Source organism: Xenopus laevis, chromosome 4S, assembly GCF_017654675.1.
Source record: "Xenopus laevis strain J_2021 chromosome 4S, Xenopus_laevis_v10.1, whole genome shotgun sequence".
Taxonomy (NCBI): domain Eukaryota; kingdom Metazoa; phylum Chordata; class Amphibia; order Anura; family Pipidae; genus Xenopus; species Xenopus laevis.
The window spans coordinates 61,810,654-61,954,832 of record NC_054378.1 but is presented as its reverse complement, the minus strand read 5'-3'; the positions used below and the strand labels follow the sequence as shown (position 1 = coordinate 61,954,832).

Here is a 144,179-nt window from a genome sequence, read left to right as displayed (position 1 = left end):
GATTTATCAAGGGTCACGTTTCGGGTTCATGGGAGTTATTTTAAACTCCCATGAACTCAAAATTCAACCAACTCTAATTTATTTTAAAAAAATCAAATTTTTGGTACTCAGGTGAATATAATCGACCTACAAACTTGAATCAAATTTGAATTGAATTAAATTTGAGTTTTTTTCCAGAAAAAAACTCGGAAGTCAAGAAGGCTGTAAACAACTCCAAATTGATCCCAAGACGTCCTCCATGGGTTAAAACAGCAATTTGGCAGGTTTAAGGTGGTGAATAGTCAAATTCGACTTCTTAAAGAGCCAATGTATGATACATTTCGAAAATCGAATTCAAATTTTAAAAAAAAACTCAAATAGAATTTTAACAATTACTTAGTCGAATTTGACAGTTTTGGCCATAAAAACCTTTTGAAATTCAAAATTTGAATTAGAAAATTCAAATTTGAACTTCGAATCTGCCCCTAAGTATCAGGCAACAAACATTTCCCCTATTTATCAGTAAATTTAGCAAAATCCAAATCCTCCAATTTTTTTCTGATTTTTCAATCGAAACCTACGATTTTTTTCATAAAATTGCCCAAAGCTTTCAGAAATCCAAGGCAACTCAAAAAATTGTTAACAGGACATCTTTGTTGGCCAACGGTACATAATATCATCACTCTAATGAGCCGATTTATTGAAATTCTAATATATTCCAAAATATATTCCAGAATAATCTTTGGAACCTTGAATAATCTGTATTTATTAAGGGAAAAACCTGCAAAAAGTCAGCAAGTAAAACCTGGCAAGGTTCAATAGAAATAAATGGGAATGGTATCTAATAACTTTAGTTATGTATTTATTTTTTCCAGTTCATTAAAGCATTCAGTTTTTTTAGCCTCATTGAAAATAATTGAAAAATTGTGATTCTTTCTGGCAAGCAACTTTTTTTCTGCAAAAAATGCACACAGGAATATTCTGTCATATTTTTTTTCTAGCATTCAAGGTAATGTTGCACAACTTTTGTTATGTTATGGTCCATGACCAACAATGTTTTTTTTCTTACGTTTATGGGGGGGACCCTGGCCACCAACTTGGAGTTGGCCACCAATTTTTTTTTTTAATTTTATGGGGGGTTCTGGCCACCATTGGTGTTTATTGAACTTGAAGGGGTGACCCTGGCCACCAATTTTTTTTTAACTTGGGGGGGCTGGGCTGCCCACCATTTTTTTCATACTTTTATGGGAGGGCCCTAACCACTAATGTTGCTTTTTTTTAACTTGCAGTGGTAACTCTGGCCACCAATGTTTTTTCAACTTGTGGGGACAGCCCTGGCAACCAATATTTTCTTTTAAACAGGGGGGGGGGCTGACCTCTAGTGTAGCACGTTTATATGTGGGATCCTTTTATTTTTTTGCTACCTAACTGCACTGATTTTTACTCACAGCCCTGCCCTAATGGCACAAGACATGGGTGAATTTTAATGAATGCTTGGGAAGGCTAAACCTATTGTATGTACATGTGCTGAGGGCATAATATATGGAATTGACGCTGTATGGAACTGGTACTGTATTTATTTATTGTCATTATGTGGTATTGAATGTAAAACTGGCATTAAATTTATTCTGATTGGTATTTTATATGAAATTGCCACTGAATTCATTATTTCATGTGCTTTAGGCTATTATAAATGGAAATGGCTCTGGGATTCTATGAAGAGATTTGTGTAAACAGCCCCCCTAGATATGGACTCAAAAGAGCCTTGTTTGAGTAGAAGAATATGGAGTTAAAGTTCAAGTTATACCTTTCAAATTAGACATTCATAACAGAATATGTAGTCTGATTATAGCCCCAACAAATCGAATCCAATGCCATATCTTTTTTAATAATGCAAAAATGTGCAATTCTCTCTTAGTGCCCTTACACTGATGGGTGTTAGGCGCATGGATGAGTCTGTGTTAGTATGCTACAATCTGGAATACTGGGCTGTGTTTTATCCTGTGCTTCCCTGCATTGGAACAAAGGAGAGGTCCATCACAAGAAATGCAGGATGGAACTCCTATGTGTAAGTGGCATTATTCACCTTAAAAGGAGTTCAAGATTTTTAGACCTCCAACATTTATAACATGTTTACTATGTTAAATAAACACAGAAAATCCCAGTGATTCTAGAGTATATATTCTTTCTTTTCCCAGATGGTACATACCCATGACTACCAAACAAATTTGTTACTAAGATATTAACCTGCCATTTATAATTTGGCTATGATTTTGAAGAGCATCTTGGTATGCATTATCACCTTGTCTCAAACTGCCAAGTTCTGAACCTCACAACAGAGGTACTGATCAGGGGAACATAAATCAATTAGCTGGTACTGGCACTAAATGCCTTTTACGGTACTATTACAGTACTTCTCTAAGCATGGTTCTGCTCTCAGTACTCTGGGTGACTCAGAGGGTGTTCATATCAAGGCTATAACAGCCATGTTTCACCTTTTTCTTATTCTATATAAAATAAAAATATCTGAACGGCTTTGACACAATTCCACATCTACATTGGTAAACTATGGGCCTGAAAAGCCTCTGTTAGAATTGCTCAAAGCACTGGACATGAGACCCAGCCTGGTTGATTGGAATAAAAATTGTTATTCTAAGTTCGGAAAACTTCTATAACTATTATAGCCTGTTGCCTTTTTTATAGTACTTTTAGATAAGGGAAGCTTGACCAAAAGTTGGCGTACAAAGCTAAACATGAATCCAGCAAACAGTTTTTTTATTTTTTGGACTAAGCTATTTTACATAAGATACAATAAAAATGTAACCCCCCAGGAGGTACTTCTTTGTTAAAGGAAAACTATACCCCCCAAACAATGTAGGTCTCTATAAAAAGATATTGCATAAAACAGCTCATATGTAAAACCCTGCTTCATGTAAATAAACCATTAAACCATATACTTTTTTAGTAGTATGTACCATTGCGTAATCTGTTGCGAACTTATTCATTTTGGGGGTATAGTTTTCCTTTAACCCTTGTCACTCTGCTGCCACTTACATAGTAATATAGTAAGTTAGGCTGAAAAAAGACACATCAAGTTCAACCTTTTAACTCTATTTTAACCTGCCAAACTGCCAACACTTCATAATTTTTGTATATGGACCCTGATCTTTTCAGTTATAGGGACATTAAAAGCTGTATGGGGGGTCCACGAACTGATTCTCTTGAGCAATATTTCATCCTTTAGTCCCTTAAATAAACGAGCCCCAATTTGTTACTGTTCAACTCTCCATTTAAATGTAAGCTGTAATCTCACTGTATGTATTTCCGTTGTTTGGCAGTGTATGTCACAGCCCAATCATAAATTGCCATCCAATCATAAAAGCAAAATGCTGTAGAACCAACCACGGTGATAACATTAGCAATTTACTGGAGCCCTAGAGCAAGGGTGCCAGTGGAAATGAAGAAGAGGTGATCTATGAATGACCAGTTTGTGAAGACTTCTTCTCATCTCTAATAACTATTCAGAAAATGTCTTCCTGATTAAGTGTTCCTGAAAGGTGTAATGATGTTGTGGCTTTTCTGCATGTGCTTAGTATCTTAGTATAAAACCGTAATCCTTTTATAAACCGGAGTGTTGGAGGAATTTCTAAATGATGGACCACAAAGAGGTAAGGTTTTCAACCCAAAATTGCTAAAAATGTCTGCATTAGAAGAACAACATCGCTGATCAATCAAAATTGGGAATTAATACTGACTGCAATAAAAAAAATGGTTATAACATTAAAAAAGTATGTAGAATTAAATTATTTTCATTTTAAATCTTTTATTTCTTCATATGAAATTATTATGTATTTATAAAGTGCCAACATGATCCACAGTGCTGTACAATTAATGGGTACAGCACTTAAGCTCACGCGGTTACTCTGGGGGGGAATTCACATAAATGAAGGTAAGTACACAGTTCTTAAAATGTAAAACCTTTAAAATTTTGCACGCATGACAACTTCACAGATGGTAATGGATTTGTTGTAATTCTGGCAAATTTTAAAAAGTGTTGTAAACATGGTAAAATTTTCTCTATACAGACATGCCATTTTACCCCTTTTTTGTAACTTTGTTTTTATTTAGATTTTAACAGTTTTTTTTTTACATAAAACAGAAAAATGACAGGGGCATATAGTAAAGTTCAGTAACTAGTACAGGTCCGGTAGAGGTAAAGCATAGGAATGGTTATAATTTGCATGTCAAGTCAAATTAATAGTACAATTCACCCTATGAAGTCAAGGCTATATGCAAAATAGGAACCATGTGTTGGGAAAATAAACATTGATACATGGAGTCAACTATATTAAAGACTTTGTGATTGCAGGGCTTCCTGGGTGATGTATTCAATGGTTGGTACATATGGGTCCAGTGTAGCCTAACCTTGGTGGAGATCCAGGCATTACTAGGCCAGTTCCTTGTACATATTTGTGGTGGTGAAGATGTCCCATCTGGTCCATACCTTATGGAATCAAGGGAGGTGTCTCGTATACTAGCTGTCATATGCACCATTCCCTCATATCCACTACCCTGGGGATTACTATTATCTAATAGTGTTGGGGGATGTGGCTTTTTCCAGTGGTGGGTAATCACCAACCTATAAGCTATTAGGATGTAGTTGTGCAACCTCTGTTGAGCCTTAGTGGTAAAGTCAAGTGTCTTCTACGGATTTCCAGAACAAGGTTATTGAGGGGCAGTGCCACTGCCACATATATTTGGCAGTAACCCAGTCATCCCACAATGTCTCCAGCAATGTTGTGGGATGGTAGAGAACCATCTATGCAGTTTACTTGGAGTGTGATATCAAAACATTGTTTTCTACTTTCCTTCTAGCATTCTCCCAAGTTTCTATTGGTAGTTCTTGATGGAGGGTCTCTTCCCATTTCATCGCCTGTGTTAAGGGAATGGGTCAGCTGGTAGATCTGTCAAAAGCCTATATATTGTTCCCCCAACATTTTATAGGATGTTTTGGCTTCTGCTTCTATCTGCTGCAACAGCAGCAGTTTCAGCTCAGAGGCATATTATTGGCAGCGGCTGTAAATATTTTTTATATATTTGATTTCTGTAAATTTATGATCCTACTGGCAGGGGGTTCGGTTTCATTGTGATTGGCTACATTAAACTGTGCATTCACATGATGCAAAGAGATTGACTGGTATGATTTCTTGTTCATATGATTCTATTGGCAGAAAGGTTTGCTAACGTAAGCTGGTTCATTAACGTAGTTACAGCAAGTGATCGCAATGACTTCTGAGCACATCGCTGTTTAGTAAACTTAGTCGCTGCGAATATTTTGACAGAAACATGCGGAAACATATATATCAAATTTACCGCGCTTTAGTAAATGGACTCCTATGTTGATTAAAATACATTTCAAACAATGCAAACATTGTTGCAGTAAAAGGAAAAACTGCCTAGGACCAGCCTTATTCGTTTTAAAAACAGATTTTAAAAAAAAAAAAGGCTGTACGTTTGCATTTGTGTGCATTTGGTCCAAATTTTAAAAGTTTCACATGCCATTAAAAGAAATCCACTGAATCCCTGTTCCATACAGTTTGCATAATTCCATTCCGATTGAATCAAACCTCAAGCGCAGGCCACCCATGTTTGAAACGGAGTTCATTACAAAGGAATTCCACTTTCATACAGTAGTTTCCTATCCATGAGTGCTGACCAGTACAGTAAATACTTACAATAGTTACAGCAACAACCCCAAAGCACTTGCAATGGAAAGTACAAAGAACCCAACTCATTTGACTTAAAGATGGAGGTAAAACAAACTTCAAAGGGTCACGTCTAGACAACACTTTCCTGTTTCAGAGAATTGCGTGCGGCCCTTTTGTATAGGCAAAAGAGGGAGAAAAGTGTGCTGTCAAATCTCATTGACCAGTTTCAATAATGCTTCGTAATTCCTTCTGATAATGTCGCAGGGAAGGAAATCCTACAGACTAAATCCATTAAAGTCTCCAGAGAAATATCATTTGTGTGTTGTGTGGATAATTTTTTATTTTGTTTAAAGGGCAAAAAGACCTTGGATGCCAATTATCTTTCTTTGTGAAACATGCATTTAAGGTTTAAAGGATGGCACTTAACATAAGCCTTCAAATATTTTATTTTCCTATTATATTGATTGTATTAATTTGGGCCTTTTTTAATATCCAGTTTTGAACAATGTTTCGTTACATGTTATTTTTCCCCCTGAAAACTGGTATTAGAAATATTTATATAACCACCACCAAGAACTTTCTTTAAAACAGAAAGGCAATTAATGTTCTTTCAAAGACATTTTTATTACTTTAAAAAAAATTTGTTATTTTAAGGTAATCTAATGAAAACATTTTTTTCTTTTAGAACACGTTAGAAATATCCAATCAGAATGCTGATGAAAAGTCCTAGTATTATCCTCTCCTACATGTTTAATGTGCTATACTATTTATCATAGCCTTTCATCTTGGCTCCTAAAAGCCACAAACTCTTGGGAAGTAACCACAAGTAACTCAATTTAAGCACAGTCCAAATACTGTTTTACTTTCTTCTGAACTAAATACAACTATACACTGAATGTTATTCGATGCAAGTGGTGCAGTGTATAAACTCATACCAAGTCAGAAAGATACAGTGGTCTTCAATTTTAAACCTTTGTTTATGAGACTTTGCTAATTCATGTTTATTTAGTGTTGATGTTCCTAAAGATAAAAATCCTTACAGCCCATGTAATTTTTTTTAATAGTAAGGTTTGATTTTCAACATATTATACTACTGTAAGGATATTTCTGTAAAGTAGAGATGAATAAGGTCATGAATCACAGGGGAGGCCTGCAATCTATAGGGCTCATTTACTAGCACAAGCGCAATCTGTAATATGGGAAATTTTGCTGGTGTCTAAGTTGCACCTTGTGCATCAAAACAGACACAAATGGCATTTTGTGCAAGAGCAAATGTGGTGAACCTTTGTTAAAGGTTGACGGTATAACATGTGGAAGGGTACCAGATATATAAATGCCATAAGAAACATCCATATATGAAAAATGCTAAATCTTAACCTTAAAGGTAAACCTGTTACCTTATAACCTAAAAACTTAATGTACAGTAATTCAGTATTGTATAACTGTGCATTTTGAATTAAGGCTCCCAAACAACCCAGAAAACCACTTATTGTTGTTTAGCGTTGCCTGACTTTAACACTACCTTTACTGTCTTTGGGACTTATTTTATTGCTGGTATTAATTCAGTCACTCTTTACTGCTGTACTGCAAGTTGGAGTGATATCACCCCCTTCCTTTCCCCCTCCAACAGAGCAATAACAGATAACAACTCCCTAACACAAGATAACAGCTTCCTGGTAGATATAAGAACAACACTCAATGGTAAAATCCAGGTCCCACTGTTTTACATTCAGTTACATTGAGTAGGAGAATCAACAGTCTGCCAGAAAGCAGTTCCATCCTAAAGTTATGGCTCTTTCTGAAAGCACGTGACCTGAGATGGTGCCTACACACCAATATTACAACTAACAAAATACACTTGCTGGTTCAGGAATTACATTTTATATTGTAAAGTGAATTATTTGCAGTGTAAACAGTGTAATTTATGCTTGCTACAGGGTCTGTCTTATTATAACAGATAAAAAAAACCAAGTCAGTAAATTGACTATGAAGATTTTCATTCATCCAGGTCATGGTATATCTAGTAGAGGTAAAACTAAAAACAACTGTCCGGTCAATAAATTAGATACTCTAGGATATGGTATTTTTAAATACCAATATATAAAAATAATTAAAAAAAATCACTAATTTAGCTCATATTTTAATGCTTTATGCTAAATATTTAAGCCCATATATTTATACAGTACACAAATAAAATAAATGTCACAATATGATACTTATACAGATAATTACTACATGGCAGCACAGAGACCAGTGCAATTAGCATCAGAATTTAATTAATCAGCCTTGTAGCATCAGCTTATATTACATGCCAACCTCATTTTCTGTTTGATAATTTGCGACGACCCCTAAGCTTAGCTCACCAATAGTGATAGACGATGCGCCATGGGAAAATTTGCTGCGACAAAAAAATTGTTACTTGTAAAAAATTGTCATAATTATTCTGAAGTCCACTGATTTTAATGCATTTGGACAAAAGAGTCGTGAATGTAAAAATTGACGCTTGTCAAAATTGTCACATGTCAAAATTATTCGGACGCCCATTGACTTTGACTTTGTACAAAAGAGTATGTAAAAATTGTCGTGAGCATAAAAATTGTTGCTCGCATAAAAATTATTGCACGTCAAAATTATTCGGACGCCCATTGACTTTAATGCCGTAGACACTTTACAAGATGGTGACCCCCCCTGTAACAAGTCTGAAGTCCTGGATCATTGCTGCTATTGAAAAGCTGAAACTTTAGGCTGGTGCAATAAGATCAGTATATACAATATGGCATTTTTAGCAGTATTCATTTTTAGGATTTGGTTCTCCTTTAAAGCTCTACTATGATGATCTCATTTCCATCTATCTTGCAACTACATGTTATTTTGAATAGGTAAGGTGAAACGGCCTCTGTAATATAGTCCAGATGTGGAATAATTGCCCTTTGTAAATGTGATTGGTGTTTATCAGCTTTGTGTATGTTACAAATATCAGCTGATGTCATTATTAGTTACTACTTTGTAAAGTCCATCACATCTACTTTTACTTGCGGCAGCATTATTCCAATTAATATGTATGTGTGCATTGTTCAAATAAATCTGCCCAAATTCTACATTCCTGGTATTTCATTTCCAGATTTCCAGAAAGCATTATGAACTTGTAGCGAATGTGGGCAGCTTTCAAACTCAAACACAAGAGTGGTTTCCTTAGATCTGCATTAGGTTATGGGGAAAAAAAATAGCTTTTTAAACCAAAACAAAGCAGCAAGACTGAATGTGTGTAGTCTGCGTCGAATATAATAATTAATCTTAAAATGAATACGAGAGGCACTAAAAAAATAGCTACTCATTTGTATGAAGTATTGCTAACAAATGACTTGTCAGATGCATATAAACACCACATAAAAAGACTAAAATCTAATTTCAGAAAGTCCTAAACTCAGGAAGGGCACACAATTCATACAAAATACAGCATATGAAGAAAAACAAGGGGGGTAGGTTAATATGAAAAGTGAAATTAAATCTTCATGTCAAGGTACAGTATCTTTAAGTCGGAAAACCAGACAGCTGCTAGTAGTAATTAAATACAAGTATCCTCCCACCAAGTGTCTGGAGCTGAAAGGATGTATTTTAATACAAGTATTACCCGTAGATTGGCTTACTCTATTACAACTAACCAGTTTCTCCTTCATTACTATGCAAATTGAGTGTGTTCCAACCATAACAAAGATCTTCTAAAGTTAGTAGTGATCTGTAGTTCCAGATTACATAGTAGCGTGCTTGGATGAATGGATTTAATGAAAGTGACCATCACAATTACCAAAGGAATTTGCTGAAGGGACTGGAATATCATTAGTCAGTGTGGGTTTAGATCATCATACAACTAGGGTTGCCACATTTCTGGGAAAAAATACCGGCCTTCCTATATATTTATCTTTTTTCCCTATTAATAACATTGGGATCAACCATCATTTTTACCAGCCAGGCTGGTAAAATACCGGCCAAGTGGCAACCCTACATACAACCAACATGGATTTTAAACATACAGTATTCCTTATATGCATGCAATGCTCCTTTTGTCTTTCTTTTGGAAATGGAGATATCTCCCAAATGTGGCTCATTAATATTCAGAACATTGCTGTTTTGTCTCATTTATCAATTGTGTGAGAACTATTTAAGTAAAATCTAATTATGGCAATATAGCTGCCATGGCTTTGTTATTCCCAGTGAGTTAACTGTGTTAGTATTCACCTCCAAACACTATGCACAGAAAATACACTCAAAACCTTTAATCAACCATTCTTTAGAACAGCCTCCGGATCAGCACCACATGTCTAAACAGTATTATTTTCATGACTAGACTTTTGTACTGTAAATCCATAGATGTTTGCTTTTAAATGTATTTCGCTTACTTTGCTCCTTCTGGGATGAAAGCGAACTTGTATCCGTCATCCATCCGCTTCCTAACCATTAAGTGGTTAACCAAAGTATTGTCAAAATTGGTTTCCTAAAATCAAAGCACTGCGGTAAATTATCTAAAGGGTAAAATCTGTGAAAAAAAAATCTAATGGATGCAATCTCTTACAGGGCTGTCACCATGTCTCCATTGTTTTTGTTTGTATCCTTCTCACAGGGAGAAACTGGAAATAACAAAAGGAAAATATTATTCAACGCCTTCAAAACTGTGATCCATTAGCTTCACTAATTGCACCATAATATTCATCTCATCTGATTGAATTCTTGCAACAAATGAAAGCCCTTCTGTTGGGCATGCTGCACTTCCATGGAACTGTTCTGAATCCTGTTTCCTGTTTCCAAATTTATTGTGTTGTTTTGTCTTGAAAACACTTGAATTCAGACTGATTTCCATTTCCTGATGCTTCTCAACTAACATCTGTTAGTGTGACAGATCATGCACATTTTGAGGAAAATAAAATCTATCTAATATATATGTGCAGTCAAAATGTAAGTCATCCTAAGACTTAACAGCTTTTTACAAACTCCAGTATTATTAATGTGAATTAAAGTGTAAGCTCTTGCAGTCAGCACCTTTGACTTCCTGTATTGATGTAAGCTTGTTCCAGAATTGCATTTTGAGTAATGCAGAAAGCTTGTTATATAAAAATATGCAAGAGTCAAGACCACTAAGGTGTCAAATTTATCATAAACTCTGCTGTGAAGGTATGTAGTCAAACATTTAACAACAGGTCTGTGAGTCATTTACATAAGATAAAGGCTGTTTATGCATTTACCATCCTCATTGGTTTCAATGACCCTTCTAATATCTCAAAAACCAGATTAATGACCGCATTCATTAAAGCACGAGAAAGGTGGGTAATTATATATGATTACCTTTTTCTCTGTAATAATAAAACAGCATCTTGTACTCAATCCAAACTAAGATATAATTAATCCTTATTGCAACACCTGCCAATTGGGTTTTTTAATGTTTACATTATTCCGTTATCCAGAAAACCCCAGGTCCCAAGCATTCTTCATAACAGCACTCGTGGGACTTATGAATGAGTGAAAACATTTTTCATTTATTGTCATTGTTTCAATCCTGCTAAGAAGACCTTTTTCAAGACATCCCAAACACACCAGTATCCCACAACCTAAAACAGCCACTTGGTTATATAAATGAGTGCCCAACCCACAGAAACAGTTATGAAAGAGAACAGAAGACCACCAGGCTCAGTCATAGATCGATCATTACAATAAAAGGGGGAGGGTGACTGAGTGGAGTCACATGTGCAAACAGACGAAGACTATTGTAGTATTCATAGTAACCAAAGTAACATACACCACACTATTTGCAAAGAGTGCTTCTCAGCCATAGCCCAGCCAACATATAGGTTACAGCAAATTACACACATTAAAGGAGAAGCAAACCCTAAAGTTAAAAAAGCCCTCCCTCCTCCCCCCAGCCTATGTGTTATCCCAGGCAAATGCCCCTAACGTTTTACTTACCCCTCGGTGCAGAGCATCAGAGTTCACGGGCGCCATCTTCTTGTCTTTCTCAGTAATCTTCAGAATGAGACCAGAGTAACGGCGCATGCGCAGTTGAAGCAATTTTCTTTTTCATGACAACTGCACATGCGTTGAAACTCCCGAAAATTGCAGAAGAGCCGGTCTCATTCCGAAGATTACCGAAGCAGCTGAAGATGACGTCCGTGAACTCCGATGCCTGAATCTGCACTGAGGGGTAAGTAAAAAGTTAGGGGCATTTGCCCGCGTTAACACTTAGGCTAGGGGGGTCTATGTAGGGTAGGGGGGTAGGGGTTTTTTAACTTTTGTATTTGCTTCTACTTTAAGAGTCCAAGTATATTGGCCGGTCACAGAATGATGGCACAAGCCGCATTGTCAGACGGCCTGCAATGTTACTCAATTTGCTAGACCCCTTTATCCATTTTAAATGTTAAATTTGCAAAGACAATATAGTCTTCTTGGATCTTACGATCTATCGGGACAATAAACACCTAGGCACCACTTGATCCAGTACAAGTTACTGTTTTATTATTGTAGAGAAAAAGGTAATCAATTTTACAAATCTGAATTTTTTGATTGTAATGGAGCCTGTGGGAGATGGCCTTTCCGTAATTCAGAGCTTTCTAGATAACGGGTTTCCGGATAACGGATCCAATACCTGTATATGCTTTTTTTCTAAGCAGAAAGAAAGATAGCTGCTGGAGAGCTGCTAAATAAAAAGCTAAATTATTGGCGAACTAAAAATTATATCGGGAAGATTAATTACAAATTGTCACGGAATATCACTGTATACATAATACTAAAAATGTACTTCAAGATGGACTACCCCAATAAAAGGACACTGTTGATTCATCTGCCTCTTACTTTATCTTTATGCACTAAAGTATTAACAACTGTTCAAACTTTAATGTACAGTATATCCCTTACATCTTTAGCTGGACCCGTTTTAATGTTTTCTTCGTCACACAGAGTTTGCAGTAAAATGAAAGACAGGTGTATGCAAAGCTGAAATAAAAAAAAATACAAAGTAAAGACAATGTTAATTCCTAAGCAAACTGTAACATAAAATGGTTCTAGGCTCAGATCCTGTGTATCTTTACACAACTACACTGAATCCAAATTAAATATTTAAGAATATGCATGTAATACAGTTGAAAAAGATCACAGGCATCTTATAAACATGGCAGCTGTACTTTAGCAGATAGTAAACACTGGTACTAGAGAATCAAATTATATTTTGTGAAAGTAAATATTCAACTGGGCACAAATGTTGAAAGAGAATTATACCCCCCTTAATGACATGAGCTCATTTGATTTGCAGTTATATAGAAAAGAGACTGTATATGAAAACTATCTCAACTTCCAGAAATATATTTTTTTCAGCATCGGACAGGGGGTCCAGGCCCACCAGGGCTGCAGCATCGGGGCCCACACATCACCCCCTGGGCCACCCCTCCACCATCCCTATGGGCCCCGACCCAGCCACAACACCGCAGCCGGGTGCAGGGAGCACAATCTAAAATGCCCATGGGAAGCGGGTCTCGGCCAGTGGGGCCCCACTGGGTTTTCTCCCAGTGTCCAGTACGACCCTGGTTTCTTTTTTACATACCTTAATTCACAGATTTATAGGAAACCATGATAGTTTACAATGACCAATGTTCCCCACATCCCACAGAGTGATCCAACCCCTCCCTCACCTTGTTCCAGTTCAGAAGCCAAACTGAATGAGCTCATATCAAAAGGAAGGTATATTTTCTATATTTCTCTATATTCTCTTTTTTTTTTAACCAGATTTTAACCCAATTTTATCTCATGTAAAGTGCTATGGTGCAAAGGCTCATTTGTCAATGGCAAGAGGAATAAATTGCAAAAAAGCATCATGTTTGTGCCCACAATGCAGAGCCCCATGCTTAGGACTCCTTTGTGTTTAGCAATGCTGCTCACCGTGCCTTGGGCCTGATGTACCATTAAAGGAGACCCAAGTTTTCACTTATTGTCCCCTCTGCTGTAAATTGTAAGTGTATATCACTCAAAATAATTTAGTATTGTCTTGGAGCATTATACATGAAATTACCACCGTGCCATCCTACTATATGAGTTCTGCTAGTATTTATACATGAAATAATCTCTGTGCCAACCTATTATGAATTCTGGGGGTATTTGTACATGAAATAATCTCTGTGCCAACCTACTAGTTTTGGGGTATTTATACACGAAATAATCTCTGTGCCAACCTTCTATGAATTCTGGGGGTATTTATACATGAATAAATCTCTGTGCCAACCTACTATGAATTCTGGGGTATTTATACATTAAATAATCTCTGTTCCAACCTACTATGAATTCTGGGGGTATTTATACATGAATAAATCTCTGTGCCAACCTACTATGAGTCCTGGGGTATTTATACATGAAATAATTAGTCATGGGTAAATTTATTCGGCAGGCGCGAATTTGTGGCGAATAAATTCGCGAAATGGCCCAGAAAATTCGCCAGTTTAAAAAAAAATGGACGCCGGTGTCCAAAAAATGGACGCCGGCTTCAAAAATTCGCAAATTCGCCCATCACTAATTCGCAAATTCGCCCATCACTATAAATAATCCTACTATGAATTCTGGGGCATTAATACATAAAATAATCTCTGTACCATCTTACTATGAGTATGAATTCTGGGGGTATTTATACATAAAATAATCTCTGTGCCAACCTACTATGAGTTCTGGGGTATTATACACAGATTTGCCATTGTGTTCATTTATATATTCACAGAGGGTGTATTTAAAATTTGTAAAATGGGGAGTGATTAGTGGGGGTGCGTCTTGTACAGTGGCCGTGGTGTAAAAATGTCTGCCCTGTCCCCGGATTTCACTCTGAAAATCTGGTCACCTTAACCCAAAGGCACGGAGCACAGCTGCTTTCTGCCTGAGCCAAGTGCAAACTGTGTGTATTGTATTCTGGTATAGTTTTGTGTCATTAGTGCTTGCAGCACTTGGTTGTTGGTTGGTTAATAAACCCTACAATCTCAGTTCCAGGTCAAGTAACTAATCTGATTTTTTTCTTTAAACAGAAGACTGGTGACCAGAAATTGAAGAACTGGAACAATCTTTACAAAAGTTTTAATGAGGCCCCTTTGGAGATGAAGGGTAGAAACATGTACAATAGACATACTGTACAGCAAGTCTTTAATGCACTGTATATTGACAACATTCATTAATGGCATGTTCCTTTTACTTTCAAATAGTTGTGCTAAGCAGCATTGCCACCAATCTTATTTGATGAATCTGGCATAAATATGCACAACAAACTTGCCCAACAAAGGTGCACAAAGGAGCCCTGTGCTGCCAATGCAGACATTAATTATTGGCAACTACACTGAGTACACAATTCAGATGTAGTGTCCTTTCTATCCTAGTCCTCGCAATCTGTAAGGAGTTTGTAAAGTATATACACCCTATATCTGTGTTTGTTTCCTCTGAATTTCTCCCACAAAAGAATACATAAAGCAGGTTAACTGACCCTAGTCTTTATGTGACAGGGACATGAGCCTATAAGCTTCCCTGGGCCAGAGACTGATACAAATGATAAACAATCTCTGTTAACCATTAGATCACATATTGGCATAATAATTACATAGCAGCACTGAACTCCAACATCCCACCTAATCAATGATGCCAGATGCAAATTGGGAATAACAATTCAGGGTGACACAGAAAATAATTTTTTACATTTGACAAGATCCTTTCTTTCCAGAAATTCCAGAAAGGTAATTATTTATTCAACATGATTGGCTGTAATGGCATTGAGTTATAAGGGTCTACAGTGCTTATATTTTCAGCTGCTTGTTTGTAGAGGTTTAAATATAAATCATAAAAAGGCTACTCTGTGGTTAACTATCTACAATTTAGAGGCTTAAATTCAGCAGCATGGATTGTCTGCCAAACCAAAAGGCTTTGCCAAAATGTTAGTGACCCTCGTAATGTTATTTTTTGGGTAGGGGGTGAAACAGTTAGCAAGAATTTGTAGATTAGAAAACTCTTGACTCCAGCACCATGCAACAAAAATACATAAAAATATATAGTAATATAATGTCCCCATAGTGGTACAATAGAACAATTATGGGACCTGTTACCCAGAATGCTTGGGACCTGGGGTTTTCTGGATAAGGGATCTTTCTGAATTCTGTAATTCGTCATACCTTCAGTCTACTAGAGAATCATGTAAACATTAAATAAACCCAATAGGCTGATTTTGCTTCCAATTAGAATTAATTATATCTTAGTTTGGAGCAAGTACAGGGTACTAAAAAAGAAATCATTTATACAATTTTGGATTATTTGGATAAAATGGAGTCTATGGGAGACAGCCCTTCCGTAATTCAGAGGTTTTTGGATAACAGGTTTCCGGATAACGGGTACCTGTAGTACTATTTTATGGAAAATCATCCACTTCATCTGTTAATTTGAGATCTTGCTCTATAAGTCCAGATCTGTATGTTGTTAGGCATTATTTAGAATTGTCTGTTTACACAGAAGCAAAAGGAGTTGCACATCACTGATATTTCTATTTTTCATAGGACATCCCAGAGCCACTGGATTCTACAAAATGAACCGGAGGTTTGAGAGAATGCCATGTTTATGTTTATCCCAAACCAGCAGGAATAACCTTTAGGTCATTTCTACCAGCTACTCGACTGCAGCAGAGGGAGAATGTTTTCCAAACACTGGCTCATTCATTTAAACTTATTATGTAGTTGAAGCTGTTTGTAATCATTGTAGGCCTATGAGGAGAAGTCTCCACCTAACCACCCCTAAACCATTTTTATTTACAGCTAGTCAATTCTCCTTAATTCCCGCCTTGTTACAGCAAAGGTAGCATTACATTATCATTACTGATTGTGTATGAAACTGTATGGCACGGCTTGCTTTGGTGTTAGAGGGAACTGTAAGAGGGAACCTCTGTATTCAGAGGTTGTGATCATGCTTTCCGGGAGTAGTCGGATATTGGGTTGATTATTGGCAGGGCTTGGCATAACTGGTATATGAGTGTGGCAGACCAGGACCATCACAATGGCTGCAAATGGCATTTTTTTTTTGGGGGGTCCTATTCTACGTATTGGTAGGGCCCAGTGTCCAAATTACTTTATAGCATGGGGCACTTTGATTAAAAATGGCTGCCCTGATGTACAAATGCAGTTTCTTACAGGGAATATACATTGAAAAATAATCATATCTGGAACATCGCTCGTTTATCCATATTCTTTCGTCGTTTAAAAACAAACACACATATCAGAGAGCCTGAATACACAGAAATAAGTAGAACTATAAAGGTTATAATATCTAGGTCAGAAATGTCAATTCTTCTTTCAAGAACAGTTACAGATTGTTTTAATATCCCTATTTTAATGATTTCCTCAAGAGAGATAATGATTGGATAACTGTAATGAATTATAATTGAAGATCTGGTGCCCAGTTCCAGCTATTAAGACGGAAGACAGGGAAATTGTGCAAATAAGTTACAAACTTCCACCGATTGAGCCCTCAATTAAGTGTGACCTTCTAGACAAAGTACTGCGAGTATCAGGAAATAATATAAGGATTGTTTTTGGGAAGGGTGGAACAGAGCTGTTGGAAGCAAAATATAGAACTGTGTCGCAAATTGCAAGAAACAGGGATTAAAAGGTAAGTAGAACTTAATAACAATAGCAAAACACTGTTCGTAGGTGCCAGGGTTGATTCTATCATTTGAATAGTACTTGGACAATTGGCATTAAATAGATTAATCATTTGGCTGGAAGTCTTGTATTGCATTGCTAAAAAATCATCCCATTTAATGATTTCATGGAGCTATTCATTTTGTGGAAATCATGTGACTAGTTCTATTTACTGTCTCCACATTTTTATATGATCCCATTACCACTCTAATATTTGGAATAAAGGAGAGAGAACCCTCCAATGGTGAATTCAACAAGTGCCCTGTTCTCACAGCATATTAATAAATCAACACTTTAAAATACATTGAAAATAATTCATAAAGTGACAAGTGCTGACAAAAGTGAATTTATTTTTACACTTGTTTAAATGTAATTAAAAAAACTAATACAAAAAAACAATATTATACATAAAAAAGGGAAGATATATCCCAAAGAAAACTGCTAGCTAAATTGAATTGCTAGTGATACCACCAAGGGGAGAAGACAGGAATCCAACAGCTGCTGTCTCACTCGTTACTTCCCTTTAACTGCAAGGAGAAGTAAGTATCGTGAAAAACCAAAAACCCAGGGACTCTTTCAAAATAGGATAGAGTTTAGGTTCTACAGTCTTGGAATATTGCAGAATGCATTCATAAAAAAAAAAAAAAACAGCCACAGACACTGGGCAAATTTGCCCATCGGCAGTTACCCATAGCAACCAATCAGATTGTTGCATTCATTGTTCTACCTGCAGCTGCCTGAAGAAAGCCAAGCACTGATTGGTCGGTATGGGTTACTGCCCATGGGCAAATTTGCCCAGTGTTGATAAATGAGCCCCTGTGTGTCCAAAATTGCACTTTGCACACTGCACTTGCAAATAAATAATCCTTTATAAGTAGTGTAGCATTATGGGTTAATACATTTAAATTGCCCAAAAAGTTGCTACACGTGGTACTCAATATAGAGGAAATGTGGTCAAATAAGGGCCCACTAGAGATTTTTGTTGTACTTTGTGTAAAAAATTTGGAAATTTAGTTTCATGCTAGTTGGTATTACTGAGGCATTATTAACATTAAGGGAAGCAGCAGGTTAAGAGGCAGTCAGCAAGCTTAGAATAGGAAATGAATAGTTTATACAGAAGGAAACACTGAAACAGCAGTTGGAAAGGTGAGACGAAAACCAGAAAAGTCCCCTATTACCAAAGCCAAGTGAGTAGGGTTTCTTCATGCAGGGGATAATTAGCTCTGTCAAAACAATAACAAGAGCCAGAGCATGTGAAGAGAAGGGAGACTTGAACTTGGCACTGAGAAGGTGATAGTCAATTTCTTAAAGTGGCATACTAGCTAAAGCAAGATTATAGGTGGTCCCTAGGTGAATACCAAAAAGAAAAACTGCCAGTTACTTTTAGAACTGATGCATAAGAATTTTAAGCACACAAGAGATAGATATGAAAATGTAATTTAAAAAGAATGCTTAATCAGGACATGTCCAGCCTGCACCAATAGCTTGTTGAGGAAACAGGAGTTTCTCTATGTTGGTATGCCAGTCAGCATGGCTTCTGGTACAACCAAACGGCGTAGAAGGCAGCAAACAGAAAAATTGCAACTCAACACATAGCTTTCTTTAACACTACTGAAAATAGGAAATCACTGCAATAGTGGAAATTTGCTTCCATCAGGCAAAATTGTATTAAAAATCCCTTTTAAACCAAGAGAACTTGCCAGATTTAAGATGGCACTTGCAGTTTCTCAGTAGAATTTGAGGAGCAAGAAACAGAAAAATAGTAAGCTGCTTCATGTTATGTAAACCAAGCAACAGGCTTCATGTAGTAAAAGGACAAAGGGCTGGGCACAAAAGTCAGCAAGATATTTCATATTTTCCTAAAAAGCAGCATTTTTATCCAGAATTCCCTGCAAATTGTTGAAAGATTTTAGGGATTCAAAAACAAGTCGCACACAAGAGACTGTAGTTATCAAATAAGCGAGCTGTGTATATTACATGCCCCTCAAGTGCATGCACAAATATTGCCCAGGCACAGTGCACATTGGGAGGCCTGTACTCTGTTTCTGTCAATGGCAAGTGTAAATTACAGGGTTCCCTTGAGCCTCACTTTGGTTAGGCTGGGCTGATTTTCAGCCTGTGGATAACCGCAGGCCGACAATCAGCCTCATATGCTTGAATCTGCGCTCTTTTGTGCCTGCACCCTGAACCGCTGTATCAGCCTGGCTGCAGGCACACAAAGTGGATTTCAGCACTAAAACATGTGAGTATGCATTTTGGTGCTACATCCATTCCATGTGCTTGAACCCAACACAGTGGTTCCAGGTGCAGTCACAAAAGAGTACCGATTCAAGCAGAGGGGCTGATTCTCTGTCTGCACATATCCTCAGGCTGAGAATGAGCTTGGCAACTTATTCTTATTAATATGCTCTGAAACTACGAGCAGGAAACAGGCAGTGCCGCAGTGGCACCACATTGGCAGAAATAAGCAGTAAAGAGGCCCTAGGGTCCTGAACACATACAAGCATTAGTTTGTCTCTAAGTACAGAAAAATATATTGGGCTGCATTTAGGCACGCTCCATATAGGACACCCAGGTAGTTGTATTCTGTAGTCTAGGCAAGGATATCTCTCAGGTGCTGGAGTGATGTACTGTAGCTCAGACACAAGAAGGATATGCATATGAGTCCTAGAGTTGGGAAACAAACTAATGGCAAAAAATAATGTTCCTGCACAGTTAAATGCAGCACATAGATTTCTCTTATGTTAATTTCCATGTAATCGTTTAAATAAATATTTATGAATATTGCAAATACTCTTTCACGTGGAAGTAACATGCCCTTTGGCTATAGTTTTCTTTAAACACTGCAATTCATTTACAGTAAACGTGATATTTATTGCTGATTTACTCTCACCAATGACCCTGAGCTAAAGCAACACACAAAATGGTGGAAGTGGCTTCCTAAAGTTTCCTATAAAAATGTTTCCCCCCCCCCCCAAGCAGATTATTATTTATGATCTCAGAACAATGTACTTCTTCAGGCGGGCTGTTCCGGTATTATGCTCCAATTACACATTGTTATTTATAGTGTAAATATGTATAAGCGTAGATTCGTTATTCTACCTTGTAAGAAAATGATCCTTTAATCTAAACAACTATAAGCCTTTCCTGCTGTGTGCAACTTAAATACACACATTCTTCCAATGATCTGTGCCATTTATAGACACATTCCCATATAGCAAGCCAAAATACACAGTTTGTAATAAATTGCTTATTTAATCAAATATAACAGTGGCAATAACAATGATCTAACAGCTTTCATATTAGTCTTTTGCCCATTATACTCTCATTTCCTTGTCAGACAAGCTGTACATAGGTGGTGAGATGGAATGTACTGTACCACGTAGCTCTAGGCAAAAGGATTTGCAGGATCTGTCAAGTATCCTGTTAAAGGTATTTTACATTTCTACAGAAAAGGTGTAAGACCCTGCAAAGTGGGTGAAGGAGTTATAGATACAGTTTTAAAAATCCCTTAGAAATTAATAGAGGCTTTTTACTCCGGCCAACTGGGGCAAGCTCCAATTTCACGGTTTGATAAATATGGTCCTAATTAATATGTCTCTATGAGCATTGCTGCTATCATAGCTATGTCTAATGTTTAATGGATGGGCATATTATAAAATGAAAAGCTATGGGTCAACCAATCAGATCAGTCATATGTGAAACATGAGCTAGAGTACGAGGCCCATTTATCCATAAGTCCAAATTATTTTCTGAAAACGACTCCGAACAAATCTGAACAAATTTTTTCTCTTATTTATCAATACATTTTACCGAAAATTCCTGTGTGGGAAAAAATCTGAAAAAAAAAAAAAAACGTGATAAAACTAATCATACAAATTTTATAATCTAATATAATCTAACAATTTTCGGATTATTGCACAAAACCAAGCGCAGATCAAGATATATTTGGGACTTCTCCCTGCAACCTTGGCAGTTCCGAGATGCCGGATTTTTGGATTCTGACTTTTTCCATCCTCAGGCTATAATAAATACCGAAAAATGTGTGGGGTTTTTTTCCACTAAAAATTCGGATTTTATAGTAAAAAACACAAGTTTAATAAATAACCCCCTACCACTTGCTTCTTGGTGAGAACCAGCTAGTGTGAAGTAAAGAGCATCTGCTTATAAATGGATAAATGTGCTTAAAACGTATATTTCATGCAAAAAAGGTAGAGGAAGATATACGAAAGGAAAAGCACAATTATGTTAAAATATAAACAGATTCCTGGTCATATAGATAGTATTTATACCCTTGCCTTGAAATTATTGCTGTATTGAAATGACGTATATTCAGAGAGATAGTATGCACTTGTCCCAGCACTTCATGTAATCTTTCCTCATGGTAATCAATGGCATTTTGGAAAGCATGGTTCTGGTCCTCCAATTCCAGGTTTTTCTTCTATCGGCCATTTGTTCCAGTGCTTCTGCAGGGCTCCTACCTGCCCTCTGGAGTCCTCTAACATTCGTAATTACTGCTCACTGCTGCCCAGCCAGTTGCTGTTCAGGATAAGGTTGTAACTAGTCAAGCACTCGGGATAACAAGCAAGCTGTATGAGAGTACAATGGAGATACAAATCAGATAGATGAATACAAAAATCCAGCTACAGAAACCATAGTATGAAGTAGAAATGAATGTGAAAATAAAAAACACATCTAACTATATAGCTACACAATGTATAAATGTTTTCTCTTGCAATTTTAAAGAAATAAAGCAAACATAACCCATCAATGCTTTCCACAAGCTTTGCAACTAGGATACTTCCGCCTCATTCCAGATAGATAGAGACATTTTGAGCATACTGCTACTAAAAATTGTCTTACCCTTTAAACAAAACAGGGATTGTTTGTCCATATATTGCAATATATCTAAGCTTTTTTTATTTATTTATATCTTTGTTCATATGTTTCACAGAGCATCTCTGAAAAGCATAATTAACATGACTAAACCCTTAAAATGAATGTGGCTAAAAATGCCATATTTTATACACTCAACTTATTGCACCAGCCTAAAGTTTCAGCTTCTCCATAGCAGCAATGATCCAGGAATTCAGATTTGTCACATGGGGTCACCATCTTGGAAAGTGTCTGCGACACTCACATGCTCAGTGGGCTCTGAGCAGCTGTTGAGAAGCTAAGCTTAGGAGATTGGCATGTTATTAAATTCTGATGCTAGTTGCACTGGTTTCTGTGCTGACGTAGTAATTATCTGTATTAATAACTAATCAGCCTGATATATATTTTGTATGTGTACTGTATATTGTGAGTGGGTCCCTAAGCTCAGTAAGTGACAGCAGCACAGAGCATGTGCAGTGAATCAGTAGAATAGAAGATGGGGAGCTACTGGGGAATCTTTGGAGGCACAGGTCTTCCCTGCTAAAGGGCTGTGGTTGCCTTGGGCTGGTACTTCTAACTTGTAGCGTCGGAGCACTAGTAAAATTCAGCTCTTAAAGTTTCCAGAGGCGGCTTTTTGCCACTACTGGTAACTGGCCTCTCTGTGCCGCCTGAGGCAAGATTCTCACCTTGCCTCATGGCCGAGCGGCCCTGACAAAACATAATGTACAACATTTCTAGCCTACTTCTTTAGTCATGCTTTAGTTCTCCTTTAAGCTGCTTTTTTTTTTTTAGCACTTTTGTACTCATCTGTGACTATTTCATGAGTTAGTGAAAACATTTTTAAAAGACTGTGGAGTATCAGATTTTCAAAAGATTATAAGCCTCAGATTGCTACAATTACCCAACAAGATGGGAGGCTTTTACGGGTCACCACAGGGCCTATTCCTGGTCAGTGAGTGGGCTGCTGCAATTCACTGGTGTTTCCTTTTGTTGTTTATGATTGATGATTAGACAACTGGTAATTGCATCTGTGCAGCACCAGGTGAAACGTTCGAGGGAGCTGACAATTATTAGCTTTATCCCTAGGAAGTGTGATAGAAGATGATGTTTTTTTTCTGCATATGCAAAACATAAAGGGGTTCACACCAACCAATTAAAGAGCAAATGAAGCCCTGCCACATGTGACATATGTGTAAACTATGGTTCGCACAGAGCTGTAGTTACGCTGCAGAGGTTTACAAGTCGTTCTTAATGTAAACACTGCAAAAGTGCGCTTTACTTCAGGCAGAATTGATACAGGTAATGGATCCATTATCCAGAAAGCTCTGAATTACGGGAAGGTAATCTCTCATACACTCCATTTTATCAAGTCATTTGACATTTTAGAAAGGATTTCCTCGTTCTTTAATCATAAAACAGAACTTTGTACTTGATCCTAACCAAGATACAATCCATTCTTATTGGAGGTAAAACAATCATGTTGGGTTTATTTGTTTTAAGAATTTTTTAGTAGATTTAGGGATTATTTATTAAAATCAGATTTTTTGTGATTGGACTTTTAAAGGGTAATTTAGTAAACCTTGATGGTGTTAAAAGTCTGTATAAAAAAAGTGCTCCAACTCAGACCTGCCGAGTTCATGTAGAAGTCAATGGCAGATGATATCCTGATCTGAACTGGGTTTCCAAAAAAAGTCACTGTATTTGACCGTCAAAAAAGTTTCGTTATTTGGGTGTCAAATCGAAAAAAGTCTCGGTATTTGGATTTTTTCACAATTTATCAAGTTTTTTCCTGCACAATTTGTTTGGAGTAGTTTTCAGAGAATTGTGAGAACTTTGCGAATTCCAATAAGTAAACCCCTTAATGTATGGAGATCCAAATTACAGGAGTATTACTTATCCATAATACCCCAGAATTCTGGATAACAGGTCCCATACCTGCTTACAGTAAGAATCATATAAACGCACCACATGCAAGTCTATAGAGCAGACACTAGTCTAAAGGGAAAATTTGGAGCATACCATTCAAGACTACCAATTAAAAATATGACTAACGTGAGTACATCTACCTTGCCATAGTTTATTAGGCAATACCTGCAATCTGAAGAGTTTCCCCCTCCTTTCTGGTAAGACCCACCTCTTCTTCGACCCAAAAGAGCAAGAGTGACTGTACAGCTGAAAGTATAAATGAAAATATTTAGTAAGACTTCACCCACATTATTTCCACTAGTCTTGCACCTAGGGACGGAGAGTTTCAACTTTCTGACCAGTAAGATAAGGAAACACATGAGTGCCCAAATGCAATTAGTGAATCACAACCATTGTAAGCATTCTCTTCCTAAATCCCCAAATAGAATCTCTTTGTCATTGTTGATAAATGAACTGGAACTGCGCTTCCAATCACCACTGCATTAGTCTCCACAGATTTAGGTCTCAATTCAGATTTAGGTTCCACAATGCCAAGGTCAGGGTAAAGAAGGTTTTAACTTGATTTCTTTTTTCCCAGAATTGTAATAATGATAGTACGTATTAATGCCATACCCTTTTATAAACCTTGGAGTAAAACAAGAACATTTATTAGTCCACTTTCTTTGTTCCACAACTCAGATGCATACATCTGAGATATTCAATATAATTGCATATTCTCAGAGAAATAAATATAATGTATATATAATATAATGTACCATTAAGGAAAATTTCTCCTTTTGTTTTAGGCATATGAGCGTGCATGCTTGTGCACATTCCTGCGCATCGAGTTGGTTTGATATAATATTTCATCTCTACCCACCATTCGATTAATCTAAAGATACATATGAAACAATGCTGACAATATTCATCATCACAAAAGCAAATTTAAGAAAGGACCATTAAAAAAAAAAAAAATAATACTTTCCAGGGCGTTCAAACCATGTTGACTTAACAGAATATGTTCAACAAAATGGTAAGATGTAAAACAGATGTGCTTTGAAGAGAAAAACGAAAAAGAATAATAATGTGCAAATGTATGTTGTTTCCACTGCTACAGGAAAGAAAATGAAACTGCCTCATTCACAGTTTTCTGTGGAGCAACATTTACCTGCTGTACTTGCAGTATCTTCCAGAAGCACGGCTTGGACATGACCAGAAAGTCTTCAATTAAACAGCACCAATCCTTATTTTCTTAAAACGTATTTCCAATCATTGTTTCAAGTTTGATAATGGGTGCCACTGGAAATACAGGCAGTTTTATGAAAACAAGTATTGGTGCTGTTCAGATCTGTAATTTATTAAGCAAACCTGCTGGTGGTTGACCAGCAAGGAAGCGCACCTTTACACTACTAAAAGAGTTTTTGCTGGCTACTACTTTGCCTTTAGAGGTGACCTGGACATTGCAAAACAGGGAACACTGGGGCAATGCAATATATGAAGGCAATTTTATGACTGACTTAGCAAATTAGTTTGGGCTTTCTACACTGGCTAGATAAGAGACCCCAAATAAATATAGGTACTGCATGTGGTATCTTGTAAGGCAAGGATCTCCAACATTTTGAACCTATGAGCAACATTCAGAAGAAAAGGGAGTTGGGGAGCAACACAAGCATGAAAAATGTTCTTGCCAAATAAGTGCTGTGATTGGCCATTTGGTAGCCCCTATATGGATTGTCAACCTACATTGAGGCTCTGTTTGACAATGCACCTGGTTTTTATACAACCAAAATGCCTCCAAGCCTGGAATTCAAAAATAAGCACCTGCTTTGAGGCTACTGGGAGCAACATCCAAGGGGTTGGAGAGCAACAAGTCGCTCACGAGCTACTGGTTGGGGATCACTGTTGTAAGGAGTAGAAAAAGATTAGATGGGGATTCATCATGTGCTGGTTGCATGTAAATGTTTTTGCCACATCACGGTTTATATCTTATATTTTAATAAAAAAATACCTGTTCTGTTATGCATCTGTTTAGTATCTGTGTATATTTATTTTATGCTTTTCAGTTACATCTGGGTACCTCCATGAGGTTCCAAAGCTGGACAGGCAAGAGCACAAGCTGACTGATAACAGGCTCCCTTCAGCAAAACATTTGACTTAAACGGGCAGTAAATACCTATAGACAACTGTTTTTAACAGGAGCAACATATACAGAACTTATGCTAAATACATTCACCTCTTATTTGAATGCATTTGAAATTGGTATTTAATTATAAAACAGTAACGGTGTATTATTTTACTTATAAACGTACTAGTTTACCATTATTCAACAGAGTTGGTTTAACTATAGATTCTTGCATAAATATCCCCCTCCTTCACCCTTTGTTGTGACGGTTGTGCCAGAAACCTGTTATGTAGTGATTATCTGAGCACTAATAATTGAATTATCTACCTAGAAAGAACCAAAGATGGGCTATTTTAATGTTTCCTGTTTAGTTCAAGAAACCATAGATTCTTCATGATTAAAAGAATAGGTAAAATCTATACTCACAACCATTGATGAAGGTTGCAAAGGTCATCTTGAACAATAGGTTTTACTACCCCTTTAATACAAGGCGCTGAGAATCAGCAATCACCTTATCCATCTTGTTGCAGACTTACTGTCAGTTAAAGTGATACTGACACTCAAAAACTACTTTTTAAAATATGAATGTACATTAAAAGTTACCTAGAGGTCTTGCGGAGAGCTTTGTTTTTGTAAGTAATTGTTAGTTGAAGTTTCTAAACCTGACTGACTGTTTTGCCAACCTGACGGTCCCATCTCAGCCTGTCAGTAGTGATGGGCGAATTTGTCCCGTTTCGCTTCGCCACAAATTTATATATATATATGGTTCAGATGGGATTGCACAGATTAGCTGGAGCAGAAGCAATTACAAATATGGGAGTAACTATGTTCTTATCTAACAAGCGTGCAAACACCATAATAAATGTAGCATTATGATTCTGATTTACTCTTGGATCTGCTTGTTCTACATCTGGCACCTCCCACGAGATGAGCCAAGGCTGCAAGGTAATACATCGCAGATTTCTTTTATGTAACATCGATGCAATTACACACCTTCCAGTCATTACTCCCTATAGGAGCGTGCTCCTGTCACCAGGGACTTACTGGGGCTCATTTATAAACACTGAGCAAATTTGCACCTGGGCAGTAACCCATAGCAACCAATCAGCGATTAGCTTTTTTCAGTTAGCTGCAGGGTGAACACTGAACGTTGATTGGTTGCTATGGGTTACTGCACAGGAGCAAATTTGCCCAGTATTTATAAATGAGCCCCACTGTGTCTCTGGATAAGACAGGTAATGTATTACTGTCATCTAATACCGACTGGTCATCAGTATTCTCAACACTGGCCAAAGTCTCTATGGAGGAGCTGTAGCCCTAGGGCTGCCATTCTGTCTCTCAGCACCCTGACATAGTTATACTGACACTGTAGTGTTGTATCATAGGCAAAATGATGGTACTTGGAAAGTGAAATCCTTCCAGTGCATTCATCTGAGCAAAGCGCAGGCACAGAATGGCTGATAAATAATTTCTCTCTTGGCTAAACTGTAATCAGGCAAATGAGCATTAAAAGAGTGTATTCAAATTCCTCATATACATAAAATATAATATTCTTATGTTAGAACATTACATAGGTTTCCACTTTTGTGAAATTGCATTGGATCCAAACAAATTTGCTATCTCCAAGTAAAAGATCAAGTTTAGCTTGATGAAAGAAATTGTATTCTTACCAACTTTCCAATATCCTTTACTTTTTCGGTGATTATTACGTCATTTTTTTTTACGCATCACTGCTATTGAAATCGGTCTCAGTCTCTTCATTTCCTGCTCGGTTCTGACTTTTGAAACAATGTAGCGAAAGCCAATGAACAGACCTGTACAAGGCTGACTTCTGCTACTTCGTTTCAAACAACAGAGCAGAAAAGGACAGCAGAATATTACAATTCCCAATGTATGGATATTGGAAAGTTGCTTAGGATAACATTTACTAGCATTAAAAGTTTCAACTTTTTTGTAGTTTCTGCCCCTTTAAAAAATATATATAATTGTTCTCATTTATAAGAACATATATAATGGTTATGCTTCAACTGGTAATCAGCTTGAAAAAGGAACTAAAATGTTCTGAAAGCTTTCTATGATTATATTAGTTAGCCAATAAAGGGGTTCCCTGTAACATTTTTACAGGCTAGCAGGGTACAGCAACTTTACCTGCAATTGTATTGAAACAAATTCGTTATCTCCCAGCGGTTTTGATGCTGTAACAGTAAGTACAGTATTTACAGTGTCTGTGTAGCGATCAGTTGTGCTGTATTCCCACTTTTCATTGGTCCTCCCTGGCCCTAACATCACAAGGGCCACTTCTGGAAACCCTCCCTCTCTGTAGACTGAGGTTTTTCATTTGGCATCTGGGAAAAGATCCATGTGCCAGGGAAATGCAATAATATTTATTCACAGCCCAGCCTTAAAATGATCAACTGCAAAGTCACAGAATATAACTAAGCTGAGTTTTTTTTTTTTACATTTCAAAAAAAAAAAAAAAAAATATGATAACTTATTCAATTACAAATCGGGTTTGTTTGAATGTTATCAATTAACAGCACCCGGAGTTTGTTTTTTTATGCAAGATAAAATATATATGTTTGCCAAAGAGGAATGTAGATTTGTATACTTCTTATAGCTTGCTCAAATAAACACAGGCAAGCACATTAAGTGTTCTAAATAGAGAAGAGAAGCACTCCCACCCAGCTGGGAACACCTCCCTTTGTACTGGAGCTGCCTTTGTATTGGGTCGTGTGTGTGGACTGGCCAGATCTTCTCTGCAGAAGGGAGCACGAGTGGGAACACTCCTTCCATTCATATCCCCCTATGGATACAACAAAGGGTGCTGCTGACTATGAATTCAGGTTAATGGCACAGACTGCTGAGGTTGAATGGGTTAATTAAGTACTTGGAATAATTGCTGCTCTGCTGTCATTTTGCTCAGTGTTTGTCCTCCAGACAACTGGGAATGGCCTTAATCCGCCTCTACATTGGTACACTTTCTATACAGAAAATCATTATATATATATATATATATATATATATATATATATATATACACACACATATATATACACACATATATATACATATATACATATACATATACATATACATATACATATATATCTATATATATATATATATATATATATATCTATATATATATATATATATATCTATATATATATATCTATATATCTATATATATATATATATATATATCTATACATATATACATATATACATACACACACACACAAACAGTTTCACAGAAATGGAAAGGGCAAAATGACAGTTGGGTTGTACTCAGCTCACCTAGGAGCCAATGTAGGCGAAAGGCCTCTGATTTTTGTAAAACCAATGTCGGGACTCGCAGAGAGATCAGCATCTTAGGAAAACAAACGCGCTCATTAATGTGATTGCTCCTATGTGTATAAGGGGGTGCAACAGGCGAGTGAAGTCTATATATAAGAGGTAATAGTGTAAGGCAATGCGGGTGCTCACGTGCCAGGCTGCTGTACCTGAGAGGGAGCAGTAGATTATGTGGGTGGCTGTGGTTTGGATGCTAATACAGTGTCCTTGTCACTGGCAGTGAGTGAGTTTATTTGCCGCTCCCAAAAGGCCATTGCCAAAAGCCAAGGTCTAAGGGCAATTGTGTTGTGCAGCAGGAGGTCCCGGCCTAAGCCCTAAGGTCACAGCGTTTCCTACTAGACAGGAGGGAGCTATTAAGGGGCAATTAGCAGGTTTAGTCTGGCGAGGGCAGGGATTTCAGTGGCAACAGGACAGGCGGCTGCAGGGCGTGTGTTTGCCCAAGAATCGTGTCCTGCTAAACGTCTGCTCAGCCCAAACACCTGTTTTTTATAGTGCGGGGCTTCAAATGCGCAAGTTGTCTCCTAGCGACTGCCCCACTCTTCCAGCTACTCACCCCCAAGTCAAGTGTCACTTCACTGCAACTTGTTTGGCCCACCAGCATTCATTCATTGACTGTGTGCCACTGGCTGGCATTGCCCTCTGCTTTGTATTTCCCCAAGTGATAAAGCATACCCCTGTATGTGCCAGTCTGATGAGCAAATCCTACTACTACCACATGTATGAGCATAATATTAGTAACAAGTTATAATGCGCCACTATATAGTATTTTGGGTACACGAACCATACAGATCAGATACAAATGCAGAAGGTAAAAGAGGCTCGTTAGCACTTACAATCTAAAGAATACAAACTAAATCCTACCTCCTTATACAAGGGCCCTAGAAACATAACACTTGACATGTAGAGAAATACACACAGATCATATTCCCGTTAATATCAGGCACACTGAATAAAATAAATCCTTATAAGAAATGTATGCGAATCTCACTCCCCCATAGATCACACCTGCATAGTATATTATTTCTCAGATATAAAAATACAGCACGTATATAAACATTTTTTAGATACACAATAATTAGTATATTCCGAAATACAGGATTATAGAAACCGTATTCTTTCGTACACATCAGATCAACTTCTTCAGCTACAAAACCTACGCAAATGGTTCTCCATCTATAAAGTCAATGCAATATATTTCTACATACAACAGTTATGTCTCATTTTGCCATATACCAAGCATAAAAACTATTCAGCTATTCTCATACAGCAGTTATATCCATAATGAATAATATTCAGTCGTCTTTTAAACAAACAGTAAACAAATTCCATTGTCCCATATGCCAAATATGTACAGTTCAGTTCCATTCTCCTAACAGTCATTTATATCCCCGCATATATTCCATCCTCTATACAAAATTACTTACATCATCATATATACCAAACATGCATTGCTATATACATACTAATAAATCATACTGCCTCAGACACAAAGCACACATAAAAAATATATGCACCAGACTGAATTGTAATATTTCTGCACATAACACATATATAAAATAATTCATAGTCTTATATATCCCAGAACTAATCTCAAAGAGTATATTTATTATTGAAAAGAAGTGAAAAGTAGTGCATTTACTCACATTATATAGTTACGATAAGATTTTTTTTTTTATTGGTAAATGTTCTATTCTACATATTGCGCAACTGTATATACAAATGTGCCTGTTTTGTGTTGGGTCGTGATTTATGCCATAAATTGACACATACACCCACATCAGCATCTACAGGATGAATCCTTAAAATACTATAAAAGACTGCAATAGAGGTGCAATTTGGAAATCGTTGTCTCCACCAGGCCAAAACGCATAGCATTCTCCAAGTCTGGACAAGAAGACAGTGACAATTTGGATGTAAATCAAACACTAGCAAATTGTTTGCTCATCGTTATTCTTAAATGCTTACTTTTTTGTCTAAGTAATGCATTTTAATTTTACAAACTACTCTAATTTAATTTTATTTTACTTTACTTTTTTTAATCTATTTTTATTTTATTTATTTTATTTTATCCAAAACGTAATGGTTTAAACTAATAGCCAAAAAAAAATCCTTCATACAAGGATGAGGCGAATTTATATGAATAGGGAGTATGCTATTTAATTGAAACAAAATCAATCGAATTGTAACTATCCTTCATACTGCCGATATTTATGAAGATAAATGCCACTGTAATATACTCACGGTTTAGAGAGTGAAGGAAATAGAAAACGAATACGTTTAAATTCAGGTGAAAGGAGTAAATATGTTTCTCCGCAAGAAACAAAACATGTATCGCAACTACTCATTATACGGAGCACAATATAATAAGCATCTTATTATTAGCCAAATTTATTTTTCCCCAACTTCTTAAATATTGCGAATGGACATTCAGATTACAAGTAACAAGTGCGCCCTGGGTGATAAGAAAACAAGAACAAACTGGCGGATATTTTGAGTAGATATACCCGTGGGCAGCTGATACCAGGGGGCTGAAGCAGTTCTTATCACTTGGAGGGGATTTTGGAAAAAGCACTGTAATTCTGGCCTCGCCAACCCCCAGCCAAAATATTGCTTGCCCCCTCAGAACCAAACATGTGTTTATTCCCTGTGTGTGCACTATATGTAAATACTAGTTGGGACTCGGCTTAACTGCTTAAGTAGTCATTTGCTAATTCAGATTTATTTCATTTAAAATCTCAAGTTGCAATGACCTAGAGCTGCTTTATTGTAGTGACTGATGAATGATATTTAGGAAAGGTCCCCGCAGTGCAAGCGGAGTGTGCAAAGGATTTCGGTTTGCTTTTGATGGAATTGTACACATCATTAGGAGATTATAAATGTTACAGCTAAGGAAATTGTGATTTTGCCCGTTAAACCCCATTTGTATTAAACCTTTGCCAAACAGTATTTTATCCTGGAGCTTGTGTGCAGCTGCCTCGCCCGAGCAGATAACTGTACAGATAAAGCTCTGGGGGCAGGTAGTCTTGGCAGCACTTATATACAGCACAACTAGCATGGCAAATGTTGCTTGCTATACACTTCCAATAAACTGTATTTTAGGAAACGAATCGCCATACAAAAGCCACGTGTGCATTCAGGGTTAATTATAAATATGCTGATTTGTTAAATTATGCAGGTCTGATATATAATATTATCTGAACAGGAAAAGTCTGGCGTGATTTCTAGATTGGGTGCCACTGGCACAGAATATAAACCCACATCCTTGTTTCCCTGTGGTGGATTTATGTGAGTTAATTTTTAATATACATGAAATACTGGGACTTCCACCCCCTTCTGCTCAGATCCTGCACCTAGTGGGCCAGTAGTTAGGGACCTATGTAGCCCATATCTAGCCAATGGGCTCTCGTATGTTATAATCTAGAGGTCACCAGAGTACCTCCTAGACCTAGAGCAATCGTGCGCTTTTGCGCCTTTGGGCAGCTGCATCCAGTGCACTAGTAGAATGTTTGTATAATATGGGTTAGTAGAATATGGACTCTTTGGGCCATATTCTACTATTCTACCATATATCTATTGTACTAGTTGTTTGCAAGTGTGAATTGCAGGCTTGCAGCAGGTGAGACTGTCTCTCTGTGGGTATGTATCTTGTTTATTTGACTGATTATACTGTCATTCCTGGAGAGGGAAAGGTGCATTGTCTTCCTAATACATTGCCCCAGGCGGCGAATCTATAAATCTACCTATAGCCCCACTAGTTGTCTCATCTCCTTTATGTAGATGTATGAAAGAAGAGAAAGTTACCGGGTGACTATTAGCCCAGTATAAAGTGTCCCAGCAGCAGTCAGCAATACGCGATGGACAGCAGCCCATGCACAATACACAGACGCGCATGCATTATCGCACCGATTTAGAGGCAGCAGCATTTTGGTTTAATTTAGAAACACGGAAAACATTCAGTTAGAATTCAGATAGAATAATAACCCACCCACAGATTAGCAGATATCTTTATCAAGTGTGTGAATACCTTACACTCCCCAACCTCAAATCGCTGCGCTCACCTGTTGCAGAAGATGAGACCTGAATGAAGTCGCTTGTTACTAGTCCTTATATGATACACGGCGAGAGGAGCCTGTGTGAATAGGATGGACTCACTTGAATTAGTGAGAGGCAAAGCTATAGCTAAAGCTAAAGGCAGTGAGTCCCACAGACAGACAGAGCTCAGCATATCAACTCTAATTATGTGGGTTTTTTTCCATGTCAGCCTGGGGATCTTAAGTTAATTAGCAACATACTGTTCGTTGTAGGCTTGATTTAGTCATCACACACAGCACTGGGGTGACTCACATGTTGCCTTTTCCTCCTAATGAGCAAGCTTTCTAATAGGAGCAGTGCCTAAGGGTTAGCACTTGTGCTGCAGGATGTTGGGGCTGCAGATATTCACTAAGAGGGGCTCTGGCACTGAGGGGACCTTCCAGCTCCTACACTCAACGAGCAGCAATCTCTAGTAGCGACTGTCACAATGCAGCACTGCCAAAAGACTTGAGGGGTTATAGGAATTAATTTTGTTCAAATCTTTCTACCTGTATCGGTTTTATTTTTATTCCTTCTTGTTAAAAACTTGGAATTGTTTGCCTGCTCTGGCCAAGTCCTTGTCATGGGAGGAGTGTCTGTCTCAGGAGGGGGTGCGGCCAACATGCAAGTCCCCTTCTTTCCTATGGCTGCTGGTTCCACCCACTTGAAAACAAAACTTTGTATTTGTGAGCAGATTGTCAGCATTGGAGTGAGGAGCTGGAGGCAGTGGGAGAGCTGGTCGTGGGATTTGCAGTTGTGTGGAGTTGCTATGTGAGTAGGCCTGGCAGGGCCATGTATTGGAAGAGCGAGCAGATGTTTTTGTGCAAACTGGAAGACAAGGATATTCCTGTCGCAGCGTCCGATAAGGTAAGAGAAGGAACTATTTATTCGCGATGTATTTTTTGTGGGATCAAATAGATCCCGATCTGATCTCTGCAGGTAGAACCCCATTTGTCCCTAGGGACCGAACTATGATCACAAGAGAAATCCATGTCCAACCAGAATGGACTCTGTGCGGAATAAGATTATTTTAGATCATTTCCCTTTCAGCCCGCGGTTCCCTCTGGAAATGTCCCTGGTGGGCTCCACAGATCAATAGAATAATAATAGTTCATTCTCGGCAGCCATTGCTTGTGGCCAATATCCATTGTATGTATTGTGAAATCAATACAAATAGATACATGGGGGGGGAATCATTTTAACCTCATGCATGAACCAATATTTATCTTCAAAATAAGGCGACAGCGCAAATAATAAGTGATAATAAATGTCTGGCCGCTTCTATTTCTACAAAGTGCGCATTAAATTCAGTCTGACTATTTACTATTGTTCGAGGTTTTTTTTTTTGCTGTTAAAAAGAATCCCTTTGCCAGCACAAATGTTGCCTTTTATTGAGCATTAAGTGGCAATTGAACGTGTAAAAGAAATGAATATAATTCACCTGCAGGTTTAATTGCAGCCGCTTTGCAGAAGAGCCGCTGACTCGCTTTAATTTGCAGCATTTTCATTCAAATGACGATCGGAACAAACAGGCGAGCTGCTCGCACTAGGCGCTAATTAGCTCTCGAGGATCCTATTAAAGCTCTTCACTTGCCGGCCTCCTGTCTAGCTGTTCGTTTAGTCCTGTGCCCATTCAGTTCTTGGACTTAAAGAAGACTCCGGCCACTGACAGTCGTGAGATCTACAGCACAAATACATTAAACACGTTTCTACAAGCACACAGGATTGAGCCAATAGGAGAAGGGATCACTGGACCCAATTGCACCCCTGTTTGAAAGCCGTTGGCTTTTTATGTCGCCCGGCTGCGGCTGTGGAAGGATTACATAAATAGCGCGCAATGATCTACCGCACGGCTGCAAGTGGCCCCGAGTTATGGCAGAGGCCGGGGATGGGGGAAAGTGTTGCGACTCTGAGCTCAGACAACTCTTTGCTCTCTCTCCTTCAGTTCGCGCCCCTTATGTCCGAGGAGTGTGCGGGAGCTGCGCTGCTAATGGGAAGAAGTCGCAAAAGCGAAGGGACTCCGGTAAGTCAATTACACACCGGCCCCACCCGGAATGGAGGGAGGGGAAGAAATAGCGGCCGCGCCACTGCTTCACTGAGCTGCCGGGGTGTCTCCCCTTATATTGGCTTCCCCAGTCTCCTCGCAAGTTGGGATTGTCGGGAAGAGCCAATAAAATAACCGGGATATCTGACTGAAATCCAGGGTCCCTCATTTATTAGAATAAACCTTCCAATTAGGATTCCTCACGTCACATACCCGACAACCCTATACATCCACTAGTACAGACCATTATTATCCATTACACTTCTCTTGTGCTGCACTTCCACACACACACCCTACAGTATTTACATTCACTCCCAGCCCTAGCACCCTTCACTAACTCCTCAATGGTACCAGCCAAACTAAAAGAGAGAGGGACAATGTTACTTTGGAATAAGCCCCTGTCTATACAATATGCTGAGTTATATATAACAAAATATACTTTTTTCCCCTTTAAACACACATTTCACCATTATATTCTACATTAAACATACAAATGCAGAATGTTGTGTTAAATAAACACTTGCAAATGCTCATAGGGACAATAAAATGGGATCAGTTCACGTCTCAGGACGCTCAAACACGTGAGGGAAAAACCAGTGTGTAAGCGCCCGAAAGTCTCACTCTTGTGTATATAATACTATAATACACAAAAGCCATGAATATCTTGTAAATTATAGCCTTATAAACGGTGAGTAGTGATGTCATCAGTTATAAACGGTGAGTAGTGATGTCATTTCTGTCACATGACTCACTAAAATTTGTGTATTATAATTAATAAAGTACCCCCAGTTGTAAAATATGAGGATATTATAAGTTACCTCGGAGTTCCATGACCTGTATAAAAACACTCGGCCTTCGGCCTCGTGTTTTTATATGGTCATGAAACTCCTCGGTAACTTATAATATCCTTATATTTTACAAGAGGGGGTACTTTATTCACTATATAATGTGTGTGTAAAATATCTCTCTATATGTGAAAGTTACAGACCAAGAAATCCACTAAATCTCTCTCTCTAGATAAAATAGCTGTAAAGGGGAAAAGTCTGCTAACATGTAACGAGTGAAAAATATTTCTCCAACTGATTTTTAGCATACAATTCTGTGTGCGTTTCCCATAGGTGCGCGCTACATTCACCACTAATGTTGACTCATTGTTGCAATTTGTTTTGTCATTGAGAAGATAACAACATATTGGGATAGATATAATTTTTTTTTTTTATGTGTCATTAGTATGACTTTTTCCCCCAGATGTACCTATTATAATTTCAATGCTGTTTTCATGGCATTTTTAAGCAACTTTCCAGTATAGAAATTGACTCTATTTATTTATTTATTTATTTATTGTAAATACAGATGGAATCAGTGTTTTTCTGTCCCTTTCTGCACTGCTGGTTCTGTCTCTCACCACAATGTAACAGAACAGAAGTCTGCCTGCATTGCTTCAAATGAATATTGCTGCTACTTTGTTGCAAAAGTCAGAACCACCGGGGGAGAGAATAGAAATAAAACTATACAAACACTGAACATTTGCAATTCATATCTGTTAGAAACTTGCAAAGAATTCTAATCTTTTATTATATCTGCTTTTAAAACACAAGGCCCACTCCATCCACCCTTCTGTCCAGCTTTTCCAGTAAGCGATACCTCCTCTAACACCTTTTTTATTTTTATCCTAGGTGCAGGAAAGTCCTGGAGCTGCAATGGATGAGGATTCATGTTCATCAGCTCCTCTGTCTCCTGTATCCTCCTCTTCTCCTCATTCCATACCAACAGCTGGTCTCAACCAGGGCAAGAGTGTGTGCAGCAACTGTGGCATGGAAATAGTAGATAAATACCTGCTTAAGGTATGCACACAGCAGCAACTTTTTGTGAACAGTTTCCCAAATTTGGGGTTTATTTTTATAGTCTGTGGATGTTCTGGTCAGTAACATCATTTTTCACCAATATGAAACTACTGTGCGGTGGATTGGGAAGCGCTAATTTCCAGTTGCCTTGTTATAGGATACACATTATGTCCTCTGTCCAAAAACAAATCCATAATCACTTCAATATTTACAAGCACCCTGTGCTGTGTGAATTATACTATTTTTTTTTTGTTTTAGAACACCATACATTTATTATTGAGAGAGCCAAAATACACTGGTTAAATATAGATGGGGTAGAGTTCCACAAGTACGATTGATGTTATAGAAATAACTGCATGTAGTGCCTTTATTCAGATCTTTTCATTTCTTTTTCACACTATCAAGTGTTCATAAATGAAAACTAGCATAAATGTGCAATTTATTTTGTCAAAGTGGAAAATACTGCATCATAAAACCCTCCTAACATCATTTGCAAAACCGGGACTAATAAAATAGTCTGTGTCCTGGTACTAATGTGATAAATTCTCACATTTAAGCAAATATATTTTATACAAGTATTCAAAAACAGATTATTTTATTTTTTAATTATAATATGGGCATTGCTGTAGCATTGGGTTGCTAATTTCAGTTTATATGTTCTCTCTTTGTCTGAATTTTTCTGTTACTCTGGTTTCCACTCTCTCACCCCATGAGAGACTGATGTGAACAATGGATAATCTCTAAAGAGCTGCAGAATATGTCTGCACTAAAGAAATAATGGATAATTTTTCCTAAAAGTCTGAAACATCTGATTCTTATGTTTTAATATAGCATACTTATGTGCTGCTGTGTTTTCATATAGATAACCCAATTAGTTTTGGTACTAATGAATTTGGGGGGGGGGGGGTCTGTATCTCTGCTTTTGTATCTTGCTGCCATTCTATAAGGATTGGTGTAGCAGGATTACATTGCTTATGGTATCAGCGTACTTCAATTGTGCTGAAAGGGAATTTGTTTTCTACTCCTGGTGCTTTGCAAGGAAAGCTGTACAGGTATTGGACCCGTTATCAGGAAACCAATTCTACAGAAAGCTCTGAATTACGGAAAGGCAGTCTACCATAGACTCCATTTTATCCACATAATCCAAAATTTTAAAAATGATTCCCTTTTTCTCTGTAATAAAACAGTACCTTGTACGTGATCCAAACTAAGATATAATTAATTCTTACTGGAAGCAGAACCAGCCTTTTGGGTTCATTTAATGTTTATGATTTTCTAGTTGGTTAAGGTATGAAGATACAAATTCTGGATAGATCCATTATCCGGAAAACCCCAGGTCTCTAGCATTTTGGATAACAGGTCACATACCTGTACCATTATGTGTAACAGGAACTGCTAAGAACAAATGTATATGCTTTCCTTACTTAAGTTGAACATTTGCTCTGTTATAGTGTAACAGAAATAAGGAAACAATTGGATAGTGTGTGTTTAAAAGACATGTTAAGAGATGGCATTGCAAGAAGTTTTGGGTGTGGGCTCTTTCAAACAGTCACACACTATCTAGTTGTTTCCCAATTTCTGTAACTTAAAACACTTAACAAAGCAAATTTTCGACTTTAGTAAATCTCAATGGTTCAATTTTTCTGAAAATTAACACGTGATTTTAGCACTTAGGGGCAAAATTAAACGTAGAAGAAAACTCCTTATTATAAAAGCCCCTACCCTACATAAGACACCCCCACAGCCTATCTGCTACCCTGGGCAAATGCCCCTGACTTTCTCTCGGTGCAGATTCAGGGCATCAGAGTTCACGGAAGCCACCTTCATCTTCTGTAATCTTCCGTGACATGCACAATAGTTTGGGACTGGGAGCTGCTCCAACTGCGCATGCGCCAATATGGCACTTGCCTCCCAAAGATTACCGAAGAGAAGAAGATGGTGCCTGTGAACTCTGCTGGACAGAATCTGCACAGAGGGGTAAGTAAAAAGTTAGGGGCATTTACCAAGGATAGCAGCTAGGCTGGGGTGGGGGGTTCTTTAATAAGGGGTTGAATTCTTCTTTATCAAAGTGTGAGATTAGAACTCATCACAGAAAACTCACTAACTTTCTGTTCATTGCTATGGGGTTTTTAAAAGCATATTTATCAAATAGTGAATGCCATTGATAAATATGATGCTAAAAATCCCATAGGAATAAATAGAAAGTTTTTCTGTGGTCGAGTTCTAATCTTGCAGTTTTGAGTAATTTCCCCTTATCGTAACTATGCAGCTTCATATCTTTCTGTGCTTCCTTCAGCAATTGTTTCAGGTGATTTTTTAGCTATCCACAATGGGGACAGAATGGTTTTGCCAAACTTTTTATACTTACTGATTTTGCTCATAAGCCCAGCTTGTTTAATATTTCTTTGGCAATGTGGAAGGTTGGGGACTTGGTAGCAGTTAAGGTACATTTGTAGTTTTCTATAGCTATAGGTTTGCCTAAGGTTCGTCACGTGATACAAAAATACATTTCATGCTGCATTATCATAATCTCTAGTTAAATTGTGAACACAATGGGGCACATTTACTAAGGGTCGAATATCGAGGGTTAATTAACCCTCAAATTCGACCCTCGAAGTAAAATCCTACGAATTAGAATATCGAATTCATAGGATTCGCGGTAAATCCTTTGATCGAAGGACAAATCGTTTGATCGAAGGATTTTTCTTAGTTAAAAAAAACCTTAGAAAACTGATGGGGAAGGTCCCCATAGGCTAACATTGTACCTCGGTAGGTTTAAACTGCCGAAGTATGTATTCGAAGTATTTTTAAAGAGACAGTACTTCGACTATCGAATGGTCAAATAATCGAAGATTTTTACTTCAAATCGTTCGAGTCCGTCGTCAAAGGTCGTAGTAGCCTATTCGATGGTCGAAGTACCCAAAAAATACTTTGAAATTCGAAGTTTTTTTACTTCGAATCCTTCACTCAAGCTTCGTTAATGTGCCCCAATGTGTCCAGTCGGTTATAGTAATAGATTGCTTAGAAATTGTAAGCTGCTCAACGTAGCAAATCTATTAGTCAAATCTTCTTTCAAATCTCTTCCTGCCGTGGATATGTGCAGAGTACATGTTGAATGCTCGGTGGGCTAGCTACAATTACAGTATTTCAGAATTTTGGAGACCTGTATAGCAAATAGCATTGTTAAAGGGGAACTATGGTGAAAATGAAAATTTAATATATGCTTCATCATACTGAAATAAACTTTCTATATACAATCAATTAAATATTCTGAAATCAAGTTTCTTCACTATCCCTCTCTCAGCTTCTGTTTCTCTCCATTCTTTCTTCATACAGGAGTTGGGTGTCAGATAATCAGATCCAATACATCTTATAGGGGGCTTCCTTCCCTTGTATATGAATTAGAGGTCACTCAAATAACTGATTCCAGTAAAAACAAAAGTTAACAAAATAACTGCCATTTGCAAATATTCTGCATGTAGAGCGACATGATTGGTGATTTTAATAGAGTGAGATTTAATACATCTAGGCAAAAGGAGCCCCCCTATAAGAGATATTGGATCTAACTGTCAATTTTCCGACACCTAACTGCTGCATAAAGAGAGAATGAACAGAAACCGATGCGGAGAGAGGGATATTGAAGATGAACTTGATTTCAGAAGCCGTACAGAATTTTATATTTAGAAAACTTCTTATTTCAGTATGATGAAGCTTATATAAATGTTAAAAATTTAAATCTGCTATAGGAACCGCTTCTAAATAACTTTATAAAAACTGATTCCTCTGAAATTCAGTGCAAATTTGAAAAAAATGCTAATCGCTATTTCTGCATAATATTTATTTTTGAATGTTAAAACCAGTATTGCACTCTACTAGATCATGAAATGTTATTTTTGCCTTCAATGAGCATTTTGTTTTTTTTCCCCCCTCCAGGTAAATGATCTGTGCTGGCATGTCCGCTGCCTGTCCTGTAGTGTATGCAGAACCTCCCTTGGAAGACACACTAGCTGCTACATCAAAGATAAAGACATATTCTGCAAACTGGATTATTTTAGGTAGTATACATGTATGTACTTGCTATATCAGCGTGTCCATTTTAAAACGACGATATGGCCAAAAAAATGTTTTAGCCTGGCAATAAAAATTCGTTTTTGTTTTATTTTTAAGACGTTACGGAACACGGTGTTCGCGGTGTGGCCGGCACATCCATGCCACTGACTGGGTGCGACGAGCAAAAGGCAACGTCTATCACTTAGCTTGTTTTGCATGTTACTCATGTAAGCGGCAGCTCTCCACAGGAGAAGAGTTTGCTTTGGTAGAAGAAAAAGTCCTTTGCAGAGTTCATTATGACTGCATGTTGGACAACTTGAAAAGAGCAGTGGAGAATGGTAAGTACTTTGCATGCGCATGTTGGCTATACTTATTATTCTGTTTAGAAGGTCAGTGAATTGATTTTTTTTTCCCTTCCACTGTTCCAGGAAACAGGGTTAGTATGGAGGGTGCTTTATTAACAGAGCAGGATATAAATCAACCAAAGCCAGCGAAAAGGGCTCGTACCAGTTTCACAGCAGACCAGCTCCAGGTGAGTTGTCCTTTACACAACGGTTTAGTGCAGGTTTTTTCTTTCTTCAGTTTTCATAAGTGTATTTTGCAGTGTTAGGGTTGCAGCCAAACATGGCGTACATTTTCATACTTACACAGCCAAACAAACATCTATGTAGTAGCATAGGGAAAGTGTTTCCTAGTGCAGTAACCCCTAGCAACCAGGCATTTATCTTCAGGAGACAATTATAAATACGCTACAAGTTATGACCAGGGAAGACATTGCCTCTGTTCATACACACAATTGTGGTTTCCTTTTTTTAATAAAAGCCATAATCGTAAGCTTATTATATATTTGTGGGGCCATGTGTAGATTTTGGCACCATTTGTTCATAAGTATCACTCTCAAATATTTCCTCTTTTAGCTGTTCAATGGAAATATTGATATGTGATGCATATTTTCCTTTTGTTCTCCCCCCCCCCCAATCTTCATGGCAGATGGTTATGACTCGGCTTGCCATTTTAAGATGCAACTGGCCATATACAAACCAACAACTTAACTACCCTGTCACTATATAACCTTAAATGAAATTCAAGGGCAAGTAACAACTGTTGCAGTATATGAACCCAGTTTGAAGTAGGTGCATGTTGCTAGTTTCCTGCTGCCAAGGTATTCTACAACCATATATTCATGCAAACGCTTGAACACTCCAATTTAAACATGGCTTGTACGGGAGAGATGCAACATTTTGGACCTTAAAACATGCAGACCTTGTCAAGCGTTGCTGAGAAAGGGGGACAAATTGGAAACCCAGATGCAAGCTTGGTCACCTTGCAAATAAAAGTGGATGATGAGTTTAGTCTGCCTGATCTGACTGGCTACAAATGTCCTTATTGCTTTCTTTAGCTCTTCTTTTCTATGTTAAACCCCTCACCAGAAGTTAGCAGTGGTGACGATCAGGTGGTCCAAGGAAAGAAGCCAGCCAAAAGTGTTGGCAATTGGCTTCCATTAGTATAAGTAGGACTGACCTCACAAGTGACCTGTTAAAATTACTGTAACTATGCTACCCTATACCTGCCATTAAAACAGGAAAATTAAGGGTTTAGTGGCCCATCTTTTCTACCCCAGCCTTTATCTAAGCACATAATTAACAAGTTTTAGGGGCAGATTTAGTATAAGGTTCAAATTATAAATTAGAATTTGAGTTGGATTTTTGGTCAAAACTCACAAATTTTGAGATGGGAATAGTCCAAATTCGAATTAGAGATATATCATACCTGGACCTTGGGAACTACTCTAATTTGACTGTTCTCCACCTAAAACCTGCTTGAGTTCATTTAACCTGCAGTCAATGATGTGTGTGTTTAGGACTTGTAGTAAAGAAAGCCTATAATGTTTGCAGGTTATGCAGGCACAGTTTGCGCAGGACAACAATCCCGACGCACAAACGCTACAAAAGCTATCTGAAAGGACGGGCCTAAGCAGACGTGTAATACAGGTGAACATCTTTAACTTGCTGTATGAATGGTTCTATATACATGTTGCATATTCAGAGATGTGCTATTAATCATTTTTATGTAAAATCCCTGATTGAATGAATATGTTGGTTTTTCATTCTGTTTCCCTACTTTGTTTCTCCCTCTAATTTTATATTGTCTCCTAATTTTAACTGTGGAAAACAAAAATTCTCCTGGACCTTGTTAAATTAGGTCAAAACCATAACCCCCATATGTATTAAACTTTACCAGGTGCACTTACCCATAACTGTAAGATGTTGGCTTGTATACAGGTGTCCAGTAAATGCTGCCTGCTAATTAGATGCTATAGGTTACATTATCCCTTGCCTTTTACATTTGCAATTCCTTCTTTCTCTTTCCAGTTAGTGTAGCTTCTGCTTCCTTGTAAAAAGCACACACACAATGCAGTCCAGTAGAAGAGAGAACAAACTCTTGTATGTGGTGGGAATAGAACACTTGCTAACCAGCAGTGATCTTTGTTGTTGGCTTTAAAGGGATTCTGACATGATTTTTATAGTTTAAAATTTAGTTCTAATATTGGTGTGGAGTACTGATGTGCGGGTCGGATAAAATCCATCCCGCACCCGACCCTAACCCGCCCTCACTCAGCCCACTCGCGCCCGACTTCTGGGTTCCTTTTATAGCGCGCCCTGCCGATGACATCACAAAAGGGGCGGGACAAACATGCTCCCGTCTTAAAAAAGGAAGCTGGAAGCCGGCAGTGCAAGGGGGATGCAAGGTCGGCCCAAACCCGCCCAACCCGCATATGTGGGTTTTGAAAAAAGGATTTCAGGGCAGAATTCAGTTTGAGCAGCACTATGAACTGATGCATTTTGGAAAACACATTTATAGACCCTTTTTTATTTTTTATTTTTTTAAATTCTGAACCATTTTACCCTTGTTTCAGGTTTGGTTTCAAAACTGTAGAGCACGCCATAAGAAACACGTTAGTCCAAATCATTCATCAACCACTCCAGTTACCTCCATGCAGCCATCAAGACTGTCTCCACCAATGTTAGAAGAAATGACCTATTCTGCATATGTTCCTCAGGATGGACCAATCCTAACAGCTTTACATAGTTACATGGGCGGTAAGCTATACAACATAAACGTAATACAGGTCATGTGCTCAGTTCTGTTTCTTTTCTTTCCAACCCCTTATTCAGTTTTAGGAATTACTTTATGCAGGAACACTGTTGCAGATACAAGTATGGTATGTTATCCAGAAACACATTATCCAGAAGGCTTCAATCTATGTGAAGACCATCTCCCACAGACTTGTTTTAATTTAATAATTCACATTTTTTTCTCTGTAATAATTAAATAGTATCTTGTATTTACTTACTAAATAAAATATAACACATTTTAATAGAGGCAAAACAATCCTACTGAATTGATTTAATTTTTAAATTACTTTTTAGTATGTTTGTAAGATATGAAGATCCATATTACAGAGACCTATTTATTCACAAAACCCCAGGTCCCCGAGCATTCTGGATAACCGGTTCCATACCTGAGGGGTAGGAAATGTGTCTGCATAGATTTTAGCTTGTTTTTCTTGGGGATTTGACACATTTTATGGATTTCACAGAGATTTTTGTAATGTGGCTTAATCTCTGCTGAAACATTGCATTGTGTGACATTAGCGTCATTATGTGACATGTTAGTTAATGTAAAGTGTTTTAGAACAATTGAGGTTTTGTTATAAACCACAATTGAGAATGTTGTGTTGGTGATGATGGTCTGATTGAAACTGAAACTGGAAATATAAGCTTTGGCATAAAGTGTTATATATGTTCTGTTTCTGTGCACCGAAAATTCCTTTTTGACACGGTTGAAATGTCTCTTGCATAGACCGTATGCTTACAACATGGCTGGGATTGCCTTTTGTGGAGAATTGTTTAAATCTGAGGCAATCCACTTGGAAGATGCAGATTATGTCAATATATGATCTGATAAATCTGTGCATGCCACAAGTTATATCCACAAACATCATTTGCAGCTTCCATGTTTTTTTTTGTTTTTGTTTTTTTCTTCAAATGGAAGCGTCTCCCTTGGTATCTACAAGACAGTAGACCTTATAGTGTAGCAACCTCCTTCATATTTTTAATTTCCGTTTCCAATACCAATAGCATTGTTTCCGTGTATACGTTAAAGAGGACCCGTCACCGGAAAAAATGATTCAAAATCCTATTTTATCACATTAGTCAAGCAAAATGAACCTTAATTACACTATATAAATTATTTGAATCTTACTTCAGTCTGGGATTTCATAATTATAACAAGCAGGCAGGAGCCATTTTGTGGACACTGTTATTAAAACAAACTTTGCATCATCTCAGAATCTTTGTTTTTGCACCAGAATGGGGGACCTGATGTCCATTCCCATTCACTGGCTACACAATTAAATGGTGAAGAGAACTGGGAGAATGTGTGGAGAGCAGTGACATCTAGGAAGTGCTGAATGGAAAGTGAAAGTAATTGCCTGCCCTGCCTCTATGCCTAAGGTATAGAGGAGGGGCAGACAATATTTGAGTGACAGCTGAGATGTTTAAATGAGTTTACAACAGCTATGAATGCTTTAATAAAAAATAGAAATTGGATTTCATGTTTAATTTGAAAAGGACTTTTATTATACAGATTTTGTGTCTAGGTGAAAGGCCCACTCTAAGTCACAAGTAACTTTAAAGCAGCATGGGACAAGATAAAGGAAGGTGGAAGGCAGAGAGTCATATTTGAAAAAGCCCATAACAAGCCTTTACCCGATAGCTATGAATACCTCTGCTAGAATATATGAACACTGTTTGTGCCTTGGATGCAACTAGACAAATCATTAGGCATTCTGCTTTATTTTACAATATATTTTATATGTTGTCTTACTCAATTTTTTTTCTTTTTTAGCTCATTCTCCGACTGCTTATGGTCTCCAGTCATTGTTACCCCACTCCATGACACACCTACCAATAAGTCACGCTTAAAAGTTTTTTTTGTTTTTTTCTTTCAAGAATGTATATTGGGTATTACATTGAGTCCCTTTATTGTGTATAAAATTATAATTGAAACATAATGTTTTCTTATATGACTCCTTCATTGCTGAAGGAAATGATGCGTGACTTTTTGCATCTCTCAGCTGTGAACGAGACCGTATACACATGAATTTAAGGACTTTGTTGCTGCCCTTGTGAGTATCGACTGGGTTATACTAAAGCGCCACTAAAATTCCTTGAGTTTATATATTTTTTTTTTTTTTGTGATGTCTGGAACTAGTCCAACTTAGCTGTGTGTTTGTTAATTTATTTGTCATCATCAGAGCACTTTGCCAAAAAAAGGTCTGAAAAGTGTACAAAAATGTTTACAATTTTTGTTTGTGAAATTGTAGTTTTGTCATTTGGTTGTATCTGTAAATTATTACGAAGGTGCATATGTATTTTGACTTACTTTCTTTTTCCATATCCGCAAACTAGCAAATTCAGTTCAATATTTTCCCTCTTTTGGAAGTGACTGAATAAAGCTTTGATTACAGCACTTGGCTCCTTTCACTTTATACAATCCTTGTCTTCTCCATGGACTCTCGAAAGCAGGGGTGCCCAGGACGTTGATCGTGGTCTACCAGTAGATCCCTAGCATGTTCCTGGTAGACTGGGGCCTGGTGTCGGAAGTGCGCTGGCTGGGCTGACTGCAGAGGAGAAAGGAGGGAGGTCGGGAAGGGAGGGTTGAGAGCAACAAGCACGGAGAGGAAGGGAGCAAGTCTGGACTGGGAGTCAGAATAGTATCAAAACAAGAAAAGCAGTAAAACCCCCACACCCTCTTACTAAAATTGATTGAGGTCTGATTGTAATAGCACAGTTGATTGAGACATTAATGCTCTCCATAGACGCTACGATTCTTCTTGCTGAACGACCGATTTTAGGGAAGTCTGACCAATCCTTCGAAATTATCGTGGGATTCGAATGATCGTACATCTTACGATTTTTCGGCCGACATCTGTCAGGAAAATTGATCGGCCAGGTGAAAAAATCTTTGTCGGTCCCAGTGCAATGTATCTATGTTTGCAGGGCCAAGCAGGCAGCTCCCCTTTGTTTTCCTGCCAAATCAGACCTCAATCAATTTTAGTAAGAAAGTGTGGGGTTTTACTGCTTTTCTCGATCATCTTGATTGGTTTATATACCTCTACACAGCTTAAAATTAGGTAACATAAGTGAGTGTACATTGATTACAAAGGAACTGTTTCATTAATTGTGACTGGGAGTCAGAATAGGCCATGGCATTCCAAGTACATTGAGACCCAAACAACTGCGACCAGCCCACTAATTAGTTATTGACATATTACTGCAGCCCCTCTGGCATTTGCCAGAACCCACAAATTGCCAGTCCAGGCCTGGAAGCGAGGGAGGACTGAGAGCAGCAAGAACGGAGAGCAGCAAGCAAGAGGGTAAGGGATTGTGTTCAAACTTTCATTACCTGCCAAATTTTGTAAAATGAACGAATGAATGGTAAGTAGGGGGTGTGGCCACAAAAATGGGAGTGGTCAAAAAAACCGATTCTGACTAAGGAGCCGTCTGAGGCGGCTCCTGCAATGCCGCCTCCCCTCACCAACTTACGTGTCGGGAGGGGAGGCAGAAACACTATTGCGGAGAGCGCAATTGCGCGCTCTCGCAATAGTACAGCCGAATTTCTGGTTCAAAAAACGGAAATTCGGCTCTTAAAGGTGCAGGAGCGGCTTTTTGCCACCCCCTGGAATCCTTTCAGGCGCTGCCGCCTGAGGCGAGCGGCTCAGCTCGCCTCATTGGCGGCACGCCCCTGCACATGCTAACATTTCCATTTCCAGTTTTAATGTTTGTCATCCAGTTCTGGTTTTAGGTTTTTAGCAGTGCAACCTCAAAAGTTGTAGCATTTCCATATAGGTTCAGAGGATAACATTCATTTAAGTTATGTAAGCTATTGCAAAGCAGACTTGCACCACCAATACATCATTTGAGAATTACTTTCCATCTCTGTTCTGCTGGCAATGAATTTCCAAACAAAAAAATTGTTACCTCACCCCTTTAAAATTCAACACATATGGCTAATTATCATTTAGTTTAGATGCATGCTGCACATAAATCTGTTCAGTCTGCAGCATGCATCTAAATGAATTGCTAATTAGCCATGCGGGCTGTGGTTTCCATATGTGTTCGGTTTTAAAGGGGTGGATCTAAGACCTTTTATTTCACAACTGTCAGACCTTCTTCCAGTGATGCTAACTAAGACAGGTGTGCTGTATTCTCCAGACAACTTTCCTCATTAAGTTGTCATACAGCTCTTAAAACACCTTAAAGGGGAAGTAAAGTCTAAAAAAGAATAAGCCTAGAAATGCTGTATTTTGTACACTAAACATGACCTTACTGCACCACAAGCCTAATCAAACAAATGATTTATGCTTTTAAAGTTGACCACAGGGGTCACTATCTTGTGACTTTATGAAACATCTTTGCAAGACCAAGACACTGTGCACATGCTCAGTGCGGTCTGGGCTGCTTAGGGATCATAAATTATCAATACAGCACAAGTCAAATAATATCTGCCAGAAGCTGATACAGCAAGACTGATTAATAATCAGAATATACAGACTGCACTGGGTCCTGTGTTATCATGTAAACTAATGTGGATTTTATTTTTTGTATTGTTTAATACAAACTTTCTCCAACTCTCAAGAACCAGTGGCTGCAGCAAAAAAATCTTTCAAATAGAATCCCAGTTTATCTGTTTAAATCTGGCTCCATGATCTTTGTACCTGCCACCGGAGTTGGAAACAGTAAAGTGGGTATAAAGGCAAAAATAAAATCCAATATAAATCTCTACACAGTTGCCGACTGCTCTACAGGGAAAAAAACAAAGCTGCTTGAGTTCTGCATGGCTGGGAAGTAAGGGGGGGGGGGGCTCCCCCCTGCTGTTTAAAAGTATGTGTTACCCAGCAGAGCAGTTAGGGACCATCTGACAATTCAGTCAGACCGCAGTAAATGAAGGGAGAATTTCACTGCACACAGTCAGGTTTCTTATAAATACGGTACACCTTTTTAAATTAAAGTATATTGGACATAGGTTTCTTTTTCATTAAAGAAATGCCTTTACATGCCCTTTAAGTATGGTGAGTAATGAAATGGTCAAAATCACAATGAACATTTTAATTCCAGGATGTAGAGATCCAAAACAATAAGAGAAATCACAGATCATTTCAAATGTCCTAGAATCTCTCAGTAGGGAGGTACAGGTCCCAATAAACTCATGGTTTTACAGCCTTTAATGTCTCCTATAGAGTTATTGTAATTTTGTTCTGATTATGACATTACACCAAGGTAACTTTTTTTAAGAAGTCAAATAAAACACATCCATGCTTAAAACATTTTTTTTTTTTATTTTATTAAAAAAGACATTTCAGATTCTTATTCTATCTGTTACAATTTTATTCAACCAAATTTCTATTTTTGCAAAGAACCCAGTTTACTCAAATGCCAAAATAAACCGTTTTTTAAAGCAATTTTTATTATAGAAAATGTTCTAATTCTGCACAGCAGAAGCAACCACAGCATGGTATCAAGCTTACTGTACATTCATTCATTCATACACAATAAAAAAGTTAAGAGCAGTTAATGTACTGTATCAGCTGGGCCGCATTATTTTACATCATTGCCACCTCACTCATACATTGCACAAGGTTACTAATAGTAAAAAAGGGTTTGCAGATAGTGAGTAATTTCAATACAAACGTTCTGAAAAACCAGAAAGGTTCATTTGTTTGTGATACAAGAAACACCATTTTGTCATCAGTTATGAAACTTTCATTAATCTATTTACATGCAAACATCATTGACACACAATTCTACCACAACAAAACAAGTCTGTGAAGTAACAATGATCCAAACTTAAAAAAAAAGAAAGTTCAGAGAAAATAGCTGTTCTCTGGTCAAGTATTAGATGGAGTTCTCTAGTGTTGCCAGTGTCTCACAAGTAGCTTGCTCCATTACAACTGGCACACATGCTGACATCTTAACTTTTACTCAGGGAAAAAGTGAATTTTGTAAAAATACCACCTGCACCTTTCACAAGTAATAACTGCACATCTTGGGTAGCTGCAGGAGCCCTAAGGATTTAGCAGAAGCAGAAGCCCTTTTGAGCATTTCCTGGGACATTATTGTTGCATTAAAAAGGCCAATGATTATAGAAGCTTCAGCACTAACACAAAAGTATCAATATGCAAATACTGTAGAAATATGGAAATGAGCATATTTGGTCTTAAAAACGAGGCTCAAACACGTTCTGTGTACTAGAGTTTAGGAGGGGTAGCCATCTCCAGAACAGGGCAGCTGATTTCTATAACAATGGGGGTATTGCTTATCATTAAAGGAGAAGTAAACCCTAAAAATGAATATGGCTAAAAATGCCATATTTTATATACCGCACTTAGGTTTCAATATTTTTTATTGAAATTTTTTAAAAATAGAACATACAGTCATGAATATGACATATCTTATTAATAACAGTAAAATGTTTACATCACAAGATAAAAACAGATAAACGGACCAGGTCTGAACTTTAATGTATAAAGAATTGGTTAATAGCTGTAATTATACATTAAAACATTCTTATGAAATATTTGGTTAATCTATAGGACCAATCACACTACAACTTTATTTTTGTTGTTTTCCTAAGTGGAGCAGAGCCTAATGGAAACTGGGGGACCAAGATCCTCCCTGCTAAGTTTCCAAGGGTCGCATCCACCCCTTAAGGATATATACAGTGCATTTGTGTCCTTTTAACTAATAAACTTTACGTATTATTTTATTTGTAGATATGTCTACTATATTAAGGGATACTAATGTGAAGTTCTATCGCTTACTAGTTTATATCGATAACCATAAGTAATCAAATAATAAACAAATGAACAGGGATTGTCTAATATATATACCGCACTTAATGCACCAGCCTAAAGTTTCAGCTTCCCAATAGCAACAATGATCCAGGACTTCAAACTTGTCACAGGGGGTCACCATCTGGGAAAGTGTCTGTGACTCTCACATGCTCAGTGGGCTCTGATCAGCTGTTGGAAAGCTAAACTTAGGGGTCGTCGCAAATTATCAAGTAGAAAATGAGATTGGCCTTTAATGTAAGCCGATGCTGCAGGACTGATTATTAAACTCTGATGCTAATTGCACTGGTTTATGAGCTGCCATGTAGTAATTATCTGTATTAATTACTAATCAGCCTTATATTGTGACATTTCTATTCTATGTGTACTGTATATTGTGAGTGGGTCCCTAAGCTCAGTAAGTGACAGCAGCACAGAGCATGTGCAGTGAATCAGCAGAAAAGAAGATGGGGAGCTACTGGGGCATCTTTGGAGATACAGATCTTTACTGCTAAAGGGCTGTGGTTGCCTTGAACATAATGTACAACATGTCTAGCTTACTTTATTTATGCTTTAGTTCTCCTTTAATTACATTTGTACTTTTAAGATGACCGCACAGGAACCAATTCTTCATTAACTTTGACTAAATGAATTGTATGATCGCTAGTTCTTTTGGAGACCTACCATGTAATCGGACAACTTCCAGTACAGTTGATTACCCAAGAAAGAAATGCTGCCAACTGATGACCAGAATGTTTGCTGGCATAGGTTCACTAGAACTGAATAGACCTGCAATTCTTTAGAAACTTCTGACCCATGTGATTATTAATTCAATAAGAGAAATCTGACCATTCACTTGTGTGGCCTAGATATATGTGAGGTATGTAAAAAAAAGCTTTACTCCACCGACATGCTGAGTATGGAAATGATGTATATTTTAACTGTGTTTCTATTTGGGGGAAAAGGTACATCTCCCTTCTATTAAATAATTTATAGCATTCTCAGATATGTCGGTATATGTTTTGATTCTGTGGAACAATATAAGGAGTTATGAGAATTGGGAAATTGTATCAACTGTGCCTGCATCATACATGGCCTTAGTCGCAGATTTTCCATTAGAACTGCCAAACCCCAAGGGTAACCTGGGTTAGTAAGGTAAGTTTCTGTTTCATTTACTATGATGGGTCCTGGCATCAACCCAGCATCATAATTCCTCTTGCATGTAACTAGAATAGCTATGTAGACTTTTCAGGGTCTGATTTGGCCACCAGGCAGCTAAACTTGCATAATATACACTGACAAGCCATGGGACTACTAAATTAATAGCACAATATGCATACTCTCATATAATATATTCCTCAATTGTATCTGGAACTCTTACGGGGGAATGTAATAAAAGTCGGTAAAGGAAAAACTACTTGCAATGTGAAAAGTTATGCCTTTGCGCAAACATATTTTGCTTTGCGTGAATTTAATATAGCTTTTGCGAACACGGAAACTGTTTGGCGACCACTTCTGACAGTGGAAGACCGTTTGCGAATTTTATAGTTTGTGCCAATGGGCAGTCAATGTAATAAAACGTCTTAATGAAAAAGACATTATGTTTACTCGAAAAGATTACGACACCTTCCAGCACTTCTTAAGAGTGCGCAATTACAATTCGCAATGCAATAACAGTTTAAGGAACAATATCACATTGGGAGATGTGGATTTTTATTCTTATTGGTGCCAATTGTTTTGCTCTTTGCGACTTTAATTACATTACCCCGTTAGAGGGTTAAAACAGTGCAAAATTACACTTTAAATCCAATTGGGCTCATTTGCTAACACTGGGCTTATCAAACGTTTGCTTCTATTGCTTTACGTGCAGTTGGTCTATCAAAAACAATCACTGATTGGTGTCCATTGTTATTGCTCAGATGGAATGTTCCCAATGTTAGTGTATATATCCACATAAGTATCCTTTTTGTAGAACATACAGTATATCCAGTTGCAAACCTACAACTTCCATGTGATCGGGCAACAGGTGGAGATGTATACTGTACATTCCTAATGTAAAGCATTATTTAATAATCTTTTCTAACCATTATTTTGTTCTACCTTATATTCATAAAGTGCAGAGCTTAACAAATAATAGCACAGCTGCCCTTGATTTTGAAATTTTTCAAAAGTTTTCTCTTTCAGAAAAAAATCTATATTAATATTATCATTATATTTATTTTCACCTCCATGTCTGTGTTTCACATACAAAAGCCTGTGAAGTAGACTGGTGGCTGCAACCCTAAGGCACTTGGTATAATACAGTTACAGTAATATTTGCAATTGTATCCTGAAACAGTATTTACATTTTCTTAAACAATTTGCAAAACAGAAGATTAAAAAACTATTCGGTGCATAAACTCTAAAAGTCCTCATTTCATAGGTCCATCAATATGCACTGAATATGCTATTCTAAACATTGACCAACTGATACAAAGCTCCTTGCTTGAAGTCTGTTCAGTGTAGCGCTGTTTCTGGTATAAAATATCAACACACTCAAAAGTTACTGAAATTTCAAATATTGTCATTAAAGGTTTACATACATTTGTATAAAAAAAGAGTTTTTACATTTTACTGTGTTCTGGGCTTGTTTTGTTTGTTCAAGATCTTCAGAAGAGTTTTATTCATATAAAATGGTTTTTCAGCAGAGCCATCATTTCTCTCCAAATCTTCCACTGAGAACAAAAACCATACATGGTAAACAGTTCATCAATAGCAACTGGTGCACAATAGTGATGTGCGGGCCAGCCACATACCCACAGGTTGGTTAGGTTTGGGCCGACCCCACACCCCCCTTTGCAGGGCTGACCGGGCACCTTCAACTGCCGGCTTCCGGCTTTATAGACGCATTCCCGCTTGCCCCATCATCAGCTGTGCGGGTCGGCGCGGGTCTATAAAGAGAAGCCGAAAGTTGTGCTCGGGCCGGAGTGAGGGCAGGTATGGATCGGGAAAAACCCAACCTACACATCAGTAGTGCACAATGATCACAGTGATAAAAATACACAATCGGATTTCTTTTATGTCATGTTTCACAATTATATATAAATACATGCTTCAATGAGAAATGTCTATAAATGGTTCTGGTGTGTGCTGTACAAAGTATTGTAAAACAGACACTAGAGGGGTTATTTACTAAAACTCAACTTTTTCCCACTTATTTTCCAAAAAAAAAAACAACCAAACCCGAATCCCCTTTCTTTATCAATAATACTATTGATAAAAAAAATCAGTGCAACAAAATCGAATGTCAATTCGAATTGTGTGACTTTTTCAAATCGACGATCCGAAAACTTTTATCAGATTATCGAACGACAACCAGTGCAAACAGCCTGAAACTATAGAGAATCCTGAAGGTAATACAACAGGGCCATAACTATAGAGGAGGCAGACCCTGCAGTTTCAACATTTATTGGTAAAACAGGGCAATCTCTCTATGTTGTGGGCCCTAAAATTACTTTGCCGTGGGGCCCAGTAACATCTACTTAGGCCACTGTAAAAAACATTTCCCAATTGTTAAAGGGGCCATCGACTTCTACATGATTTAGACAGGTGAGTATTTTCGTATTTTAATGTTTAGCAGCTTCAGGGCATAATAAATCTTGCAAAATTTTAGTTTTTTTTTTTACCTCTAAAAATTTTAGTTTTTTCCCTTTCAAAACTCGACCAGAAAAAAATCGAGGTTTAATAGACCCCTAGAAGTAAGGATTCCTTTTTTTGTACTCCCGTACCATAAATAAACAATTCTTTAAGGGGATTAACGTAAGACTTTAATTTGGTTGTGCTGCAGTTGGTTTCACATTCAAGTACAATGGTTCCCAGCAATACAAAATTTGGTTTCATTTGAACAATTTAAACGAGGATTCATTGTGTAGACAGAAATATATCCTTTTTTGTACATCTTTTGGTAGGCAGACTATTAGTTTTGGTATATGAAAACACCATTATACTGACAGTCACTGTGAAATAAATACGGCAATTCCATAAAGAAAAAATACACCCCCTTTTTGATGTGAGCTCATTCACTTGTAGAAAAGGTGCATAAACACACATGTGAACTTCATATATAATTAGGTTGTTTTTTTTTTTTACACAAACACACCCGATTTCCAAAAGGAAACTATGATAACTCCAAACAATCTATTTCCCAAGATCCCTTTTGCTTAAAGTGTAATGCAACTCGCTCCCTCAATTTGTTGTGATGTGATAAATTCTGGGATTTAAAGTCTCTCTGCTCACTTTACAAAGGAATAAAGTGAGGGTCTTGGGGGAGAACTGGCACACAGACAGACTAGCATGGGTTCCTTTCAATCTGTGGAATCAGATATTAGTGTAAAAATATATTTATATTTACTTCTTGAAAGTTCAGATAGTGTCTTTTTCTACATAAACCTAACTGAATAAGCCTTTGTCAAAAAGGGGTATATTTTCTCTTTTTAAGAACTTGTCCTATGTGGAAACATTGTTAAACCCATGGTGTAAATGTTTCTTTTTTTTATCAGCTAAACCAGTTCTGAAAGGAGATTCAAAATAGCCTCCATCAATAGAAGTAAACAAAGGCCCCCAACCAGCCCTATAATCTACAGAATGCCAGTCTGGGCCTTAGGCGAACTCTCGAAAACTAAGACTAAAAAAAAATAAAAATAAAATAAATTTTATATATATATATATATATATATATATATATATATATATATATATATATATATATATATATATATATATATATATATATATATATATATATATATATATATATATATATATATATATATATATATATATATATATATATATATATATATAGTCCATAGAATAGCCAGCACTCACGAAAAATGGTTTAAATTGCCTGGGTGCAGTCTCAAAATTCAAATAGTAACCAACAAAAGGATCCGCACTCTCAGGTCTTAAATATAGTATAAAAAATGTTTTATTGTTCAATGCGAGACTATATATATATATATATATACCTATTTTGTATACAAGAACATATTTTCGGTAATTCTGTAGGCACTTGCAGTTTGTTGCAGCCCTTCCTTCTATTATCTCATTCACTGAAAAATAAACTTCCTATAACGAATATAGTTTATATAAGATAATTTTGTGACATTCCATGTGCAATGAAACATGGATTAAAATATTTTCAAATATGTGCTTTGTTTTCTACAATTACATTTTATAACTCGTGGCAAGCTGCCTATAGACATAGGGGTAAATTTATCAAAGAGTGAAGTTCCGCCACTAGAGTGAAATTCCGCAGCTCTCAATTCTTTTCTATGGGATTTTGAAAGGCGTATTTATCAATGGGTGAAAGTGAAAGTTCACCCTTTGATAAATATGCCTATAAAAATCCCATAGAAATGAATGGAGAGTGGCGGAATTTCACTCTAGTGGCGGAACTTCACTATTAACTTCACTCTTTGATAAATATACCCCTTGGACAGTATCACACAAGATGCACACAAAGAGCCAGATTCAATTCAGCGAGAATAACGTTTTCTCTCTAAATTGAAATAAATTATCAAACTCTGTGAGTCTAAGTGGATTTAAAAGTTGGGTATAGCCTATAATGGGTCAATAAATTAATAGATCTAATCATTTGGACCCTGGCTAAAGGTCAGAACATAAGGGCCAATGCAGCCACTACATTAATAGCTCAATATGTTCCTAGCCTGTTAGAATTTTTAGTTCATGCATAAAGTACAGTCCTCTTATGAGCTGGGTTCACTGGGTGCCCAAACAAACATGCAACAAAGATGGTATAGGCACAAGATATTTGGGGTGCTCAAGTCTGCATCTTCTTCTTTATCCTTTGTTCTCCTTTTACATTTGGTGTGAACATAAGCTTGGGGTACTATAGGTGAACTATAGGTGCCTCAAATATTTTAGAATTACTGTTCCCAACATTTTTGTATCGGTTGAACTGTTGTAGGAATTGCTGTAGATGGAGTGCTGCAACATGCAAAAGAGGGCCTCTCCAGGATCAATGCTTTCATCAGTTCCACTATACAGCCCATAAGGAAAGAGCTACTGCTTTGCTTGCACCAGTACTTGGAAAGTGAAATTCTCTCAGTTCTCAATCTCTTAGGAAAATATTTGTGATTGAGGTATTCTTTGCATGGATCACTATGCATGATGACAATTAGTATTATACAAAATAATGATGGCCTCCTATGCACATTACATATTTTACCCATTTAAAAAAACAAAAAACGGTTGACCATAAAAATGTTGAATACATACCAAAATGAATTTTGGCAGGAGAGACAGGATGTGATTCAGCTTACATAACTTCTTTGCTTAAATTACCTTTAATGTCATGAGTGGCCTAGAGTATGTTAGTATAATACATAAGGCGTATGGTTTTGAAACCCTCAAAGAGACTTTATATGTTTTAAATCTGCACTTAAAATACAAAAATGTTGAAATTATTGTACATGTTATATTTGAAAGTTGTTACAGTAACCACAACATCCAATATCACTCATATTAAAACTATAGTCCTACCTGGCATTAAAAAAAATCTGTATATTTATACTGCATCTGTAGGATTACAGAAAATAGATTATGACTTGAAACCCCAAATCACTGGGGTGTCAATTTGTTTGGCACTCACCACCCCTCTGATTCTATGGGTTGTTTTACAACAAGCATCTTCTCCACTACTAGCAAGATGTCAACAGTCAAAAACCAATATGATTCATTTCCACCCTCTGTGTGCATATGGAGAAAATGCTGATATGACTTGCTACTGCCCAGTGTGTACAGTAGAAGAAGGAAAGCTACTGAAAGCAGTTTATTGCCAATAGATTAGCCACAATAGTGCAGGTTATAAGACTATATTTATTCTGCAGAATAATTTACCATATCTGAGTGAAAAACTCTAGCAGGGCCACTCCGGCCATGAGGCAAGGTGAGAATCTTGCCTCAGGCGGCACGGAGTGGCCAGTTATTCAAGAGCGATGCGGCGCCTCCTCCACCCGCTCCGACGCTGGAAGTTAGAAGACCGGAGCAGGAGGGGGGCAGCAGCCCCTGAAACATGCCTGAACTCTAGAAGCTCTCTCTGTTTGTTTAGGATAGCAGCTTCCATATTAGCTTGGTGTGACATCACTTCCTGTCTGAGTCTCTCCCTGCTCACTCATAGCTCTGGGCTCAGATTACAGCAGGGAGGGGAAGAGGAAGGGTGGAAAGGGAGTGGAGGAGGAGCAAACTGAGCATGCTCAAGCCCTAGCCCTGGAGGTTTATGCTGAAAACAGGAAGTCTGATACAGAAGCCCATGTATACACAACATAAGGAAAGAAATGCTGTGTTTCTTTTGACAGAGGACTCAGAGCAGCATTACTTTGAGGGTTTACCTATTTATTTATATAGACCTTTCTGATAAAGCTTACTTAATTTTAGCCTTTCCTTCTACTTTAACCCAGAAATTTGGCTCAACTAGTGAAGAGCGCTCATTCAGGGTCGGACTGGAGCCTTGGGAGCCCACCGGGGCTACAAAACAAGGGCCTTCCTGGCAGTCCCGGGGGCCCCTTCCCAATCTTAATACTCTCTGGGCCAGTGCGCATGCTCAAAAGATGTGCCACGCGCACATGTGAATGCTGTGGTGGTGGAGGTCTTTATGGAGTAGCCAGGGGAGCAAGTCTGGGCCAGCAGGAGCCCATGACAACTGGGGCCCACCGGGTTTCTTACCAGTGTCCCGCTAGCCCATCCGACACTGCACTCATTCCACTACCGATGCTGCCCCCCCCTTTGACCTGCTCCAACCAGAGCCGGGCCAGGCCAGCCAGGCGCCCTAGGCAACCTGTCTGGCCCAGCGCTAACTAAGCATGCACATTCACAAATTGGCACTCATGCGCACTGTTTAACGATTGTGCGTGCATGCGCACAATGGATCGCTCTCATGCGATATGCCAAAATGGATCGTGCTCGTGCACGCTTGCACAAAAACGGAGCGTGCGCGTGTGCAGGAGAGCAAAAGATGGTAAAAATGCAGCAACAGTCAGGGAGAGAGGGCCCGGACATAAGGTAGGAGACAGAGAAGGTACGTGCCTGGTGCCCCCCCCCCAGCTTTGCGCCCTAGGCATGTGCCTACTCTGTCTACCCCTAGTTCCGGCCCTGGCTCCGACGGTGATGTTTTAAACATGGTGTGGGAGAGGGGGGGGGGCAGGATCTGGGCTGATTTCAGCAATTTAAAGAGAGTCCTGCCTTACTGAGCCGCTACTTAGAGACATGTAAATGTGAAACATGAAAATAATTGAATATGTAACTAAAAAGCATAATTATTAGCGGTGTACTATTTAAAAACAACTTTTGAAAACTACCCTTTAAATCTGGTAAACAGAGGGAATAATTTTCAGTATCATACCGTCATCATAATAAACCATGGTTCAAATATAATGTGCAAATGACAAGAGCTGCTTATTTCTACAGGGGGCCACGTGGAGTTGTTGGATCATGGAGGAATCTGGAAAGCTCACATCACAGTTTCAGTGGCTGTCCTGTGAAGTGCAAATATTAGCTAGCACCAAACATTTATATAAAGTCACATTGCCAGAGCTCTCATCAAAAAACAAAACGCTTATGGCTAATTATATTAATGTACCATTGTATCAAGTATTTTATGAAAAAGAAAAACATTTATTTAAAAAAAAATGCTGTTCCCTTATGTAGAAATCAGCTTTATAAAAATATTAAAAGCATTTTTTAGGAAAATCCTTTATACATTGAGAGCTTTGTGTTAATAGGCACTAAAAAAAATGCTGATTCACTATATAAAAACGTTCTGCTTTGATGAATCCACAGGTTCCGATTGAAAATCAAAAATTTGTGTCAAACCTTCATTAACCTCCTATGGTTTTTAGTTATTGTGTTAAAAAAAAGTGCTTTTTGTTAGTGTTCAAGATCAATTAACTCTTTGCCTTCTTTGAGCTTATTTCCTTTTTCCCCAGAATCCTATGTAGGTTAGGTGACATGTAGTAAGGTTTCGAAGAAGAGCCATTATTCCTTTCCAGATCTTCGCCTGAAGATGCAATAGTGCAGGAGCAAGCAATAGGGATTGGGAGCAAGTAGGAAATGGAGACAGAACAGAGAGCAGGTGAATAAACGTGAGAGTTTCATAATAAAGAACATATTGCACTAGAAAAGGGTTCCACATTCAAATTTTACCCCTAACAAGAATTTTAACAGTAGCCACATTTGTTACTGTATATTTTTAGAAGCAAAATTTACAGGTTCAGAAAACAAGCAGAGCAAAAGCCAAGGATATTTTTACACAGTCCAACTAACTGGCACCTTCCAGAAGGCCATGTATTTATAGCACAAAAGAACTGTAGCATAGGGTGGTACTTTAGGGATATAAAATATTAATTCCAAAGATCTGAAGAGGACGTGGTCAAACCAACACAGGAATTTTACTGTTAAAAAACTGTTAAACTGTTAAAAAACTTCAATACATGTTACATATGAAATGAAAAATAAAGGCTCTGAATAAATCTTTGCTTGAAGAGAATGTACAAGTAATTTTGAATGCAATACAGTAACAAAGTGCTTCAGGATTATATCCAGCATCAAATCAGCATAAATCCCTTTTAGCAGGTGTAAAAGCCAAGAAAATGTAATTTGTGTAATTTTGCCCAGTTAACAGATTTATTGAGATGGTGTAAGTGAAGAATGAATGTATAGCTTAGTGCAATGCCACCCAAGATTTTCCATAGCATGGGGTAAATATCCATAGCTACACTTTTTGGGGACAGATACAGTAATAGCCCAAAATATTAGCTCCTTCACACTTTTTTAAAACATTGCACCAGCTGTGCCCAAAAAAGTTAAATTTTTTTTAAGATATTCTCCTTTTATTTTTAGTAGAATACCCGAGAATTGCTGGGGAGAATAACTAAATCTTATTCCACACTAAACAACTAAAATGGACTGGACAAAACAAACAGAACCTTTCAGAAGCATACATTCCACCAATCTGAATCTCAATTATACAAGTCCATCTCCAAACACCCTAATGTGTCCACCATACACAAAGTTATTAAAAAATTCTCCCTAGATGTGGCCTCAAGAGAAAAATTGATCAAGTTTTGCAGAAAAAAAGATTCAAATTGTGGTGAAAGAATCTGATAGATTCAAGCTGACCCTCAGACATGTGGTACAACAATTTCAACTCATGCCATCAGTCACCAACTCAATGAAAGAGAGCACTTATGAGGGGACATGATTACAATTTACAAATTCATTACATTAAAGTAGGTTTTCTTTTTTCCCCACAGAAAAAATCAAGGAACCATAGATCACCCCTTTAAATTAGAGCAGCGGTCACCAACCATTTTTACCTGTGAGTCACATTCAAATGTAAAAACACATGCATTAAAATAATTCCAGGGGGTGTCAAATAAGGGCTGTGGTTGGCCATCTGGTAGCCCCAAATGGACTTGCAGCCTACTAGATGCTCTTGTTTGGCAGTGCACCTGGTTTTTAGGCAACCAAGTCCAGGATTTGAAAAGAAGCACCTGATTTGAGGCCACTGGGAGCAACATCCAAGGGATTGTGAGCAACATGTTCTCACGAGCCACTGGTTGGGGATCACTGGATTAAAGGAACAGAACTTTCATTTGAAGCAACGTAGCTGTTTCTTCACAGTGAGGTTGTGGAATGCCCTACCTGGTGATATTGTGATGGCAGACTCTTGTTTTTTTCAAAAAGTATGAAGAAATATCACCTCCCTCCCTTTCCTCCTAGCAGCCTAACAACAGAACAACGGGAATGTAACAATAAAGCAGCTCTCTGATAGATACAAGAATAGCACTCAATAGTAAAAAATGTGTCAGCTTGCCCATTCACCTGTGCCTCTGTATAAACACTCCAGTTACTAATATGTCTGCTGGTGTTGCATTAGAAAGTACTGGGCCCCAAGAGGGTATTAATGAATATCAGCAGCACCAAAGGTATGCTTTTCTGCCAGTCAGAGGCAGCAATGCAACTGGTTCAGCCTCTGTCATATGTCACCTTTACACCATTTTCTTCTGCTTTACCCACTTCAATCCATGTCTGACCAACCCCCCCCAAAAAAAACATACTTACAAAAACACAGGAAAAGCGTGTCAACACACATTGCATAGACACTGAAGAATCCATGTGCAATCAAGTAGGACCCGAGGATAACTGTCTGCAATGAAAGAGATGTAAAATGAAATGGATATTATGAAATGCATTTACTGTACCACTTGTCTACTGTATTTTGGGGCATCATCTGGCCGATAAACTTATGCAGACATAGTGGACATGTTTCGCAAATGATTTGTGTGCATATATGAAGTTAAAACCTGCAACAAAATGCCAAATCAAGTCCGTTACTTGTGGGCTATCTGCAAAAATGGTATTTGGCCAGAGCAGAGAATGCAGCTATGGGTTTAGGTGCAGGTCAGCAGAATGGGTGGCAAAGAAGGATTCTTTACCTCACCTGCCACCTTACCCCACCCTCTAATTTCCAGTTTCTGATGACATCACTTCTGGTCTACGATGACATCACTCCAGTTTTATGGTGGCCAGTGGGTAGCAGGCTGCTTGTGAATAAAGCAGTTGTGGGCCTGATTGAGAAACTGGTTAGTGTGGGTAAAAATGCAGATTGTGGGTCCGGGTGCATGCGGCAGCTCGAGCTGATTAAACTCAGGTAGGTGTTTAACCTGCAGTCTATCCTCATTCTGATCTAAGAATTGGGGATTAAATTGTTTATAGTCAAATCTTTACACTGGCCTCCATCCCTACGTGACAGCTGGGGAGGATGGAGGGAAAGGGCTGTCATTTTTCTTTAAAATAAATGCACACTGCATAGGCTTCTAGAAAGTAGGTATTGTCAGCATCACTGTAATATTTGAAGCACCCCTATAAAATATCTAAAATTATAATTATTACAACATTTCAGAGGCAGGATTGCCCAGGACACACGTCTATAAAACAAATGACTAGTAGAACTAAGAAGGTGAAACAATAGAACTAAGCAGAGTCACAGTACAGGCTATGAGATTTGAAATATCCAAATAAAAATACTCAACTCACACGCCATCTTGTGGTGAACAGAAGAATTTTCTCTCTCTTAGCAAAGACATTTTGATATGCAAGTTTTTTTCTCATTGGCATATCTATACATTTTTACCACATTATTAGAAGATGGAGGTTGTTGCTGCAGGACACCTTACAATGGTCTATAATTGCTGCAACCCATTTTAAGATTAAGTATCCCATAAGTGTCAAAAAAAGACTCCCAGCCAAGTAGTTTGATGAAGATGCATAGCTTTGCTCGATCTGACAGCACTTGGCAAGGAGTGTAACACTGATTGTGAAATCTGTGGTTGTTAAAGACGTTGCCATCTTAAAGGGGTTGTTCAACTCCCAAACACCTTTTTCAGTTCAGTTGTTTTCAGATTGTTCACCATAAACAAAGACGTTTTTTAATTGCTTTGCATCTTTTTTTTTTTTTTTTCCCCTCTAGTGTTTCAGTCTGGCAGCTCAGTGATCCAGGAGCATTTGAACTGTTACAATTTGCTTCATTTAGTTGATACAATTAGTAGTTGATACAATTAGTTGATACATTACTCAGCAGTATCTGTAAAATATCAGCAACTATTGTTTCAATTCTGACAGCTGCCTTTAATGACACTCATGGATGTTCAGCAGGGACAAAGATAACAAATGTATCAACTAAACATATCAGTTTAGAACAGTTAAAGAGTCAGCGACCCCCTCCCACTCGCAGAGCTGCTTTAAAAATTTAGAAAAATAGAAATTAATTATTAATTCTTTCTGGTGAACTATCTTAAACCATGCCAAAAATCCGGGCCTGATGCTAGTCCTGTTTGTTAGTCAACTAATAACTAAACATTTTGCCCATGTAATGATAAGAAACCAGTCAAGAGAAGAGGCTCAGCTGTGCAGAATCAAGGTACCCTCTAGTTCTGACAGTGTCTGATTTACATCAAATGTTGTGTTCCATGTATAGATTTGCATTCCTGCTACCATTGTTCAACACAGAATCCTCTTTCATTCAAGCTCATTTTAAAGACAAACTTACCAAAAGAGGTACCCAATAGTAATTTAAAGCTGGAGCTTCATCTGTAAGCACTGGGATTTTTCTTGTGAAGAAGAAGAAAGCAAGCACACCTATGCAATCAAGAAATGCAGTGTTAAATGTAGTGGGGCCTGCCACTGGATTCTGTTTAACACTAAAACATAAATATAAGGAGCATTTTTAGGTCCAATTGGTTTTTTTTGGTAAATATTTGTATTTTTTCAGCAGGTCCAATTTTTTACATTTTATGAAAGCTTTTCCCACCTTTCCTCTGACACTTTTTTCTCTGATAAATCTGCCACAGACTGTTTGTTTGTAGTGGTCTATTCACTTGGGGGCATATTTATCAAGGGTCGAATTTAAAATTGAAAAAAACAACCGAAATTAAGTCAAAGTTTTTGGTCGAATAGGTCCGTTTTCGATCGAATAGGTCTGTATTCGAATTGTACGAATCGAAGGAATAGCGCATTTGATCAAATTCGATTCAAAGTTTTTCCAAAATTTTTTTTCAAAGTCTACCAATTGACTCCAAATAGGTTCTAGGAGGCCTCCCATAGGCTAAAACAGCAATTTGGCAGGTTTTAGATGGCGAATGGTTGAATTTTTAGAGAGACAGTAAATTTTTTTCAAATTTGAATCGAATTTGGACTATTCCCTAGACAAAGTACACAAAAAATAGCTCAAAATTCTAATTTTTTTCATTTGAAAATTCAACTCGACCTTTGATAAATCTGCCCCTTAGATTTTCGGCCAGATTCAATTAAATGCAAAAAAAATATATCACTGTTTATCCTGTGAAACTCCATTGAAGTCTATAAGACATTAGGACATTATGCTAAAGACTTCGCAAAATGACTCATCAGACCCAGTTTGAAGATAGATACATATCTCTGGAAATGAATTGTAGCATATGCATAAGAATTTGTAAGCAACTGAATATGTAACCATAGTGCCATGCATAATGTCTTTAACTCCACTGATATGAACCATACTAAAAGGTATACATCAACCTTTTTTTATCAATATAATATTTTACTTACCAACAGAGCCAGTCACAAATACTTTCCCAAGAAATAATAGAAAATCTGTTACTTTGTCCAATACTGCAACTCTGAAAATAAACAAGAGGGGAAAAAAGGCTGTTAGATATTATTTCCCTGAATGCAAGCACTGCATATAAATAACCAGTCAAACTTTGTATTCATGAATTAATTGCATGTAACATTATTCCACCACGGAGAGAAATCATGTGTTTTAAAATTCTGCTGTTGTAGGCTGTGCTGTATTTATACTTAACTGGTTCCCCATCTTGGAAATAAACATAGCCTTATTAATCATTAGGGCTCACTAGCAACGTCCCCATGTATACTGCAGAAAGGTATAATGGGGACTATCCCAGGAAGAACAGGTTTCACTGAAATTGTAGCTGCATTAACCCCTTTTTGCTTTAGGTATGACTATTTTTATTAGCGATGGACCGAATCCACTATTTTGGATTCGGCTGAACCCCCGAATCTTCAGCGAAAGATACGGCACAATACCGAACTGAATCTGAATCCTAATTTGCATATGCAAATTAGGGGTGGGAAGGGAAAAACATTTTTTACTTCCTTGTTTTTTGACAAAATATTACGTGATTTCCCTCTCCACCCCTAATTTGCATATGCAAATTAGGATTCGGTTCGGCCGGGCAGAAGGATTCGGCCGAATCTGAATCCTGCTGAAAATCCCGAACCGAATCCTGGATTCGGTGCATCCCTAATTTTTATATGTGCAAAAATAGAGCAAAGATGTTCTTTTGTATAACTACTTACTAGCTGGACTTTGGATATTTACTAGCAACAATGACTGCATAGATCATATTATTTTTACTTACCTTATAACATTTCTCATAAGTAGAAAAAAAGCATCTTTTGCTGAAGTACAGAAGTTCTTGCCATATATAGCAATCTGCAGGAAACGTGCAGCCAAGAATAAGTATGAAGTAATGTGGTTTAACGTACAAAGAGTACTGACAGGAATCTATACCCACCATTATATATGTATTTCGGTTCATAAACTTAATGAATTTTTCCAAACACCAGAAACAGCATTTCAAGCAGCATAGTAAGAACTTGGCAAAGGAGTTCTGTGAAGCTGAGCAAAAACAAAAATGTAATGTAAAACACATCAGGGAAGTAAGTCATTGTGCTACAAATATATCTGGTGGGATGCATGGAAATTCTTTTTCATTTGCTAGCCTATTCCTCACCAATTAATGAAAACAGTGTAAAGGGACCTTCCTGATGTTAAAACCAGTGCAAGAGGTAAATAATTTATAACAGTGGTCCCCAACCAGTGGCTCATGAGCAGCATGTTGCTCCTCAACCCATTGGATGTTGCTCCCAGTGGCCTCGAAGCAGGTGCTTATTTTAAAATTTCCATGCTTGGAGGCAAGTTTTGGTTGTATAAAAACCAGGTTTATAGCCAAACAGAGTCTCCTGTAGGCTGCCAGTCCACATAGTGGGCAGCTAGCATATAGCTAATAATATCCTTTATTTGGTACCCCAAGGACATTTTTCATACTTCTATTGCTCCCCAATACTTTTTTACATTTGAATGGGTAAAAAAGGTTGATTTATACACATAAAAAGTCCTGAGTAGTACAGAATTGTGCCCCATATATACTCACATTGAATATCTTTAAACATTCCCTAAGTTCAACAATATCGCAATATATATGGTTAGCTAATAGTTGGCATGAACTATATGAATTTACAAGCTTGATAGTTACAACGCCGTTCCCGCTTCTTTGGGACAACAAACAGAATGGAGATTTGACTAATATATATATGGAATTTAAAAAGTAAAAGTAATAATACATGAATTTAAAAAGTAGATCTTTCCTATCTTTATTGATGTTAAAATGCGTACAATGATCTTGCTCAGAAAGCAATTTTGTCCCATATTTTACCTTTGAGTTTGTGATCCAGATATTCTAAAATGATTCGGATGAACTGAACAAGTGCAAGGATTAGAGACCCGAGTGCCAGGGATCCTGTGTGGTATCTGTTACAGCGAAAGGTGAAAAATGAAGTTGTTCGTCTGACTTTCAACACAGAAATCACTTAAATAGTAAGGGCAAAGTCACAAAAAAACATGGAAAATTGCAGAATTATGGTGAATTGTCAACACTTTGAGGCCTATTTATCAAAATTCGTGTTTTAGTAATTTTAGAGGTTTTTTTCAATCTCGATTAAACAATTTTAAAAAGCCATGAATGTCTACATATATTAAACGATCCAAATATAAAAAGCCTGTACAAATAAAAACGAGGAAGACATTTGAATAAGAAAGCCTTGGAATATTCTGAATTTTTTTCATGCATTTACAAGCCAAAAAAACAAGCCAAAAAAAATGAAAGCCCCTAAAACTCAGAAGAACAGTAATTAATATTTTACAATTTGATAAGGACAACTCCCACTGACTTTTACAAGACCTGGACAGCTTTAAGAAGGTGTAGTTTTGCATTAAAGTTTTTTTATGCTGAAAAACTCTACCTCGGCTTATACTCGGGTCAAGCGCAAAAACGGTCGCCGGCGTCCAAGAATAGTCTCCAAGAATATTCGCCGGCATCCAAGAATGGTCGCTGGCATCCAAAAACGAGACGCCGACACCTCCAATGGGAGCAGAAACCCTCAATTTTTTGATTGAAACTTACCAGAAGCTGCTGCATTTCTCACCCTCGGCTTATACTCGAGTCAATAAGCTTTCCCAGTTTTTGGAGGTAAAATTAGGTACCTCGGCTTATACTCGGGGCAGCTTATACTCGAGTATATACGGTACTTTCAGACAATGCAGTATTAGCAACTGACTGACAACATTGTGCTTGCTGCAACTTTCCCTTTACGAATATTTCCTGATCAATCCCCTGGGTAGCCATCTACTCTACAGAACCTTAAATATAAGTGGAGCTAAACTCAGCAACTTCGCCTCAGATGTGACAAGGTGCACCTACGCAGATAAATACTTATCATTCGGATTGTAATTTATATTTATGGGCAGATTTATCAAAGGTTGAATTTCGGATTTAAGTGAATTTTTTTTATACCGAAAAAAACTCAAATGGAAGGCTATTAACATATTTAAATGGTTCAACTGGCCTCTTTCATTGACTTGTAAATGAACTTGGCAGGTTTTAGGTGGGGAATATTGGAATTAGAACTATTTACATGGTCGAGGTATGATACATTTCACATTCAAATCAACATTCAAATTGGGGGATTCAAATTCAAACGTGTAAATTTTGACACCAAAAAAAAAGTTAATTATAATTTACTAATTTATTCTACCCTTAATAAATCTGCCCTTTAATGTTTCTGTAGCATAGTTTCCCAGAAAGGTGAATTTGCTGGATTTATGTCTTTTTAGCAATATAACTTACTGTCTTACTATATTTATATTGGGCAATCTCTCTCTCTTAAAAGCCTTAACTGGCGGGGGAGGATCTAGGCTCCAGAGTGAAACCAATGTTCTACAAACACTGAATACAGGTAATGCTATTATGCAGAGAATTGTCTTTTTATATTATGACCTGAGAATAAACAAGTTAGGGACCGCCATATGGGGTTTACCTTGACGTGGTATGGTGGCTTTTCAACTTTATGATCATAACTTTGTAACTAAAAACCCCTGTTTTTGTAAACACATGCACTTGCATTTATACTGAATTGCTTATGAGACAGGGGCCCAGGGAAGTGCATTGTAAGTAGCACTTCCATTATACTTAAATATACTTTGATTTAGCCTTAGGAGTGCTTCCACAACCCCCCAATTTTGTACATTGTATTAGCCTGAAGCTGTGGCTTAGCTTCATGTGGTTTTTAATAGCACCCCATACCCACCCCTATATACTAATGGTGGTCCTATGCTTTTAAATATGGGCGTTGGTTTGGGCAATCTCTCTCTCTTAAAAGCCTTAACTGGCGGGGGAGGATCTAGGCTCCAGAGTGAAACCAATGTTCCACAAACACTGAATACAGGTAATGCTATTATGCAGAGAATTGTCTTTTTATATTATGACCTGAGAATAAACAAGTTAGGGACCGCCATATGGGGTTTACCTTGACGTGGTATGGTGGCTTTTCAACTTTATGATCATAACTTTGTAACTAAAAAACCCCTGTTTTTGTAAACACATGCACTTGCATTTATACTGAATTGCTTATGAGACAGGGGCCCAGGGAAGTGCATTGTAAGTAGCACTTCCATTATACTTAAATATACTTTGATTTAGCCTTAGGAGTGCTTCCACAACCCCCCAATTTTGTACATTGTACATTGTATATTTAAATATACCCTGTGTCTTACAATATAGAAATATTTATATATAAAATACACCGCAAAAAAGATAATTGATTAACATACATTACCTTAGCTTTCACTGGTAACTGTTAGTGCTACTGGCTTTACATACAAATCTCATCTAAGAATGTAGAGATATAACACAAAATACAGTAGCTTTAACCCCTTTAATGCCTGTCTGCAATACTAACAGTTATACTAACTGTTTCAGGACAGCAAATTCCAGAACATAAAACACAATACTGCAGTAAATAACACAGCTGTTTGCACCAGAGTGAATTCTATTGGTCTCACCTTATTGCTCTTCCAAATGAAGAAAAGAGAGGGCATGCTGGAATATCTGCAGGCTTTTTGAAGGCCCAATAATAAGAGGCAAAGGCACCAGCAAGGGTACACTGACCCAATGCTATAGAAAAGTTTACCAGCCATAAAAATATAAAAACATTACAGAGCTGAAAGACCAGTATGTATTGGTGGTAGAAGCTTTCCCCACCATAAAATGCAAAAGTGCACTGGGCCCCTGGGCACAGTTTAGTCACATTGGTGGTATTGAAGGTCTGAAAAAAATAAAACGGCAAATAAAAGATTCAGGTTAATTTATACAGTAGATTACTGCAAACTGTTGTATGACAGTCTTGATTATATCTAGTCTAAGGCTCAAAGAAGCATGTCCAGTCCTATCCAGAATGTAAATGAGTGTTTACATGTTAAACAGATGCCTTTGCTTTTCTCTGCAGTTATACTAGTATATTTTCCTTCCTAACTATATTTTCTTAGATACAGGTATTTCAATAGCATGTTAACAGATTAAACTTTCCTCATCCTCATCCAAGTATCAATATATGGCATGCAAATCATGGCAATACAAACATGTGCTTTCATTTTCTTGCCCCTATTAATGTTATTCAGTCTATTTTCATGTTATCGGCATTGGTTCTATAACAAATCATAAAGGAGAACTAAACTCTAAAAATGAATATGGTTAAAAATGCCAGATTTTACATACTGAAATTATTGAACCATTTTAAAGTTTCAGCTTCTCAATAGCAGCAATGATTCAGGACATCAAAGTCACGGGGAGGGTCACCATCTTAGAAAGTGTCTGTGACACTCACATGGTCAGTGGGCTCTGAGCAGCTGTTGAGAAGCTAAGTTTAGGGGTTGTCGCAACTTTACAAGAAGAAAATTATGTTTGTCTGTAATATAAGATAATGCTACAAGGCAGATTATTAAATTCTGATGCTAGTTGCACTGGTGTCTAAGCCGACATGTAGTAATGATTTTGTATCAGCCTGATATTGTGAGATTTCTATTCTATGTGTACTGTATATTGTGAGTTGGCCCCTAAGCTCAGTGGGAGCAGCACAGAGCATGTGAATCAGCAGAAGAGAAGATGTGGAGCTACTGGGGGCATCTACAGGGGCACAGGTTTGTGGTTGCCTTGGGCTGGTACAGAAGCCCAAAACATAATGTACAACATTTCTGGCCTATTTCTTTAGTTAGGCTTTAGTTCTCCTTTATTGAAATATGTTTTGCATTTAAAACAAAAGAAGATGCAATGTTTAGAACTTTGTAGCATGTGTCAGACCTTCTCATGGGGCACAGGTAATGGTATGTTATATTATACCCTTTAGCGGGATTTGTTTGAAATGTAAAAGGACCCTAATGCACAACATATAGTCATCCTTCAGATAGCTATATGATGCTGCTACATGTTGACAGGTTCTTCTGTGTCAGCATAAACCATAGAATTCCTCCACTGACCCCTAATGTGAAAATATGCCTTCCTAAATTAAGGACCCATTTCAAACATTAAAACATAAAGCTGTCTTTAGAGATGCACTTACTTCAGGAATGCAAGTGATATCTGCATATTTGCACAAAGTTGTATTGGCCATCACTTTATATACAGGTTCACCTGAGGTAGCCATGAATCTGATGGCATCGACATTAAGGAGTCAACCATTCTATAAGCTTGTTTCATCCATTAATTTGTTTTAACCAACCCAAAAAATGTGTAAGAATGTTCTAGATCAGATTAACTTCTGTTCAATAATTTCCTGGTTCTACCTTGTTTATACAGGTTTAAGATCCATTATCTGGAAACCCATTATCTAGAAAGCTCCAAATTAACGGAAAGGTCGACTCCATTTTATCTAAATAATCCAGATTTTTTAAAACTGATTTCCTTTTTCTCTGTAATTATAAAACAGTACCTTGTACTTGATCCTAACTAAGATATAATTAATGATTATTGGAAGCAAAACCAGCCTATTGGGTATATTTAATGTTTATATGATTTTCTAGTAGACTTAAGGTACGAAGATCCAAATTACAGAAATATCTGTTATCTGGAAAACCCCAGGTCCTGAGCATTCTGGATAACAGGTACCATACCTGTACAATGAAGTTGTTATTGACAGGAGATTTAAGTAGGGGGAAAGCATTTACAAGGTAAGTGCATGGCCTGCACCTCAAACAGATTCACATATTAAGTGGTCCACACATGGGACAACACTGTTGTTATCAATGTATAGGATCAAATTACATGATGTTCCGGCAGGAATCAATTTGTCATTAAATTGCATTTGCATATTCATATGCAACTAACAGTAACAAAATCTATTTGGATGATTATTACATCATGTACAGTATATATAGTCCTATACTGGTAAATAGTGCATATAAAGGCAAATTAAGCCACAGTTGTGACACCCAACTGAATAAATCTACTTGTCTGGCCAATGGATTTTATGGCTGGATCTAACCATGTGTGGTTTGCATTATTGTTATCCCTAACTAGTTGCCTACATACCAGTACCATTAACTAGACAAGTAACTCCTATGAGCTATATAAATAAATGATGATGATGATGATGAACATAGAATTTTTAAACATGCATGTAGACCGCTGAACAAGAAAGGCCAATTGAAGTGTTTTAAAAGATGCATGTACATGACCTGTCTATATGTTTCATTATACAGAGATGTGTTTATAAATACATAGAAAATATATATTTTGACAAAAAAAGGATACACTGCAGTTACAGCCCAGTAGGAAATACAAATTGCTATTAGAATGAAGGTAATGATCGGATAGAACAGTGATGACATGATATATCCAATTGCCCTGTAGACAAAAGATATATAATGATTATTAAAAGCACGTCCAATAAAATATCTGACATTTCACAAAACTGAATCAGTACATACACTATCCATACAGAAAACTCTGTATGAGTTAAAGGATTGGCCCATGAGTGGGCACCTTTAGACGTAATATGCTGTATTTATAAGTGGGCTTTTTTTAAACATTGTTCGGTGATAAACCATTGGTCTCCAAGGTTTAGTCTGGAAAAAGGATAAATGGTTGGTTTTATTGAACATTGATTTCTTTAAGATTCTCCGAGGCATGAAAGTACCATGATCTACTCAACAACTAAAACGACATTCTGATATCAAGCTTGACACAAAGTAATAGGGGCCTGGATTACATGCACTTTAATTATTAAATTTGACTAGTAGTGAAAAGTGAATTATTTCATCGCATTAACCCCATTGAAAGGCTAATCTGATATTTTTTTGTTAGGACATGCCAAGGAAATGCGGCATAAAAAGATACAATTAGGGATGGGTGAATTTTTACGCCTTGTTTCGCCAAAACTTACGTCAAAACAATTTCGCGGCGCAAAATTTTTTTTTGACGCCAATAGACTTTAATGGGCGTCTGTGACATTTCACCGGCGGTGAATTTTTGGCGAAACGAAACGTGTCAAATTCACCCACCCCTAGATACAATCTAATTAAGGTAACCAATGATTATTTTTGCAGTATGCATGAAAATATGGAAACTGCCCTTTCATTTGATATCTACAGCGTCAGTTGTACATATAAAACTGTCAGTAACTGTTTACTTTTAACCGTCCAATCATCTTTTATAACAATCATATTTACAAACATTCCAACACTCTATTATATAATATCCTTTACCTGCTACCTTCTTGCAAAAGGGCAATTGCTATTCGGATTCTGTTTCGCAGGAAGATCAACATCAGTATGATGACAACTTCAACTATACAGAGTATTATCACTGTAAAGAAACAACAAATCAATTAAAATCACAATACAATCTTATATTTTGGGATTGAAGTAGGTTGCAAGCATACTGTACTCAAATACAGAATTCTACAGGATTCTTTTATCTGAAGTTACACTAAAGAATCCTTCCTCTAATTCTTCTTGATGCAGTTCAAAACTTTTGTTCACCCAGACACATTATGTTAGTCAACACCCAAGCTTCACCTATTTATAAAGGAAATTGCTTCCAAAATCATTACTATAGCTACAGTTGTCTGACAAAATCGCAATCTTTATAATGCCTTTAAAGAAAAATATTGTAGGGTAATAAGAACATTAGGAATGCAGTACAGGTATGGGGCCTATTGCCCAGAATGCTTAAAACCTGGGGTTTTCCAGATGAGGTTTTTCTTTAATTTAAATCTCTACACTAAATTAAATTAACCCAGCAAGATTGTTTTTAATCAATAAGGAGTAACTATATCTTAGTTGGGAATAAATACAAGGTACTGTTTTATTATTACAGAGAAAAAGGAAATTAAAGATTAGAATTATTTAATTAAAATAGAGTTTATTTGTGATGGCCTTCCGGTAGTCTATAATTTTCTGGAAAATTGGTTTCTGGATAACAGATCCGATACCTGTATTTGAAACTTTTATTCTGTTTAGAAGACCCACTCTGTAATGCTATATATGAACAGCAAGGAGTCAAAATCCATATCTGTACTCACAAGTAAATTACAAAGAACAGTGCCATTAAGTCATTAAAGGGCTCTGATATAAATCTATTAAAATATCATATTTTAAAAATTTAAAACATATAATTTCTATTAAAATGTGTACTAAATTAAAATGAAATAATGAACAGAACACTTACTGAATGCTAACCACGTTTGTCTCAGTTGCAAGTAAACCCTAAAATCTGTCTGTAAACCAATGTCATATATTGTTAAATCAGCTCCAGGAACGCCTTTCAAGCTGTCATATTCCCAAAAGCAGTGCCAGATGCCTGTTAATAATGACAGACAATGATAATTACAAACCATTTAAAGTAATAAAAAATGAAGATAAAAAAGGCAAAGCTGTTTAGAATACGTTCATTTACCAAGTTATTTTTCGGTGAAATTTAAAGAAGCTTAGATACTGTTTATTTTTTAACTTCAAGTAGGCCCTAAAAGATGATTTGTGGTTAAAAACAATAATCATTCCATGTTGTGATAATTAAGATATTAAATAAGGATGACAGTGTAGCATAACATCTGTGCTGTCTGAAAATTGGAAAATGGTACTAACCAAACTGTCTGTAAGGTACATAAGGTACATAATGTGGTGCCGCTATTCAAAAAGGGATCCTGTTCTCAGACTCAAAACAATAGGCTAGTTTGTCTGAGATCAGTGGTAGGAAAGCTTTTTGAAGGGTTAATAAAGGATACGATACTGGACTTGATAGCAAATCATAATACTATGAGTTTGTGCCAGCATGGTTTTATGCGTAATAGATCTTGCCAAAACTAACAATTTATTTTTATGAGAAGGTGAACAGGGACCTCGATTCTGGGATGGCAGTGGATGTGATCTACTTAGATATTGCTAAAGCATTTAATACAGTGCCACACAGAAGGTTACTGGTTAAATTAAGGAATGTTTGCCTGGAACATAGTATTTGTACCTGGATAGAGAACTGGCTAAAAGATAGACTACAAAGAGTGGTGGTAAATGGAACATTTTCTAATTGGACCAGAGAAACCAGAGACGATTCTCCTGGGAGTCTTATGCCGTATGATTATTTCTCAATGGTTGCCTGTAGTAGTTCCCTCTAGGTTCAAAAACAGAAGTACAACTCCTTTTTCTTTCCTTGAATACTCTGGAAGTCAGCATTCTTTCCCAAGAGACAAGGCATGTTAGTTTTTAAAACTCATTTTACTTGTAAGGTTTCAAATTGCTAACTTGTTTAATTAAGTTAGTAGAATATTTATTATCAGTAATTGGTAAGTACAACCCTAAGGGTTACATACTTAATAAATGGGGATAAATATGTGCCAGGACATACGGTACATTCATCTCTTCTTCTACTCAGGGTAACCATGAAATTGCCTTTATTCTATTATCTAGTATGTGAATTTAGATTGTGACATTTGTTGTTACTGTACAACCCACAAGTTTTGTTGGCTCGTGTTTTTTTTGGGAAACACTTACCATATCCAACAACTCCAATAACACCAATTATAAAAATCCAAAAAAATACCCCAGCAGTAAACCTCAGAAGTATAAGGAACAGTAGGCTCACAACCATTGCAATAAAAAGAGCTCTGGAAGATAGAACAGAAAAACATGTTTAGTTAGAGGAAAAGAATACATGTATCTGATTGTTGAATAGAATGCGGAAAGACATCTTTAAATTGAAATCTATCAATTAAACTGGTCTTCAAGAAAATTAGATTATTGGATATTTGTGATACTTCATAAGCAACTTTAGAGAAAAGTGCACATATTTGTTAAACAGGAACATTCCGAGATCAAACAGTTCAGTCTGTAGATTGCATTTTCCTAAACTTTCACAAGCTGTATATCATTAAGATAAGACCAAAATATCCTGCTTTTAACCACTTTAGTTAAAGTTTAAATGGAAATTGATAAAAGAAAAATATACTTACATCAAGATCCAGTACCAGGAACTAGCATAGTCCTCAAAAATCTTCATTCCAACTGATCTTGCATCAAGTACATTATTAATACCACTGCCGTTAAAAAAGAAGAAAGTGCAGTGAGAAAAATACCTCACTATAGTGTACACAACTGCTTGACATTCAAGCACTGTTTCAAACTGCTCAAGTTAAGAGCTTGCAAAGGCATCAATTCCTTTCATTAGTAATGTACAGAATAAACAAAGCAACCTTAGGGATGCACAATACAAAAGAAAGACTGGTTATTTCTGACTACTACTCTCGGAAACATATGACAAAAAGCACTTTGCCTTATTTAGTATGCATGGGATTTAAAAATCATAACTTGTGCAACCAAAATATTTAAGATTAGACTTAATGAGTTGCGAATCCAAAGTCAAACTGTAACTGCAATGAAGAGTCTACTGGAAAAATAGTTGTCCAAAATAAAAGATCTATTCGAGCCTCAAATAAACATAGTTTAAATTTAAATCTTTAATATTGTTTCAATATCTGTCATATTTACAGTTGAAGAGCCAGATTTAGTATTGCTCCAGCCTTTGGGCTTTCGCAATCAGTTACGTGAGTTCCTGAACTTATGTTTTCAAGAATCAATTACTTTGACTTGCTGCTGACTGGATTTTAAAAGAAATAAAAAGAGTTTTTTTTAACAAAAGCAAGTTTTTTTGGGGGGGGGAATCAACAGGTTTTGGGTGGTAAGCTTTTTATCTTTTTCAAAACCCACACATGGAAAAAAAAAGTTTGTTACTTTCAAAATCCGATAAAGCAACAACTATTTGATGCACGTTCAGGAAGTTACTTGTGGTTTCTATAACCAATCACTTGAGCCCATAGGCTGGAGCAATAATAAATCTGCCCCTCAGAGATTATATTTCTTTTTTGGTAAACAAGTAAATCATATAAACACTAAGTGGGACACTAAATATTACAATATAGTGTGTGTGTGTTTTTTTTTACCTTAGTTCTCATTCCCAAATCACATTTTACATTGAACTGTCAGATTTCCTCAAACACAGAAGAAACAGGGTATTGTATAATAAACTATACACTAATTAAATGGTGTGATGCATCTTAAAGGAACAGATCTGTGTAAAAAAAAAACTGGATAAACAAAATAAAAATTTTTTCTAATATAGTTAGTTAGACAAAAATGTAATGTATAAAGGCTCGAGTGACTGGATGTGTAACATAACAGTCAGAACACTACTTCCGGCTTTTCAGCTCGCTTACTCTGAGCTAGTCAGCGACTTGAAGGGAGACCACATGGGACATAACTGTTCAGTGAGTTTGCAATTGAGCCTCAGCATTCAGCTCAGGTTCAAAAACAACAGTTATGGCCCACGTGGCCCCCCTCAAGTCACCAGCAGGGCCGGAATTAGGGGTAGGCAGAGTAGGCACGTGCCTAGGGCGCAAAAGCTGTGGGTGGCACATACCTCCTCTGTCGCCTACCCCATGGCTGGTCCCCTCTCTCCGACATTATCTTCTATTTTGCCGTATATTTGCACTTCCGTGTGTCGATTTGAGTGCGTCCATTCGCGAATACACACTGTGAGCGGTAGTTTGCGCATGCTCACCACCATTGGCAGTTCACACATGCACGTCTTGAGCAGCAGTTTGCACATGTGCACAACCAGCCGTCGACGTAACCAGCCAGGTTGCCTAGGGCACCTGGCCGGCCTGGCCCGGATCTGGTCACCAGAGTAACCAGTGGAAACCAAGAGAGGTGAAAAGCAGGAAGTTGTGTTCTGTTATGTTAGACATCCAGTCACTGAAGCCTTTATACATTACATTTTTGCTTGACTAATTATATTAGAAACACGTTTTATTTTGCACTGCCTATCTATCCAGTTTTTATTTTTATACTGAACAATTCCTTTAAGGTGTTTTTTTATCATTAATGTAATTGTGACACAATCTGTGCTACTATTTTTCTTTATGGATTGTACTGTGGATTCTCTTTCATTATTCTGCTGACTATGATATACCCTGATGCTCTAGAGGGTTGGCCAAGATGCCATATATATAAAGATGATAATATTTGTCAAATGTCTCTCCCTCCTTACTTTGATAAACAATAGGTTACTAACACAGTTAACATTACTTTGCCTTGGCTTTCTTCACAGCATAAAGTTTTTAATGTAATGCACAGTAAGTTCTAACATTAGAGCCATTAGGATATCCCTGGCACCGGGAGGTAAAATATCACAGCCATGCAGATAAGCCAGTGCATTGCAGAGCACCATTTGTTCTTGATGTATTTCCTCTGCAGGGTGCATTACATCATACAATAGCTGGTCAGTTAAATACTAACTGAAAAAACATTTCTACGTGAAATTCAGCAATCATTTGTGGAGTGGCATGCTACATGCAATCCTATATATTCACCTGCAGAACACAGCAATCATAGCAAAGTGCCCTAAAATATCAAATGAAGAACTGCTATGATTAACACAATGAGAAAAAATGGACAAAACCATGTCTATAAGCAATTACTGCAAGGATAAGCTAAATATGTTTTCATCTATCCAACCCATAAAAATGTGCATGCAAAATATTATTTTATATAAGATTTAGCATGTTGAATTTAATTATTTTATTCCACAATAGCATATTATATACAGTAATATCTCTTGACATTTTGCTTTATTAACTGGTCTAAGTATTATTGCTTTGTTCCAACTGAACACTTGTAAGAAGAACATCATTTATAAGAATGAAACCATTTGGTTTTAACCTTTTAGTTCCATGCCGAATGGTAGTTACATGGCTAAGAAATTTATAAATAAATGTTGAGATCAAAGTCAGGAAAATGTGAATAACAACTAAGCATAAGCCCAAAGAAAAAACATTAAAATAGGGATCACATTGCAAACTATGATGACAAAATAGAAAAAACTGTGACAAAAATCATGAAATTCAGTATTTATTGGAACCACACATATACTGTACAGTGTATTACTTCTCAGCCATTTTCACAAAGTTAATCTCAGGTTTAGGGCAGTCCAACACCATATTCAAGGAGATCTAAATACATTATTGCTTAACCAATTTAGCAAGCATAAAGTCACCCAACCCTAGACATGTTTGATGCTACAAGGTGGCATCACTTCCATTAGTAACATAGATATTAGCACTGGTCAGTCTCTTTTGTGTTTCTGCAAAATAAACCAAGGTACCAGGGTTGAGTGAGCATTCAAGCCCTTCGAATGAGACAAGCTAGATTCTATGTTGAGATCTGTCTCGTTCTCCATATCTGTTGTAGGGTTTGGTGAAGCAATGCAAACATGAGAGACAACGCCAAGTTTATTCTTCACATGTTCCAATTGCCAAACACAAGCTAGAGGGAGGTGGAGTGGAAGATGATGTAGTTCCACTCTCAGGAAATACAGAGAGACTACGAAGTTTAATTGGACAAAAATGTTTTACAAGCATTGAAAAATGTATGTTGGAGACATATAAAGTTCATGACTCTGTGACTGAACTGCTAGGGATACAAATTTTGCAGGCTGCAAGGAAGAGGTGAGTTTTAAGAGAACATCTGAAACCCCCTGGGTTGAGGGAGTGCCTGTTCTGGAGGAAGGTTTAAAGTGTAAAGTGTAGAATTGTTAAACAAAGCTTTGTAGTTAAGGGTCAGGAGTTTGGTTGCCTTTCACATAGTTACTATCCATTACTGAAAAGGATACTATCTGACGAAAATCATACTGTAACAGCACTACATAATCTTGCACAGAAAAAAATAAATGAAATGAGAAAATTTGCTGGCAATTTTGGCATCTCTTGGGGGCAGATTTACTAAGCTCGAGTGAAGAATTCGAATGGAAAAAAATTTCGAAGTATTTTTTTGGGTACTTCGACCATCGAATTGGTCAAATGATTCGAAGTAAAAATTGTTCGACTATTCGACCATTCGATAGTCGAAGTACTGTCTCTTTAAAAAATACTTCGACTTCATACTTCCCCTCTTTAAACCTACCGAGGTGCAATGTTAGCCTATGGGGACCTTCCCCAGCACTTTTCTAAGCTTTTTTTGATCGAATAAAAATCCTTCGATCGATCGATTAAAATCGTTCGAATTGTTCGAATGATTTTTATTTGATGGTTTATTAACCCTCGAAATTCGACCCTTGATAAATCTGCCCCTTTGTGTTCAAATGGAAAAATTATGTGATTAATGTGTTCATTTACAGGTAAATGAGGTGGGGCTACAATATATTAATAATGTTTTTAGTCTGTCTGCAGCTTTCACAAATCAGCCCTAAATTTTAAGGTGACTCCTATATTAAGGGATGTATCTGAGCCACAATTTTAATAAATCATGTGAAGAAGATAACGCTTACTTGGCAGCTGCTCGTAGATCTGTTGCACTTCTCATTTGTCCTATCCCATCTTTAAATTCTGTTTTGTTTGCAACTGTCAGCACACCATTTCTAGTGGAAAAATCTGGGAAGCACCTCTGAAGAACTATTGGGAAAAATTAAGAGAGGACCGCAACATAAATGAAATAATATAAGATAGCTTTTTAAAAGCCCATAACATCATATTTTTCTTTCTTTCCTTCCTTCTAACTTTGTGTTTTATTGTTTATTATTGAAACTTAATAAAAAGTTACTATTAAAAAAAAAGAAAAATCCCATAGAAACGAATGGAGAGAGGTGGTATTTCACTCCTGAACTTCACTCTTTGATAAATATACCTCAGGGTATTTAAGATGGCAGAGAAGCATCCAATACACATCTTGCTTGTGCCTCACCACTTTGACCAATGCGGTTTGTGGCCTGAAAACTGTTAAATGTGTGTTATGCTCTGTAAACTGTCTGCCACATGCAGTGATGGATGGCTTTCATTTTATGTCAATGAATGGAGGCATGGGGGAGCAAATACGGTGGCAGAGACACACTACATGTGTCATTTGCCTAACGCTGTATACTTGATGGAGAGTCAGTTGCAAAAAGAGTGATACTAGCAATTTCCAAGGCAGCACACAAATTACTTTGCATATCTGCAGACAGGGGCCAGATGCTATTTAACTCTGGGACTTCCTAGCATACACCAAAAGTACATAGATCTAGGCAGCAGGATATAATAATCCTTGGTGTAAAACAAAGACTTGCAGAGACCAATATTGCATGAGGTTTAAGCAAACTGATGACTACTATAGTGCTCTAAAAGTTTGTATTTGTTACTGAAAATAAAAACTTTCACTCACATGGTCTGCTTGGAATTATCATAGAGGGACAATCTTCATCCCGTAACACTTCTGCAATAGACTGACAAATCATATATTATGAAATGTTTTTATACATTTAAGATACATTCAATATATAAATATACTGTATATCGTAAAGCATACATAGTGTGGATGGTATGAGAGTGGATGTGTGTTCATATGCTTATCAAAGAGTATAAAAAAAGAGTATAAAACATACGTTTTATGATAAATAGTTTATTTAAACACAGAACTTCAAATACAAACCAGGTATCTAGTACTATGACAGCAGAAAGTGCAGAGGGTAAATAATCTTTTAAGTTGCACTTGCACAGTTACGTATCCTTTGTTAAGTTATCCAATATTTTATATAGATCTAACTCTGATTTTCAGCATAATTTACCCTTTGTTTTTGTTTTTTTTTAAATATTAAAAGGCAAAACTTTCAGAACGCATTGTTTGTAATGGCTATGCAGTAAATGCAATATGTTACCCTTGTAAACACTTAACTCAATGGCCCATGGCCCTAGGACACACACTTTTAAATACAGCCACTCATATAAATCCACACCCAAGAAGACTGCTTACAAGGTTCCTTATTTTGCCTGCTTCTAAAAGACAACCTTTTACTAAATATATGGTAGGCTGCCTTCTTTTCAGCAAGAGTGAAACTTGAGTTGAGATAAATAAGTTGTATATATTGCCATATATCCCAGATGTAATTTGGAAAAAGGCGATAGGGCTCATTTACAGGAAAGCTGTGTGAAATGTGCAAAAAAATTAATTTTCAGAGAGCAGAGATATGCGTTATGCTTTTGTATAGCAATGCTGTATGCATGAGGGGTAGGGGGCACCTAGGTGTCCCCCCATCCCATTCCTTAACTTGCTTTCATTCAAACAGCAGCAGATGCATGCTGCAACTGAGTCTTGTACTTACAGTCACCTGCCAGCAAGAGGTGCAAACAATCAGTCCCTGAACAGATGTGCTTTTTCACTTCTGCCAGGGGACACTGCTGCATTGCTGATTAAGGAGACTGTTTTAGACACCACATAGAAAGTAAAAGAGAAAGACAAAAGTCTAAAGCTAACAGTGCAAGGGACAGCAAATATGAAAATTACAGAAAACACAGGAAGAAATGCGGGAAACAAGAAGGTGGAGAATATTTAAAGAAGAGAGATAAAGAAAAAAACTTAGGAGTGGTAAAATGTAAGTGGGATGTTTATGTTATGTGTACAGTTAAGCTAAATTAGATGTTTTTGAGCCAGAGTCCCTGGTATCCTTTAGGGAAGCATGCATATAGATTATATAGCACATATTTTTGCAATGTACTTAAATGTATTAACATACTTGCATACCTCCCAACATTTAAAAAATGGAAAGAGGAAAGAAACGACCTACTGTGCGTAGCCTGATTTATGCCTGATTTATGGCCACACCCCCTAATTACCAGATCCATTTCACAAAAGTTGACAGGTTATGAAAGTTTGAATACATTACTGGGAGTTTTAGGGTCATGTTTTTATGTGTTATAACAGTTCTGCTAATGAAGCTAAAATTGCCCTTTAAAGGGGTCCTGTCATCAGAAAACATGTTTTTTTTTCTAAACGCATCAGTTAATAGTGCTACTCCAGCAGAATTCTGCACTGAAATCCATTTCTCAAAAGAGCAAACAGATTTTTTTATATTCAATTTTGAAATCTGACATGGGGCTAGACATTTTGTCAATTTCCCAGCTGCCCCTGGTCATGTGACTTGTGCCTGCACTTTAGGAGAGAAATGCTTTCTGGCAGGCTGCAGTTTTTCCTTCTCAATGTAACTGAATGTGTCTCAGTGAGACATGGGTTTTTACTATTTAGTGTTGTTCTTAGATCTACCAGGCAGCTGTTATCTTGTGTTAGGGAGCTGTTATCTGGTTATCTTCCCATTGTTTTTTGTTTGGCTGCTGGGGGGGGGAGGGAGGGTGATGTCACTCCAACTTGCAGTACAGCAGTAAAGAGTGATTGAAGTTTATCAGAGCACAAGTCACATGACTTGGGGCAGCTGGGAAATTGGCAATATATCTAGCCCCATGTCAGATTTCAAAATTGAATATAAAAAAACCAGTTTGCTCTTTTGAGAAATGGATTTCAGTGCAGAATTCTACTGGAGCAGCACTATTAACTGATTCATTTTGAAATGTTTTTTTTTTCCCCATGACAGTATCCCTTTAAACTCTTTCAAGAGACTTGCTTATCTTAAATAGTTACAACTGTATCTGAGTGTTCTGCTAAAAAGCCTCTTATTTAAATTACGTTTTAGAAACGTATCTTTTTCTGTTGTCAGTGCAGGAGATCAAAGAGAAATTCTGGACTTTTTAATAAAAATCTAGGACTGAGGGCTGAGCTGTCAAAATTGGGACTATCCTCTTACCTTTTGAGGCTTGTCAAAACCAGGTTTGCAGAATTGCTTGTAGTATTCCAAATAGCTGTTATTGAATCTGTTGGCTTGCATGTCAAGATAGGTAGCAAATCTGTCTGGGCACTTTGAGACACAGAGCTAAAAGACAGAATGAAGATCATTAGTTTAGCAATATTAGACATTTTTACAACATTACAATATTTACAAAAATTACAATTCTAATGTGGATTTTCATCCCAGTAGATACAAATATTTAATTTTCTTACTTGTGTTGTAGGGCACTGCAGGTTTATAAGCACGACTGGACTTGCACATCGGAGAATGTTAAAATACATCAAAATTGTCTTGTTCCTGTACAGAAATATAGATAGTTAACAACTAAAACACTACAGAAATATTTTTGGAACACAGAACTGTGTTGAAGTGAAAGCTAAAAAACGCCAGAACTAGATGTGTAGCCTGGAAGTGGCCCTTGTTATCGCAATACAGGCTGTGAATATCGGGCTTCATCCTGCTTAATGCTCATGCGCCGTATGGAATTGTGACTGTCATGGACAGTTTTCTCATACAACAGGTGCAGCAAGGTTGATCAAACTTCTATGTAGCTGTAGCACCCTAATGCAGCAGGGAAAGCACCAAAATGTAAAACTAAAGCACTGAAAACACTTCTACAAGAAACAAAACCAATCAGGGAAGTTGTGAAATAAGAACAGGGGTGCTGCTGCCATGAGGTGAGTTGATAAACTCAAATGGTGGCAAAAGCTGCTCCTGATAACTTTAAGAGCCTCATTTCAGATTTTTAATTCAGAATTTCAGCTCTTCTATGCCAGAGAGCACAATTGCTCTAGTTATTTGGCTCCCCATTGACCCATGCAGAAGCTTGGGTTAGGTGGTAGAGACAAGGGGTTGGCATTGTAAAGTCCGCCTCAGTTGGCCAGGGGCCCCTGTATATGAAGAAATTGTTAGGGCCAGCACATTGAGTTTACTTTTATGTGGTATGGTGGCTTGGACTATTCCTGAACATAAACTTGCAACAAAAACCCTTGTTCTTGAAAGTGTATGTTTTCATATCTTTTGTTTTCTTATCCATGCATGTATATTATAAAGCCTCCACAAGGTTGCGCTAAAGCAACTATCAGTTCAGCAGCTTTACTAAAGCAGCATCTGAAAATAATTTAGCATTTTGTGGGAAACTTTTTCATCCCTTTTCATCCAAAACAGATCAGTGTTTTGTGTACACTAACGAACAACATAATTTAAAGTACTGAGAGATGTCAATTATTTATGTCGAATAAATTCACTTCCTGGTATATTGCAGACACTGTGATATATAACCCTTTTTTAAACTTTCAGATTTTTTTGTTGCACTGGTAAAGCACCTCATTCTATGTCCTGCTCTGCTGATGGCCCATGGGTTAGCTGACTTTGCAGGTGGCTTCTCCAGTGAGTACAGGTATGGGATATGTTATCCATAAACCTGTTATCCAAGAAAGCTCTGAATGAAGAATGATTGATTCCAATTAAGATATAATTAACTTTATTGGACACAAAGCATCCCGTTTGGTTTAATTAATGTTTAAATGATTTTTTAGTAAACTTAAAGGAACAGATCAGTGTGAAAATAAAAACCGGATAAATAGAGCAAAATAAAAAATGTTTCTGAATACTCATCACTCTTCCCCACCCAGCTCTGCTCCCAGGTGGATGGTACAGGTTAGCATTGCATGTGACACTTTATAGAGGGCCTGACAGATATGCTTTTTGGGGTACTTTGCATTCATTTCCGGGGGGTATGCTCCCTTGAAAGTGAATGGAAATATTACTTAATAGGGATGTCGCGGACTGTTCGCCGGCGAACTTGTTCGCGCGAACATCGGCTGTTCGCGTCCGCCGCAAGTTCGCGAACGTCGCGCGACGTTCGCCAATAGGCGTTCGCGTCAAAATCGTTCGACCATTCGACCATTCGATCGCTAAAATCGAAGGATTTTCGTTCGAATCGAACGATCGAAGCCATTGGATTGAATGAAATCATTCGATCGAATGGCTTCGATCGTTCGATTCGAACGAAAATCGTCCGATCGAACGATTAAAATCCTTCGATCGTTCAAATCGAACGATTTTCGGATGTTCGAAGTTCGCGAACTGTTCGCGAACTGTTCGCATTTTTTGCCGGTGTTCGCGAACGGCGTTCGCGAACACATTATCGGCGGTTCGCTACATCCCTATTACTTAATAAAATATTGTTTTTAGTACAGCAGATACAGAATAAACATGTTTCCAAAATAAAGCTGCCAATGTTTTAAACAGCTGGAAAGCAACATATTTTTAGCAGCAGACAAAAATAGGGGAAAACTGCAGTACTTACTCATTAGGTGTACCCTTTTGGCCACAAAACTGCCCATAGCTGTCAGTTGGGTAGATAATCTTCCTGGGATCACCATGAATCCACGCTACGAAGAAAGCAATAGTTAAAGACACATCTTCTCCTGTCCTGTGATACTTAATGCCTTCAGGTAGGGCTAGTGCTTTTTTTACCTGTACGAACTCCTCTAGAATATTTTTATTTAATTCAGGAAAAGAACCACATTATTGCAGTATGTGTGTGTGCTAGACAGTATTGTTTTTACAAATTACTAATGCAAACATACAAAGATTTTTATTATATCAGCCTCACCAAGATGACAATAATCACTGTGTCCCTCTCTGTCTAAATTTACACAAGATAGTTGTCAGTCATGTAAATGACCTTTTGTTGGTGAGCCTCATTTACTAGTGCAAAAACACATGCAGTTCAGCACGTTTTTACCCATAATACACAAACTTACAATTACATAAATACACACAATTATAATTACATAAGAATAACTGTACTCACAAGATTTAACAAGGAACGCGTATTATTTATTTGCCCAGCATTTCAGTCCCCCACAGGGACCTACAATGGGAGTATACAGATTGTCTGTACATGCCTGCCGAAGGTTCTCCAGGGGGGACCAAATTGTTAAGCAAATAAACAATACTTGCTGGTTCAGTGTTAAATTCTGTCATACTTTTACAATGATGTCATCATTTACTGGCACCCGAGTTAAAACCTTCTTAATGGTGTGGACCTTTGAATACTGAATATGTATACAATGCCTTCATGTAAATACTCTGCACTCAGTTTGCCATAACCCTTTTCTGCTTCCCTCACTTGGCTGTAACAATCGGGCATTTCGTTTTCTTATTAGTCACTAGGTATGGCGCTGAAGAGTGGGCACACTTAAAAAATATTATGAGCACTGGGATAAGTCCTTCAAAAAGGTTTATATGCCAACTGAGCAGACAAATGGGAAGACTTTTCCAACAGCAACTGCAGATTACACAGAAAGAAGATGGCTGTGTAGGCTTTTACTGTAAGTAGGCATCTGACAAAGTAATGCGATAAACCAAGACACAGACTTTCTTAAAGGGGTAGTTTGCCTTTAAGTTAACTTTTAGTATGTTATAAAATGGCCAATTCTAACTAACATTCCAATTGGTTTCCATTGTTTAATTTTTATAGTTTTTTAATTATTTGCCTTCATTTCCTGACCCTTTCCAGTTTTCAAATGGGATCACTGACCCCATCTAACAAACAAATGCTCTCTAAGGCTACACATTTATTGTCATTGCTGCTCATCTTTCCATGCAGGCCTCTCCTATGCATATTCCAGTGTCTTATTCAAGTCAGTGCATGGTTACTAGTAGCAAATTGTCTCAGAATATCACTCTCTATCATACTAAAAGTTAATTTATAGGTGAACAAGCCCTCTAAGCAGCTTCTTACAGGCATGACAAGATGCAGACTGGGCCACTAAAAGCCCTGACATTTTCAATATAAAATTAGTTACACAAAATCAACATTTCTCCAGAGGATCCTCTAACATACTGACAACACACAGCATTCTCTCTCCAGATGCCTCTGCACTAGCAGTTTTTTTCAGTTCAGTTGTTTTCAAATTGTTCACCAGAAATAAAGACCTTTTTCAATTGCTTTCCATTTTTTTTTTATGTGTTACTGGTTTTCCAAAATTGAAGTCTAATGTTCCTGTCTCTGGTGTTTCAGCCTGTCAGCTCAGTGATCCAGGCGCATTTTCTGAACTCTCACAATTTGATACAATTAGTCGATACATTTCTCAGCAGCATCTGTGGAATATAATCAACTACTGTATCAATTGTAACAGTTTCCTTTAATAAAACTCAGGGACCCGGATTCTACTCATTAGGGCCAAAGATAAGAAATGGATTTAGAGAATTTAGAACCGTTACATAGTTGGTGAACCCCCCCCCCCCAAGAGCTGCTTTACAAAAACATAAGCTGAAAAAGCAAAATTGAAACTTTAATATTATAAACCTCTTTATTTCTGGTAAAATATCTGAAAAAAACGAATCAACAGCTCTTTAAATGATGGTGACACCTCCTGGCTGAACTGCATATCGCTTAACTAATTACAATTCAAATAAATCTGTCACCTCCTTACACACTACTTACACCTCCCTTATTCTGCAGCATAGTCAATACTTGCAGCTCTCTGTACTGGTCTCACGCCACATCACTGTGCAAAATAACCAATAGCTATGCTCCATACACCAAGGGGTACAATTCAATAGGTAGTTCCAGGCAAAGGAAAGTCCCCAACCATTCTTTTAGAAAGCAAATGAGATAGAAGCAGTGATGGACATTGGTACTATTCTACAAGCCCCAATATCTCCAAACAAAATCTCTATTAACTTAGCTCTAAACATGTTATCATCTCTTAAATGCGTTGAATTAACATATAAATGCAGTACTGTCTCTCTGCACTTACAAAATATCATGTTTGCTTTAGAGTCTGTAATACCATTAATTTTTAGCACTGTAAGTCACCATGCAAACTCCTGTTTAAAAAGCAAATTATGAAATGAATTGTACTCTCTTGCACTAGAACAGCTGAATTTCACACCCCTCGTAACTGGCGCTAACTTTCTCAACTCGCCTCATTGAGGATGCAGTGTTTACTTACCTACGACACCTAGTGCAATGTATCCAAGGATCACCACCACAAAGATGATGCAACACAAGATGTCCGTACAGTGCCTAGGAATAAACATATCAAAACAGTATAAGAAGAAAAAAACAATTCAAATGATTAAAAAAACTGCTACTTACTACTTATTAAATGACAAGAAAACCTTAAATCATGGGAGCACAAATGCCTGCCCCAAGCCAGTGCTCCTTAAGGGCAGAGACACACGTTCAGATTCGGGGAGATTAGTCGCCCTGCGACAAATCTCCTCTTCTTCGGGGCGACTAATCTCCCTGAACTGCCTCCCGCCGGCTAGAATGTAAATCGCCGATGGGATGGCCGTTGGAGCCCTTCGTTTTCCGAAGTCGCCCAAATTTTCCTCGTGAGGCAACTTCGGAAAATGATGCGCACCGATTGCCATCCCCCCGGGTGACTAATCTCCATGAATCTGAGCATGTGACTCTGCCCTAAAGGAGAACTTAGCCCTAAAAATTAATATGGCTAAAAATGTCATATTCTGTATACTGAACTTATTGCACCATTTCAGCTTCTCAATAGCAGCAATGATCCAGGACTTCAGACTTGTCACAGGGGTCACCATCTTGGAAAGTGCCTGCGACACTCAAGCATATATTCTATGCTTACTGTACATTGTCCCTAAGCTCAGTAACTGACAACAGCAGAGAGCATGTGCAGAGAATCAGCAGAAAAGAAAATGGGGAGCTACTGGGGCATCTTTGCAGACATAGATCTTCACTGCTAAATGTCTGTGGTTGCCTTGGGCTGGTACAGAAGTTCAGAAGATAATGTACAACATTTCTAGCCTACTTTTTTAGATAAGCTTTAGTTCTTCTTTAAAGGGAGCTGAAGCCGTCAGGCTCAGTAAAAGATTGATTCCTGTAAGCTCTGTGAGCTTCTCCTAACACTGCAGATGGGTCACCAAGGGAGTACGTACTACCTCTGGGTGTTGCAAACACTATAACTGTGATTGAGTATATACAATGTGATTTGAGATTGAAGCATTTGCTGATTAAGACATGGTACCATCAGCACCCACCAAAAAGAATTTGTGTAACATCCATCAATAAAGGGAGTTGCCAGGAGTTGTGTCTAACATAACTGGATCTGAGGTAACCTATTCAGGGTAACTGTGATTTTAGGGTACCCCGTCCCTATCTACCAGTTACATATCTTAAGTTACTTTTTGTAACCTTGAGACAATCCTTTATGGGAATCAGCAGACAAGCGTACACTGTTTATATTGAAAGGCCTCTAGGATAAGTAACTGGACCCTTCTCCAGAAAGAGTTTCATAGACAGGGCAATTATCTTAACCAGTAACTTCAGGTTGTTTTCATTTTATATTCCACAAACTCAGTAAAGAAATCTGAAAATAATGGCAGGATTATTCACCACTCAGCTAAAGCTTTTATATTCAGATGGATGGTTTGCTTACTTGAAAAGGTTGTAGCTACAATACAAGAGAAAATGTTGCTGATTTTTCGAAAAGGAAAGGCTTGCTACTAAATACTACAATTTGGTGCAAAAAGAGCGTTTTCAGTAAAAAATGTGACTAGTAACATTAATAAGTCAGCTTATTTACTTTTGAACTCAGTTGAATAATTTCTACAGCAACACTCATGAACCAACAGAGGAAGACGATTAGCATAGCAGCAGATTCTCATGCAGCTCGAACTGTGTGATTTTTTAAGAAATGTGACCCTACGAGGCAGGTTTATCAATATGTGAGAATAGAAAAACTCACCCTGTTTCTATTCATTCTTATTGGATATTTAGAAGTGTATTTATCAGTGGTTGAAAGAGTTTACCAATAAATCTGCCCCTACATGTAATATCAGGCAACACAATTTTTCCATATGACAAAATCCTTAAATTAACATATACATATAATTGTAACCAGGGCCACCATCAGGGGGTACAGGGGCAAAGTTTATCCCAGGCTTAGGTCTTGTGGCTTAGGTGGGCCCACCCGTGACGCACTTTCTTGTTCAGCTGGGCCCCCCTGCTGTCAGAGAGCTGCAAACTTCAGAAGGGAATCTCCTAACACTCACAACTGTTCCTCTCACACACTCCTCTTCACCACCCACTTCATTCTAACTATTGCCATAAAAACAAAGCAAAGCATCTACAAACTCAATCTCGAAGACTAGAATGATTGTAGGAAAATAACGGTTTGTGTTAAACTTCCAAAATACAAAATTGCCTTCACAGTACTGTATTAAGAACAATGATATGCTTGTGAAGTATAGACATAATTTTTTACTGTCAACCTATTATTTTCCTTTTATACCCCTGACATCCTATTATAGGTATATTAATGTTTCTGAAGGGAAGTGACAGATCCAAATTGAAACCCCATCTTCTGTCTAGTTATTGCTTTAACCTAATGCAAGATAAGGACAAGGCCTTGGAAACTTTTTTCTTTCACCTGTGATAATTGTCCCCTGGCTAAATGTCAGTCATCATTCTCTGACACTACTGTAACTCTTTAGCAAGTCTGTGTAATCACAACCTATTAGCTGATGGCACACACCAGCCTATTTCTTATAGAAATTGCTCTCGCTCTGCAATCCCCTTCTTAGGAAAGAAAGCAACAAAGAGAAGTTGTTAAGAGTTAGAGAAAGAGCAGTACTGAAATGAGTGAGATGTTTAAGAAAAATTAGAAGGAGGTGATTGGCATTCATATCCCTAAAACCAGCAGCAGCCAAAATCATAAATGTGGTTATTTAAGCACCGAGGCTCATGTTAGTGAGAATCTTTGAGCTGTTAGGGTGCCAGGGGGAAGGAGGTTGCAAGCATGTTGTACATTTATACCAACTATATGTTTATACCAACTATATGTGAGGCATTAAACATGAGTTTGACTCCCCACTCAAAAAAATTGGTATGATCCAACACCCCCTTAAGAAAAATGGTACGGTTTGACACCACCTCAAGAAAAGTGGTACGGTCAAACACCCCCTCATGAAAAGTGGTACGGTTCAACAAGAAAAAAGTGATTTGAATCAAAAACTCCCTATAGAAAAGTGGTAAGGTCCAACATTTCCAAGGAAAATTGGTACGATCCAACACCCCCAAGAATAAGTGGTACAGTCCAACAGCCCCATCAAGAAAAGTGGTATAAGCCAACACCTCCCTAAAGAAAAATGGTACAGTCTGACATTTCCAAGGAAAAGTGGTACGATTCAACACCCCCAAGAATAAGTGTTATGGTCCGACACCCCTCAAGAAAAGTGGTACTATCCAACACCCCCCTCAAGAAAAGTGGTAAGGTCCGACATTTCTGAGGAAAAGTGGTACGATTCAACACCCCTTTCAAGAAAAGTGGTATGGTCTGACATTCCCTAAAGAAAGGCGGTACTGTCCAACTAAGGGTGTTGGACTGAGGGGGGGTGTTGTACCATAACACTTTTTACTTGGGGGTTTCGAAATCATACCACTTATCTTGAGGGGTGAGGGAGTTTTTGAACTGTACCACTTTTTTCCTTGGTGTCAGACCATAACTCTTTTCTTGAGGGGGGTGTGAGACAGTACCACTTTTCTTGAGAAGGGGTCATACCGTGCCACTTTTTCTTGGGGGTTACAGACCGTACCACTTTTTCATGGGGAGGTGTCAGACTGTACCACTTTTCTTGAGAGGAGTTTCGACCCATACCACTTTTCTTGAGGGCATGTCAGACCATACCAATTTTCTTGAGGGGTGTTGGACTACCACTTTTCTTGAGAGAGGGGTGTCGGACCATAATACTTTTTTACTTGGGGGGTTTAGCTATATATACAGTATATATATATATTTATTGATTTATTTTTTAGTGTATATGTTGATATGGCAAAGTTAATGTTATTAAAGGGAGGGGGCTGTGTATTAAGGTTGTATTTATATGTGTTACTTAGCTCTATTGGATCATACTGCTTAGCAGTATAGCAACTTACATCCCTTCTGTGTGTGAATATTTGCATATCTTCACCATCTCAAAGGCATACAGAGCGTTACTCCAGATTATTTTCAGACAGCTAAAATGCACCAACTGCAATCAGCAGTTTGCAATACCAGCAATAATACCAATTTAATATATGCTTTTGGTCAATGGTGAAGATCTCCTTTGAGAAAATAGCACAGGAAGGGCCCCAAAGAGCTTAGCTCTTCACAGTCCTATAGTTAAGGGGTCATGTTTTATTTTTTAAAAAGCCCAGTTTTCCCACTGATAAGATGTGGTTCACTGTTAGGTTGCCTAGCTGGTGACTGACTGCCACTCTACAGTGCTAAGCAGGGCCAGGAGCGCAGTGGGTGCAGTCATACCAGGCCTGAACCTAAAGGGCATTCGAATCCCGAAAGCGCCAAAGTCCAGTATCGGCAAAGATCTGAGGTGCCGAAGACCTAAAGTACTGAAGACACGAAGCAATGAAGTATTGAAGACCCAAAGCCCCAAAAAGACCTGAAGCCACGAAAGGAGCTGAAGAAAACCAAATAAATTGCCACCACCAAGGAAGAAAAACCTAAGGTAGATCAAAGAAGAACACTAATGTGTTTTTTTTTTTTTTAAATTTTATTAAGCCCCAGGCCACCTCTATAGGTCCCTGTCACCAATTTTTTAAAAAATATTCTATGTGTGCCCTGACCTCAAATGTTTTTTTTTTAACTTGTATGAGGTGGGTACCTGGCCACCAATGCTTTTTTACATTTTCTATTGGGCCCCTGACTGCAAATTGTATTTTTAACTTGTAAGGTGGGGGGGGGGTCCTAGCCATCAAAAAATCTATGCGGGGCCCCTGACTACCAATGTTTTTATTAAATGTGAATACGCTGTACTACAAGTCACTTTCAAATGGAAGATACTTACTATTTCCACATCATTTCTTAAAAGCTATCCTAGAAACCTTTAAATGTGAATAGGGTTAAGAAATTCAGTATTGTCTCTTCAGCCTTTAGAAGATGGTTCTTTAAGGTAAAAATACAAGTAAGGACTATATAGAATATGCTGTAGTGGTCTTTTAGGCTTTTGTAAATTCACATTCCTTTATCTGATTGGTAAAATGATATGCCAGAGTGTCAAGAAGCTGGATTTGTAGATCAGCCCTATTTAATAATAACATGCTGTTTATGTCAACTTTAAGTTTTATCGCCTTAAGTGTAAATGGCACAAAAAAAACCAGTCATAATGAGAAGAAGCAATGGTGGAAACATCATTGCATTAACGATGTGGCCCCCCTCGACCTGCTAAGATGCTAATGAGGTAAGTATGGATAGGGTAAAGGAGGCCGCACATGCTATGAGAGCTGAACTGCCCTGCTTACTTCTTGCCCTATAGCAGATAGTAAGTACAGGAATACCTTACTCTCCTAGATTAGTCTGAAAATCATGTATAATTTTATATTTAGACTAAAAGGATATGTTCAGGACAGGAGGGAAATGTTTTATAAAGAGCAAAGGTAATTACCACCTCTAACAACAATGCTAAGTCCAAATAACGTTACAAGAATATCTTACTTAGTTACTTAAAGTTAATTGTTAATTGCTTATAAAAATGACACATACATACAATAGATGGGTTTGACATTGAACAAGCATTTACCTTAAAGTCCTGCCAAATACCCATGCAAAATTGCCTTTACTAAGGGTTTATAACCAGGTGTTGTCCAAGATTTAACAGCTCCATACCATCACATTTTATACAATAACTGCAATATACGGTGATTTGTAGTCTGGATACCTTCACTGTTTCGTGCCACTTTATTTTTTGTGCAATACATAAGTAATTCTAGAGGGAAAGGCACTTGAAGGTGCTAAAGGCTACATTCAACATGAATAATTAGACATCTAAAGAATAACATGTCATAATAAGTCAATTCAGATGTGCATGTGCAAATTACTAAATTAACGCATGATATAATACACATATGGGCAATCTTATGTCAATTAATATGCAAATGCAATCAGCATATTTAAATGTCCAAATTGGAATATATTTGCTAATTGGCAAACATGCTCTACAGAGGAGACATGACTTGCCCAAAGTCATACAGAACTATCTGCACCACCTGGCCAACAAAAGCAATGCTCATCTAGAATTCACTTTCTTCTTGATTTCCACTTCTTTTTGCACCTTGCCTGAGATAAGCTGTTACATCTGAGAATTATATATTTATAGAAGTGTTTCAGTAGCATACTAGCTCTCTTCCTATTTAATGGCACACTTTCCTAAAGACAACATATAATGGGTTATTTACAAAATGAATGGCAGGGTGCAAAATGCTTTTTTTTTTTTTTTGCACTTTGTATACTGCTTTTCAGCCTTATTGAAGTGCAGGAGGTCTCTTATAGAGACCTTATTCCACTGCACTAATGTGGGGCATTTATATTACTTAATATTCCCATTCTCTACTTGTCCCTTAACTTACAAGCCATTCAAATGCACAAGTTAAAGAATGGTGGTGGACGCAGGCCGCAGCCCTTTCCAACCAACTCTGCATCCTGCACAATGCTCTGAGTATTTTTTTTATATCTCTGTTTATTTGTTTTAATTATAAAACATATATTTTTCAAACATTGCATTTGACTTTTCATTTTGTTGATGTTACATTTTCAGTAATGCATATAATTGGTACACAAATAAAGTCCTCAGTTACAATGTTTGTATTAAAGAATTATATAATTAAAATCCCATAGTGAATAAAAAGAAAAGAGAAAAAAACACAATCATAATTATAACATTTTATCAGAATATTTTTTCTATTACCTCTGAAAATCAATGTTAAACCTTGGTGCTTTTTGTAATATATCAAACCTTTATTATGATATTGTTTAAGGTAATGAAAATTGTCTTGAGGGTATATTCTACCTTTATTTATTTTGTACGCGTTGGCCTTAGTCAAGGGGTAGGAATTTAATTTATCTAATTTGTAATGGGAAAGAAGGTAATGTTTTTATTCTTCCCAAGGTTGCCAAGTTGTGATATGGGTCTCTCTTTTGTTCTCGGTTATTGCAGTTAAATAGTGCATTTCTTGGATATAGTTGAGTCTAGAGACAAACTATGTTAATGAGAGCGTAGGAGAGATCCAATTTAATGCTATAACCCATTGAGCAGCAGCCCACAATTGTGATAATAAATAATTAGTTAATTTATTTAAACCTGGGAAAGGGTAGATCGCTAGTGTATATTGTGGGGATCATATTAGAGCAGGGGTGTCCAAACTGCGGCCCAGGATGGATATGAATGCGGCCCAGCTTGAACTTCCGCCAATCCAGGAAACATCATGTTGCGATGTCACGCACAGAGAGGGTATGTACGCGGTCGCTAATTGCTTTAAATTTTACATGGGGTGTGCGGTATGTGTGGCTTTCTAGAGCAGGAAAAGCAGTTAACAAGTGAGTGTTCGGTTACTTACAAAGGCAGGTAAGCATTCTTCAGCGCCATCGCCCACTATGCGAGGGATATATATGCAGCACCTACATTTGTGAGCAACTTTTTTCAAGAATGAACACACTGTAAGAGTACAATTAGAACCAAATTATCTAATGAGCACCTTGAGAATTCACCCAGAATTGCAACTACTTCCATTTAACCAGATATTGATAAATTCGTTTCTCAAATACAATGTCAAAAATCCACTAGGTTTACTTTTACAATAAAATAAATCAAAAGTTAGCGTTCGTGTTTGTGTTTATTTCGAGCGTGGCCCCAGAACATTTTTCTTCTTCTAATGTGGCCCAGGGAAGCCAAAAGGTTGGACACCCCTGTATTAGAGGAACCTTTAGAATTACAGACGCTATTTGTTCTATATAACTCCATAAATTTTCGTCAATCGGACAAGTCCACCAAGAATGCTTATAATCGCCTATTTCTCCACAACCTCTAAAACACTGAGGGGAAGCATAAAGACATATAGCATTCTTACGTTTTGGTGTAAAGTACACCATGCTCTGAGTATTTTATCTGGTGTGAGGTAGAAAGCTCAGCCAAAGTCTGGGCATATGTGGTTTTTGCATGAAAACTAAGGGGTATGCTAGCACCTCTTGAAAAATATCTGTCTAGGTGCTGATTGGCTAACATCTAAATTGTAAGGTAAAGTGAACCTGGAAAATCAGTTGGCTCGGTGGTGCTATCATGGCTTTTCATAATATATTTCATCAAAGCAGTACAAAGAGCAACTTTTATTGGCACATTATTTCAAGCTATAAAAATACATTCAAGCCATCCAATTTAAACTAACAATTTAGTTAGAACTGTACCACTAGGTTTTAGTTGGCAAGAGTTTTTTAATTTAAGAAAGAATGTATAAATTTGCCTCTATGTATTTTCATTTTAGTTGGGCACAACACTATAGCAAAGCCAGGGACTTGCCTTACACAGATTGAACAACTGATGGATAGATGGAATACAGTATATCTTTATTTTAATTGCTTGATGATACAGGTGGTTTTCTGCTGGAATCAGTTTGTCTTTAAACCCCTACTGGTATATGTCCATGTTGTTACCATAGACAACAAAGCAAATGTATCAAATAGCTACCACAACACCAATGTACATTTTTATTTTCCTATATTTGCATCTTCCAACAATTTGTAGAAAACTATCTGTGGTTCATGGCAATTTAGTGAATCTAGATGAATAAACTTGGTTTTGCAATTCTATAGGAAATTTAACTGGTTCAAAAACAAAAAACATTACCTTTTCCCAATGGGTCCTTTAAACTTTGGGTCAAACTTTCTTGGGTCACCTGAAACAAAGATATAACATTATTACATTTAACTCAAGTGAAGTAGTTTGATATCAAATAGGTTAAAAAATGCACATCATCATCAAAGTCAACTGTTTGCTCAAACAATTAGACACATTCAGGGGCCTATTTAATAAACCTCAAATTATTCTGGCCAATTTTTTTAAAGGGGAAAAACTAAAATCTGAAAATACTCCAGGTAAAACCTGTCAAAAGCATGAAAACGTCAATGGCAAATGTCCCTTTAACAATTTGAAGATGTTTCTTGCTTTGATCCTCAAGGGTTTTGGGCTGGTTTCCATTCGATAATCCAAAAAAGTCTTTCGGGTGACAACTCAAAAAAGTTGCACGATTTGAGTGTCATTTCCAGCAATGACTTTTTCTGATAGATTTATTGGTAAATTAAGGGGATTCGGGTTTCCCTTCAGTGTTATACATGCCAGGAATTCTTCTGCACTGACAATTTCTATTTGTTTCATGAACAATTTGTTTTGTAACATTACTTCTAGTATTCAAGTACTGTTTCAAAGGTGTACCACCTTTTGCTGAAGTTGAAACGCTTCTATTTGCCTGAGCACCTTAATAAAAGGGTAAGTTAACATGGTCTAACTGCTCAGTTATTGATTATCCAACTTACAAACGCACACCCTTGCCCTCCTGGAACTTGAATCCCTGGTGCCCACCAAAAAGGGGGGATCGGCCAACCCCTCAACAATACGAAGAAAGAAGTTCACCGGCACTCAGGTAATACTAGCAGGGTGAGACCCTTGCTTTAAATTTATTTAGTGCGGCATGCAACGTTTCGGGGACAACCCCTTTATCAAACAATGCTTGATAAAGGGGTTGTCCCCGAAACGTTGCATGCCGCACTAAATAAATTTAAAGCAAGGGTCTCACCCTGCTAGCATTACCTGAGTGCCGGTGAACTTCTTTCTTCTAACTGCAGTGCAGTTAGTGCATACATTTGATATGGTATTAATTATTGAATCAATGCCTTTAATGAGTAGGGATGCAGCAAAATCATGATTCAGCTGCATAGTCAGCTAAATCCTAGCACTTGCAGAATTAAGAATCCTATTTCTTTAGCTGAAATTAATCATATAAATATGAATGTTTTAGAATGTTCTATGAGTTTTTTTTTTTATTATTTGCCATCCTTTTTTGCCTCTTTCTAGCTTTCAGATGGGGGTCACTGACCCCAGCAGACAATAAAAACAATTGCCCTCTGAGGATACATTTTTATTGTTATTCTTATTTTCTATATCTTACCTTCTATTCGCCTGTTGATATTCCAGTCTCTCGTGCAAATCACCACCTGGTTGTCAGGGTAAATAATACCCTAGCAACCAGATAGCAACTGAAATACCAAACTTGAGAGCTGTAGAACAAAAAGCTAAATAATTGAAAAATTACAAAAAATTAAGACCAGCTGCAAATCGTCTAAGAATTTCAATATCTATATCATACTAAAGTTAATGTAATGGTGACACACCTTTAAAGCTCATGACAACTGAATGTGACAAATTTTGGTTAACAAATGATGCAATATTTACACTTTTTTCAAATTCATTTTTGTATATGGTTACATTTGGCCAAATCTTGTGGTGGATGCATTATTCAGCGGAATCCTAAATTCCTAAATATGACACTGTCACAAAGTCAAGCAATAAGAAACCGATATACTATAATGTAGTTGGATTCAATAGCTCCACTGTCTATATACAGTAGATCACATTAATGTCAAAGGATGGCTTTCAAAGACAAATAATCATGCATTATGTTCCTCAGATACTGCTGGAAGTATCTTGTTTTTACATTTGAAGAAATATATAAGATTTTATTGAATACCTTTTCTAGTTCTAGTAAGAATAATTATTACTGGAGTATTAACAGAATCTAAATCTCCTGTCACAGAAGGCAAATGCACTACAAACGTCTAGAAAGATAATTATTATTATCCAATTTAGAGCCAACATATTATATAGTGCTCTACAGAGAATGTTTACTATGCCTGTAGGTTTAAAGGAATAGTTCAGTGTGAAAGTAAAAACTGTGTAAATAGATAGACTGTGCAAAATAAAAAAATGTTTCTAATATAGTTAGTTAGCCAAAAATGTAATATATAAAGGCTGGAGTGACTGATGTGTAACATAATAGCTAGAACACTACTTCCTGCTTTTCAGCTCTATAACTCTGAGTTAGTCAGCGACTTGAAGGGGGGCCACATGGTACATTTCTGTTCAGTGAGTTTGCAATTGAAGAAACAGATATAACCCATGTGGCCCACCCTCAAGTCTCTGATTGGTCACTGCCTGGTAGCCAGGGTAACCAGTCAGTGTAAACCAAGAGAGCTGAAAAGCAGGAAGTAGTGATCTGACTGACATGTTATACATCAAATCACTCCAGCCTTTATACATTACATTTTTGCCTAACTAACTATATTAGAAACATTTTTTATTTTGCATAGCCTATCTATTTACCCAGTTTTTATTTTTACACTGAACAATTCCTTTAATATTGTTATTATCATCCTTCATTTAAATAGCATTGACATGTTATGCAGAGCTTTACAGAGATTGTTTATCATTCACATCAGCCCATGTCCCACTTACAAACTAATTTCACAGACTCATAGCCTAGCGTCTGTTTCATCTAAAGCGATTTTTCCAACCAGTATGCACCAATACAAATAAAGGAAAAAGATGTGAGGTTCACACAGATTATGCCCTAGTTAGAAATAACTGAAGAACACTGCGAGGCAGCAATATAACACTGCATTGCACCCAATATGCAGGTACCCTATAACAAAACATTTTCATCAATATAAAACATGTTTAAAAAAAAAAACAATGTGCAGGGCTGCACAGAAATCTATTTAGGTGTAACCTATCAGGTGCATGTGATACCCGAAAGCTAATTTAGGCTCACTAGAAGAGCCGGGCCTCTGCCGTGGGGTATGACAAATCCAGAAACATAATTGTTATAGTCAACAGACACCACATCAGCAATATCTCAGTTGAATATGTGGGACATAATCTAAGTTTTGTGGCTACACAACACACCTCCCACGTGATCCAGATCAATTCTGTGTTTAGCATTATTGTCCACTCCCATGGGTACAGATATTTGCATTGCGATGAGCTAAAACTCAGGAAAATCCTCAGCTTGTCAAAATGCAAGTAATGACATCTATGGGTATAGCAAGTGCTAACAGCTATGCGTATATATACCCTTAAATAAATTTTAATACTGCATTTATCAAATTACAATGATTATTCTTTAAATATATATTCTGATCAAAGAAAGTACTCACGGCAGCTGAATACAACTGTTCTCTAATGAATCTTTATTGTTGCATGGTGTATCAATGCGTTTTGAACCTCATGGGATTGTCAAGATAGTGATAGGATGTGAACAAACATTCAAATGATATAACATCCAATCAGTGTACAGAGTCACACACATACAAGCAACCCATAGTAACATATCACTTGTTTTTAAAGTGCCTCGGTCCCTATCATTAAAACATTAAAAATGACACCAGTGTAAATTGAAGCATCACAATTATTAACATCCTCATACGTGTAGCGTGTAAAACTGAATCCTAGTTAAAAATGTGTTCAATCATACAGTCACTGAAACAAGGACAAGTTTCCACCCCCAACAATATAGAGTAAAAACGTTGCAGTGAATATGCCTATAAAGTCCACAGAGTAGCTAATCTTCATTGACTCACCATATACATCAATAACTTATAAAGTAAAAGCCATATGGCATATACATATACTTTAGATGCTAAGCATATAATTATTCATAGAATCTAGGGCGAGAGACACCTATGTCTATAAACCATTTGTATAAGCGAATGAATCAATGTGCAGGTAACATTCCAACCAATTAATACTCAACATAAACCCAAGTAGATATAGAGTCATTATTATTTAAAATGCAAATTTGAAATTCAAACGGAGTTCATTTGCTCATAGTAAGAACACCACATATTATGTGTTATGTGCAAACAGTGCTTAAATCTAAAACATCTAAAATAATTCATAACATAGTTCATATGGGGAACCAGATTATAATAAGCATGACAGCAAATACTGTACTTAGTAAATATCATAATTGGCCATCATAATTATCATGATAGAGAGTCCATTTCATTAAGCCCTCTGGGGGCAATTGTATCAAGAGTCATGTTGTAATAAGATTTATCTCTGTCCCCACCTTTAGACAGAGGTGGGATATGGTGGCTGCACGTAAAGTCGGCAAAGGGTGCCGACAAGCCAAAAAATGTCTGGCCAGGGGAATGTCAGATTCAGAGCCGGGCCAGGCACCCTAGCCAACGTGGTCGGTCATGGTGCCAGCTCAGCAAGCAAATGGGCGAATTGCTGCTCCAGTGCACATGCATGAATTGCCGCTCCAGCACACGCTTTGTGGGAAGTGCAAATAGATGCAATGATACAACAGAGAGTCGGAGAGAGAGGAGACCGGACATGGGGAAGGCGACAGAGAAGATACATGCCTGGCACCCCCCCCCCCCCCCCAGCTTTGCGCCCTAGCCATGTGCCTACTCTGCTTACCCCTAGTTCCGGCCCTGGTCAGATTTTCCTGAGGACAATACCATTGCATTATATTGCAGACCTGTGGTTGTTCTAACCCCAAACTACGTGGTCCAAGTTGCATGCCAGTCTATGCTAAATTTGAAACCTCTTACCATTATGAGGATGGGAGAAAGTGTCTCCAACCAGCAAACATTCAGAAGACTTACAGTATATCCTCCACATCTATAACACCCCAATTTATTCACTTTCAACCAAGTGCCCACAGTTTCTGTTCATAAATCCATCACCATTAGCAGGTCTTTAAGTGCCTGGCCCCTACGATAGGCACATATAGGTGGAGACATTTTGGTAAATGGTAAGTAATTTATCCGGTCTCTCACAGGTCTCAGCCACCTCTGGATCAAAATGGCAATCAATATAAAATTTACACAGGCACCAAACCCCTGACCACCCACCCACACTTTGTTCATGCACAGTACAGTTTGCCTACAGCACATATGCACAAAACAAAGCTTAATGTAGCCAGGTTTTTAGAGGAAAACTTTTGTTGAAATAATGTAGAAGTAAATAGCAGATGGTCCCTTCAACAAATGGAACAGGTTTTTATCTTCAGGATTCTTGATAGTTTTGGGCTGTTTACTCTGACTTGAAAAAGTCGAGTTTACAGAGTGTCAATTCAAAATTTGTGCATTTTTTGTATTGATTCTGGATGCCATTGAGAAATAACACAATAGACACTGGCTACTCACTAATTTGAGAATAGTAAATTATTAACTAAGAGACTTTGTACTCTAATATATCATACAAGCTGAGTTACAGTGTCACTGCCTTCTCCTATATTTATCTTTGGAGTTATGTACTGTTTGTGCTTATTATGAATCATGAGTCTCTATGCTAAAGCTGATAGCAAAGTTGACACATCACATGTATGGCAAAATAATTGTTGAAATGTAAAAAAGATTCGGCACATACCAATATTTTATAAGTTCAGTCCAAAGAGCAGCTAAAGTGACTAAGGGCCGCCCCCTGCATACAAACAAACCAAGGGCACACATACATTTTAGGTGACATGAGCCAATTAATGGACAAAGTTCTGCATTTTATTCTCACACTTCTTCCTGTTACAATCAGCGCTGCAGTATTTCTGATCAAGTGTTCTCTTAAGCAGTACAGAGAATATCATAAAATTGGGGCTCAATGTAAAAGGACAGTATTTACTGATATCTAAATTCCAGTTTGGTAAAATTATTTAACAGGTCACTTAATATGATATAAACTGTTGTGTAATTATTCATTCTGGGGGTAAAGTTTTTCTTTAAGTGTTTAAGTGCAACATTATCTATATAATATACTATATACTACTACCTTCTAAATGCAATGCCACACCCCTCACTGATTCTGATCTTGCCCATCATCACACCTTATGTCTCATACAATCTTCTCCTTTTATATAAACTCTATTGAATAAGGCCCTTTTTGCTGTTTGATTAGTATACATTACGTAGGTTTTTTTGTAATCTTAATATCCAATGTATACCCTCTTCTATTGTACAGTTCTGCGGAATATGCTGGTCCTGTTAGCAATAATAATCTTAATAATAATGCTGCCAAACCTGCATAACCTCAAAAAATATCTTTAGAGTCTAAACAATGTATACAAGATTCAATTGTTACATTTGTATCAATTATGTTTCTACAGAAACAAAACTATAATGGCAATTTTGTAATGATGGATTTCACTAATTAAAATGTGTTTAGCATCAGTTGCTCTAAAAAACGTATACCTGGGTCCCACCAGACAGACCTGACTGCAAATCATGATCATGGAATGCCTCAGTAACGTCTAATATCCATGTAAATTACTGTAGGGGAGAAAATATCCACTATGTTATTAAATAATGAAGGCAAACTGACAAAGGTAGCTTTGCCTGCTGTGTATCTGGTACATGTGTACATGTTGTTTTATGGCTGCCTTCAACATCACAGTAGAAGACAATGCAATGACCATGCATTAAATGCACTAGAATGCACCACATATCATATAAGACATAAATCCTTTTTTGTGAAACTACCCCAGCAAAAGAAGAGAATATAACTGCCCTCTTTATGTAGTTACTACCTTTGAATAATTTTGATATTCAGAATCATTCTGTATAGTTGCAATTCAAGGATGCAGAAAAAATTATATATTAACACAAGGTTCCACGAAGGCAGCAATTTTCTTTTTCTCCTACAGCTTTGTAATACCCAATAACAGAATTCAGAATTCTCAGATGAAGGGTCATTTTATCAGGACACTGTAGCTCTTTCTGATGCCCAACATTATGTACATCATGGTGCCTGGTAACTAGAAGGAAAAGCACACACTCTAGGTGCCTATTTTGGTGTCCAAAATACTAGTATTTTTAGTATCATTTAATGCCAACGGTCTACAAAAACAATGTAATAATGTTGGTGATACAAACACACCTCTTGAGTGACAGAGTGGTTAATAAATTGAAACTGCTTATGCAATTAAGAGATTTAAATCAAGGTAATCCCTTCCATGCTGCACTTTAGCCAGCAACCTAAAAGCATAGCAGAATGATTGTTAATATGTTACCGTGTTTCCCATAGTAGTTCTCTTCAGTTGCCATGCTTCTCTTCACAGCTTTCTCTCTTTAGCTATTTTTAGTTGAAGTATTAGCTGCAGCTTCATGTACACGAGCATACGTACAAGTGACTCTTAACTTAAGGCACCTTCTGCTCCAGGAAGAGTAGGAAACTACAGGGAGGCTGGGCTAAGTCTATATTCACATAATTCATACCTCTCACTTAGGAGTGATTTGTGCATTTCTGTTGTGCTTGTTAAAAGGCAAAGTACCCTTCAACTTTTAACATTATATAGACTGACCTATTCTTAGCAACTTTTCAACCGGTCTTGATACCGCTGACACTAAGCTATTTGCGAATGCGCAGTTGGAGCCAGTCCGAGGGTTCTCGCCAACTGCACATGCCCTGGAAAGTTCCCTAAATGGCCAATAGGAAGGAAGAAGATTCAAAATGTGGAAGATGGCACCGTTGAGCTCCGCTATGCTACTCAGCACGGATATGTGAGATTCACGATTAGGGACACATTTTTAGCTAATGCACTATGCGGGGAAGATGCAAACGGGAGGCACTATGGAGGGTAGTAGATGGGGCTTTTCACATTAGGGAGGTTTAGTTGTCCTTTAAGCATTCCCTGCCAGCAAAGGACCAACAATTTAAATTGAATATTGTATATAAATTCATAGACAATTTGTTTTTCTTATTTAATGGTAAACAGGGGCATTATACTAGTGTGTGCGAATCCTCGAACGATCGGACTTCCCCATCTCCATAACCATTCAGATCAAATAAAATAGTAAAAGAACAGATCAGCTGATGTTCTGCCCCTGACTGCAATTGTACGATAGTTATGTCCGACAAAGCTGGTGATCAGCAATACATGCAGAGAAATTATTGGCAGCCAATAGAAAAATGTCGGGACTACACACAGTCCTAACAATGTACGAAGCAAGGATTCGTATGATCGGATCTTTGCTTCTATGGCCAGCTTAACACCATGAAAGTAGAGATGCCAACTGTAGAGCTGAAAACAACAAATAAATGCAGAGATATAGCTCACTGTGAAGCCAGAAAGCACTCACTGTAATATTTATATTTCAATTAGAATGCTTCTGTGAGGCTCTTCTATTTGGAGCATCTGATCAAAACATTTAAAATTGTTCCATTAGTCAATCCTAGTTTTGGCATTTGGGAATTTTACCTGTATATATGGTAATGGTTGGATATGAAGATTTAATTATATCTGTGAGGTTGGATTTGATGATAAAAAAGCAAAGCAGAAAAAGGCAGTGTGGCCCCCTAGAAACAACAATGGACAATAAGTGGACTACCAGAACTATTAGAGAATGATATATGCTGGTAAATAACAGTTTAGTAAATTGTAAGCCTTTATTATACAACTATTGTGTATTCAGGAGTGGGTAAAGCAATGATTGATCTGTCTTTTACAGGTAAAACTGTATAATGCAATAACCCTTCTCTACAAACCTCTGATAGATCATGAAGGCACTATCATGCACTATCCATATACAATATTGCATCTTGTGTAAATATTTACTTTCTCTGTAGATTCAGAGCTATGTAGTGATGAAAACAAAGGTACTGTTTGTTTATTTGGGAGGGATTTCTCTGTGGATAAAACTACAAACTATCATCTAGCTTTTCTTGAATAATTTTTATATAATCAAATGGAATGCACATGCTTGAACGTCAAACAGTGATAAAACGAGAAGCCTATTATGTGCGTATGCAACTTCTTTTGCAGCCACTGGGAGCTGTACAAGATGACCTCGTTAATGTAAATATGAGAAGTATTGATAAGTAGACAAATTTAATGAGCTCGGGGACCTCAACAAATCACCGCCTGTATCATTGTTTTTGAAAATGTTTTTTTTTCATTTTGAAGCTTTTTTTCTTTCTGTTTCTTTGAGATCTTGACATTGCTGTTGCGTCTTGAGCCTATATGGCAGCCTCTGCATCTCACTTTCTTAACGATACTGACACCAGAATTATTTTGCTGGGAGGAATTGAAAGGTACAAAATTCTCCCAATCCTTGCCAGGGTGGGTTCTCTAATAAAATGTCTAATGCGGCATCATACCTTATTTGGTAAATGCATCACCCGATGCCTCACAAATGAGTTAAAGAAAACAAAGTATAGCTCCATCCCTACCAAGAGACATTCATCCCAATTCTTATCTTTAGATGAATGTCCTAAATTAAATTCTATCCTAGTAAACCTTAACTCTTACTTCACAGTGCCTTTAAATGTTGAGGGTTAATAGAATAGCATTTTTTAACCTTAAAGGGATTGTTCACCTTCAATCGCTTTTTTTCAGTTCAGCTGGTTTCATATAGTTCAGTAGAAATAAAGACTTTTCCCAATTACTTTTTCCATTTTCTATGTGGCCATTTTTCTAATATTGAATTGTACAGTTTCATTTTTCACCTTCTAAAGCAGCTCTGCAGTAAACTGTTCTAAATGGATACATTTAGTTGATGCATTTCTTATCTTTGTCCCTGCTGAGCAGAATCCCCGAGTTTCATTAATAATAATAAAGGCAGCTGTTGTAAAATTGTAACCGTTTAGAGTCTGAGCCTGAATTACTGAGCTGCCAGACTCAAACACCAGAGACAGGGACATTCAACTTTAAACTTAGGTTTTGGAAAAAACTGTAAAGATAAAAAATGGAAAGAAGTTGAAAAAAGGCTTTATTGCTGCTGAACAATTTGAAAACAACTGAACTGAAAAAAAAAGTGTTTGGAAGGTGAATAACCTCTTAAATACTCCAAATTATTGGTCCTATAAACTACACTTTATGTGACAAACTGCACATGTGGGCAGCCCCAGTGATTAGCACTACAGCCTTGTAGCACTAGAAAACAGACAGATTAATTTGCACCCGATAAAGCTGACAAAAATATAAGAAAATATATTTCACAGTTTTAAAAGTAAGAATAAAAAACATAAAATAGACTTTCTGATAAAATATATAAACATTAAATGCTTATAATACAGCTATGGAAAGATAGTCTAAACTGTTTCGCTTACAAGATATTGGAAATTGCAAAGGAACTGTAGTACCCACAGGAAAAATGTTAGTTCTTCATACTAGAGCATTTTCTGGCTCAAGGTGGAGCAAACATGTTCAGTTGTCTCTAGCTGCAAATTTGATAGATTTATGCTGGTTATTTGGGATCAAGTGCAAGATAGTGTTTAAATTCTTTTTCAAATTTTACATTTTTCCTTAAAAAGGACACTAAGGGATGATGACCTTCCAGTAATTTGAACATTTCTGGAAACCAAGTCTCCAGATAAGGGATCCCATACCTGTATTTGACTTTAAATAAGCACAGAGAAAACATAATTTTTGTATAGTGTATTTCAAGCAACTTTTAATAGTGTTATAAAAAAAAAAAGCCCAGGCACTAAAAATGAAGCTTAATACTAATGTAAGAAATAAACCGGAGATAAGTAGGCCTGTATTTTTTTCCAGAAAAGGTGGCGACCTTAGCTATTACAGCAATATATTTAAATCTCTCAGAGTGTGTTTTAAGTGACTCCATCTAATTGTGTGAATGGGTCAGGTTTCTATAAAGCACTTGTACTGGCTGACTTTTTAGTACTCAGCTTAGCTGGATTCTTCATCTTCCTTTTTGCAATCCCATGAATTATATCTGAACCTTAATTACTTATTCAAACAGTAGGGGGGGTTATTTACTAAACTCTGAATGCAAAAATCATGAAAAATTTGTTATTTATTAAACCACGAGGATGGAAAAGTCAGAATCTGAAAATCCGGCATCTCAGACCTGTCGAGGTTGCATATAAGTCAATGGGAGAAGTCCCAATGATTTTTTGATGTGCGCTGTGTTTTTTGCAATACCCCAAATTTCAGAATACCAGCAAAATTCCGAATTTTAGGATGAAAAATCCGAAAAAAAATGTGAAAATCAGATTTTTCAATTTTTTTTCGGATTTTTCCCACAAACAAAATTTCCGGGAAAGTGTATTAATAAATAAGATCAAAAAACCTGTGCGGATTTGGTCGGAGTTTTTTCAGAAAATAGTCCGATAAATTCGGACTTTGATAAATAACCCCCTAGGTGTATTTCATAAATGTCTTCAGACTGAAACTGCATTTCTTTAAAGTGCAAAGTATGCTAGGATAGACCATTTTTTTCTAAATTAAATCCAGCTTGTAGCATTCTTGTAGCTGTTTTGTCCTCTACACCTGTTAGTAAATTGGCGATGTCCCCGTACATTGTATTTCTGGCGAATTTTTGACGGCCACTTCACACTTTAGTAAATCTGCCCCATGGTATTCAATGCATCACTAACTGTGATCACCAAAATATTAATAAAAACACCTCTGCGTATGGGACCTATTATGCGGAATGCTCGGGACCTAGGGTTTTCTGGATAACAGATCTTTCCGTAATTTGGATCCTCATACCTTATAATTATTAGAAAATTATTGGTTTTGCTGCCAATATTAACTATATTTTAGTTGGGATCAAGTACAAGGTACTGTTTTATTATTACAGAAAAAGGAAATCATTTTTAAAGGGGCACTTCACAAAAACATAACTTGAGCTTTTTGAAAAGTAAACATAATTTCAAGCAACTTTGCAATATACATCAATTAAAAAATATGCAGACTTTCATGAATTTTAATGATTTCTGACAGTTCCCTAAGCCTAGCCCCCTGCTCTACTGCTGACTCTACTGCTACTTTGCTGAGCTGGATGACTACTGTTACTTTGTATCTACAGCCAGCTGTCCTTAGACTGCATCCTCCAAACCCCACAATTCAAGGCACACGTGATTTCAATAAAGAACAGAACATCATTGTGCAATGCATTGTGGGTTATGTAGTTCCTGCATGCTGTCTGTAAGCTGTGGAGTTGTTAGAATTTGTAACATCAGTGTTTAGTCCCTACTTCCCTGCCAGGATTTCAAATGATGCAGAAAGAGAAGAACTATTAACCAGCTGGATTGCATCATAGAAACTGGCATTTATTCATACTTTTTGAAGAAACAGGTAACTGTGATGGGTATATTAGAGGTTTCTGTGTTGTTTGGGCCTCTTTATCAAATTTTGGTTTGGAAGCCAGAGTTCCCCTTTAAAGATTTGGAATATGCAGTCTATGGGAAATGGCCTATCAGTAATCCGGAAATTTTTGGATAATGTGTTTCCGGATAGTGGATCCCATACCTGTACTGATTTTTTTACTCTGTCAGGCCAAACAACTTTACTTTTCCTTTATTATAATCTCTTCATCATCACATTTTTTTAAAAAATGGGAGTTGGTTTGGGCAGTCTCCCTTTTACAAGCCGCATATGCAGGTGGCGGGGGAGGATCTAGTCCACAGATTGAAACCAAGCTTCAGGCGATTTTTACTCCAAGTAATGCTATTAAGCAGAGAGGTATATGACCTTTTAAATTTTGATCACAGGTAAACAAGTTAGGGACCGCCGTATGGGGTTTACCTTGACGTGGTATAGTGGCTTATCAATTTTATGATCATGACTTTGTAACAAAAAACCCCGTTTTTCTTTTTTTAAATGCATGCACTTGCATATTCATTGAATCATTTAGACAGGGGATTATTGTACTTAAATGTGTTTTTATATGGCCTTAGGAGTGCACCCACAGCCCTCCCTTTTTGTACCTGAAATGAGGCCAGACAGTACCTAACAAAACACATTTAAATAATGCCCCCATCCACAGGTAGTTTCATGATGTTGAAGATAAAACCTACCAGACATCACTCAGAAGGAATCAACATAGACCCACATGCAAATATATTTTTTAGAAGTAGTGTCTGCCTAGATTCACACCTAATTTAAGGGCTGTCCATTGTCCAAAGGCATTACAATATATTTATGAATATATCATCCCAGCAGCCTCTTTTCTCCCCCAAACATGATTTTAGAAGAAAGGTTAGGATTATAACCAAATACTACACTGTGAGCAGATAAACACTGGTAATTGTAGCAGAAACAGCAGCACAAACAATCACATTTTGCTTCCTGCGGTTCATTGTAAGAATACATATACATTCTTTCCTAGTATTGTGTGCTTTCCTGCACAGTTCTAAATGCTCAAAGTAAGCAAACTTTGTTTTTTATATGTATGAATTAAATGTTATAGAAGAAGGAAATATTCATCTTGCTGTAACAACATTTTAAATAACATATATGCCATTTTTGTTCTTCTCAGCCCCACTTTTATAGACGTATTTGCTACATCCTGATGGCAGTAGAAGAATGAAGAATGACACTTTTCTATGGATAAAAGTCTGCTATAACAAAGGCTGTAAAACTGGAAAAAAAACTGCATAAAAACCAAGGCTTGCTATTTCTCAACGGGTTATACCATTTTAGATAAAACCTTGGGGGGTTCTCTTAAGAAAAAAACTTTTTATAGTGATCTGGGCGCTTCTCTTAGCCCAGATTAAGGAGATTCCTTATCTTTATTCTTGTTCAACTGTTTTCACTATAAGTGCTCTGGAATTTGTGTGTTTTTTAGAAAAGACAGCTCTTCATTCAGTAAGTTAAAACAGAATTGAGACCACAGTTCCAGAAGCACTGACTTCTCTCTCTTTGTGGGGTCCCGCAGTTAGTAAAACAATCAGCTAGAATACACAGGACTTCTCCACCCACCTACCAATTTCCTTTTCCTTCCTTTTCTTGGAATCAGAGATATTAATAATTGCACTTTAGTTGATTTACAAGGGAATTGATCACAATCTGTTGGCACTTTATCACCCTTATTGGTGTTTTAGTTGATTTTTTAGTAATTTAACAATTAATTAATGTTAAATGAATTGTTTATGAGTTAGAAATTACAAAGCATACACAATATTTAAAAGAAACATTAATTGAGTCCCAGTTTTATTCTATTTAATGCTATTTAATTAAGGTCAAGCACTAGCACTTTGTGGTACTACTTAACAAGGGGGGAACCAATATATATAGAATCACGGGATTAAGTGGTTTAACTGAAATCAATTTATATAGTGATAACATATAATTTATTGTGTGTTTTTTCTGATCAAAAAGACGGGGATACTTTCTTTCTTTTCTCCTATATAAAAATTCAAATACTGACAGAAGTCAGATCCCCTCCTTTTAATCAATTTTATATATCTGAAGATAGATCATTCCTTTTTTATTGAAAAAAAAAAGGATCAGTCACATGCTGAAATAAAAATAAGTGAAAAAGAACAAGAATTATTACAAATGAAGATGGCCCAAACCTACAAGAGCCAATATTTTAGCTTGCCACAGGTTGATCCCCAAGATGAGTCACATCTAAAATGAATGGTAGGATCCATTTGATTCTCATATTATAATTTTGGAGCCATATTCTACTAACATAACATTTCATTATAAGGGGCCAATGAAGACTCAACTAGTTTGCCCTGCATCAGACTTATGTGGCCCACGCTTATCAATGGCTACCAAGGTGGTCCGTTTTCCCAAGCATCCTCGGCACTGCAGTAGCACTGTAGTTTAGAACTCTGTTAATCAGCCTGGTAAATAGTGTTTAGTAACTAAAATAGCCCGCTGGAAAGGAAAATCGATATAAATTAAATGTGCAGTAAAGTGATACTTTTGTGGGGGCAACGACTGCTGAGTGGAAAACGAGAGTCAATAATCAGCCTGTTCACAGCAACAAAAAAACTGGAAATTGATTGTTTTCCCCACATTCACAAATTAATTTTTTTTTACAGATGATTACATTTCTTTATGTCTTTTTAAGTAAATATTAATTATTTATTTTTCGTAAATTAATTACTGTATTAAACAAGGGGCTGGTAAATTATGACCTGGATCTGAATCTGCTACTCTCTTCATAAAACAGTTAGATCATTAGAGACACACGCTGCAGAAACAATGGATGAGCTCATTTTATCATTAATCTTTTACTCTCTGTCTTAAATCCTTTTAACATACCCCTGGCTGCTTACTAGCACAGCTGAACCTTTTGCTTTTTGGCCCTTTTCCAAAAAATATGGATGGATGAGAAAACATCCCATATTAAGCATGTGCATAAATTAATGATATCATCCATCCAAAAAAAGGCTGTGATCTCACCTTACCGTAAGTCAACAACAAGCAGAACTACTGAAATAGTTTTAATAAATTCTTAAAAATAGAAAATTTTACTGATTCGTTTGAAAAAAATAAGAAGAGCATAAATAAGAAATGACATATATATATATATATATATATATATATATATATATATATATATATATATATATATATATATATATATATATATATATATATATATATATATACAAAAAGCATAAAGTAGAGTTTGGCCATATATTGAAATATCTGTTCATTTGGTGAGGTCACCAAACTAGCAGACCTTTCATTGATAGGCATCCCTTGATATATAGGGCTAATCCAACTGTCAGCCCTTGGGCCAATTGATAACATCAACAGAAATGCAGACCGTTGGAATAAGGAAGACAACAACAAGCCAAGGTGGCTCTTGCACCGATGAGATTTTTAAATCTGCCTGTTTGATATCTGCCTGAGGTTTTGCCAGATACTGGTCAAGCAGGTCCATCAGATGGCCCCATATGTGGGCAGATAAGCTGAAGACTCAGTCTGAAAGGGTCAAATTGCAGTGGCCACCTTTACTTTGTGGGCCTAATTTATAGATCATATGTGGCTGGGCCATGGACACATCAGTAGGAGAAGCAGGAATGATGTGAGACATGTCTCATCAGAGCTGGTTGAGAGACCACTTATGTAAACCCATACATCCCACACATCAGCATTGAGCCAAAGATCAAAAGGTGGTCTGTCAAAACTGCAATCTAAGGAGCTCTCACAATGTAGGCATAGTCAACCACAGAGCTTCACAAACGGCTTGCTATAGCCAGTAGATGTCACTTACTATGGACAGAGGGTGGCATTGGGTGGCACTGCATATTCTCCACTGGCATATACCAACAGATTTTATGAGGCTGTGAGAAAGTGTTGTTTATTATCAAGAAAAAAAGTAATAAAAAAGCAAAGAGGGTTGGTTTCATTTTAGACTGGTGCCTTTGCAGAAATACAATTTTGTAAATAATTTAACAAGATTGTATAATTTCTGTTTCTTATTATTAAATATTCTTATATATAATAATTATTATGATTAGAGTTTATCTACAGTATGAACCCTGCTGCAATTGCATCTGCTTTAAAATTGAATGTCGCATTCATTACAGGTCCAAAGATGCTCCATGCTCTTCTCTATAGTTGTGTGTTCAGTACCAGTGAGTCCTTCCCATCTCCTCGTCTGAAGTGCGGCAATTGACAACAAAGGAGCCGCTTCTGTCTTTATGCTGTTGTCAATTCCAGGATTTCCTCTGTAAACTTTATCTAACAAATTTTAAGGGGCTATTTATTAAAGTCTGTTTTTTTTCTGGTCGGACTTTTAAAGGGGAAAAAAAAATTTCATAGAAAAATAACCTAAAATTTTTCGAGACTTATTACGCGCCGAGGTTGTTAAAAGTCTGAATAAGAAAGTACTCCAACTCAGTCCTGCCGAGTTCATGTAGAAGTTAATGGCAGATGTCCTATTGACAATTTGAAGATATCCTAATCTGCACTGGGTTTCATTCAATAATCCAAAGATTTTGTGGGTTTGGGCATCAAATCTGAAAAAGTTTAGGGTGTCAAATCCAAAAAAGTTGCAGTTTTCATCGACAAATCCAAAAAAATAGTATGATTCAAAATTTTCATGATTTTATCGAGTCTTTTACTGCACAAGAAATTCTCTGGAAAATGTATTGATAAATAGGGAGGCAAGTCCATGGGAAGTGGTTTTCAGAAAAATAGTGAGAACATTTCAGATTTTGATAAATAACCCTCTAAAAGTCAATGGTGTCCAAACCAACAGTTACAGTTTATTTTAATGCATTGGATACAACAGTAGAAAACACAATGCTGTGCTTGGCTACAATAATTGTGAAAACACTGTACTGCACATAAACTACATGGAGATTTGTGTCTGAAATTCCATTTTGCATACTGCACTTGCAGCCAAAAATTAGGCCTCAGGTTTTCCTTTGACTCATGACCCTACCACCAAATAGGTGGAAAGACACTATAAAAGAAGAAGAAGGAGGAAGATCAGGGAATTTTAGGCAAATGCTAATTCTTTTAAAGGTCCTTTAAACTGCACATTTTTTACCAACATGTCCACAACATAGATTTTATATTTCCAGTTTGACCTTCAATCTACTCCCTACCATGTATTTACTAGCAGCGTGTGGCACAGTAGGATCAAAGTGCTGTGGCACTAACAGAGGTTTAAGGTTATTTAAAATAAAAAAGAAGGCAGTTAATGGACACAAACATTTTCAATAACAGGTGCCTGACAGCAGTATACAGACTGTAACTTAACAGAAAGAAACAGTTGTCTGCCATTAGCAATTTTATATTATAGCAAGTCATACATTATAGAACAACATGACAGAATCTGATGTGGTTACTGATACACAACCATACCCCTTGCTAAAATTCATTGACGTGCAGAGATTTAACATTTTTTTAAACAACCTGTGGATTTTCTGCAAGTTTTTTAAGGTTCAGCAGCTCCCCTCTTGTTTTCTAAACATGCAAAGGCTGTGGCACTTCTAATCTTATATTATAGTAACAAATGTAGTTAAAGGACAGTGACCTTTAAGATTAAATGGCCAAGCTATTTTTGTTTATTGCTCTGTTTGTATGTCTAGATGCATTATGCATTTTATGAACCATTACAAATGTGCAGTTTGTTCTGAAAACAATCAGAACAATCCTTCTTAGAGACGAACAATGAGTATTTGTATGACAATAGCTCTTGCTCATGATAAAAAAGCTAATAAGTCTCCCAGCTTTTGGGAGGTTGCAATATGTAAGAAAATTGAAGGATTTTTTCAAAAGTCTAAAATTCCTACACACACAAACTATGCTGTGAAAACACGAGACATTCTTGTGCAATTATTTCATCAGCCTTAACGGAAATGTATTATGTAAACTTAAGGCTCCAACTAAATGACTGCTTCAATTAAAAGTGCTATAGTTACCACCTATCACTGTTATCTACCAGTAGTACTAATACTGCTGGCATCAAGTGAATAAAACCCACTACAAGTACAGATACTGAAACATTAAAACAAAGTCTGGAGAATATAAGGACGTGTTTAACAAATTCCAAGGTTTATAGACCATCATCATACCTGCCAAATGTTTAGTTCTTTTTTAAGGATAACAAGGTCCCATTTCTTCCCTTTGCTAGTACTGGTAAGTCTAAAATATAGCTTGAAAGTGCACACAAACGAGATCCGCATGTGGGGCTGAGTGAGAGCTCTATCCAACATCCAAGCGTTCCACTCTGGTCACGCGGGTAAGGCAGACACTATACTGAAGGCGCATAACTCGGACAGAACTGTATAAAATCTTCTTTTATTGTTTAAACTTGATTAAAAACACAGAAATTCGGATGAGCAGAGCAGGGGAGTGCATGGCTCAACGCGTTTCATGACTACATCGGTCACTTCATCAGAAGCCACTGTGGCCGCTCCATTGTTACATAGGAGAAACAACAATCTGCCAGAAAGCAGTTCCATCCTAAGGGTAGGGACACACTGGGCGATTTGGGGAGATTTAGTCGCCTGGCGACTAATCGCAGCGACTTTTCTCCCCGAATGCTTCCCCTCTCTCTGCGCCTGGCTAAAATGAAAAATCGCCTGCGCTAATCACACGCAGTGATTCGTTTTCCGAAGTCGCCCGAAGTTGCCTCACGAGGAAACTTCGGGCGACTTCGGAAAACGAATCGCCGTGTGTGATTAGCGCAGGCGATTTTTCATTTTAGCCAGGCGCAGAGAGAGGGGAAGCATTCGGGGAAGATTGGTCGTGGAAAGTCGCTGCGATTAGTCGCCAGGCGACTAAATCTCCCCAAATCGCCCAGTGTGTCCCAGCCCTAAAGTGCTGGCTCTTTCTGTCCAGGCATAATGACCTGAGATGGCTGCCTAAACACCAATATTACAACTTAAAAAAAATACACTTGCTGGTTCAGTAATGAAATTGTATATTATAGAGTGAATTATTTGCATTGTAAAAAGTGTAATTTAGGGAAAAAAACGACATCACAAAAATCATGACAGAATCCCTTTAAATAGCTCTAAAGGAGCTGTGTGGCCTTCAATATTTATGCTGAAATTGGGCTTTATGGACAGTGTTTGCGTTGCAGATAACAGATAAGCTGTGTGGACAGGCAGGTGTCCAAATACATTTGGTTGTATAGTGTATCTATGGGTAAACAAAAAAAAATTACAACAGTGTGTCATGTTGCTCCACTGGAATTATTGTACAATCACTGTTTCCGCTAGCCTACTTTCCAGGCTGTTATGTTATATATTTCATGAAACCAGGTCATAGCTCTCCAAAACTGTATGCTAAAATAAGATAGTTTGATTTCTAAACTCATAGAAACACTTAGGACAAAACAAATAGATAGTTTACAATATTTCTTAAATATTATACCTTCTTTTTGACATGAGCTCATTTCATTTGGTGTATGTGAAAAAGGTGCATATAAACTATCTGAACTGCTAAAAATATATATATATATATATATATATATATATATATATATATATATATATATATATATATATATATATATATATATATTTATTTTATAAAGACATATCTGATTCCACAGATTAGGAAAGCATTTTCAATGGGGTTAACAATATAATTCAAAACCTCTTTCAGATTCTTTCTCTTCCAAAGAATCTGTGCAACACCCACTATGGAAAGCAAATTAATTTCAAGTGCCAGAATCCATCACTTCACAATTGAACAAGGTGAGAGAGGGGGTTGCATGAAACACAGGACCCAAAATCCTGGGGCTGGCAAAAAAGCTGTAATTAGCATTATTAAATCTCTAAGATGCTACAATATGTGTCATATAAGCCTCATAGTAATCCAGCAAGTCCTGAAGAGACAGCATACACACATTGTCAGTATGAGCTCAATGACTGGGCATGTGCCGAACATTGTTTTTGTATTTTTTTAATAAAGGAATATTTTTGTTATTTCTAGCACTAAGCAAGAATATGAAGCCAGTTTGACTTTAGTGCTTCCTGAAAAACTTCAAAGGAGCCGATAAAACAAATTATCAGTCCACGAGAAGCCTCTGATAATGAGCTACTCAAAAGCTGCTGCTTAGAAAAAGGGGAAGGGCTTGTTTTAATTCAGAAAAAATAGTCTAACTTTCAAAATATTGCTTTATAATGTCAAAAATAGAAATATATGGTTTTAATTTTAAAAAGTAGAATATAATTTCAAGTCCATGTTACTGTTTTCATTTTAGCAATATACAGGTGTATACTGTCCTTTAAGCATGCCTGAATGTTTTACATCTCTGCACAATGTCTTCCTGGCTGCTTATTCCAAGTAGTACTAACCAATTAGGAAAAGGTTACTTATGCTTCTCAAGTATTTATGTAGACTGCATTTATTTTTTTCCTTATTATGAAGCCTATCCTGTTTTCAAAGTAATTGGGGCATCTTTATGACATTATGACATTTCCCTTATACTGAAATATAATTTCTGGGTGACAGAATTGTAATATTGATATAAAATTGTAATAAAATACATGTTTACACAGATAAGAATGATTCTTTATATCTTTATACTCAGCTGTCATGCCAGACAAATTCAGCACCAAATGTCAGTACTGTACTTGTGGCAGAATCATCACCCAGACAATGGCATATTGATATAAGAAAAAGTTGTACTAGAAATGGCAGTATGATCTAACATCTATGGTACTATATCTATACATATACATTTTCAAGAAAATTTTAAAAATCTCTAATTAAAGGGGATACTGACACATTTTACAAACATGTCTTTTTTATTCCCAGGACCCAATTTTCTGAGGAAGTCCAGAGATCCAGAAGATGGCGCACATGAGCTCCACTGCTCTTACTCTGCACTGATATGTGAGCAAACTGTTAGGGGCAATTTCAGGGGTAATAAACTATGCAGGGAGGAAGCAGGGAGGGTGGGGACTACCTAGGGTAGTAGGTAGGGGATTTTCTGATGAGGAGGGTTATTTCTCCTTTAAAGGTACTTGCATCAAAAACCACTCATTGCACTTTGTGTTTATTGTCATCAAGCACCAATGCACCTCATCTATAGAGATTAATTTTGTACATTGTGCATAAAGTCAGAGACACTGAAGCTACCACCATTTTCAGGCTGGCAGTAGTTAGAGGGTTCATTTAATTGGCTGTGTCAATAGGAGAAGCAGCCTTGTACCCAAGCATTATAATATCACCATCATAATACAATCCCTACTGTGTTCAGCATTTACAATCCCCACTGCAGCCAGTTGTGTTCTGGCTATTATGTTAGAGATCCAGTCGCCTTTATATATTACATTTTAGAAACATTTTTTTATTTTGCGCAGCCTATTTACCCAGTTTCATTTTTACACTGAACTGTTCCTTTACATAGTTATGTGCAGTTTTCTTTCTAGAGAAGATTTATTTGAGCTCCCTGCAGCTGCAGTGTTCTATAACACAAAATTGACATTTTCAAACCGCATAATCTTTTTCTGACAAAACAAAGCATAATAGTATTAAAAGTAGATACAGTGGTTCTATATGTAAGTTAGGGCAGCATCATAGGATCTTCTCATTTGAACAATCTTATAAAGACAAGGCATTATTTCTTATAGTACATGTTTGAGGGCCAGATTATATAAAAATGATGATTTCATACAAAGAAGTTCATGGATCCCTTGACCAGACAGAAAGTCATATCCTATGGATGCCAAGTCCAGTACACAGCTGGATAGTCAAAAATATTGGTTGATAAACATGCACTATAGTGACTGTCTGAAAATCATTGTTCTCTAGTGGTGCTTTCATAGATAGGACAGCAGCCAACAGATTATCCCTGTAGGAAACCTTATTCCTATATTTACAGAGAGTAAAAATACTCCTAAAATCTTAATAATTACAGTACAAGAAAAAAATATAGTATGAAAGAACCAATTACTAATTTCACATATAGGCATATATTAATACAGGTGGATAGTAGAGGTGGGATTAGGAAACAGATTGGTATTTAGATGTAATGAGGAGGAGGCCAGCTAAAACTATTCCCACTGGGACCCATGGTCGTCTAACACCCATTTTGCTGCTTCTCTTATTGAGAATGTCTCTGCTAATATTTCAGTTGTATAAATCTTCATTCTCTGCCTCAGCATTCTGATGCATCTTGTCGAGGAAACACTGTTATTTAAGATATGGACTTAATCAGTCACATTTAAATTAGTGCTTACTGTCTTCAAACAGGAAGAAACTCTATTGGGAAGTATTACTTGCCACTTCCTATGGCACAAGATACTGTTTCAACATTATACTGTACACCACAAACTTTTGCATAAGGTACAGCCAGTTAAACTTGAAAAAACCTATAATGTAAAAATCCTTCCGGGAACTTATTATTGAATAGTAAAACAGTTTCTTGAGAAATAAGTGTTGTTCATTTAAAAACAATATTACTGGACATATACACTAGAATGTGAACTGGTGAATACAAATGTTGTGTTATTTTACCCGCTCTGGGTCTTTTATCTCTGGTGCAAATTGCCAGATTGGGTAAATCTTTTGGAATGGAGAGGCATAAAATAAACAAGTTAAATAATCTAAACAGCATATAAATCTAGACAACTGAAAATGCAACTGTATGTTCAAAATTAACTCTCAGACTCTCAGCCTTCTCCCCCTCCCACTGATTCAGCCCTCCACTGTTTAGAGGTGCCAGTCCCAAAATCTGGTAACATCTGCTTTACAGCATAAAGCTGGCCATAGATGCAAAGATCTGATCGTTCGAATCCTCGAACGATCAGACTTATCAGACTTCCCCATCTCCCGACCTGCCACTAACCTTTCAGATCAAATAAAGTACAAAAAGAACAGATCAGCCGATGTTCAGCAATCAAACGAAAGTTATGTCCGACAAAAGCTAGTCTCCCACAGTCTCCCACTGAAGATTGTCAGATACACGCACATGGCAATACACGCACAGATATTATAGGCAGCCAACAGAAATTTTCTCAACCTGTCCGATCTGGCACGACAGATGTCGGGACACTTCACACACAATCCAAAAATCGTACGAATCGAGGATTCGTACGATCAGATCTTTGCGTCTATGGCCAGCTTAACCCGGGAGTGCAAAAACGAACTATCCATAGGGCACTAACATGCTCTACTATCTACTTCTGCCATCTGTAGCTCTGGCATTTACTCATGTTTATAAAAGATCTAGGACACAATGTACACATTATAGCTAAAGCTAGATTTATTTTGCACTCCAATAATTGTGTAAACTGACTGGTACCTACACAGTATGTGCAGATTTCAGTACTAAGTACTGTACTGAATGTGTTATTTCAGCAGGAGTGGGAATCCATTTTCTAGTAAATTGTTCAGATTTTGGTTAGAAGATAATAATGGCTCAGGCATGAAAATAAATCTGTAAACAGGCAGCACACACTGTTTTTCAGACTCCTGAAATACCAACTGAAGCCCTTTAGGCTTTCTTTATTCTGCAAAGTCCTGCTATACCACCTTCCAAAAAAGGCAAAAATTATTTTTTGGTGTTGTGACACCCTATTACTATACCATCTCTGTTACCCTGTTACCCCCTGTTACCCCTTGGTGATCACAAGCACACACTAAAGTCAAGAAGAACTAACACTATAATCATTTGGGGGTGCCAAAATATCTCAACCCCCCCTCAGTTATTATAATCATGTACCCGATACCCTGGGCTGGTGCTCTTTTTTGCAGAAAACTGCACCGACCCAGGACATTCAGGGGTCAGCAACCTTTACTATGAAAAGAGCCGTTTTGCCCCCTCTTCCACTAAAGAAAAACAGTCTGGAGCCGCAAAACATGACACAGTTTATAAACTTTTAAAAGTTTTAATCTTTTTTTCATTTTAACTGTCACAACAACAGAATACAACAAACAGAAGTGCAGTGTGTATATGCAGACCTACTTTGAAATAAATTAAATGCTGAATAGCCCTATTAAATGCTAGTGTTCTCATCTGTTTAATGCGACTTCTGTTTCTGAAGCTCCATGCTGATCTTCCCTCTCTTGTCTTGAGTGTGAGGTTTTAGGTGGTGAATATTCAAATTAGGACTGTTTCCATGGTTGAGGTGTGATACATCTCACATTTGAATTTACTGTACATTCGAATAGGGGAATTAAAATTCGAATGTGTGAATTTTGAAACTTGAAAATTCGAATTCGAATTTTCATTCGACCCTTGATAAATCTGCCCAATAGACGCAAAAGGATTTTTCAGTCTACCGCACATGTGCCTGCCAGACCCCAAAGAAAAGTAGAAATAACTGAAGAAGGTTGCAGTGAATAAACTCCTACAGAAATAACCTGGGCTGATGCAGTTTTAAGTGCTCAGGAGCACCAGTTCAGGTTATCAGTTATGCAATTACAATACACAAGAGCCATGGAAATCCTGAAAATTATATACTTGTAAATGGTGCTTAGTGATGTCATCAGTTATAAACAGTGCTTATTGATGCAATTGTCACATAATTAAATTGCTTATTATAATATTCTCTCTGAAAGTCAAAAACATAATAATGATTATGCTTCATCAAAGCTAAATTAGATTGTATGCAAATTCATCCAGCAGGAATTGGTAGATTGTGTTAAATTGACTAACAATGTCATTTATATAAGTAATTTTCTCTTTGTGACCTTGTACTATGCACTCAAGGTGGCAGTTTCATTGGCTGGCATTGCATGTGTTAAGGTAGGATTTGTTGTAGGAGGATATCAAGTTTCAAGTGGATTAAGATATTAACAAGGTATTGAAATCTCTGTTTAAAATGATTCACAGCATTTAATGACAGGCTGCGAACTTTTTTTTCACAAGCTCTCTTTTTCCAACACATCATGTCATCTTTACCCATATACGGTAGAGAGGATGGATGGTAAAACTTCAGAAAATATTGCAATGCAAAATTAGTATATTGTGCTAAAAATGGGGCTCAATGAATTATTACACATTCTAAAAATGCTTACCTACATACACAACTATGGGCCTAGGGCAGCAACATTTTAGGGACGGCATCCTGCCCAAGCCGCATCCTAAGGAGCTCCAGGGACTCAAAGTTCCCCAGCTCGCTCACATGCGCACGCAGAGGAGGGGTTGCACACAGTAACTTTTCAGCGTTAGGACCATGCGGCAGGGGAGGGGGCTTGCGAGCACCTGGGACAGGGACCATGCAAGCCTTGGGGCGCCGCACCATGGAATCCGGCCCTGTGGACTGCTATATCATAGTTTCCCCTCCCCAGCCTCTTGCCTGCCTAAACTTTGCTGAGAACTAAATTGGTGCTTAGTGATTCTGTTACATGACTCAATAAAACGTGTGTATTATAACATACAATGTACCCCTTGTTGTAAAATGTCACAATATAAGAAATCACATTGTAGACTTGTCCTGTATAAAAGCAGATTAACCTTTAAATGATTAGCAAACTTGTCAATGACTTTACAACAGGAGGTATATTATTCACTACATAATTGACTAAGAAGTAGTCGTTTTCAGGGACAATTTCTGACATCTGAGGCAGAAGGATTGTCGTGGACCCTTTTCCCTTCTGACAAGGTACTAGGTGAACTTCTCAATACCCTCGCCAACACTAATAAAAGACAAACTGTCTCTTAAAGGGGACCCTCACCCAAAAAAATTATTCCAAATCCTATTTTATCATGTTGATTAGCAGCTGAGATTTTTAAATTAGTTTACAGCTATGAATGCTTAAATAAAAAAATAATTTGGGTTTCATGTTTAATTTGAAAAGGACAATTAATATACTGCTTTTTATGTCTGGGTGACAGGTCCACTTTAAGAAAAAGGAAGTTCTACTCATAAAGTCACATACACTTCATAAAGATGGCACTTTGTTGCTAGTGATGCCGCATTGGCCTCCAAAAGTTATGGTTAATGGCAATGTTATTAATAAGGAGAAGGACTTATAAAACAGGAATGGGGCTCATTTATAAACAGTGGGCAAATTTGCCCCTGGGCAGTAACTCATAGCAAAGCAATGTAGTGTAGCCCGCTCGCACAACCCTGGCCTTCAGCGATTCGACGCCTGGTGCACGGTGTCGGAGGGATCGGCACCCCCCTCAGCAAATAGTCCAAGAAGACACTGGCACACAGAGGCTAGTAACAGCAGGGTTATACCCTTGCGTGTTTATTTTGCAAACGTGCAACGTTTGGAAGGTGAAAATGGGAATAAATACTTTTAAGCTTCACTGAAAATATAAATGGGAAATTAACAAGTGAAGTGTTGATTTTAATGGACTTTTTTTCCGATTTAAACAACTTCTTGCTATATATTATATTAAATAATATAAATGGACAAAGTATGTGTCTCTCATACTAATAAAAACACCAAAATGGCTTATATATGACATGTGGACTCGTGATTTATGTGATCATGAATTGCTTAGTAACTTCTAATATCTTTATATTTTACAATGAGGGGTACATTATTACCTATATACATTCAAGTCTAATTTTACACACGAAAGGAATTTGGATCCAAAATAGTTTTCTATGCTTTTTAGGGTCATCGCTGATCATTTGAAATACAGTGAAATTTCATCAGGCAGATAAGGCAGATAAAATATTTTTACTTTGTAGACAGTACTAGTTAAAATTGCACAATTTATAGTCTGTAACACATAACCTGCACACTCAATATGGGGCCTGTACAGAAATGGTTACAGATCTCAGAAGCTCCTTTGGAAAAAAATAAATAAACTGGGTCAGCAATTTTGTATGACCCTGCTAAAATTCAACTTTATTTATGTTAACATGAACAAAATATGTATTTAATATATTGGGTAACAGTATGACTACTGGAAAATCTGTTTCCAGTTCTGCTTTGCCCCTCACTGCCTTATTAATTTAAATAACCATTGCCCATTCTCTCTTAATATGCCATAAAAAGCTGCATGGCTATATAAGCCTGTTCTACATACAGTTTTTTGAGGCATATACCAAAGAATTGTATAGTGTAGTGAATAAGTTCAAGACATTCAGTATTTATACTGAAATATTCTATCACTTTAAACTGTTCTAACTGTTTATGATCAGTCACAATTCAATTTTACTTACTATAGCATGTATATTCTACAACATACAGTATAAATGAAAATAATGCCCACCTTAACTGTTGTTTGTGCTGACATTCTTTTATTTAATAAAATGTGCCCAAATATACATTTATTGCATACTTCATGACAAAAAAGTAACTCATGTTTTGTTCAGGCTGCTGAATATCTGATTTTACAATAGTATGTGTAATAGTTAGAATTTTATACATTTTTTTATTTAGCAGTTATGTATTCATATGAGAGCAGGTGAGCTAAGGATATGGGAATGGGGAGATGAAGGACAAAGGTGTTGAAAGCGATGCCTCATGGTTGTTACTTGTAGCTCAGTGATCAATAAACAGACACCTATCTGCTCCCTTAAAATGGACAGTGGTTTGGTATATATTTCACATCATATTTTTTGGATTATTAGTAAGCACTCATAGCACACAGTCATACAAACAATCCAGCCAGGGGTGTAACTACAGAGGAAGCAGACCCTGCAGCTGCAGGGGGGCCCAGGAGGTATAGGTGGCCCCATGAGGCCCAAATAAAGAGCAATTTCAACATATATTGGTAAAACAATACAACCTCTGTATATGTTAAACACACAAAAGTTACAGGAATTTGGAAAATTCTAAAATTGTTTTCTATGCTTTTTAGGGTCATCGCTGATCATTTGAAACACAGTGAAATTTCATCTAAGGCGGATAAGATATATTTATTTTGTAGACCGTACTATTTAAAATTAATTTTCTGTGGGGCCCAGTAACATAAAGTTACCAACACTGGATTTAGCGTAACTGCCCAAAAACTTGCTGGTGAATCAAAAAATTTTGGACGTGCATCACATGACTCGCTCGTGTCAAAACCTGCGTGTCAACATTATTCGGACTCTCAATGACTTTAACGCTGGTGTCAAAATTGACACAAGCATCAGAATTGACACGGGCGTCAAAATTCGTGTTTCGGGACAAATTCGCTTATCACTACCCCTGACATGCCAAGAGCAAGCAGTAGCAGGCCAGTAGGTGCACTCGTGTTATTGTACACTGCCAGCAACTTTCAGGTGCCCACAAATACTGTAAACAGGGCAGCAGAGAACGGCAGTCAGCGAGGTGGGGGGTTATTATTATGGTTAATTTGCAGCAATCCCTGGCACATCCATTCACCATTTTTACTCCAAGTGGCAATTGCACCAACATGAGCTCCACAGGCCGGAGGGATACACAGAGCTACTGTGCAGCATCCTCCACACTGCGCTGAATGGACCAAATCCGAGTGAGGAGGATGAAAGGACTTACCAAACGGAGATGTGGAGGCAGCACTCCGCTGGCCCATTATCCCACAGGGAGGCAAGCCGGTGTCCTGGGAGAGTCAGAGGGCTTCTGTTGTCACTGTGATGGCATGTGAAGAGTCCACTAGACGGGCTAACACTAACAGCAGTTCTGTGTTTTTGTATTGAGGCAGCTTGGAGCTGCAAGGCTAGCAGGGGAGGGCTGCCTGAGATTGGTGGGAGGGGAAATGCTAATTCTGTCAGTGTGTAGCACTATACACAGGGGGGAAAGCTACTGTGAGGGAAACAACTCAGGGGTTTTGGTTAAAGAGTAGTTTGATAAAAACAATGGGCAAAGGGTGTTGTGATTGTGTAATGTACGTATAGGCAACGCATGTCTGTGTCTATGATGTTTAGCTGGTGTGAGCAGATGTGTAACAGGTTGTGTGCATCACATGTTCCTATTTCAAAGTGTCCTGTGTGGCATAGGTTCTGCATGACACTGAGACATATTCATAAAAGTGTGCCTTTACTTTGTACAGCCAATCTAATGAAATAGTTGTTTAGAAAGTTATGTTTTCAATTCCATGCTCTGGCTGTGCTCTCTAAATGTGAGTATGGACACCACCGTTAGTCACCATTTTCATGAAAATTACACCCTTTCGACTTTAGTAGATTTGGCATTCAAGTGTTAAGAAAACTTGTCTAAAAACCAACAATTAGCACAATTCCATAATGAGTAACATAGGTTATTTAAAGGAAAACTATACCCCCAAAACGAAGAGTTAAGCAACAGATACTTTCTATCACATTAAGTGGCATTTTAAAGAATCCTACCAAACTAGTATATATATATATTTAAAGGAACAGTAACATACAAAATAAAAGGGTTTTAAAGTAATAAAAATATAATTCAGTGTTGTCCTGCACTGGTAAAACTGGTGTGTTTGCTTCAGAAATACTACTATTGTTTATATAAATAAGCTGCTTTGTAGCAATGGGGGCAGCCATTCAAAATAGAAAAGGCTCAGGTTCCACGGAAGATAGCAGATAAGCTCTGTAGAACATTATCTGTTATCCACTGTTTAATCTGTGCCACATAGACTTTTTTCTGGGGGAGGCAGGTTGCGGGCAGTTGCCGAAGGGAGGCCCTGAAGTTGGTGGGGGGGGGGGTCCCGGAGCGTGTATCCCTGATGTGACAGCTCTGGTGGGCCCAGACTGACACTGCTTACCCCAGTTTCTTGCAGTCTCAGTCAGGGGGTACAGTCTAGTGCAGTCAGGGACCCCGTGGCAGGGAGACGCCACAAAATAGATGGTGTTACTTATTAGTATGTGACCCCATGATAATTGATGGCAACCTAAACTGTCAGAGTTGATTTTAGGCTAATGCCAGACAGGGCTGAAAATCAATCTGCTGAAATACACAGTCTAAGAATCAGCCCCTACACTGGCATTAGCCTCCTGCCTTGGCCGCACCTGGAACAATTGTGTCAGCCCGGGTGCAGGCACACACAACGGATTTAAGCAAAGAAAACAAAAGTTTGCATCTTCACTCCAAAATTAGCCATTGTGCCAGCATTCAGGCTGACACAATTGTTCCAGGTGCAGGCAGGAGAGGATGCCAATACCAGAGTAGGGTTTGATTCTTGGCTTATGTATTTCAGCAAGCCTGTCTGGCATTAGTCTAAGGAGCCAAAATTCTGTTTTTTTTAAACTAAAAGTGAGAGCAGAGGGTGTCATTGTGTTGACAGCCTTAAGATAGTGAGGGGCTTAAAGGAATTGTTCAGTATAAAAACTGGATAAATAGATAATAGCCAGAACACTACTTCCTGCTTTTCAGCTCTCCTGGTTTCCATTGATTGGTTACCAGGCAGTAACCAATCAGTGACTTAAGGGGGGCCACATGGGTTATAACTGTTGCTTTTGAATCTGAGCTGAATGCTGAGGATCAATTGCAAACTCACTGAACAGTTATGTCCCATGTGCCCCCCCCCCTTAAAGTTGCTGACTAACTCAGAGTTAGAGAGCTGAAAAGCAGGAAGTAGTATTCTGGCTATTATGTTAGACATACAGTCACTCCAGCCTTTATACATTAAATTTTTGGCTAAATAACTATACTAGAAACATTTTTTATTTTGCACAGCCTATCTATTTAGCCAATTTTTATTTTTACACTGAACTGTTCCTTTAAAACCCCCATCCAGTCAGGGGGTGAGTTTAGCACATGAGCTGCCTCCTCACTCCCCAGCATTTACTTTTTTTGCACTGAGGGGGTCCAGGGGGAGGGGGCGCAGCAGAGAGAGTAATTGGGTTCTGCCCTAAAAAAACAGAATTTCTGGCTTTTTGCCTCCCCTGTCGCCTGAGCCAAGGTGAGAAGCAGCAGAGACCCAGCTTACAGACAGTCAAGTTTGTCCTTGATCCATGCAGCTACTTCAATTTGCTCCCTATGTCAGTCATGGAACCACTTTGCCCAGCAGCAATGAATCAGTTGATAAAGGGCTTCATTTATATTGTTATATTTGTGTAATGCAATTTTGGGCTATATTAGTCCAACAAGGTTAATGTCCAGCTATGTACAGTAGAGCAAGGGTTACACTTGACTCTAACACGCAAGGCCAGGCCTTCACTATATGGAAGTAGGAAGGAAAGGTGTAGTTGAACTACACGCTGCTGTGTAGCCATGGGGCCCGCCATTCAAGCTGGAAACAAACAGTCCGACTGGCCCACAGGGATACCAGGAAAACTCCTGGTGGGCCCAGGTGTCAGTGGGCCCTCCTGCTTCAAAACATTTGGCATATTTCATGGCCATTAACTATTTCTATGAGAACAAAGAGACTAAATAGATGGAATAATAGATTATAGCATGTAAAGAAAAGAGACTAGCAGAATAGAGGTGAATTATAATAGTACTGAGATTGGGCTCCTGATCTAAGGTCTTTTGGTGGGCACCTACCTGGTCTAAGATTTTTGGGTGGGCCCCTGGTGTCCCAGTCCGACACTGGAAACAAAGGAGAAAAGGCACAGGTTACATAGCATAATTGAGATACACTATGTGGAATGTTTTTTTTACAGAGTTTATCTGTTAACTGCTATATAATCTGTGCCATTTAGCCCTATTTCAGTTTGAATAGTTACCCTTCATGGCTACACAGCAGCTTGTCATAAACTATAGTAATGTTTCTGAGCCAAACACACAACTTTTACCAATGCGGAGCAGCAGTACATAATATCCTAATAACTTTGATACACTTTTATTTTTTTGTTTTACAGTTTGTTTAATGAAGAATCTACAGATATATACTTATTTATATAAAGTATAGTAGTGTCTCTGAAGAAAACAAACAAACTTACCAGTGCTGGGCGGCAGTATACCATTTTAACACTTTCTGTTGATGTTAGTGTTAATTTAAATATACACTTCCTCATTTAGCCGGGCATATTTATAAAAGGTGCATAAACACTTTCAAAATATAAATGTTACTTGACTTTCCTAAACCTGACTTTTTTTCCAACCAGACTGTCCCTTCTCAACCGGTCAGTTAGAATTTCTAATGCTAACGGACTACTGCTGCACAAATATAGCAGCCCTCTCACGAAGGAACATGGCAGTAAGATGTAAAAGCATCAGGCAAATAATTTTATGGCAAAATTATAAGCAACATTCAAAGATAATGTTATCATAGAGTTTAAAAAATGTTCTTTTCTGGTGTCAGTATCTCTTAAAAAAGATGAGATTTAAAATTTCAGGGCAGTACTTTTGTTATTAAAGCATTACAAAAACATGTGCATGTTTTCATGTGCATATAAGAAAAGGACTATTGGTTATTTCAAATGGCAATGCTGCTTAATAAGTTATTTTTTTTAAATCATTTTTTTTGTCAGAACGTAAACCCTGACCCTCTGGATAGTAAGATTTTATTTGAAAGGTGAAAACAGTGCTTCATGGATTACACAAAGCCTATTGCAGTTCCATTTAGTCTAGTTAATGTATGTCTAATTTATTAGTAGGCTGTAATAGATTGTCACGCAGAACATTAGTGTTAAAGACTAAAGGGAGCTGTTATTTTAATGCTCTTCATCTGACATGAATTATTCCATTTAAAATGTGTGAAATTACCATCTGTTAGCTTCCTAGCTGTTTTTTCTCCCTAGGACTAAAGACATAATTATCTCAGATTTTACAGTGGAAATGTTTCTCTGGGACTATGAGTTAATTATATTACATATGTATAACATTTTTTCATCATACCTAAAATAAAAAGATTATGTATAGCATTACATTGTGTCATTTCAGTCATTCTTCTTTTATTCACCTCTGTCGCTGCTGGCTCATGGAAGCCTCTAAACATCTGCAGCTGGCTATAAACTATATAAAAAAGGAATTTAGAAAGCTATACACAGATGTTAGAAAGCTATCTTTTTTTCTAGTAGCCTACAATTTCCAGCTCCTGCATTGAGCTATTGGCTGGTTGAATATCCTAAGAGTTTTAGTTCTTGAAAGCATTCAATTTCACTTACACTAGTCAGGTGGCTCTAAAATAAATCTTACAAAGGCCTCACATGCTTATTGCACATAAAGTGAATCTTCAAAAAAAAATTTATATATTTAGTTAGTTAGTGCAACTATATGGAATTGCATGAGGATGATATAGAGCAACATTTGTGTGCATTTCCCGAACTGCACTTGCAGCTGCATTTGTCAATGACCTGTATGGCTCCTGTGGTCTATTTTTTGGGGCTTTTGCCATGCATAAAATGAAACCAGAGTGTTAATTTTGCAGACGTTACAGAAAAATTTATTATTTTCATTTTGGGACCTTTACATATAACATACTTTGATAATGCAAAACTATACATATTGGATATCACCAGTGGCAGAACTCATGGGGGTATAGTTACATTACTGGAAATTAAAACCCCTGGCATTCATATATAGGCAGGGCCACTTTAACAATGCAAGTTAAGGGGCATCTGCCCAGGGCCCACTGCTTTTGGGGGCCCACTGCGTCGAAAAATAGAGGGGGTGGGGCGAGACGCAGGGAGGGAGATGGAGGGAGGGGATGCACACAGGGAGGGAGGCGACACACGCAGGGAGGAAGATGGAAGGAGGGGACACATGCAGGGAGGAAGACGGAAGGAGGGGACACAGGGAGGGAGGAAGATGGAGGGAGGGGACACAAACAGGGAGGAAGATGGAGGGAGGGGACACAAACAAGGAGGAAGATGGAGGGAGGAAACACGGGGAGGCGGGAAGGTTTCAAAAATTTTCTGGCGCGCTGCGCACGCCAGGGGTATGGGGGTCCACTAGTTGACTCTTTGCCCAGGGCCCACCACGGCCGTAAAACGGCCCTGTATTTAGGATGTTTAAATTTGTATCAAAGGATTTGTGGTAAAATAAATGTAGAAAAGGAGTTCTGAGTTGATTTTCAGAAATTTCAGAAAAACACTACCCATTGAAAATCTTTGCAGGTGTTTGGAGTAGAAAGACATGCAGCATTTATATTTTCTGGGGTAAACTTATTGTTAGTGCCATTTTGATGTTGTAGTGTAAAGTATGCTGATTTCTGGTACAGGTATGAGATCCGTTATCCAAAAACCCGTTATCCAGAAAGCTCTAAATTACGGAAAGTTTGTCTCCCATAGACTCAATTTTACCCAAATAATCCACATTTTTAAAAGCGATTTCCTTTTTCTCTATAGTAGTAAAACAGTACTTGTACTTGATCCATACTAAGATAGAATTAAACCATGCTGGAAGAAAAATCAGTCTATTGGGTTTATGTTTACATGATTTTCCAGTAGACTTAAGATAAGATACATAAATCCATTATCTGGATAACCCCAGGTCCTGCACATTCTGGATAACAGGTTCCATACATGTACTGTACTTTGAAAGCTCAGAGTTCAATAGTGTACTGATGTTGGTTTTTGATCTATACAAGTCAGGAATCTGCACACAGTTATACATTTTTTGGTATTGGTGGGCTTGGGAAACATGGGGCTTTCCAAATCAGTATTTTCACACATAAAATAAATACAGGTATGAGATCTGTTATTCAGAATGCTTAGGACCTGAGGTTTTCCTGATAATGGATCTTTCCGTAATTTGGATCTTCATACCTTAACTACACTAGAAAATGGTGTAAACATTAAATAAACCCAACCAGGCTGGTTTTGCTTCCAATAACAATTAACTATATCTTAGTTTCGATCAAGTACAAGCTACTGTTTTATTATTACAGAAAAAAGAAAATAATTTTAAAAAATTGGATTATTTTATCATAATGGAGTCTATGGGAGACAGCCTTTCCATAATTTGGAGCATTCTGGATAATGGGTTTCTGGATAATGGATCCCATACCTGTATATATTTGTCTCTCTATAGTTATATAGTAATTTTATATAGGTATTTAAAGCCCTATATCTTCTTACAGAATTGGAATTTCACGATAATTCAGGTGATTTAAAAAATGTACGTTGTCCTGGAAAAATTTTTTTGTGACAACCCAAGTTTTTCAAATATGTCAAGATGTTCAGTAGTCTTTCAGTATGTCCATTACTATCCTCTCTGGTATATTTGCTCTGGTGAAAACTGAAATTCAGTGAAGAGACAGGGCCACGTTAGCCAACATAGCTCTGTGTAGCACATTGGAATCCTGCTTCGGACATCATATCAGGCTTGATATCAATAAATGAGTGGGAGTATTTAAACATGGCAACAGGTTTCTTCAGACTTTTAGACTTACATTTTGTCTTAATTGCAGACAATTTTAGTGTATCCATATACAGTTATGGACCTGTTATCAAGAATGCTTGGGACCTGGGGTTTTCCAGATAACAGCTCTTTCCACAATGTGGATCTTCATATCTAAGGTCTACTAAAAAATAATATAAACATTAGGGCAGATTTATCAAAATGTGAGATTAAAACTCACCACAGAAAACTCACCCATGTTTTTTACAAGCCTATGGGATTTTTAGAATCATATTTAGCAATGGAGTTCATCCTATAGGAATGAATAGAAAGTGAGTGAGTTTTATTGTGGTGAGTTCTAAATTCACACTTTGATCTGTCCCTAATTAAACCCAATAGGATTGTTTTGCCTCCAATAAGGATTAATTATATCTAAGTTGGGATCAAGTACAAGGTACTGTTTTATTATTACAGAGAAAAAGGAAATGATTTCTACAATTTTGGATTATTTGATTATAATGGAGTCTACGGGAGATGGCCTTTCCATAATTTGGTGCTTTCAGGATCAGGGTCGGACTGGCGCAGTCGGGGCCCACCGGGTTGTGAACCTCGGGGGCCCCGCGCGCATGCGCAAAAACTAGTGCGCATGCGCGAACGTCAGCCCCAATGCGCATGCGCGAACGTCAGCCCCAACGCGTGCATGCGCAACAGCGCCGAAAAACTTTTACTGCCGTTCGGGGGCCAATCTAGGACCGGGACTGGGCCGGCGGGGGCCCAAGTGGGCCGGGGCCCACCGGGTTTTTTCCCGGTTTCCCGCCGGCCCAGTCCGACACTGTTCAGGATAACGGGTTTCTGGTTAACGGATCCTATACCTGTATTATATTGTATTTGGTGTGGAAACTTTCTACCAAGATATTATACCATACTGTTGTTTATGTAGAAAGGAAGGAAGCAAGTACATCATATTTAACTATAAGAGATTACATCCCACAGACTATGACAATAATAGCCTGCAATACAGTATTCAATGCTAATAGCAGACATACCTTCAGTCTTTGTATATGTCATTAGCGATGACACTGTGGTTGAAAAATATATTTCATATATAATTATTAATTATTGAAATCAAAATCCCCATGTGACAAATATTTTGTGTATCACTTATGAAGACAAATCCCATGGTTGTTGTTGAAAACCATAAAAAGCTATTGGTCCATGAAGGCAGAGAATCGTGTGTCAGGGTGCACAGTTAGAGAATGAAATGCTGCCTTTCAATCTCTTCAAAAGAATGATGACCTGTGCTAAACTATAAGCTAAATGACAATTTCTTGCCTGGCTGCCTTGTACCTTTCATTGCTGATGGAACAGTTACTACTTAGGAAAATACCCATTACTTTGCCTAGCTGTATGAATCTAAATCCTCTGCTGTCTCAGGCATTTGGATTGAGAACTTTCAGGCCAGGAAATGCTTGCTGTGCTTATTCTAAATTTAGTGCTATATGCCACCCTTTAAATAGAAAAAATAAAAAAGCAGACTTACAGGTCAAAATTTTCTTGGGAAATGTTAAAGGAATTTTTCAGTATAAAAATAAAATCAGGGTAAATAGATAGGCTGTGCAAAATAAAAATACAAATTTCAATATAGTTAATCAGAGCTGCCATCACGGGGGCACAGGGGGGTATAAGTGTACCGGGCCTGAAGGGGGGGCCCAGCTGTGCTGCACTTTTCAAAATAGCCGGGCTTCCCTTGACAGCGCTAAAGCAGTGCCACCTCTCCTGAAGTCCCGAAAAGCCGAAGTGATGAAGTCTCGAAGCCGCGAAAAGACCCAGCCAAAGTTGAAATCCTGAAGCGGTGAAAAGACCCTAAGTCACGAAGTCCTGAAGCCACAAGCTTGGTTTTACTGCACACCAATGTTTGTTTTTTGATTTTTTTTAAACCCCTGGCCACCAATGTATTACTTTAATACTCTATAGGCCCCTGCCACCAATGTTTTTTTTAAAAAAAATATTCTCTGGGGCCCCAATTGTTTTTGACTTTTAAGGAGGGCCCTGGCACAAATGAAAATGAAAATTTTGTTGTACCAGCCCCATGATTTCTAATGCAGTGTAGTAGTTAATGTAGTTAATTAACCAAAAACATAATAGCCAGTAGAGATGTCGCGAACTGTTCGCCGGCGAACTTGTTCGCGCGAACATCGGGTGTTCGCGCTCGCCGGAAGTTCGCGAACGTCGCGCGACGTTCGCCATTTTGGGTTCGCCATTGTTGGCGCTTTTTTTTGCCCTCTCACCCCAGACCAGCAGGTACATGGCAGCCAATCAGGAAGCTCTCCCCTGGACCACTCCCCTTCCCTATAAAAACCGAAGCCCTGCAGCGTTTTTTCACTCTGCCTGTGTGTGCTGAAGAGATAGTGTAGGGAGAGAGCTGCTGCCTGTTAGTGATTTCAGGGACAGTTGAAAGTTTGCTGGCTAGTAATCGTTTTGATACTGCTCTGTTATTGGAGGGACAGAAGTCTGCAGGGGTTTGAGGGACATTTAAGCTTAGGTAGCTTTGCTGGCTAGTAATCTACCTTCTACTGCAGTGCTCTGTATGTAGCTGCAGTGGGCAGCTGTCCTGCTTCTGATCTCATCTGCTGACTGCTGCAATAACAGTAGTCCTTGTAAGGACTGCTTTTATTTATTTTTTTGTTGTTTTACTACTACTACTACTACTACTACTATAAGAGCCCAGTGCTATTAGTCTAGCAGTGTTGGGGAGTGGGACTGGTGTGCTAATCTGCTGCTCCTAGTAGTTCAGCAGCACCAACTTTAATTTTTTTTTTTTAATATTCATTTTTTTTTTATTTTACTTTTTTTTATTTTACTACCGCTGTAGTAGTGTATAAGTTGACCTTTTAGGCATTATTTGCCCTGTAGGCATTATTTGCACACTGTTTTCTTCAACCCGCCATCGAGCTGTGTGACCTTGTTCACATTCTGTCTAAATATCCATAATATTACCGTCTCCAGAAAAAACACCGGAGTCACTTTTTTCAAGCAGCCATAATATATTTTACGTAATCCGTATCCACCGCTGTAGTAGTGTATACGTTGGCCTTGTAGGCATTATTTGCACACTGTTTTCTTCAACCCGCCATCGAGCTGTGTGACCTTGTTCCCATTCTGTCTAAATATCCATAATATTACCGTCTCCAGAAAAAACACCGGAGTCACTTTTTTCAAGCAGCATTCATATATTTTACGTAATCCGTATCCACCGCTGTAGTAGTGTATACGTTGGCCTTGTAGGCATTATTTGCACACTGTTTTCTTCAACCCGCCATCGAGCTGTGTGACCTTGTTCCCATTCTGTCTAAATATCCATAATATTACCGTCTCCAGAAAAAACACCGGAGTCACTTTTTTCAAGCAGCATTCATATATTTTACGTAATCCGTATCCACCGCTGTAGTAGTGTATACGTTGGCCTTGTAGGCATTATTTGCACACTGTTTTCTTCAACCCGCCATCGAGCTGTGTGACCTTGTTCCCATTCTGTCTAAATATCCATAATATTACCGTCTCCAGAAAAAACACCGGAGTCACTTTTTTCAAGCAGCATTCATATATTTTACGTAATCCGTATCCACCGCTGTAGTAGTGTATACGTTGGCCTTGTAGGCATTATTTGCACAGTGTTTTCTTCAACCCGCCATCGAGCTGTGTGAGCTTGTTCACATTTTGTCTAAATATTGATAATATTATCGTCTCTAGAAAAACCACTTGAGTTACTTTTTTTCAAGCAGCATTCATATATTTTACGTAATCCGTATCCACCGCTGTAGTAGTGTATACGTTGACCTTGTAGGCATTATTTGCACACTGTTTTCTTCAACCCGCCATCGAGCTGTGTGAGCTTGTTCACATTTTGTCTAAATATTGATAATATTATCGTCTCTAGAAAAACCACTTGAGTTACTTTTTTTCAAGCAGCATTCATATATTTTACGTAATCCGTATCCACCGCTGTAGTAGTGTATACGTTGACCTTGTAGGCATTATTTGCACACTGTTTTCTTCAACCCGCCATCGAGCTGTGTGACCTTGTTCCCATTCTGTCTAAATATCCATAATATTACCGTCTCCAGAAAAAACACCGGAGTCACTTTTTTCAAGCAGCATTCATATATTTTACGTAATCCGTATCCACCGCTGTAGTAGTGTATACGTTGGCCTTGTAGGCATTATTTGCACACTGTTTTCTTCAACCCGCCATCGAGCTGTGTGACCTTGTTCCCATTCTGTCTAAATATCCATAATATTACCGTCTCCAGAAAAAACACCGGAGTCACTTTTTTCAAGCAGCATTCATATATTTTACGTAATCCGTATCCACCGCTGTAGTAGTGTATACGTTGGCCTTGTAGGCATTATTTGCACAGTGTTTTCTTCAACCCGCCATCGAGCTGTGTGAGCTTGTTCACATTTTGTCTAAATATTGATAATATTATCGTCTCTAGAAAAACCACTTGAGTTACTTTTTTTCAAGCAGCATTCATATATTTTACGTAATCCGTATCCACCGCTGTAGTAGTGTATACGTTGACCTTGTAGGCATTATTTGCACACTGTTTTCTTCAACCCGCCATCGAGCTGTGTGACCTTGTTCACATTTTGTCTAAATATTGATAATATTATCGTCTCTAGAAAAACCACTTGAGTTACTTTTTTTCAAGCAGCATTCATATATTTTACGTAATCCGTATCCACCGCTGTAGTAGTGTATACGTTGACCTTGTAGGCATTATTTGCACACTGTTTTCTTCAACCCGCCATCGAGCTGTGTGACCTTGTTCCCATTCTGTCTAAATATCCATAATATTACCGTCTCCAGAAAAAACACCGGAGTCACTTTTTTCAAGCAGCATTCATATATTTTACGTAATCCGTATCCACCGCTGTAGTAGTGTATACGTTGGCCTTGTAGGCATTATTTGCACACTGTTTTCTTCAACCCGCCATCGAGCTGTGTGACCTTGTTCCCATTCTGTCTAAATATCCATAATATTACCGTCTCCAGAAAAAAACACCGGAGTCACTTTTTTCAAGCAGCATTCATATATTTTACGTAATCCGTATCCACCGCTGTAGTAGTGTATACGTTGGCCTTGTAGGCATTATTTGCACAGTGTTTTCTTCAACCCGCCATCGAGCTGTGTGAGCTTGTTCACATTTTGTCTAAATATTGATAATATTATCGTCTCTAGAAAAACCACTTGAGTTACTTTTTTTCAAGCAGCATTCATATATTTTACGTAATCCGTATCCACCGCTGTAGTAGTGTATACGTTGACCTTGTAGGCATTATTTGCACACTGTTTTCTTCAACCCGCCATCGAGCTGTGTGAGCTTTTCACATTTTGTCTAAATATTGATAATATTATCGTCTCTAGAAAAACCACTTGAGTTACTTTTTTTCAAGCAGCATTCATATATTTTACGTAATCCGTATCCACCGCTGTAGTAGTGTATACGTTGACCTTGTAGGCATTATTTGCACACTGTTTTCTTCAACCCGCCATCGAGCTGTGTGACCTTGTTCACATTTTGTCTAAATATTGATAATATTATCGTCTCTAGAAAAACCACTTGAGTTACTTTTTTTCAAGCAGCATTCATATATTTTACGTAATCCGTATCCACCGCTGTAGTAGTGTATACGTTGACTTTGTAGGCATTATTTGCACAGTGTTTTCTTCAACCCGCCATCTAGCTGTGTGTATTATCGTTTCCAGAAAAACCAACTGAGTTTTTGTTGTTGTTGTTGTTTTTTTAAAAATAATGCCAGGCAAAGGCAGGCCGCCACGCAGAGGCCGTGCTAGGGGCCGTGCTGCTATGCAATCCTGTGGCCCTAGCAAATTGCCCAGTTTTAAAAAGCCAATGACCCTGAACTCCCAAAATGCTGAAGAGGTAGTTGACTGGCTTACACAGCACACCCCATCCTCTACCGTTTCTAACTTTACCACAACATCCTCCTCATCCTCCACTGCTATGGCCACCCCACGTAACACTTCCTCCACCACCGGTGCCCCTTCTTCACTGGGGTCAGAGGAGTTATTTTCCAATGAGTTTCTTGAACTGAGTAATGCGCAACCATTATTGCCAGAAGAAGATGAAGGAGATGAGGACCTTACACCAGATTTAATTCTGGCAGAGAACACGATAGAGATGGACATAATGAGTGATGAGGAGGAGGTCCCCGCTGCTGCTTCCTTCTGTGATGTGTCAGAAGAAATTGATGCATCTGAGGAGAATGATGATGAGGAGATTGATGTTTTGTGGGTGCCTAGTAGAAGAGAGCAAGAGGAGGGTAGTTCAGATGGAGAGACGGAGAGTCAGAGAGGCAGTAGGAGAATAAGACTTAGAAGAAGCAGGGAGGACAGCCCGCAGGGATCAGCAGGGCAACAACATGTATCGGCACCTGTGTTCAGCCGGCCAACGCACCCGCCATTGCCGCCAATACCGCCAACTCCGCCAACTTCTACTGTTACCGCCAGATCGCACACTTCCAAAAAGTCAGCAGTGTGGGATTTTTTTAATGTGTGTGCCTCTGACAAAAGCATTGTAATTTGCAATGAGTGCAGTCAGAAACTGAGCCTTGGTAAGCCCAACAGCCACATAGGTACAACTTCTATGCGAAGGCACATGAGCGGCAAGCACAAAGCACTTTGGGAGCAACACCTCAAAGGCAACAGGCAAACTAAAAGCCACACTCCTTCTGGTCCAGCATCTTACTGCTCTACCTCTGCTCTCCTTGACCCGTCTGAACCACCCTCCACTCCGCCTTCCACCTTGACCACCTGTTCCCATTCCCAGTCATCTGCCACCAGCCAAGTTTCTGTGAAGGCCATGTTTGAGCGTAAGAAGCCAATGTCTGACTGTCACCCCCTTGCCCGGCGTCTGACAGCTGGCTTGTCTGCACTCTTAGCCCGCCAGCTTTTACCATACCAGCTGGTGGACTCTGAGGCCTTCCGCAAATTTGTAGCAATTGGGACACCGCAGTGGAAGGTACCCAGCCGCAATTTTTTTTCTAAAAAGGGAATACCACACCTGTACCAACATGTGCAGAGCCAAGTTACCGCATCTCTGTCACTTAGTGTTGGGCCAAAGGTCCATATGACTACTGACGCATGGTCCTCCAAGCATGGTCAGGGCAGGTATGTCACCTACACTGCCCACTGGGTGAACTTGGTAATGGCTGGGAAGCAGGGAATGGGTAGCTCAACAACAACAGTGGAGTTGGTGTCACCGCCACGGATTGCACGCGGTTCTGCCACCACCTCTACTCCTCCATCGCTCTCTACCTCGTCTTCTTCTTCTTCTTACTCTGCTGCTGGGTCCTCCTTCTCCTCCTCCACACCTGTGCACCCCCAGCTCCCCCTAGGCTATTCGACGTGCCAGGTACGCCGTTGTCACGCTGTCTTGGGGATGACGTGCCTGGAAAGCAAAAACCATACCGGATCTGTACTCCTGTCATCTCTGCAGTCACAGGCCGATCGGTGGCTGACCCCACACCAACTGCAGATCGGAAAAGTGGTGTGTGACAATGGAAGCAATCTGTTGGCAGCGTTGAGACTAGGCAATTTAACACATGTGCCCTGCATGGCACATGTGTTAAATTTAATAGTCCAACGTTTTGTCTCCAAGTACCCAGGATTCCAGGACGTTCTCACCCAGTCCAGAAAGGTGTCGGCCCATTTCAGACGTTCCTACACAGCCATGGCACGCCTTGCTGACATTCAGCAGCGCTACAACATGCCAGTCAGGCGTTTGATTTCTGACAGCCAGACTCGCTGGAATTCAACGCTCCTTATGTTGGAACGTCTGCTGCAACAACAAAGGGCCGTCAACGAGTACCTTTTTGAACTGGGTGGTAGGACTGGATCTGCACAGCTGGGGATTTTTTTCCCCCGTTACTGGGTGCTTATGCGCGATGCCTGCAGGCTCATGCGACCTTTTGAAGAGGTGACAAATATGGTCAGTCGCACCGAAGGCACCATCAGCGACCTAATACCCTTCGCTTTCTTCCTGGAGCGTGCCGTGCGACGAGTGACAGATGAGGCTGTAGACCAGCGTGACGAGGAGCTGGAAGCGCACGATTTCTGGTCGGAATCACCAGAACGAACCCAGGCACCTGCTGCAACGCAGGGAGAGGTGCCAGAAGTGGAGTCAGAGGAGGAAGGTGGCTTTGTGGAGGAGGAGGAGGAGGACCAACAGGAGCAGGCTTCCCAGGGGGCTAGTGGTGACCTTTTGGGGACCCCTGGTCTTGTACGTGGCTGGGGGAGGAGACCGTGGATGATGCAGTCCTTGATAATGAGGAAGCGGAGATGGATAGCTCTGCATCCAACCTTGTGAGAATGGGGTCTTTCATGCTGTCATGCCTGTTGAAGGACCCCCGTATCAAGAGGCTTAAGGAGAAGGACCTGTACTGGGTCGCAACGCTACTAGACCCTCGGTACAAGCATAAAGTGTCAGAAATGTTACCAACATACCACAAGTCCGAAAAGATGCGGCATTTACAAACCAGCCTGCAAAACATGTTGTACAATGCTTTTAAGGGTGATGTCACTTCAGGAACTCATCAACATTCCAGGGGCAGAGGTGCCAGTAATCCTGCCACGAGCACACCTGCAAGGACAAAGCCCTTTGGCCAGTCTGTAACGTCAGACATGCAAATGTTTTTCTGTCCAAGGCAGCGCCACAACCCTTCTGGATCCACCCTCAAAGAACGCCTCGACCGGCAGGTAGCGGACTACCTGGCATTAACTGCAGATATCGACACTCTGAGGAGCGATGAACCCCTGGACTACTGGGTGCGCAGGCTTGATCTGTGGCCAGAGCTGTCACAATTTGCCATGAACCTCTTGTCTTGCCCAGCCTCAAGTGTGCTCTCAGAAAGGACCTTCAGTGCAGCAGGAGGGATTGTAACTGAGAAGAGAACTCGCCTAGGTCACAAAAGTGTCGATTACCTGACCTTTATTAAAATGAATGAGGGGTGGATCTCGGAGGGTTACTGCACGCCGGAAGACTTGTTCTGACTTCTATGCAGCTGTCCTTCTCTTCAAGCCTCATGACTCCACACACAGCTGTCCTTTAGCGTCCTCCTCCTCCCTCCGCCACCGTTACAAACTAGGGTGCAAACCCTACTGGTTTAATTTTTTCTGGCCTCTGTGCTTCAGTGGCTGCAACCAAAAAAACTGGGCAAACAATGTCTACAAGGTCAACGTATGGCAAAAAATGACTATTTTCAGCATTTATATGGCATATTTTTTCTGGCAACTGTGCTTCAGTGGCTGCGTCCAAAAAAATGCATATTTTCTGCATTTATATGGCATAATTTTTCTGGCAACTGTGCTTCAGTGGCTGCGACCAAAAAAATGCATATTTTCTGCATTTATATGGCATAATTTTTCTGGCCTCTGTGCTTCAGTGGCTGCAACCAAAAAAATTTATATTTTCAGCATTTATATGGCATAATTTTTCTGGCCTCTGTGCTTCAGTGGCTGCAACCAAAAAAATTTATATTTTCAGCATTTATATGGCATAATTTTTCTGGCAACTGTGCTTCAGTGGCTGCGACCAAAAAAATTACTATTTTCAGCATTTATATGGCATATTTTTTCTGGCCTCTGTGCTTCAGTGGCTGCGGCCAAAAAAACTGGGCAAACAATGCCTACAAGGTCAACGACGTTGACCTTGTAGGCATTGTTTGCCCAGTTTTTTTGGCCGCAGCCACTGAAGCACAGAGGCCAGAAAAAATATGCCATATAAATGCTGAAAATAGTAATTTTTTGCCATACGTTGACTCAACGTATATGGCAAAAAATGACTATTTTCAGCATTTATATGGCATATTTTTTCTGGCAACTGTGCTTCAGTGGCTGCGACCAAAAAAATGCATATTTTCTGCATTTATATGGCATAATTTTTCTGGCCTCTGTGCTTCAGTGGCTGCAACCAAAAAAATTTATATTTTCAGCATTTATATGGCATAATTATTCTGGCAACTGTGCTTCAGTGGCTGCGACCAAAAAAATGCATATTTTCTGCATTTATATGGCATAATTTTTCTGGCCTCTGTGCTTCAGTGGCTGCAACCAAAAAAATTTATATTTTCAGCATTTATATGGCATAATTTTTCTGGCAACTGTGCTTCAGTGGCTGCGTCCAAAAAAACTGGGCAAACAATGTCTACAAGGTCAACGTATGGCGAAAAATTACTATTTTCAGCATTTATATGGCATATTTTTTCTGGCAACTGTGCTTCAGTGGCTGCGTCCAAAAAAACTGGGCAAACAATGCCTACAAGGTCAACGTATGGCAGTTGTTTAAAGAGAACAGTAGATTACTAGCCAGCAAAGCTACCTAAGCTAAAATGTCCCTCAAATCCCTGCAGACTTCTGTCCCTCCAATACAGAGCAGTATCAAGCAGATTACTAGCCAGCAAGCTTACTATCATCTGTCCCTGAAATCACTAACAGCTCTCCCCCTACACTATCTCTTCCAAGCACACACAGGCAGATTTTTCAGATACATTTTTGCCCTTGATCCCCCTCTGGCATGCCACTGTCCAGGTCGTTGCACCCTTTAAACAACTTTAAAATCATTTTTCTGGCCAGAAATGTCTTTTCTAGATGTTAAAGTTCGCCTTCCCATTGAAGTCTATGGGGTTCGCG

General features: G+C 37.9%; 2 protein-coding genes and 1 long non-coding RNA gene across 7 annotated transcripts; 1 reads left to right on the top strand and 2 right to left on the bottom strand.

Annotated features, from left to right (window-relative positions):
- Positions 1-20,610: 20,610 nt before the first annotated feature.
- Positions 20,611-33,991, bottom strand: LOC121393297. Its single transcript, XR_005960957.1, has 3 exons — positions 33,686-33,991; positions 24,338-24,418; positions 20,611-21,960 (listed from the first exon to the last, which is right to left on the bottom strand). It is a non-coding gene; the product is annotated as an uncharacterized LOC121393297 (long non-coding RNA).
- A 61-nt stretch (positions 33,992-34,052) lies between these two features.
- Positions 34,053-47,168, top strand: lhx8.S (LIM homeobox 8 S homeolog). Of its 3 annotated transcripts, XM_018260728.2 has the most exons (9): positions 34,053-34,565; positions 35,644-35,721; positions 37,419-37,586; positions 41,520-41,641; positions 41,754-41,974; positions 42,065-42,168; positions 43,532-43,627; positions 44,554-44,737; positions 46,548-47,168. In XM_018260728.2, exons 1-9 carry the CDS (start codon positions 34,491-34,493, stop codon positions 46,622-46,624), a joined length of 1,125 nt encoding a protein of 374 aa, XP_018116217.1. In that variant the 5' UTR covers positions 34,053-34,490; the 3' UTR covers positions 46,625-47,168. The 3 variants fall into 3 exon arrangements, with proteins under 3 accessions (XP_018116217.1, XP_018116218.1, XP_018116216.1); XM_018260729.2 differs by lacking the exon at positions 35,644-35,721; XM_018260727.2 differs by lacking the exon at positions 34,053-34,565 and having other exon boundaries at positions 34,572-35,721.
- Positions 47,169-53,046: 5,878 nt separating this feature from the next.
- Positions 53,047-126,969, bottom strand: slc44a5.S (solute carrier family 44 member 5 S homeolog). Of its 3 annotated transcripts, none has more exons than XM_018260725.2 (22): positions 126,802-126,967; positions 98,061-98,109; positions 89,369-89,442; positions 86,710-86,794; positions 84,611-84,695; positions 84,357-84,482; positions 81,947-82,007; positions 81,078-81,201; positions 76,711-76,794; positions 76,253-76,365; positions 74,934-75,065; positions 73,970-74,069; positions 73,017-73,109; positions 71,827-71,914; positions 70,274-70,536; positions 67,590-67,684; positions 66,669-66,772; positions 66,513-66,586; positions 65,677-65,747; positions 64,640-64,728; positions 62,653-62,737; positions 53,047-54,245 (listed from the first exon to the last, which is right to left on the bottom strand). In XM_018260725.2, the coding sequence occupies exons 1-22, from the start codon at positions 126,836-126,838 to the stop codon at positions 54,142-54,144; spliced, it is 2,136 nt and encodes a 711-aa protein (XP_018116214.1). In that variant the 5' UTR covers positions 126,839-126,967; the 3' UTR covers positions 53,047-54,141. The 3 variants fall into 3 exon arrangements, with proteins under 3 accessions (XP_018116214.1, XP_041417259.1, XP_041417260.1); XM_041561325.1 differs by lacking the exon at positions 53,047-54,245 and adding an exon at positions 58,977-60,586 and having other exon boundaries at positions 126,802-126,969; XM_041561326.1 differs by lacking the exons at positions 53,047-54,245; positions 126,802-126,967 and adding exons at positions 58,977-60,586; positions 105,277-105,403.
- Between the last annotated feature and the right edge of the window lie 17,210 nt (positions 126,970-144,179).

Coding starts and splice junctions, on each gene's coding strand:
- slc44a5.S (XM_041561325.1), bottom strand. CDS start 126,838: ATGGGCCAGCGGAGTGCTGCCTCCACATCTCCGTTTG. Junction 86,795..89,368: donor CATTGCACTAGGTGTCGTAG/GTAAGTAAACAC, acceptor CTTTCTTCGTAG/CGTGGATTCATGGTGATCCC. Junction 76,795..81,077: donor GATCTACGAGCAGCTGCCAA/GTAAGCGTTATC, acceptor TTTTAACGGCAG/TGGTATTAATAATGTACTTG.
- lhx8.S (XM_018260727.2), top strand. CDS start 35,536: ATGATCTACCGCACGGCTGCAAGTGGCCCCGAGTTATGGCAGAGGCCG. Junction 35,722..37,418: donor GCAAAAGCGAAGGGACTCCG/GTAAGTCAATTA, acceptor TTTTTATCCTAG/GTGCAGGAAAGTCCTGGAGC. Junction 41,642..41,753: donor TGCAAACTGGATTATTTTAG/GTAGTATACATG, acceptor TTTATTTTTAAG/ACGTTACGGAACACGGTGTT.